General features: G+C 45.2%; 1 protein-coding gene and 1 non-coding gene across 2 annotated transcripts; one reads left to right on the forward strand and one right to left on the reverse strand.

The window, feature by feature from the left end:
* Positions 1-5,464: 5,464 nt before the first annotated feature.
* On the forward strand, positions 5,465-116,816 carry LOC126092878 (serine/threonine-protein phosphatase 6 regulatory ankyrin repeat subunit A-like). The gene is made up of 4 exons (XM_049908609.1): positions 5,465-5,632; positions 114,185-114,346; positions 114,555-114,766; positions 116,321-116,816. The coding sequence occupies exons 1-4, from the start codon at positions 5,465-5,467 to the stop codon at positions 116,814-116,816; spliced, it is 1,038 nt and encodes a 345-aa protein (XP_049764566.1).
* Positions 20,586-20,660, reverse strand: Trnat-ugu (transfer RNA threonine (anticodon UGU)). Its single transcript has one exon. It is a non-coding gene; the product is annotated as a tRNA-Thr (tRNA).
* Positions 116,817-144,179: the final 27,363 nt, after the last annotated feature.

Raw genomic sequence — 144,179 nt, forward strand, 5'->3', positions numbered from 1 at the left:
TGGTCTATTATGTTTACATGTATGGTTGTGGTCGTAGTTACCCAGAGAAACGATAAACGGGTTACGCAAGTGTCTCGTGTTTCTGTACAGTCGTGTGGAGAGTTTTCGGAATACCTGCAAGATGGTATTTAGGAGATATTCCCGGTGAAGATCCGCGGTGCGTGTGTAGTGCGGAACGTCGCTTATGATTCTGAGTACTTCGTTCTGTATCAGCTGCAGACGTGTGGGCGCAGCGTATCCCCACACAGGGGCTGCGTACATCAGGTGTCGAATAAGTGTCATGTACATGGACCTGGACACCCTCCTATTCAGTGTGCTACGCCTGTTAAACATAGGGTAGTCGTTCGAGCCTCACGTTTGCTTCGTTGGTCACGAATGTGGTCCCCCCAGAGTAGTTTCCGATCCAGCTAGACACAGAGGTATTTGACCTTCTCGCGGAAACGTATTGGGCGGGCATATAGTGTTATTGGGTTGCAGTGCTGATGTTTGTGCAGTAGTTTCGGTCTTCTAGTGAACAGACCGGCTTCGCACTTGCCGACGTTTACTCTAAAACGCCATTTCACCAGTCAAGGCTCTGCTGCTCTGAGTGCAGTCTGTAGTCGTGAGATAATGTTAGACGGCTTCTAATCTTGCGCGAGGATGGCAGTGTCATCCGCGTAGATTGCCACCGTCGTGTTGTGTAGCTGGGAGGTCGTTAATGTAGGTTACACAGTAAGGGCCCTAGTATGCTTCCTTGGGGTACTCCTGCCTGGATACCATATCGTGTCGATTGTTTGCCCTGCACATCGTTGTTGAAACACCTGTCCGTGAGATGAGTGTATGAGACGTACGAGCCCTTCGGGGAACCCTGCGCCGCTGATTTTACGTATGAGGCCGTTGTGCCATAGACGATCGAAGACCTTCTAGATGTCCAGGAACACCGCCCCAGTTGCTTTGTGTTGTATCCGTATGTTATGTATTAAACGACGAGTTGTCTAGTGGTGGTTCCTGAAACCGAATTGCTTCGGTCTCAGGGTGTCGTTGGTGATGAAGTGCCTAGTGAGTCGTTTTAGTATTACGTTCTCAACGATCTTGCTGAGCAACTGAGCCGTCTTCCAAAGGCGGGAAGTGTTGGTGTTTAAGTATGGCATTCGTGATATGTGTGCGGTATTCTACTGCTTTATCCGTGAACTCCTGGAGGACACGGTTTTGAATGCCATCGTGATCATGGGCCTTCCTAGCGGTGGTATGCATAATGGCCCATTAGACTTCAGCTGTGCTAGCCTGGCGGATGACGTTGCGCGCTGGTTGGGCCAGGATGCGTGTAACCACCTGGTCGGTCGCAAGTGTGAACGCTGGGTCTGAGGGATCCAGGTTCGGGGTAAATGACGCTGCGAATGTGAGGGCCATCAATCCCGATTTTTCTTCCGCAGAATATGCCGATCCGTTGGGCCTTGTAGCGTGGCTGTGTAAAGTTTCTCCTTGGTGAAGTGTTGGGCTATCTGCCACGCGCCAGGTTGCGTGGTGTCCAGCCCTTCGAGTTTCTGGTTCCACTGTTGTGTTTTAAATGTCCGTATTTTGTCCCGGATTATTCCCCGGAGCCTGCTCATGTGCTGTTCGAAGTGCTGGCGCCTGGTGCGCTGCCAGTGTCTCCTGAGGGGGTTACTCATTGAAATAAGGTCCAGGATCTCCTGGGGCGGGGCAGTACTTCGTTGTGGTGTGCGGATTGGTATGGTGTCTGCTATTGCGTCTTGGACGACGCTGGTGAGGGTTTCAACGGCCTCAATTTGAGCTGTCTCGTCAACCGCGTGGGTGGGATGCGACTGTCAAGCGTTTACTTGAGCAAAGTCCAGTTCGCGCGTTTGTAGTCCAACATCCCGCGTTAATCCATGTGCTGCAGTGTTTCTTCAATGTAAAGTACAACGGGTTGGTGATTTGAGGGCAGACCGTTTTCAACGTCAACGTTGAGTGTCGTTGCTCTGCTCTTAGTAAGGGCCATGTCTAACACGTCTGGCCTGTGACCCCTCCGGTAGGGAATGTGCGTCGGTTCGGTCGGCGCTAGTGTAATGTAGTTTCGTCTTAGTGCAGGTTCATATAGTTTCTTGCCGTTGGAGTTACGTATACGTGAGTTCTAGTCAGGTTGTTTTGCGTTAGGATCTCCAGTGGCGATTACGCGCCGTGATATGCTGGGTATTGTGCTGATGTCGCATCTTTTGATGTTCGTAGGGCTTTTGGTATACTAGTGTAGTGTAGGCTCCGTTAAACATGACACTGACAGCTGTTGCCTCTAGTTTTTCTTCAGGGAGCGCAATGTTTGTGTCTTCTATGTCTGTGTATGATGATGGCCGTTCCACTGTGGCCAGAGCCGTCCGGTTGGTCGGTACGATAGACGCAGTAGCTGGTAAAGTTTAGGTGGTTGTGTGGTTCGAGCTTAGTTTTGCTCAGTAGTACGATAAATATACCCTTAAGCTCCATGAGCACGGCAAGTTCCGCCCTTTTGTTGATACCGTCTGCGTTCCAGAACAGGATCTGTGTTAGTGTCTGGTTGTTTGCGATGGGGGCCGGGTGTGGCGTGTTGTCCATGAAGGGGTGTGAACAGTGTGAAGAGTGCTGTTTGTATGGCAGCCCAGTACTGTCCACGTTGGGCAGCCATGAGCTGTGTGAAAAGTGTAGTGGCGACCGCCATGATCTTGCTAAATATCTGAGTGGTCGTATGCCGGGGTAATAGTGTTGCCAGTATTCCCTCTAGAGTTGTTGGTGTTGGGCGTGCCGGCCTGTGGCTAGATTGTAGTGTTGGCGGCCGCTGGTGAGGGTGTTGGCCTTATGTGGGGTGCTGACGCTTGTTACTGCTGTGTGGTACAGTCTGTGGTGTCTGTGTGACAGTTGTGGTGAGGTGTGGAGTAATGTGTGTGCTGGTATCACTGGCTTGCTGACTGTGTGCCTGCGTTTGTTCAATTGTTGCTGGGTGGTTTAATGTGTGCATGTGTTCCCATTCCTGTTCCCTCGTGGTCGCCTACGCTTTCTCTGGGTTCTTGGTTCTGGGGCTCCTTGTGTGGGTGCGTCTTTCGGTGTGGTGGGCGTGGTTTCGCAAGCCGCGGCCTCGGGGTGTGGGGTCGTGTTTTAGGGAGCTGGTGTTGGTACTGGTGTGGTTGTGGTGTTACGTGTTGGCTCAGACGGTTGTGTTGCTGTTGCAGTGGTTGTAAGTGCGTGTGCTGGGTGCGGAGATTCAGAGGCCCGCCACGCTTGTCCAGGGCGTGTAGCTATGGCGAACGATGCTCCATGCCTAATAGGCTTTGGCACGGGCCTTGGACGTGGTATGGCGTTGGGTGCCCTCAATTTTTGTGTTTCGCGCCTCTGCGAATGTCGCAGCCTCTGTAGTTGGCAGTGGCCTTGACCACAGTTGGCGCAACAGCGTGCGTTTTGCTGTATGGGGGTGCAGGCATTGGATGCGTGTTTGCCAATGCATCCGCGGCAAAGGGGTGCCAGGCCACAGCGAAGGGCAGAATGACCGAATCTCTGGCAGTTGCTGTATTGTTGGGGGACGTGTGGTGGTTCATATAGTTTCACCCTTACGTCCATCCGCAGAAGGCTCTTTATCTGCAGAAGTCCGCGGGAGGCAGCCGTATCGGCCATTTCGACCAGCTAGTGTGGCAGACGGGTGTGTGAGCGGAAGCACTTACACAATCGAAACCCAGAAAGTTGAGCGCCGCTAGTACTGTTTTGGGTACTGGGGTTCACTCCCTTGACCACGTACTACTGTGTTCGTTCTTCTGCTGTTCCGTACGTGTTGTGCTCGATCCCCTTTTCTTTGAGGAAGATAAAGAAATCTTTATATTCAGTGTTCTTAGATACGTACAGTGAGGTCCTATCTCCAGAGTACTTTGTGTGAGACGTACAAGGTGCGTGTGCCTTTCCGCGAATGTTGAGGACGCTAAGGTCCCCATAGCTTTGTATTACGACTACGGGAAAACCAGTTTTTGTGTGGGCATAGCTGCGGTTGGTGTTCGTGTTGTTGCTGACCTCAGGTCGGTTCATGTTGGTTGGTGTCTTTATCCCTAACAGGGTGTGCGGGTTTTGGTGTTGGCAGCAGTGGCTTTCGGCTGTCTAGCGAGTGTGGTTGCTCGCTTGTTTGCGTCGTGGGCCCTCCACCTGCCAGGGCCCAGTGTAGTGGTGGTCTGGGTCCGCATCTGCCGCCGCTGATTCCGCTGCTGGAGTCAGCTGCCGTAACGGGACGGTTGTACAGGAGTCACCAGTTGCAGGCGAATGTAGCGTTATATGTAGAGTGGGAGGAATCGCCTGAGCCACAGAGACCGGTGATTAATCGACGCTGGTGGAGGAGTTCCTGCGCTTGTGCAGCGATCTGTCGATACTTGTAGGCCAGTACCTCCTCAACGGCAGCAAGCGGGACGTAGACGTCGATGGGAACAGCCGACACACGGGCCTCTTTCGCTGCAACCTTGCTGCGGGTTAGGGCGGGGAAACACCGGCGGAATCTGTCATTTTGGTGTTCTATGGAGTTTTATTTGGAGTGGGTGGCCACGGCAATTTGCATTTTCTGAGAAGAGCTAACAGGCCCTATGGAATTGGGAAATGTCCAGCAGCCTCGCGTGCGCCGTTAGTGCAGTGGTGCGGCATCTGAAGTTGTGGAGGATAAGTTGCCTACAGTATGTGGGGTGGTCCGACGTGAACGGGCCCCTGGCGCTGGTCAACCCTAACATAGAACGAGATAGCCTCGCTGCGGGAGTTTGTAATCGAGGCTACGGGGTAGCTGCGAGTCTTCGACTCCCACGACAATTTGCCTACTCTGCGAACCACGCGGCTTTTCGACGAAAGAGAGCAAGGCTACCGCTAATCCGAGTGCTACTGTCTCTTCGTAAGAAGACTCTGTAGAGCAGAGCGGTCAGCGAGGCCTAAACCCCAATTGCTACCGATGCACCGGCTGAGAGCTCCAGAGCTCCTTCCGCTCAGATGGCTGGAGCGCGTCTGACGAGCCACGACCAGTCGGGCGCGGCACTTACGTCCTCTCCACATAGGGACCGCTGTCGTCGCATTGTCGTCCTGAAGAGGGTTCAGACAGTGTGCTGTTGACAGGACTTGCCATTTAGGTCGAGGATATGTTCGGCGTGTTGGTTTTGGGGGTTGCCACGCTGGAGCAGGCTCAGGAGATGGAAGGGAGGGATCGCAAATACTGACAATGTAATTGTCTGTGTTCTACATGTATTCTCATTCTGTGCACACGTCGCAATGTCAGGAGCGGAAAGGGGGTTGCTGCCTGGGGATTTTCAGTTACCTTTGTTGCCACCGTTGAGTTTTCCAGTTGCATAGCTAGCTCTAATAGAAAGATGGCAGACGCGAAGTTCTGAACTAAGGTAGTGGAAAACATATCTTCGGTTCCACGGCCTGCTTCGAGGTCCTGGCCTACTTTTTTCCCTATTCTTGGGGGGGGGGGGGGGAGGGAATAGAGCCTAGCTCTGCGGCTGCCGAAATGCTCGAAAAAGGGCAGGCGGCGTCGGTGGAAGGAGACCAACGCAGCCCCAAGGCACCATCTAAGCTCGACATACCACCTCGACGAGAAGACACGACCATTCTGCTGTCGGGTGACGACATGCAAAAACTTCCCAAGTGCCATTTTGCTAAGATGCGAGACCTTGGTGTACGTGCCCGTCAATGTTACAATAAAAACAATGCCGGAATACGCTCCTGGTTGTACACCCATGCACGTGGGGTCCTACAGTGTGATGGAGGGAGTTAGCGGAACAGATGCTCCATGCTGGAGTGCTACTCAACGAATGTTGAGATACTGCCTCACTCACTCTCATGCAATACTTTCCCTCTTTGGAGAAGTGTGTTGAGGAGTTTGTAGCCCTTTTACTCAGCTTTGTACTTGCATGTGTGTTTAATACTGTGATTTTTTGGTTGTCTGTGTGATGTGATGATTGTTCTGTATGTGTCTAGTACTTGCCTGGTGTTGGTGAGTAAATTGGTATTATGGGGGAGGGAGGAGGATCGCGAATTGGATATGGGGATTTTCTCTCTGACTTAGTAGTCGAAGATCGTCATTGGGTGTTTGTGCTTGTCGCAGGACATGTCATACCAACCTGGGGAGTGGATGAAGTAGTTTCCTGACCTGGAAGAGCCTTCATAGAAGGCGCTTGCAATATCTTGGAAGCGCTCTTTTAGGAATGGGATTTCAGCTGCAGCGTGCAGATCGTCAATAGGGAATCTGATGGGTAGACGCATTGCCCTACTGAGGGTGTGGTTCTGCAGCCTCTGGAGCTTGTCCAGGTGCTGCTTCGGCACCTATTTCCAGACATGGCATGCATATACCATTACTGGCCGTATGAGGGCCTGCTATACGATCACACCTGCAGAGCAGGGAAAGGAACTGGTTGAGTTCAAGATTGGGTATAGAATAGACTTTCTAGCACAGACCTACCTGTGGACCTCGTCTATGTGGGGTTTCCACGCAAGACAACAGTCCAAGGTTACACAAAGGTACTTGGGGAATTGGGTTCCGTTCAGGTTGTGGAGGAAGAGGGGGGGGGGGTGGGCGGGGGGGCGTTGAGGTGGTCCACGCTTTCCGAGACTGTGGGTGATAAGCATAGCCTGCGACTTTCCAGAATTGATGGTAATGCACCAGCAATGGGCCCATGTTTGTTTCATCTAAAACCATTTGTAGCCTACAGGCGACCAGGTCCTTGCTCGCATTTGTGTGTAGAAGGCTGTGTCATCTGCATACTGCGATATGTGCACCAGGGGGCCGTTGGTGTGTCCGCAGTGTACAGACTGTACAAGACGGGCCCCAGGACCGATCCCTGTGGCACCCTGGCACGAATACGCCTTTTGGTGGAGGTGGCAGTTTCTACTTTGACAGAGAAAGTTCTATCCGTGAGATAGCTTTTGATTTGCTTAACTATGCTCGCGGGAACCCTTGCTTGTAAAACGTGTAGAGTAGCCTTCCATGCCATACTGAGAAATAGGCTTTGGGTATGTCTAGTACCACTATACCACAGTAGCCTCTGTGGTTGAAGCCCACTGTGGCTGCTTAAACCACTCTCTTGATCGGTTGTGGGGCAGAGTGGTTCTGCTGGAATCCAAATTGGAAATCCGGCAGAAGTTCCTTACTGGTAATATGTTTGTGTATGGGTATTAGGAGGTGCTCGTAGATGTTACTGAGAGTTGGCAAGAGGCTCTTCGGCCTGTAGTGCTGTGGGAATAGAGGGTCTCCTTTTTTAAATAAAATTCTTTATTCTTCAATATATATGATAAATAACAACCCACCACCTTAAACAGTTAGTGGGTCCTAATTGATACAATTAGTGTTAATACTATGGCTTACTCTGTTAGTTATTTTGCTATCACTATGGGCACTACTCTTATGTCTCGTTATGTTTCTACCTATGCTAATCTACTTCTACCTGCAGCGTTGCAGATGTGCCAGCATTGTATAAACCTACGATGTTGGCCATGTTCACCAAGCTAATCCTGGTGAACGTGCCCCTGGCACCAGGCTGGCCGGAGTTGTTGTTCGCTGCAGTACTAAGCTAGTGTTGCTATCCTAGCTTATCCTACATGTAACCTAACCTGACTTAACCTAATGTCAAAATTGGTGAGTGTCTGGAACGGTAATAAGGCGCACCCTCCCCCTAATCCCAGACGTGGCAGATTCCAGCCGTGAGGCGGCTGGCGAAGTCCACGCCTCGGCGGAACGGGACAAGTGTATGGAGTAAAATCGGTTGCAATGAAGTCGTAATCGTTGTTCCTAAGAAATTCCTTTATGCCTTTGAGATCTCGTTAGTTTTTTCATGATTGAAAAATGGTCCTCATGCCTGAGAAGGTGGTACGTGTCGTGGTTGGGTAACTGGTGGCGTAATTGTGCCGCTACATCGTCGAAGAGGTGGCACTCATGCACCAGGTGTTCTGGGGTGCCTGGTGTAGCCCCAAACTCTCACGCTGGTGTAGCCCGTTTCCCGAACCGGCATTGTTGCCAGAGTTCTTCCCCCTCCCCCCCTCCGCGTTTGATTTCCATTTTGTTTCCCACGTGAATCCCATTAGATCAATTATCTTATCCCTGTTTCCCTTTTTAACCCAGTACCACGTCGCTTGTTCTCTGATCTTTATATCGAGCTGACAGAGCCCCATTAGTACTGTTAACGCTCCCCTGGGCTTGTTCTGTATGCCCCTACTGATCTGAGAAGCATGTTTCGCTGCACTCTTCTCACAGCCATGGCAGGCATGACCCTCGTGAGACTCCTGATCCAGATTCTAAGATTGATGTCAGAATACTGTTATGATATAGTTTGATTAGTTATGGTGGCAGGTGGAATCGTTTGTCCAATCGCTATTAGATTTTTGAGTGTTTCTAATGATCTCTGTAACAGTGTCAATGTGTGATGTATAAGTCCACCTTTCATAGACGACTACTCCCAGGTATCGCGCCTCATGGCGTCGAAGAACTGGTGAGCCATCTATTCTTATGGTCGGATTCCTGACCAATTGTCCTTTCAGGAGTAAGTACGTAGACTTGGTTGGTGAGATTTTCATTTTGGCTGTGTGGCACCATGTATTCAGGATTGATATGGCCCTCAATTTTTGGCTCTGTCTTCGCGGCTACGGCCGCCAACCAGCAGTAGGTGGTCGTCCGCGTAGGCTATGCCCTCTAGCACATCATTGCTGTTTTGTAGGTTGTCAAAGAGGGTTTCCATGTTAATATCCCAGAAGAGTGGCCCCAGGACAGATCCCTGTGGACACTCCTTGATCTTTTTACTTATTCTCACGCCAGGAGACGATAGCCAAACCTCCTTGTTCTTGCAATAGCTCCTGAGACAGCCATATAGCGACCCTGGGCACTCCTCTCGCAAGTGGGAGAAGAGCGAGGGCCACCACAGGTTGTCAAAGGCGCCACTTATACCCACCATGATGCCGACAACGTATTTGTGCGGGGTTGAGGCACAGACCTCCGCAGCCAGGGCGGTAGCGTCAGACGCCGATCTCCCAGACCTGAAGCCGAACTGTCTATCGCTCATCCCGCACAATACTCGGTGTGCTGCCAGTCTGTCTGCCAGCAACCTCTCAAAAAGTTTCCCCAGTGTGTCCAGTAAACAGATGGGCCTGTAAGACTTGGGTTCTTTGTCTGGGCCCTTCTTAAGTATTAGTAGTGTGGCCTTTTTCCATATTTGGGGAATTTCCCGAGCCGCAAGCACTCGTATAGCTTTGTGAGAGGTGCTACCAGCTGGGGGGCCAGAATTTGCACCACCTCTGCAGTGATGCCGTCTGGGCCAGGAGCTTTGCCCCTTCAAGGGCATTTATCTGCGCAGCTACTTCTTCGGAGATGTGATATACAGTGTTATTCCGGTATTCCTCTTGATCTTGTCTTCGTATCTGTTGTTGTGCCTCAGAGTCGTCATTGTCGCTATCGTCAGGCAGCAGGACATGGAGGAGAACCTCAGCAGTTTCCTGCCAGGTTTCCGTCATACCGTCCCGATCCCTGACGGTAGACAGCATCATGGGTGACCTGATCTTTTCGTGTACTAACTTGTACGGTAAGCCCCATAGTCCGTAGCTAGTTGTTTGCACATACTTCTCCCAGGTCTGTAGCCTTACTGCCTTACGTTCCTGTTGGAAGTGCTCCTTCGCCCCTCTGTATCTTTGCAACCAGCGTTGCTTTTCCTCCCAGACGACACTCAGCTGGTAGTACCTCCTCGCCCTCCTTACAGACTGGCGCATCTGTCCTAGTTCGGTTGACCATGGTGACAGAGGCCGCTACAGTTCTCCTCCTGGTTGGTACGGCAGCTTTCACCGCCCTAACAAATGCTTTCACCAGTTCTTCGGCGTATCCTTAGACATCTTCGTCACGTTCTGGCAATGACGGTATTTCACACTCCCTTGACAGGCGGTCCCAGTCAGCCCTGTTGTAGTTTGTATCCCACCCCCATGTCCCAGTGGCACTCCTCGTCTCCCAGTGAGATTGTAATGAGGTTATGATCACTGTCTGTTGATTGATCCCAGACCATCCAATTTGTTACTCTGGTGGCGAGGTTGGGCGTGACCAGTGTGACATCGATGTTCTCGCCTCCACATCGTGCGGAGGTGGGGGGGGGGGGGCGGGGGTTCCCTTGTTTGTTGGCGACCATTAGCTGTAACGCTATGATGGTCTCCTCGGCTTTTTCTCCTCGATCATCCCGTGTGCAGCTGAACCATAGGGGGGACTTTGCATTTATATCTGCTGTAATGACACATCGACGACCCCCCCCCCTGCGGGTCTGGGGATTAGAATAGGCCCGAGGTATTCCTGCCTGTCGTAAGAGGCGACTAAAAGGAGTCCATCCCCCTCACGGGGGTAGTTAGCGCCTGCGTCCGGAGACGGACGGTTTCACGACCTATAATCGTGGTCTTTTTGGTTTTTTCACTTCTCGTTTCTTCCTTCCTTTTGTTGGTCCCTTTCTTTGCTCTTCTCCACCTCACTGTCTTCCTTACTCTTTCCCTTGACTTCTCCTTGCCTTCTCATTGCCTTTTTCTCCTTGCCTTCTCATTGCCTTTTTCTCCTTGCCTTCTCATTGCCTTTTTCTCCTTGCCTTCTCATTGCCTTTTTCTCCTTGCCTTCTCATTGCCTTTTTCTCCTTGCCTTCTCATTGCCTTTTTCTCCTTGCCTTCTCATTGCCTTTTTCTCCTTGCCTTCTCATTGCCTTTTTCTCCTTGCCTTCTCATTGCCTTTTTCTCCTTGCCTTCTCATTGCCTTTTTCTCCTTGCCTTCTCATTGCCTTTTTCTCCTTGCCTTCTCATTGCCTTTTTCTCCTTGCCTTCTCATTGCCTTTTTCTCCTTGCCTTCTCATTGCCTTTTTCTCCTTGCCTTCTCATTGCCTTCTTCTCCTTGCTTCCTCATTGCCTTCTTCTCCTTGCCTTCTCTGGTCTCCGCCTCGGCGTTTGAGACAGTCTGTCCTCTTTCTCCCTCTATTTCTTTTCTTCTTCCTTCCTCCCTGTGCGTGTCTGAAGGCCGACCCACGCGTTCGCACGCGTAGCTAGTGACGGGGTAACGCGTAAGTCCCCGCCCTGGGTAGACATGTAAGGCACGCGCGTACCCCCTGGTAAAGGCCAGGCCCGGGGAGGGGTGATTGCCTGAGCTGATACCTTCTGACCATGCCGATTGGTCCCTCCGTCTGTTTCTCGGGAGGTGTGACCTGAGGTGTAAACATTCACCTAAGGCGGGAGTGCCCTCTGAGAGGGTCCCCACAAGGAAGGAGCGCGCCATCGGAGACGCTGGCAATCATGGGGATTCCTCCGCAATGGATTCTACTCCATCGCTTTCGACTTCGACCCAAAAACGGAAACGTGACCAGCCAACAGTGACAAAAGTACTACCGCCTGCCCCACAGTTCCTCGTAGTTTCTCGATCTGAGGACGGAAAGGATTTTTCCTCTGTCAACCCTTTCGTTATACAGAAGGGCGTAGATGCCATAGCCGGATCTGTCAAATCTTGTACCAGGTTGCGTAACGGTACCTTATTACTAGAAACTGAGAATGCCTTTCAGGCACAAAAACTGCTTCGGGCCACACTCTTGTACACGTTCCCTGTCCGGGTGGAGGCCCACCGAACTTTGAATTCGTCTATAGTAGCTCCCTCGACGGATTGACTGACAAGGAGCTTCAATCTTTCCTCGCTGAGCAGGGCGTGACGGCTGTCCATAGGGTCATGAAAAAGGTCAACAATAACCTTGTACCGACCCGGACACTTTTCTTGACCTTCGATAGTGTTAAGCTGCCATCGCGCATCAAGGCGGGCTACGAGGTTATTTCTGTTCGCCCCTATGTCCCGACACCTACGCGCTGCTACCTGTGTCAGCGTTTCAATCACACTCGACAGTCTTGTTCCAATGCGGCTAAATGTGTCACTTGTGGCAGGGATGCCCATGAGGGTGACTGTCCACCTCCGTCTCCTCGTTGTGTGAACTGTCAGGGTGACCATGCCGCATCCTCCCGCGACTGTCCTGTCTATAAGGAAGAACGCTGTATCCAAGAAATTCGGGTCAAAGAGAAAGTGTCCACCTCGGCTGCTCGCAAGCTATTGGCTAGTAGGAAGCCCACGCTGCTCCCAGCGGGGAAATACAGCACTGTCCTCGCCTCTTCTCGGACTACCCGGGAGGTAGCAACCCAGACATGTGATCTGACCTTCAGCACCACGGTCGTCCGTTCGGCCAGTGCTAAGATCGCGCGGTCGACGTCTCCTCTTCCTCCCATCACCCCACAGACACCAGCCACTTCCTCAGCTTCTGCTAAGTCGAAGACCCCGAAGTCAGATGCACGGGCCTTCAAGAAGGAACCATCCCGTGCAGACTTCCTCCGTCCCTCGACCTCCCAGCCTTCGACCGGTACTTCCACCAAACGTCCTTCTAAAAAGGCGCATAGGAAGCACAGTTCTCCTTCTCCGCCACGGCGCCTTTCTTCTCCTGCGCCACCCAGCGGTTGCCGCCCCAGGCCGTCAACCGTTTCGCCTGGCCGCACCGCTGGTAGCCGAACATCTGGCCGTTCACCGGCGGAGGAAGCTCCCCCTCCCGGCCATCCTCCCGAGATGGCCGATGACCCTATAGACCCCATGGACGATGACTGTCCGCCTACTGATAGCGGCGGCAGTGCTCGCTCGAAGCCAGGCCCTAAGCGGCCTTCGAGGTGACCCCTTCTCTCATCTTCCTTTTCTTACGATGGCACTTATTAACTGGAATATTCGCAGCATTCGCTCCAACCGAGAGGACTTGAAGTTGCTGCTCCGTTTGCATCGTCCGCTCGTCGTAGCCCTCCAGGAAACGAAGCTACGCCCATGCGATCAAATTGCCTTGGCACACTACACCTCTGTGCGTTTTGACCTACCCCCTGTGGTAGGTATCCCAGCTCATGGAGGGGTTATGTTGCTGGTCTGGGATGATATTTACTACGATCCCATCACGTTGCACACCGGCCTGCAGGCAGTTGCCATCCGCATTACTCTCCCCACCTTTACGTTTTCCTTTTGTACCGTTTACACTCCATCGTCATCTGCCGTTACCAGGGCAGACATGATGCAACTTATTGCTCAGCTACCTGCACCATTTTTGTTAACTGGAGACTTCAATGCCCACCATCCCCTTTGGGGCTCTCCAGCATCCTGCCCGAGGGGCTCCTTGTTAGCAGACCTTTTCAACCAGCTCAATCTTGTCTGCCTCAATACTGGCGCCCCTACTTTTCTTTCGGACACATCTCATACCTATTCCCATTTAGACCTCTCTATATGTACTCCCCAACTTGCACGCCGGTTTGAGTGGTATGCACTTGCTGATACATATTCGAGCGACCACTTCCCGTGTGTTATCCATCTCCTGCAGCATACTCCCTCTCCGTGCTCCTCTAGTTGGACCATCTCCAAGGCAGACTGGGGGCTCTTCTCTTCCAGGGCGACCTTTCAGGATCAAACCTTCACAAGCTGCGATCGTCAGGTCGCACACCTCACGGAAGTCATTCTCGCTGCTGCTGAATATTCCATCCCTCACCCTACTTCTTCTCCACGTCGCGTACCGGTCCCCTGGTGGACCGCAGCATGTAGAGACGCTTTACGTGCTCGTCGACGTGCTTTACGCACCTTTAAACGCCACCCTACAATGGCGAATTGTATTAATTATAAACGATTACGTGCTCAGTGTCGTCGTATTATTAACGAAAGCAAGAAAGCCAGCTGGGCTGCTTTCACAAGCACCTTCAACAGTTTTACTCCTTCTTCTGTTGTCTGGGGTAGCCTGCGCCGGCTATCTGGCACTAAGGTCCACTCCCCAGTTTCTGGCTTGAAGGTCGCGAATGAAGTCCTTGTGGCCCCTGAGGCTGTCTCCAATGCCTTCGGCCGCTTTTTCGCCGAGGTTTCGAGCTCCGCTCATTACCACCCTGCCTTCCTCCCCCGCAAACAGGCAGAGGAGGCTAGGCCACCTGACTTACGCTCCTCGAATTGTGAAAGTTATAATGCACCATTCACCATGCGGGAACTCGAAACCGCACTTGGCCGATCACGGTCCTCCGCTCCAGGGCCTGATCCTATTCATATTCAGATGCTGAAGAACCTTTCTCCTGCGGGTAAAGGTTTTCTTCTTCGTACATACAATCGCATCTGGATTGAGGGACATGTTCCCGCATGCTGGCGTGAGTCTATTGTTGTCCCGATTCCTAAGCCGGGGAAGGACAAGCACTTGCCTTCCAGTTATCGACCTATCTCGCTTACCAGCTGTGTCTGTAAAGTGATGGAGCGAATGGTTAACTCTCGATTGGTTTGGCTGCTCGAGTCTCGACGCCTACTTACCAATGTACAATGTGGATTTCGAAGGCGCCGCTCTGCTGTTGACCATCTGGTTACCTTGTCGACCTTCATTATGAATAACTTCTTGCGGAAGCGCCCGACCGCGGCTGTGTTCTTTGATTTGGAGAAGGCTTACGACACCTGTTGGAAGGCGGGCATTCTCCGCACCATGCATGCATGGGGCTTTCGCGGTCGCCTCCCTCTTTTTATTCGTTCCTTTTTATTGGATCGACAGTTCAGGGTACGTGTGGGTTCTGTCCTGTCCGACACCTTTCGCCAGGAGAATGGGGTGCCACAGGGCTCAGTTTTGAGCGTCGCTCTCTTCGCCATCGCGATCAATCCAATAATGGATTGCCTCCCAGCTGATGTATCAGGTTCCCTTTTCGTGGACGATTTTACCATCTATTGCAGCGCGCAGTGTACACGTGTCCTGGAGCGCTGTCTTCAGCGTTCTCTTGACCGTCTTTACTCCTGGAGTGTCGCCAATGGCTTCCGTTTTTCTGCCGAGAAGACGGTCTGTATTAACTTCTGGCGCTACAAAGAGTTTCTCCCACCGTCCTTACGACTCGGTCCCGTTGCTCTCCCAATCGTGGAGACAACCAAATTTTTAGGCCTTACCTTTGACAGGAAACTTAGCTGGTCTCCACATGTCATATTTGGCCGCCCGTTGTACCCGTTCTTTAGATGTCCTCCGTGTTCTCAGTGGTATGTCGTGGGGAGCGGATCGAACCGTCCTACTTCGTCTATATCGGTCGATCGTCCGCTCCAAGCTGGATTATGGGAGCTTCGTATACTCTTCTGCACGGCCATCCATCTTACGCCGCCTCAACTCCATACAACATCGGGGTTTACGACTTGCGATCGGAGCATTTTATACCAGTCCCGTAGAGAGTCTTCATGCTGACGCTGGCGAATTGCCACTCACCTACCGGCGCGATATACTGCTTTGTCGGTATGCCTGTCAGCTACTGTCAATGCCCGACCATCCGTCTTATCGTTCCTTTTTTGACGACTCTCTTGACCTTCAATACGGGTTGTATGTCTCTGCCTTGCTACCCCCTGGAGTTCGCTTTCGTCGCCTCCTTCAACACCTTAATTTTTCACTCCCTGCAACCTTTCGAGTGGGCGAGAGCCGCACGCCACCTTGGCTCCAGGCTCAGGTCCGCGTTCACCTCGACCTCAGCTCGCTCCCGAAAGAAGTCACCCCCGGTTCGGTCTACCACTCCCGTTTTTTGGAACTTCGTTCGAAGTTCATCAACATGACTTTCATTTATACAGATGGCTCTAAGACCAATGACGGGGTCGGGTGTTCCTTTATTGTCGGGGCACAAAGTTTCCAATACCGGCTCCATGGCCATTGTTCGGTCTTCACAGCTGAGCTCTTTGCCCTCTACCAGGCTGTTCTTTACATCTGCCGCCACCGACATTCTGCTTATGTCTTATGCTCAGATTCCCTGAGCGCCATCCAGAGCCTCAGTGATCCGTACCCGGGTCACCCTTTCGTACACCGAATCCAACGCTCTCTCCAGCAGCTGGTGGACGTCGGTACGCCGGTTAGCTTTATGTGGGTTCCTGGCCATGTCGGTATCCCTGGGAACGAAGCTGCAGATGCCGTGGCCAAGGCTGCGGTCCTCCAGCCTCGGACAGCTTCTTGTTGTGTCCCTTCGTCAGATTTCAGCAGGGTCATTTGTCGGCACATCTTATCGCTGTGGCATGCCGATTGGGCTGCACTTACCGACAACAAGCTTCGGGCCTTAAAACCTCTTCCCATGGCTTGGACGTCCTCACGCCCTTCTCGGCGGGAGGAGGTCGTTTTAGCAAGGTTAAGAATTGGACACTGCCGGTTCAGCCATCGCCATCTGCTGACGGCTGCGCCGGCGCCGTTCTGCCCATGTGGGCACTTGCTGACGGTTAGGCACATTTTAATGTCCTGTCCAGATCTTACCACACTGCGCCTCGATCTTAACCTGCCTAATACTTTCGATGCCATTTTAGCGGATGACCCACGAGCAGCTGCTCGTGTTCTTTGTTTTATCAATTTGACAAACCTCGCTAAGGACATTTGATGATGTTGTTTTTTAATCCTATGCCTGTCAGTCTCTTTTATCGTGTTTTCCCTTTTAGTTGTTGTTGTCAACTTGTGCCTCGCGGTGCATTCTTAGAGTAGTCAGGGCGCTAATGAACATCGAAGTTGTGCGCCCTAAAACCACAAAAAAAAATTCCAGACTCCTCTCCTCCACAACTCTGCGGAGTTCCTGCATGACTAACTTACTGTTTTGTGAATTAATCTGTAGTAGTTTTAAATGGTTCACGTGCAAAGTATGGTCTGATGTGTGATTCAGGCCAATTTTTGCTCCAGTCGTGAGCTATTCTCCCGTTTGTAATGACAGATTGACTTTAAAGTTCGTTGAGGTCGAATTTCTCGTTTACCCTTTCAAAGACTTTTTTGACTAGGTCACGCAGGGCTCCAAAGTCAGTGGGGAGATTCATTGTCTTCAGCTGTATTCTATCAACAGCGCCGGCCGCGGTGGTCTAGCGGTTCTGGCGCTGAAGTCCGGAACCGCGGGACTGCTACGGTCGCAGGTTCGAATCCTGCCTCGGGCGTGGGTGTGTGTGTGAAGTCCTTAGGTTAGTTAGGTTTAAGTAGTTCTAAGTTCTAGGGGACTTATGACCTAAGATGTTGAGTCCCATAGTGCTCAGAGCCATTTGAACCATTTTTTTTCTATCAACAGCCTCCATTACCGAGAAGGTGACGTCTCTGCCGTATTGATGACCGACACGCACCACATGTCTAAGGGCTGTGGTGAGGACCGCCGGCTCCTCAAGGCGCGCTAATTGTAATTCGACCTCAACGAACTTTACAGTCAATCTGTCATTACAAACGGAAGACTAGCTCACGACTGGAGCAAAAATTGGCCTGAATCACACATCAGACGATACTGCGCACGTGAACCATTTAAAACTAGTACAGATTAATTAACAAAACAGTAAGTTAGTCATGCAGGAACTCCACAGGGTCGTGGAGGAGAGGAGTCTAGGTTGGGGTGTACCCTATTGGGATCTACGCCTGAACCTTTTTGTGTTAAAGGGTTCGTAGCGGATGATGTACTACTTATCGTGTTGACTTCTATTTTTTGTTTTTCTGTTTCGATTTGTTTTGCCACAGGATGCCCTTTTGGTCGTTCTAGCTCTTCAAGCGACCTTGGTCCCCGGTTTGGGGGAGAGGAGCACTTATTTGACCACAGGGGTCCGTTTGTACACCTGCATCTTTCGTATGTACTTTTTGGTCTGAGTTTTGGTGGCTTTGTAAGAACTCCCTAAATCTGCTGGCCCTTAGTGCATCCCTTATCCTTTTACTAGAGGACTTTCTTTTAGGCTTCCTGTTACCTGATATGGACTATGCCATAATCAGTCCTCGAGATAAGTCTTTGCTCTAGTACCCTATATGTAGGGCAATTTCTTCCTGTGGCATTGCAGTTCCTTTTCCTCTCCTTGTGCAAGGGATACATATCCGTGTTTTGCCACAAGTTGTCCTGGTGTGATCTTCGGCGCCGCACCTGAAGCAAGCCAGCTTTCGCTCAGTGTTCTATGTACATCGTCGAGGTCTCCAAAGTTGTGACACCGGGGAACTACGAGGTAGTCCCTTACGTTAATCGAGTGGAACGCCATGTATATTCTGCCCATTATGGTGAGCTTACGCCACATACTCACGAAACTTCGGCTACATGATCCACATCATCACGCTCTTGGGTTCTGGTTCTAAAGCGCAGTTTGAATTCTTTTTTAAAGTTTTCCAGACTCGTGTCCTCAATGTTCTGTTGTGTTATTGTTTCGTAAATGTCATTTTCATTTATTGCAGTGGGCGCATCATACACGATCACTAAGGGATTCCGCTTTTTGGGCGGTTCACACTTATCAACCTTTTTAAGTTTGTCATGATTATCTTGTCTGTCTTCTTCAGTGGCAACATCTACTATTACATTTTTTGTTGCCCTCGCCTAGAGGGTCTTCCCTGTTTTGTGTATCTCGACCAATTCCGCGTGTTTCCAGCAAGCTCTGAACTCGCGGGAACGAGTAATCGCGTTGAAGACGTTCTCGAGGTGTGCGATAGCCGAGGGTGGGAGGTTTTTGACTAACTGATCGGTGACAGTCATATCCTGGCGCCTTATGGAGGGGAGGGACCTAATTACTTTTGCCACGTCTTCAGGAGCAAAATACGTGGGTTCGTCTTCTGAGACCACCTCAGCATTGCGGAAGACGGCCAGTTGACGACGGACTACATTTTCATGTTCATCCTGGGGTTCTGCTGCTTCAAACTGCTTCTCGAAGAAGTCGGCGAGGGCGTTGCACTTTGAAGCATGGCTGTAGGTCAGTCCCTGCTCGCCGTGCAGTGGCGGCATCCTAGCGCGTCTTTTTGTGAATTGTTTGGTTGCTTGCCATCGTGTGTGATTGTCTACTTTGATGGCTGTGAGGCGGTTTTGCCATTGCTGCTTTCTGTGCTCATTGAGAGCTACCTTCAGCTCTCTGTAGACGATTGAGCAGCTTCCTGGTGGCCTGGTTTCTGGTCATCTTCCACTCTTTTGCCACCCTGTTCTTACGGCGAATTTGAGCTGACAGGTGTTCTGGGAGTTAACGGCCGCGGTGGTCTAGCGGTTCTAGGCGCTCAGTCCAGAACCGCGCGACTGCTACAGTCGCAGGTTCGAATCCTGCCTCGGGCATGGATGTGTGTGGTGTCTTTGGGTTACTTAGGTTTAAGCAGTTCTAAGTTCTAGGGGACTGATGACCACAGATGTTAAGTCCCATAGTGCTCAGAGCCATTTGAACCATTTTTTCTGGGAGTTGTATTTGCGGCGGCGGGCCATCCCTTTGTGGAGGAGTGACCTCTTCTGCTGCCTGCAAGATGGTACCTGTTACGTCTTGTAGTGCTTGTTCTACTGTTTCAGTAGTGGTTTTGAAACTACTGAGGAAGTCGCAGAGGGGAGCGACTGCTGGACTGATGCCTGAAGGGCAACGAGGATCTGTGTTCGGTGGACCTGGTCATTGTTGCTGTGGTTCCCGGTGTTCTTGTGATGGTGTCTGGTGTTGTGGTGGTTGGGCCACGCTTTTATGGCTCCTGGTAGGAGAAACCTCTTCCACATAGGTTGCCCTTTGTGTGTCTGGCCTTGGTTTTACCCAGGCCTTGTCTGTGTGGGTTGTCATGTTTTGTTTTCTTGTATGGCTGTATGGGATCGTGGTGTTTCGTTTGCGTGTGTGGGGGGCGGCCTTTGCGCCCTTTGACTGCTGTGTGTGTCGTTTATGGACCTCACAACCTTAGTACAACTGTGTGGTTTTGCCACAGCGCGCACTTTACTTGTAGGTCTGTGTTGTAGTGTGCATGTCCTTGTGTCGTGGGCCTCGGCGCACTTCCTGCATCTTAATGGCATGGTGCAGTAGGCGGCGATGTGGTTTAGCCCCCGACACCTGAAGCACTGCACCATCTTGTTTTTACGGCGCAGTGGTTCAGTGGTGACAGGCACGGCCAGGAACGTTGTCATCTCCCTTTTGTTTTAGGGGATGTCAGGGAGTGTGATCCGATATGGCGGCCACTTGCTGTTTACGTTGCCCATCTGCTGGACTGCTTTGACTACGTACCCCTGGGCAGTCAAGTCTGTTTTGATTGCCTGGAGGGCAACGTGGGGAACGTGTAGTGGGGTAGGTTTTTGTTATTGAAAAAGGTCTTGACTGTGGTGTAGTTTTCTAGTGCATGTACTGTAATTTTTATTTTGTCTCCACTGGCAGGTTTTGCCTGGAAGCTGCCTCCCCTGATTCGTGTTTTCAGTAACTCGAAGAACTTCTCGCAATTCTGAGAAAAATCAGCGACAATCGGGGAAGGTGGTCGGTGACTTGATTCTGTTTTTGTGATTCTGTTGTGTTGTTTTCTGTTGTCTCCGGCTCATCAGCCACTGAATGAAATCTGTTCAGGGTGGGTTCCACTCCCCGGGCCGCCGGAAGCCTCAGCTGGCGAAAGGTAGTAGTTGGGGGGGGGTGGTGGAGTGCTTCTTTCCATTGGAGTGCTTCTCCTTCCTGTCCTTCCTTGCACGCAGCTGTTAGCATGTGGCAGACTTGTGTGGGTGGATTTAAGGTATCTGGAATGGGTGGAAGGCTGAGATGAGGGGGTGGGTTTGGGAAGGATTTTGATCGGCAGACGGGTCGTCTGCTTGCCATTATTCAGGGATGCAATATAGAAATGATAATTAAATGGACACCCTAGCTGCAAACAGGCGTTAATGTACTTCATTGGGGACATGTTGAAAATGTGTGCCCCGACCGGGGCTCGAACCCGGGATCTCCTGCTTACATGGCAAACGCTCTATCCATCTAAGCCACCGTGGGCACAGAGGATAGTGCGTCTGCAGGGACTTGTCCCTTGCATGCTCCCCGTGAGATCCACATACCCAACATGTCCACACCACTACATTCGTAGTGCGCCTAATAGATGTTTGCCCATCATACTCATTACTCGTGGTAGATTAATCTACCAAGTCCGGTATGAGTTCGGACATAGCTTGTGCGTTCGCACAAGGTCAATGGCCGGGAAGCCATATTTTAACTATATATGGCGGTAGTATCTGTCCCGAAAGAACATGCCATGTAAGCAGGAGACCCCGGGTTCTTGCCCCGGTCGGGGCACACATTTTCAACATGTCCCCAATGAAGTACATCAACGCCTGTTTGCAGCTAGGGTGTCCATTTAATTATCATTTCATTTCTAGCAAAGCTGCATGGTCATCCACGGTAACTGTTCTTTCGGGAACAGATACTACCGCCATATATAGATGCAATATAGTCTGAAAGTGTGTCGGTGGCGTCGGCAAGCAGGAGCGGAGTTAGGACGAGGGTAGGAGGGGCGGGATCGCAAGTACTGAAGATGTATTTTGTTGTAAGCGTATTGTGTGTTACTACATTCGGTGTGTTTCTCGCCATGTCGGGAGTGGAAAGAGGGGCTGCTGCGAAGGGGGTGCCAGTTATACAGTCATCGTTGACACCGTTGGGTGGCCTGGTTACATTGCTGGCCCTATTTTCCTGATAGATGCGGAGGTCTGAACGGCGGCGGCGGAAACTTCCTCTACCGTTTCGAGGCCGGCTCCCAGGTCCTGGCCCACGTTTTCCCTAACCTTTGGGGGGGGGAGGGGGAGCTGAGCCTGGCTCTGTTTAGCTGGAGCGCTCGAAACGGCCGAAAATGCGGCCCCTGGCAACAGGATGCGCCTTTTATCGACAGCGGAAGACCGCTTCGACCCCAAGGCATCACCTGCACAAGACATTCCGCAGCGGCGAAAAGACACGACAATGCCACTCTAAATGCTTTCTCAGGCTGCTTTGCCCTCAGATGGTACTGAGTATTGGTCGCTCCTGCGTCCTTGGTATGCGCAAGTTTTAAAGCGTCACGCACCCTCGAGACAAAACCCGCAAGCAGGTCCCTATGGCTGGGTGTAGTATCGTATGTGCTCCCACAGCTCTGCACGCGATTATTGCACAGTAAGACTGACACTCAGCGACTGACTGATACTGCTGCTGCTCTCATCTTTTACTTTCCCCTCTTTGGGGAAGTGTGAGGGGAGCTTGTAGCCTTTCAGCTTTTACTCCCCTATGTACTTGTGTGTTTGTGATTATTTCTGTAGTTTTTTGTGTCTGTGAAATGACGATTGTTCTGTTTGTGTCTGGTACTTGCCTAAGGTTGGCGAGATGTTTGATGTTTCGTGGGGAGGAGCAGGATTAGGGATTGGGTATTGGAATTTTCTCTTCGATTTAGTCGTCGAAGATCGTCAAGGGGAACTCGTGCATGTTGCGGGACATGTCATACTGACCTAGGGAGTGGATGAGGGCGTTTCTTGATCTGGAAGAACCCTCATAGAAGGCCCTTGCCAGGTCTTGGGAACGCTCCCTCAGGAGTGGGATTTCAGCTGCGGCGTGCAGATCATCTATGGGGAATCAGAGAGGTAAGTTCAATGCCCTCCTGAGGGCGCGGTTCTGCAGCCTCTGGAGTTCGTCCAGGTGCTCCTTTGCCGCGTACCCCCAGACAGGGCATGCATATTCTATAACTCCCCCTGCGGGTCCGGGGATTAGAATAGGCCCGAGGTATTCCTGCCTGTCGTAAGAGGCGACTAAAAGGAGTTCATCCCCCTCACGGGGGTAGTTAGCGCCTGCGTCCGGAGACGGACGGTTTCACGACCTATAATCGTGGTCTTTTTGGTTTTTCACTTCACTTCTCGTTTCTTCCTTCCTTTTGTTTCTTCCTTCCTTTTGTTGGTTCCTTTCTTTGCTCTTCTCCACCTCACTGTCTTCCTTACTCTTTCCCTTGACTTCTCCTTGCCTTCTCATTGCCTTTTTCTCCTTGCCTTCTCATTGCCTTTTTCTCCTTGCCTTCTCATTGCCTTTTTCTCCTTGCCTTCTCATTGCCTTTTTCTCCTTGCCTTCTCATTGCCTTTTTCTCCTTGCCTTCTCATTGCCTTCTTCTCCTTGCCTTCTCATTGCCTTCTTCTCCTTGCCTTCTCATTGCCTTCTTCTCCTTGCCTTCTCATTGCCTTCTTCTCCTTGCTTCCTCATTGCCTTCTTCTCCTTGCTTCCTCATTGCCTTCTTCTCCTTGCTTCCTCATTGCCTTCTTCTCCTTGCTTCCTCATTGCCTTCTTCTCCTTGCTTCCTCATTGCCTTCTTCTCCTTGCTTCCTCATTGCCTTCTTCTCCTTGCTTCCTCATTGCCTTCTTCTCCTTGCTTCCTCATTGCCTTCTTCTCCTTGCTTCCTCATTGCCTCCTTCTCCTTGCTTCCTCATTGCCTTCTTCTCCTTGCTTCCTCATTGCCTTCTTCTCCTTGCTTCCTCATTGCCTTCTTCTCCTTGCTTCCTCATTGCCTTCTTCTCCTTGCTTCCTCATTGCCTTCTTCTCCTTGCTTCCTCATTGCCTTCTTCTCCTTGCTTCCTCATTGCCTTCTTCTCCTTGCTTCCTCATTGCCTTCTTCTCCTTGCCTTCTCTGGTCTCCGCCTCGGCGTTTGAGACAGTCTGTCCTCTTTCTCCCTCTCTCTCTTCTTTTTCCTCTTCTTCCTTCCTCCCTGTGCGTGTCTGAAGGCCGACCCACGCGTTCGCACGCGTAGCCGGTGACGGGGTAACGCGTAATTCCCCGCCCTGGGTAGACATGTAAGGCACGCGCGTACCCCCTGGTAAAGGCCAGGCCCGGGGAGGGGTGATTGCCTGAGCTGATACCTTCTGACCATGCCGATTGGTCCCTCCGTCTGTTTCTCGGGAGGTGTGACCTGAGGTGTAAACATTCACCTAAGGCGGGAGTGCCCTCTGAGAGGGTCCCCACAAGGAAGGAGCGCGCCATCGGAGACGCTGGCAATCATGGGGGATTCCTCCGCAATGGATTCTACTCCATCGCTTTCGACTTCGACCCAAAAACGGAAACGTGACCAGCCAACAGTGACAAAAGTACTACCGCCTGCCCCACAGTTCCTCGTAGTTTCTCGATCTGAGGACGGAAAGGATTTTTCCTCTGTCAACCCTTTCGTTATTCAGAAGGGCGAAGATGCCATAGCCGGATCTGTCAAATCTTGTACCAGGTTGCGTAACGGTACGTTATTACTAGAAACTGAGAATGCCTTTCAGGCACAAAACTGCTTCGGGCCACACTCTTGTACACGTTCCCTGTCCGGGTGGAGGCCCACCGAACTTTGAATTCGTCTATAGTAGCTCCCTCGACGGATTGACTGACAAGGAGCTTCAATCTTTCCTCGCTGAGCAGGGCGTGACGGCTGTCCATAGGGTCATGAAAAAGGTCAACAATAACCTTGTACCGACCCGGACACTTTTCTTGACCTTCGATAGTGTTAAGCTGCCATCGCGCATCAAGGCGGGCTACGAGGTTATTTCTGTTCGCCCCTCTGTCCCGACACCTACGCGCTGCTACCTGTGTCAGCGTTTCAATCACACTCGACAGTCTTGTTCCAATGCGGCTAAATGTGTCACTTGTGGCAGGGATGCCCATGAGGGTGACTGTCCACCTCCGTCTCCTCGTTGTGTGAACTGTCAGGGTGACCATGCCGCATCCTCCCGCGACTGTCCTGTCTATAAGGAAGAACGCTGTATCCAAGAAATTCGGGTCAAAGAGAAAGTGTCCACCTCGGCTGCTCGCAAGCTATTGGCTAGTAGGAAGCCCACGCTGCTCCCAGCGGGGAAATACAGCACTGTCCTCGCCTCTTCTCGGACTACCCGGGAGGTAGCAACCCAGACATGTGATCTGACCTTCAGCACCACGGTCGTCCGTTCGGCCAGTGCTAAGATCGCGCGGTCGACGTCTCCTCTTCCTCCCATCACCCCACAGACACCAGCCACTTCCTCAGCTTCTGCTAAGTCGAAGACCCCGAAGTCAGATGCACGGGCCTTCAAGAAGGAACCATCCCGTGCAGACTTCCTCCGTCCCTCGACCTCCCAGCCTTCGACCGGTACTTCCACCAAACGTCCTTCTAAAAAGGCGCATAGGAAGCACAGTTCTCCTTCTCCTCCACGGCGCCTTTCTTCTCCTGCGCCACCCAGCGGTTGCCGCCCCAGGCCGTCATCTGTTTCGCCTGTCCGCACCGCTGGTAGCCGAACATCTGGCCGTTCACCGGCGGAGGAAGCTCCCCCTCCCGGCCATCGTCCCGAGATGGCCGATGACCCTACAGACCCCATGGACGATGACTGTCCGCCTACTGATAGCGGCGGCAGTGCTCGCTCGAAGCCAGGCCCTAAGCGGCCTTCGAGGTGACCCCTTCTCTCATCTTCCTTTTCTTACGATGGCACTTATTAACTGGAATATTCGCAGCATTCGCTCCAACCGAGAGGACTTGAAGTTGCTGCTCCGCTTGCACCGTCCGCTCTTCGTAGCCCTCCAGGAAACGAAGCTACGCCCAGGCGATCAAATTGCCTTGGCACACTACACCTCTGTGCGTTTTGACCTACCCCCTGTGGTAGGTATCCCAGCTCATGGAGGGGTTATATTGCTGGTCCGGGATGATATTTACTACGATCCCATCACGTTGCACACCGGCCTGCAGGCAGTTGCCATCCGCATTACTCTCCCCACCTTTACGTTTTCCTTTTGTACCGTTTACACTCCATCGTCATCTGCCGTTACCAGGGCAGACATGATGCAACTTATTGCTCAGCTACCTGCACCATTTTTGTTAACTGGAGACTTCAATGCCCACCATCCCCTTTGGGGCTCTCCAGCATCCTGCCCGAGGGGCTCCTTGTTAGCAGACCTTTTCAACCAGCTCAATCTTGTCTGCCTCAATACTGGCGCCCCTACTTTTCTTTCGGACACATCTCATACCTATTCCCATTTAGACCTCTCTATCTGTACTCCCCAACTTGCACGCCGGTTTGAGTGGTATGCACTTGCTGATACATATTCGAGCGACCACTTCCCGTGTGTTATCCATCTCCTGCAGCATACTCCCTCTCCGTGCTCCACTAGTTGGACCATCTCCAAGGCAGACTGGGGGCTCTTCTCTTCCAGGGCGACCTTTCAGGATCAAACCTTCACAAGCTGCGATCGTCAGGTCGCACACCTCACGGAAGTCATTCTCGCTGCTGCTGAATATTCCATCCCTCACCCTACTTCTTCTCCACGTCGCGTACCGGTCCCCTGGTGGACCGCAGCATGTAGAGACGCTTTACGTGCTCGTCGACGTGCTTTACGCACCTTTAAACGCCACCCTACAATGGCGAATTGTATTAAGGGGATACGGAATCGGATTTTGGGTTAAAAAATCGAATTTTTTTTATTGGCGTATTATATTCTGCCATGTTTCCTCTTTAAAATGACGTATCATACATAGCTCTACTACAATTATAACTATTTTATTTTTATATATTTGTGAGATCGGGTATTGCGCTTTAGTTATACACGTCTCTCGTGGCTGACCATGAACTTTTTGGCAGTACCTTTAAAGTGACATGAATTCAAATATCCCGGTTTCCAGCGACTATTTATACACTAGTTGCCCGAAAATGTTTCTCTCTGGTTTCCTCAAGTTACTCTTTGACTTTGTGGCGGGACTGTTTTGTAAACAGTGTGATATAAGAAAGTAGTTGTTGTTGAGTTATTTCGTATTTAGTGCTTCATTTTTCGCAGTGAAAATGCCTAGAGCTAAAGCAAAAGTATTTAAAAAGCGTGTGAACTGGCAAAAGAAAAGAAATAATGATTCATTAGCAAAGCAAAGCAGTTCATCATCATCACTGTTGGAAAATGTGAATCCACTTATTACTGATTTGCCGAACGAACTTACACCAAATGAAAACAGTGCTTCTCATAAAAAACTAAGAGATTTGGAAGAGAAATATAATTTACTTGATAGAGGGAATGAAGTTTTTGAACTCATTGATACGAATATATTGTGTGAAGCTCTTGAAAACAGTTTGTGCTGCAAAAAATGTCATGGAAACGTTTCTCTGAAAGTAGAATCCCATGTTGGCCTGGCTGCCCAGTTTAATTTAATATGCAGTGTTTGTAAATACAGCTGTAAGTTTCCAAGTTCGGTTTCAGTAACTGTAAATAATGGATACAAGAAAACTGAACTTTATAGTGTAAATATTAGGTTAGTTTATGGATTGCGAGCAATTGGTAAGGGCAAAGCAGCTGGTGATATGCTATGTGGTGTTCTAAATCTTCCAAGTGCACCTTCAAAGTTTGAAGCTTACAATTATGTACTAGGATCTGCAGTTGAAGATGTAGCACAGAAGTCAATGCAGGTTGCTTTGGAAGAAGCAGTGGAAGAAAATGACGGCAGTCGTGACCTCACAGTGGCGTTTGATGGCACGTGGTAGAAAAGGGGCCACACCTCCAACAATGGTGTTGTAACAGCAACTAGTGTTGATACTGGCAAGGTTATTGATGTTGCAATAATGTCTAAATACTGTAGGTGCACAGGCAGGCTGAAAAATGAACACAGTGATGACTGTATTGCTAATTATTATGGTAGTAGTGGTGGCATGGAGGTTGCTCGGGTGAAGAAAATTTTTCATCGCTCTTCACAGTGGTATAATGTTCGCTATGTCAAATATCTGGGAGATGGTGACTCTAAAGCATTCAAAGAAGTTTTGGAAAGCAAACCATATGGGAACAGTGTAAATATAAGCAAACTTGAATGTATAGGACATGTGCAGAAGAGAATGGGTGCCAGGCTGAGAAGGTTAAAATCAGTTATGAAAGGGAAAAAACTAGATGATGGGAAAACCTTGGATGGCAGAGGAAGATTGACTGATTCCATAATAGACCACATTCAGAACTGCTATGGCCTTGCAATCAGGCAAAATACAGGCAATCTTGAAGAAATGAGGAGAGCTATATGGGCTTTATATTTCCACACCGCATCCACGGATGAGCATCCACAACATGGTTTGTGCCCCAAAGGTGAAAACAGCTGGTGTAAATACAATAGGGGACTAACAACAGGAGAGAAATACATTCACCACCACAGTCTACCATCAGCCATCATGGCAGAAATAAAGCCCATTTTCAGAGATCTGGCTGACAGAAGTCTTCTGATGAAATGTCTTCACGGAAAAACGCAGAACCCCAACGAGTGCTTGAATAGTGTGATATGGCATCGTCTCCCAAAAACAGTGTTTGTCGGAATTAATACACTACATTTTGGTGTGTATGATGCTGTGGCAACCTTCAATCTTGGAAATATAACTAAATGCCAGGTCCTTCAAAAGTTGGGTATGTGTGTTGGTTCCCGTACGGTACGTGCTATGTTCTTTTTAGATCAGCACAGACTAAGGCATGCTGATAATATAATCAAGACATTAGTGAAAAAAGCAAGACAGGTGCAGAGGGGTGCCAAAAGAAGACTTGAAGATGATTATGAAGACTGTGAAGGGGGTATTAGCTACGGATCAGGAATGTTTTAATCTTCTTTCTCCGTTTCCCGTAAGTTTACTTTTTACTTCATCTAGGAACATTATCTCAGGTACTGGTCAACCTAGAAGTCTGAAATTTTTATGACGTAGTGACATAGGTCCCTATTACATACTGAAACAACGATTTTTTAATTACTTGATTTACAAAAGACTTAGGGGTGATAGTCTAGTAAAAAGCGATGGAAAAAATTTACTTAAAAATAAATGTACAATATCTCTGTAAGAAAATACTTTGACAATAAACTGTTGTTTCAGTATTGTTGTAACATATGAATGCACATACAGTAAAATTTTTACCTCTCTGTCTCCAGTAGTTTGTGAGAAAATGTTCCCTATAGTAGGCATATATTAACATTGCGGGGATAGGTGATTCCGTATCCCCTTAATTATAAACGATTACGTGCTCAGTGTCGTCGTATTATTAAAGAAAGCAAGAAAGCCAGCTGGGCTGCTTTCACAAGCACCTTCAACAGTTTTACTCCTTCTGTTGTCTGGGGTAGCCTGCGCCGGCTATCTGGCACTAAGGTCCACTCCCCAGTTTCTGGCTTGAAGGTCGCGAATGAAGTCCTTGTGGCCCCTGAGGCTGTCTCCAATGCCTTCGGCCGCTTTTTCGCCGAGGTTTCGAGCTCCGCTCATTACCACCCTGCCTTCCTCCCCCGCAAACAGGCAGAGGAGGCTAGGCCACCTGACTTCCGTCCTCGAATTGTGAAAGTTATAATGCACCATTCACCATGCGGGAACTCGAAACCGCACTTGGCCGATCACGGTCCTTCGCTCCAGGGCCTGATCCTATTCATATTCAGATGTTGAAGAACCTTTCTCCTGCGGGTAAAGGTTTTCTTCTTCGTACATACAATCGCATCTGGATTGAGGGACATGTTCCCGCATGCTGGCGCGAGTCTATTGTTGTCCCGATTCCTAAGCCGGGGAAGGACAAGCACTTGCCTTCCAGTTATCGACCTATCTCGCTTACCAGCTGTGTCTGTAAAGTGATGGAGCGAATGGTTAACTCTCGATTGGTTTGGCTGCTCGAGTCTCGACGCCTACTTACCAATGTACAATGTGGATTTCGAAGGCGCCGCTCTGCTGTTGACCATCTGGTTACCTTGTCGACCTTCATTATGAATAACTTCTTGCGGAAGCGCCCGACCGCGGCTGTGTTCTTTGATTTGGAGAAGGCTTAAGACACCTGTTGGAAGGCGGGCATTCTCCGCACCATGCAAACATGGGGCTTTCGCGGTCGCCTCCCTCTTTTTATTTGTTCCTTTTTATTGGATCGACAGTTCAGGGTACGTGTGGGTTCTGTCCTGTCCGACACCTTTCGCCAGGAGAATGGGGTGCCACAGGGCTCAGTTTTGTGCGTCGCTCTCTTCGCCATCGCGATCAATCCAATAATGGATTGCCTCCCAGCTGATATATCAGGCTCCCTTTTCGTGGACGATTTTACCATCTATTGCAGCGCGCAGTGTACACGTGTCCTGGAGCGCTGTCTTCAGCGTTCTCTTGACCGTCTTTACTCCTGGAGTGTCGCCAATGGCTTCCGTTTTTCTGCCGAGAAGACGGTCTGTATTAACTTCTGGCGCTACAAAGAGTTTCTCCCACCGTCCTTACGACTCGGTCCCGTTGCTCTCCCAATCGTGGAGACAACCAAATTTTTAGGCCTTACCTTTGACAGGAAACTTAGCTGGTCTCCACATGTGTCATATTTGGCCGCCCGTTGTACCCGTTCTTTAAATGTCCTCCGTGTTCTCAGTGGTATGTCGTGGGGAGCGGATCGAACCGTCCTACTTCGTCTATATCGGTCGATCGTCCGCTCCAAGCTGGATTATGGGAGCTTCGTATACTCCTCTGCACGGCCATCCATCTTACGCCGCCTCAACTCCATACAACATCGGGGTTTACGACTTGCGATCGGAGCATTTTATACCAGTCCCGTAGAGATTCTTCATGCTGACGCTGGCGAATTGCCACTCACCTACCGGCGCGATATACTGCTTTGTCGGTATGCCTGTCGGCTACTGTCAATGCCCGACCATCCGTCTTATCGTTCCTTTTTTGACGACTCTCTTGACCTTCAATACGGGTTGTATGTCTCTGCCTTGCTACCCCCTGGAGTTCGCTTTCGTCGCCTCCTTCAACACCTTAATTTTTCACTCCCTGCAACCTTTCGAGTGGGCGAGAGCCGCACGCCACCTTGGCTCCAGGCTCAGGTCCGCGTTCACCTCGACCTCAGCTCGCTCCCAAAAGAGGTCACCCCCGGTTCGGTCTACCACTCCCGTTTTTTGGAACTTCGTTCGAAGTTCATCAACATGACTTTCATTTATACAGATGGCTCTAAGACCAATGACGGGGTCGGGTGTTCCTTTATTGTCGGGGCACAAAGTTTCAAATACCGGCTCCATGGCCATTGTTCGGTCTTCACAGCTGAGCTCTTTGCCCTCTACCAGGCTGTTCTTTACATCTGCCGCCACCGACATTCTGCTTATGTCATATGCTCAGATTCCCTGAGCGCCATCCAGAGCCTCAGTGATCCGTACCCGGTTCACCCTTTCGTACACCGGATCCAACGCTCTCTCCAGCAGCTGGTGGACGTCGGTACGCCGGTTAGCTTTATGTGGGTTCCTGGCCATTTCGGTATCCCTGGGAACGAAGCTGCAGATGCCGCGGCCAAGGCTGCGGTCCTCCAGCCTCGGACAGCTTCTTGTTGTGTCCCTTCGTCCGATTTTAGCAGGGTCATTTGTCGGCGCGTCGTGTCGCTGTGGCATGCCGATTGGGCTGCACTTACCGACAACAAGCTTCGGGCCTTAAAACCTCTTCCCGTGGCTTGGACGTCCTCCTCACGCCCTTCTCGGCGGGAGGAGGTCGTTTTAGCAAGGTTAAGAATTGGACACTGCCGGTTCAGCCATCGCCATCTGCTGACGGCTGCGCCGGCGCCGTTCTGCCCATGTGGGCACTTGCTGACGGTTAGGCACATTTTAATGTCCTGTCCAGATCTTACCACACTGCGCCTCGATCTTAACCTGCCTAATACTTTCGATGCCATTTTAGCGGATGACCCACGAGCAGCTGCTCGTGTTCTTTGTTTTATCAATTTGACAAACCTCGCTAAGGACATTTGATGTTTTTTAATCCTCTGCCTGTCCGTCTGTCTTTTATTGTGTTTTCCCTTTTAGTTGTTGTCAACTTGTGCCTCGCGGTGCATTTTTAGAGTAGTCAGGGCGCTAATGACCATTTAAGTTGTGCGCCCTAAAACCACAAAAAAAAAATATTCCATTACTGGCCGTATCAGGGCGTGGTATAAATTTACTGCTACTGGGCAGGGAATGGAGCTGGTTGAGTTCGGGATAGGGTATAGGATGGATATTCTGACGGAGACCTTCCTGTGGACCTCGTCTATGTGGGGTTTCCACATAAGACGAGAGTCCAAGGTTACACCAAGGTACTTGGCGGTTCTGCGCCAGGGGAGTTGAGTTCCATTTCGGTGTAGATAGAGGGGAGTGTTGAGTTTTGCGCCTTCCGAGCCTGCAAGTAATCAGCATAGCCTGCGTCTTTTCAGAGTTGATGGTGATACGCCAGCGACGGACACCTTGACGACTTACCCCTGGGCAGTCAAGTCTGTTTTGATTGCCTGGGGGGACAGTCGTATTAAAAGGTCTCTAACAACTATGTTTCTGTTTCGTGTCTTTGTTGTGGGGAATGTGTAGTGAGGTATGTTTTTTGTGTGTGGTGGGGGGGGGGGGGGAAGGTGGTGGGTGACTTGTTTGTGATTGTGATTCTGTTGTGTTGCTTTGTTTTGTCTCATCAGCCACCGCCTGAAATCTGTTTGGGGTGGGTGCTCCCCTGGCTGCTGTAAGTCTTCGCTGGCGAAAGGTTTTCCTCGCCAGCACGAAACCCTGAGTCCTGCCCGGTTACGCAGTTCCCGTCCAGGGCGATGGTTTCCCCCTCCCAGGGCTACAACAGGTGCTGTCGGGGGCGCAGGCTCCTCAGAAGGTGTGGGAGTGGTTGGCGTAGGGGTGGTGGACGTTTTCTTACTCTTGGACTTCGATTGCCTATCCTTCCGGTCTTTCCTTGCACGCCGCTGTTTCGAGGAAGTGGATTTGTGTGGGGCGTCGCAAACAATATCCTGCCCGCCGTAATTCCTTACTGCAGACCTCAACTGAGTTCCCGCCGATGCTTTTTTATAAAAGAAAAGCCGATGATACTCCTGGTGTGTCACCTGTACAAGTGAGGGCCTATGGCTGACGGAGCGCTAGTTAGAGGAGCGATGCTCAACTGTTGATTGCCACTCAGCGAGTGACTGATACTGCTGCTGCTGCTCTCATCTTTTACTTTACCCTCTTTGGTGAAGTGTGAGGGGGAGTGTGTAGCCTTTCGGCTTTTACTCCCCTGTGGACGTGTGTGATTTTTCTATAGTTTATAAGGTGTCTGTGATAATGTGATGATTGTTGTGTGTCTGGTACTTGCCTGGGGTAGGCGAGAAGATTGGTGTTACGGGGGAAGGAACAGGATTAGGGATTGTGTGTTGGGATTTTCTCTTCGACTTAGTCGTCGAAGATCGTCATAGGGCGCTTGTGCTTATCGCGGGACATGTCATACCGACCTAGGGAGTGGATGAGTGCGTTTCCGGATCTGGAAGAACCCTCATAGAAGCCCTTGCCAGATCCAGGAAACGCTCTCTCAGGAGTGGGATTTCGGCTGCGGCGTGCAGGTCGTCTGTGGGAAATACAAGGGGTAGACGCAGTGCCCTTCTGAGGGCGCGGTTCTGCAGCCTCTGGAGTTTGTCCAGGTGCTGGGGAGTTGGTTTCCGTTTAGGTAAAGGTGGAGGGGGGGGGGGGGCGTTGAGGAGGTTCGCGCCTTCCGAGCCTGCGGGTAATCAGCATTGCCTGCGTCTTCTCAGAGTTGGTGATGCGCCAGCGACGGGCTCAAGTTTTTGTGTCATCTAAAACCTTTTGTAGCCTACGGATGACCAGGTCCTTATTCGCGTTTCTCGTGTAGAAGGCTGTATCGTCAGCGTACTGTGCAGTGTGCACCAGGGGGGCCGTTGGAGTGTCCGCAGTGTACAAACTGTACAATACGGGCCCCAGGACCGATCCCTGTGGCACCCCAGCACGAATACGCCTTCTGGTGGAGGTGGCAGTTTCTACTTTGACGGAGAAAGTCCTATTCGTGAGATAGCTCTTGATCAGCTGAACTATGCTTCCGGGAAACCCTTGTGTGTACAACTAGTTGAGTAGCCCTGTATGCCATACCGAATCGAAGGCTTTGGCTACATCTAGTAGCACTATCCCGCAGTAGCCTCTGTGGTTGAAGCCCTCTGTGGCTGCTTCAACCATTCTCATGACCTGTTGTGGGGCAGAGTGGTGCTGTCGGAACCCAAATTGAAAATCTGGCAGAATTTGCTCTCTGGTAATATGTTCTCGTATGGGTCTTAGCAGGAGGCTCTCATAGATCTTGCTGAGAGTTGGCAAGAGGCTAATCGGCTGCGGGAATAGAGGGTCTTTCCCTGGTTTGTGTATCGCGGCCACTTCCGCATGTTTCCAGCAAGCTGGGAAAACACGGGATCGAGTAATCTCGTTGAGGACGTTCGCGAGGTGTGTGATTGCTGTGGGTGGGAGTTTTTTTGACTGATTAGTGACACTATCGTGCCCTGGTGCCTTTTTTGTAGGGAGGGACCTGATTACTTTTGCCACGTCCTCGGGGGCAAAATGTATGGGTTCGTCCTCTGGGTCTTCCTCGGCATTGAGGAAGACAACCAGCTGACGACGGACCACACTTTCATGCTCGTCATCCTGGGGTTCTGCCGCTTGGAACTGCTTCTCGAAGGAGTCGGCGAGGGCGTTGGCCTTTCCAGCATGGCTGTAGACCAATCCCTGCTCGCCGTGCAGCGGCGGCATCCTAGCGCGTCTTCCTGTAAACTGTTTGGTCGCTTGCCATAGTGTATGATCGTCTACTTTGAGAGCTGTGAGGCGGTTTTGCCATTGCTGGTTTCTGTGCTCATTGAGTGCTACCTTCAGTTCTCTCTGTAGACGATTGAGCAGCCTCCTGGTGGCCTGATTTCTGGTGATCTTCCGCTCTTTTGCCACTGTTTTTATGTAGAATTTGAGCTAGCAAGTGTTCCGGGAGCTGTATTTGCGGCGGTGGGCCATCCCTTTGTGGAGGGGTGGCTTCTTCCGCTGCCTGCAAGATGGTGCCTGTTACGTCTTGTAGCGCTTGTTCAACTGTTTCGACAGTAGGTGGCGGAGCGCGAGCGATATCAGAGGCGACAGTTTCTTGGTATCGCTCCCAGTCTGTAAGTTTGTACAACGTCTGGTACCGTGGGAGTGCTACCCATTCTCCCACATCGACCCCCAGAATCACTGGGTTGTGGTCGGAGGACATTCTGTTGATTGTCCTTGCGGCCACAAACCCTGCGATCCTTCTAGTGAGAGCTATGTCTAACACGTCGGGCCTGCCTCCATTTTTTGGAAAATGTGTGGGCTCGACTGGACCCCATGTTTCGAAGTGGTGGGTGCGCGCTAGTTGTTGCATTTTGGCGCCTGCTCTGGAGGTTACTCTAGAATTCGAATCAGGATGTTTGGCATTGAAGTCTCCCCCTATTAAGAGTTTACCTTCAATTTGCCCTAGAGCAGCTATATCTCCCTCATCTATCTGGTCGTTTGGGGGTCGGTAGACTGCAACAATTGTTAGGGGTCCAGTGGCAGTGGTTACTTCCACCGCCACTGCTTCGATTTTGTTGGTAGCTGGTATGAATTCCTGGTGGTGGGGATCCCTCTCTTTATGTATTTGGCCACTCCTCCGCCTTGGGTTGGCCTGTCTTTACGGTAGCTAACGTAGTTGGGGACTGTCGCTTTTATTCCCCGTTTTAGGTGGGTTTCCCCCATCATGCATATGTCGATGAACTCCTTCATGAGTTCTCTGAACTCGACCTCTTGATTAACAATGCCCTCTGCGTTAAAGACGCACATTGTCAGGCATTGAATATTCGGTCGTCTATTCATGATGGGGTTTTGATACTGCTGAGGAAGTTGCAGAGGAGAGTGACTGCTGGACTGTTGCCTGAAGGGCGACGAGGATCTGTGTGTTCTGCTTCTGGGCTTCCCTGAATTCCTTCAACATTTCCATGACGAGGATCATGGTCTGCACCATTACGCCTATCACCTGATCCATGGGGGGGGGGGGGGAGTGTGTGTTGGGTTCCCTAGTGCTTCCTCCGTCATGGTGGACCTGGTCGTTGTTGCCGTGTTTTCCCGGTGCTTTTCCCGGTGTTGTTCTCGTGATAGTGACTGGTGTTGTGATGATTGGGCCACGCTTTCATGCTTCCTCGGAGGAGAAACCACTTCCGCATAAGTCGCCCTCGGTGTGTCCGGCCTTGGTTTTACCCAGGCTTTGTCCGTATGTGTTGACATGTTTTGTTTTCTTGTGTGTCTGGGTGGGTTTATGGTGTTTTGTTTCTGTGTGTGGGGGGCGGCCTTTGCGCCCTTTGCATGTTGTGTGTGTCGTTTGTGGACCTCACAAGCTTGGTAACCCGCTGTGTGGTTTTTGCCACACAGTGTGCACCTTATTTATGGGTCCGTGTGTATTAGTGTACATGTTCTTGTGTCGTGGGCCTCGGCGCACTTCCTGCACCTTACTGGCATGGTGCAGTAGGCGGCGATGTGATTCAGGCCCTGACACCTGAAGCACTGCACCGTTTTGTTCTTATGGCGCAGCGGTTCGGTGGTGACAGGCAGAGCCAAAACCATTTTTATCTCCCTTTTGTTCTGGGGGATGTCCGGGAGTGTGGCCTGGTATAGTGGCTACTTGCTGTTCATGTTGCCCATCTGATGGACCGCCTTGACGTCGTACCCCTGGGCAGTCAAATCTGTTTTGATCGCCTGGGGGGACACTCGTCTTGGGAGGTCTCTCATCACTGTGTTTCTGTTCCTTGTTTTAGTTGTGGGGAACGTGTAGTGGGGTATGTTTTTGTTTTTAAAAAGTGTTCTGACTGTGGAGTAGTTTTCAAGTGTGTGTAATGTGATTTTAATCTTGTCTCCACCAGCAGGTTTTGCCTGAAAACTGCCTCCCCGGTTTCTGCTTTCAACAGTTCGAAGAGCTCTTCATAGCTTTCTGAAAACTCTGCGACAATAGGGGGGAGGTGGTGGGCGACTTGGTTCTGTGTTTGTGTTGTGTTTTCTGTTGTCTCAAGCTCATCAGCAACCGCCTGAAATTTGTTCGGGGTGGGTTCCACTCCCCGGGCTGGCGGAATTTTCGGCTGGCGAAACGTTTTTCTCGCCAGCACAAAACCATCCGAATCCTGCCCGGTTTCGCGGTTCCCTTCCAGTGCCGGTGTTTCCTGGTCCCCTCCCAGTGCGACGACAGGTGCTGTTGGGGGCGCTGGCTCCTCAGAGGGTGTGGAAGTGGTTGGGGTGGGGGTGGTGAAGTGCTTTTTCCCCTTGGAGAGCTTCTCCTTTCTGTGTTTCCTTACACGCCGTTGCTTTGATGTGGTGGACCTGAATGGGGGGATTTAAGGAACTGGGATCGGGTAGGGGGTTTGGTGGCAGTTGCGGGTTTGGGAAGGATTTTAGTCGGTTGACTGGACTCCTGCTTGCCCTTCAGGCGGCGGATGTGGTCGGCAAGGCGGTTACAGCCGTGGGCAAGCAGGAGAGGGCTGAGGAGAGGGGAGGGAGGGGCGGGATCGCAAATCCTGACGATGTATTTGTCTGTCTGCGTTTTGTGTAGTTATGCCATGTCGGTAGCGGAAAGGGGGCTTGCTGCCAGGTTATTGTCAGTTGCCACTTTTGTTGTCACCGTTGGGTTTTCCGGTGGCATTGCTGACCCTACTATGACGATGGCAGACGCGGAATTCTGAACGGGGGCGGCGGGAAACATTTCTGTGGTTCCGCGGCCCGCTTCCAGGTCCTGGCCTACTTTTTCCCTGTTCTTGGGCGGGCAGAGACTGACTCTGCGCAGCTGAGGTGCTGGAGACGGCCGGCCGCGCGGCCCGCGGCAACAAGAAAGCGCGACTCGTTTAGTCGGCGGAAAGAGACCGCCGCGACCCCAAGGCGCCACCCAAGCTCGGCATACCACAACGACGAGAAGACACAACTATGCCAGGCGACGCCATGCAAATGTTTTTCCCAGTGTCGTCCGTGCTAAGACCTAGGCGCAAGTGCCCGTCTATGTTTTAATAAAAACAGAGCCGGAGAACACTTACGTTTTTACTCCCGTGCAAGCGGGGCCTATGGCTGACAGTGCGCGAGTGAGAGTAGCGATGCTCAACCCTCGACTGCTACTCAGCGAGTGACTGGTACTGTGCTGCAAGTATCTATATAGTTACTTGGCCGCTGTCCTCTTCTGCGGGCGGGCCAATAACGCTCCTCGGGAAAAGGGACGAGCGGCGCTGCCGGTGGTGGGGATCACGGTGCGGCTCCAATGCGGGCGTAGAGTGCTGGTTGCTGTCCATTCTGTCCGCAGACGCCGCCACCTTCAGAACGGAACGTTAATTGCGGAATCCCACGCTGCGCTAAGTTAAAATCCGCTATCTCAATTGACCAGATTGTTGTGGAAACGTATTTCCACTACCTCCTTGAAGACAGTCTCAGAATCCGTTGACACAGCATATCTTATTCGTTATTTCAAAGTTGGTGTGCCACTCGTTAACGCTATGCTCTGCTACCACGGACTTGGTTATATGTCCCAAGCGCACGTTTATGATGCGCTCCATACATTGCTGTGATATACAGCGTTGTGCTTGTCCGATGTACCGCCTTCCACATTCGCACTAGATTATTTGTATGTTGGTCCAGTTGAGCGAGCCCATCAAGAACTGCGTGAAGAGTTGAGACAGAGCCCATAATCTTCATGACTATTTTGGTGGCCTTGAGTATGGGGAATGTTTCCATTATTCTTCAGAATAATGTAGGAAGTGTTCGCCGGTCGATTATCGGTGGTAATCGCAGCCAGTGGTGCTTGTGATGGTGTTGAGTTTGGTCTGGTTTGTGAGTCAGCTGTTTTTGGAGTAGTTTTGGTGGCGCCTGTGTTCTGTGGTGAGTCGGTGTTGGCTGTGTACTGTGGGTCATTGGATAGGTGTCAGTTATGTACCTGCTTATTGGTGTCCTGTCTCTGTCCTTGTTATGTAGTTGTTCGCGCTGTGCTAGTTTTCTCCTCCTTCACCTCTCCTCTGGTTGACATGCTGTGTGGGTGCGTTTTCTGTTGCTTGTGGTGGGCTGCAATCAATGGTTCTTTTTGGAGAGGGAGGGGGGCGGGTAGTGTCATTATTTCTGTCCTGCATGTAACTCAAGCGGATGTGTTGTTCTCGTTGGCTGTGTGTCTGTTGCTGGGGGTTTGCTGTATGTGTGCACAGCTCTGAGGTTCCTCCACCTGCCCTGCATTGCTGGAGATGCCAACAACCACTCCAGCAAAAGATATTCCAAAGCAGCAAAGTTGATGCACTTGCGTGGTGCTGTTATGGGGGGGGGGGGGGGTGTGCACTTCTGTGACCACTAGTGCATTTCTGGGAGTGGGAAGAAAGATCGCATTAAATACCCGCATGCACAAAACGCTGGCAGTTAGGACATTGTTCGGTGATGGGTGGCTTGTTGGTGTCTACATTCACGACCACATAAAGAAATAATGTTCAGCACGTCGCTTGATTTGGACGTGTCGAGCAGCTCACCATGTAGTGTGAATGTCTAATCGTGCCGAACGAACTAATTCGATTTACGCAAACGCTTTCTAAGACTACGGCAATGAGTTCATTGGATACTGTGGATACTGTCTATCGGTGTTCGAGCATCTACCCCCTTCATCACGTATGGATTTTTGGAATACAGTTATGTATGTGAAATGCTCTACATCCTTGTCTTCCAGAAAGTTCAGTAGATTCTTGTAGCCTGTTTTGTTCGGCAGTAGAGTACGGTGTGGTCCCCGGTAAGAATTCAGTAATACGTTGTGGGGTTATGCGTTTCGCTAAACTCCTTGTTCAGGAGACGATCTCTCTAATTGCTTTCAATGAGCGGTAGGAAGCCTGCTGACACGATCGGTTTCTGCATAGCTGCTTGTTGGTGTGATGCGGTCGCAGGGTTTTTTGTGTTCCATGTGTTTGTGTTGCCACTTCATGTTGTAGTTGGCAACAGCACCAGTAGTTGCATCGTGAGTTTGTGGGCTTAGTTGTCCATGACTGGTCTGTGCGGTATCGGTGGTGTGGTCCGACTTGCTGCCACAGTCCAACTCCTGTTTCGTGCGTGTCCTGTCAGCTCCGGCTCTTGGAGTACCTGAGCAGCCGTGGCATGTCTAGAGTAAACGCTGGCATCTCCACTGCTTGCCTGCAGCCATACTGCAGGTAGTTGGTTGGGTTAGGCTGAGGCATCCGACGTCTCCCTTCAGCAAAGAATTTTAGCTTCAGAGTGATTCGCCATATTTTTATCTTCTAAAAAGAAAGAGATTTAAAATGTGCCTTACGACCTGTTCGTGAAGAGTGCAATGGGCGGTGATCCAAGGAAGCGCTGGAGGAAGAATGAAGGCCTGCAGCACGTGGGAGTGACAGATATATTGGGTCACTGGTATTACCTTCGAAGCCCCTAACGAAGGACGGACGAGTACCGCCGGTAAAGCTAACAAGAGTTGTGGAAGTTCGAGTCGTGGAGTCGAATCCGCTGAGCCCTCGAGTGTCAGATGTTCACGATCGGCAATCTCGCCTTCACTTATTGTCGACCACTCTAGAGCTATCCTCCTGCAGCTGCGCCACAAGCAGAGAGCAGCGGTCCACTCGGGTCGGATGCTAAACAAGTAAAATGTAAATGATTAATAACCTCTAGTATTTCCCAGTTTAAGAAATAATCTCTGAAATGCTGTTTCGAAAATGAACAAGTGGTTCAGAGTAGTATGTAACACGTCGGTTAGTAGCTAACGGAATTTTATTACTAGTTTTATCGTTGCCCTTCCCCAATCAGAACATCTAATTTACAGAATTCTCGCGTGTCCGACCGGATCATTTCGTATTTCCTCCATGGTATTTCGGCAAACACACACGATGTCATCTTGAAGTGGTCCATCATGAATGCCTTACATACGTCCATTCCATGCACGTTCGATGCAGGTTAAACAGTCTGCTGTTCCTGCTTCTGTGAAGAATAGTGTATCCGTTTCCTTCTCTCCTCGGCTTGTCTTGCTTGTCACTTGATTTTCTTCTGTTGCTGCTCGGTATCAGTCCAGGATCAGGTCCGGCCATCTGGTAGCTACCATTAGGTGTAAAGACTGACTGGCCTCAAATGTATCAGAGGCCAAGAAATTCTATGGGAACACAGTGGTTAGATTAAGTTCAAATAATACAAATCTGACGCGAACCAAGCGCACACTCAACATATACGAGTCGAAACTAAAAATATAAAATATCTGAACTTCAGATAACGACTCCCTAACTTAGGTGTCGACGTCTATCTACAACCTTAGTCTAAACAACTAAATATTGTCCATCCTGTCACTTAGATCCACATCAGGAGTTGCCGTGATATTAGAAACTTAATACACACATCTACACAGATCCAAGTAGGAAGAGGTTCACATACGAAATGAAATTATTGCGTGACCCTGCCGCCAAATATGCCAAAGAGGTGTCGGAATTAATTGGACACAGTGAAAATTATAAAAAAAGCTGTATAAAGAATCACTGCCTAAAATTTTTTGTATCGGGTGAGATATTTGTACACCAGAATCTCTCGCGCTATCTATAACCTTACAAGCACCTTCACTAATAAATTACTACAATATTATGATCCATAATCAATAAGGATCGTAATTTGGGTCTTTGAGTAAAATATATCACTCACGACACATGTTCGTGAAATCGCTATACGTAGAAGAAGCCATATAACTGGATCCGCGAATCAAATCTAAAATACAAAACAGTGGGGCTAATGGTAGTTACTAGAAGACATCAACACACAGCGTTTTATGCTCGACATGCCGCTATGCAACAGCTCTTGGTGGCCAGGCGACACAGGCTGGGGTGGTTTTCAAACATCGATGTGTGGTCAAAGATAAAACCACAGAGTCAAGGGTTATAGGAAGCGTTGCTGGTAAGAATCGATAATAGTGCAGTCGTTTCTAGTGGAACTCCAGTGAGGACGACACATCACAAATTGGTCTCCAGGGGACTACTATTGTTCCTGATACCGGAGTAGTAGGTAGTGAAAAATTTTCGAAAAAAGTATTTTTAGATTCTATTTGTTCATTAAACATATTTTTATACTGTCGTTCTGCATGGATGTAAATTTCCAACTCTTAAAGTACATCCATCGCACCTCCTTTTTCGACAATATGTAGTATTTCTACATTGTCATGACTATTTGTGACCTTATATTCCGTTCTTCGCAAATGTTCTTTAAAGGTGGAGTGCTTCATAGTATGCAAAGCTGTATGTTCACTGAAATTTTCTTTAAATGTTCTACCAGTTTGACCAACATCCATTCCGTCACAGCCACAATAACTAATTTTGTAGGCCCAAGATTTCAGAAGGGGGTCGTGTTTTTCTGTAGAATGAGTGAGAGTGTTTGCTAATGTTTCTACTGGTAATGCCTAATTCTGTATTTTTACGGAACGTTTGCGCGACTCTCTAAGAGAGACCTAAGAATTCCATGCTAGACTGTATCTTTTTACTGCTTTCATTCAGGGAGAGAGTAATTTCGTGCAGTAAATTGGACGTCTTTTTGAGACCTTTACTAAGTATCTTGTCAATAATCTCAGGTTTGTATCCATTTTTACCGCCATATTTTTTAGTATGCTGTATTCTTTTTCGATTTCAGCTTTTGCTAATGGGATTTCACTCATTCGGCTAACCATGCTGTAAAAGAAAGAGGTTGTGTATATATTGAAATGCAGCATCAGAAGTTGTAGGTTTTCTAAAAATGTCGAAAAAATGCCTGCCATTCATATTTTTCAGTTACATCCAGGAAGTGTCCTCAATTTGTTGCTGATATGTGAAGTACCTTAAAATACATTCGATAAAAATCACAAACAGCAGAACAGGGTGCTCAGAAGTGTTGCAGGGTTGTCCTGGGGAGGTGACTGTAACCACAGTTCAGGTGAGACAGGCAGCCAAACGTAATACTAAATAATCGGGTGGCAGCACGACCTAGGTACGGCTGAAGAACCAACCAACAACCTAACCAGTTCCCTTCCACCCACCCAACGGCACGATAACCGAAAAGATGCGGGAGGACGAAGATCGCAGCAGCACTCTGTCTTCATAATCGGCATCTAAACAGTCAAGGCCCACTCTCTCGCAACCGACCGACTGGCTACTCCAGTACGCAGACAGCATTCATCTGCTCAGCGGAAATCACAGAAGCTACACTCAGTTCCCCGTGAACATTTGCACCAAGCCTCCGACAATCCTAAAACCAATCGCCGTGGAACAAAAAGGAGAAATGACAAGGCATACAGTGTTTCCATAAGCGGTCGGCTAACAAATACACGTCGTCCGATGAGACGAACGAGCGAACGACCAACCGACGGTCCTTCAGTTGTGGACAGTACATAAGTGTCGTCAGAGGTCGGCGAGTACTGGCTGTCCGCACCTCACTGGCGCTCCGTCCCCGACTCCCTTCGGACGGACGACGTCCCGAAGTCACTGGCTCGGACCCAACCATGCAGAGGTATCACCGGCACATAGACCACCCGACACCCCTGCACACGGAAGGAACCGACCGAAGTCCTGCAAGTGATAAATTGAAGGAGCCCAGAAGCGATCAGAAGTAAAAACGCCAATCACTAAATTACGAGAGACTCTGTTGAATGTGAGAGCAGTTTAAAAGCAAAAACACTTATGGAATTACAGCCTTTTCTTCTGAACACTTCCTTAAGTTTTCGATACGTTCTTCGTTTGCCAAAGCTACGTCGTCTTAAAACTTCATCCATTTTTAGACTCTCCACTTTGTCACACACAGCCTCCAATTTTGCAGTTCAGGATTGTTGGGCCTGGTTCTCACCATTCGCGCTGCGAGCGGTTGCCTCCCTACTTCCAATGCTGAGTGCAGCTCTTCACAGACTTGTTTTCTAATGTTCATAAGATCTTCTTGCCTAATTGCCTGTAGTTCAGCCCTACAACCGTCTTTTGAAACCCTTCCCTTATACTTACGAACGAGAGTCCACCGACAATTGCCCATAAATTTCACGCTTCCTCCGAATTCTGATTTTCAACTCCAAGGACCTGGGCAGTGTTGTTGCTGGAAGCGATATGCTACAGCTATCCTCCACACCGCAGACAGCACAGCCCTTCTCAGCAGTTTCAACCTGCGCACGTCCGATGAAGACTCCCTCGTTAAAAGCTTCCATAGTTCACTAGCGGCACGAGTAGTTCCCGATAGAAGATATGCAATTAGGTGTTCTGCCAACTAGACGCTAAATAGAACCAAACGGAAGAAATGCAGAGACTTCAAACAGTCCACCCTGGAAGCGCGCTGGGTCTATAACCCAGAAGTCCGTGGCTCGTAACCTCGCTCTGCTACCAGTTGGAATCTGGTTCCGCAGGACAGGTTGTGGAAAGGGGCCAATATCAGTTACTGTTAGTTACACAAGAACACACTACTTCATTCCGCGAAAACCAGTGCAAGGTTTTCTCTTTAAAACAACAAGGATCAGTTCTCGGCTCAAGTCCGAATTAACTTGTCAAGAAGTTTAAATACTTACTTTTGAAACAAGGATTTATAGAAACGGCTGAAGGCCTTCCTTGAGTAAAATCAAAATATCTTCGTGGCTAAAGGCCCAAATAATATTTCAGATCAGCAAAGGAAATTCTTAAAAGGCAAGCATTCACAAACTTTGGCTAAAGGCCATATTACGGAAATTTTAAATTAATTCCTCCGCTGAAAGCCCAATAATTTTTAAACATAAAGGGAACATCTAAAGACAAGCATTTGCAAAGTACAGCAGAAAACCATCTTAAGAAAAATTTAAATAGTTTGACACATGAAGCCCCAAGAAATTATTCAAAATAAAGACAAACCTTAAGATGAAAATTGACATAGTACGGCTGAAGAATTCAAGATAAAGAGAAACCTTACAGACAGGAATTTACACATTACGGCTGAAAGCAGCAGATTTTAAAATAAACGCGGCTGAAGGCCTGGCACAGTACTTGCGACATAAGAAAATCACAAACAGCAGATCAGTGGTGCTCAGAAGTGTTGCAAGGGTCGTCCTGGGGAGGTGACTGTAACCACAGTTCAGGTGAGACAGGCAGCCAAGGGTAAAACTAAATAATCGGGTGGCAGCACGACGTAGGGACCGCCGAAGAACCAACCAACAACCCAATCAGTTCCCTTTCACCGAAGGTGGAACGACAACCGAATATATCCTCGAGGACGAAGACCGCAGCAGCACTACGTCTTGATAATAAGCACCTGAATACAGTCGAGGCACTACGAACTGTCGCAGCCGACCGACTGGCGTACTCCGGTATGCAGACAGCATTCATCTGCTCCATGGTTTTCATTTGGATCACAGGCCGCATTTGGATCACAGGCCACTAACTTAACAATCGACTGGCAAAATTGACTACTAATGGGCGACATCTTGCTATTGGCATTCCGGAAATTAATCTTCGCTCGGCATTACGTCGTCAGGTTTTGGGACTTTCGAATGCATAATAGCACACTCTTTCTTCTCACTCTCTCACCCCCCCAGGGGGTCCACAACTCTTTTGTGGATACGTGCGTAGCGAGCACGGGACCCCGAGCTAATGTGGCCTTCCTTCCTTTCCGGGCTGCATACCTTCCCATTCCGCATCCTTCCCCATCCCTATCTTCGCCCCTCCTCCCCTCACCTCTGGCTCTTTCCTTCCCTTTCTCCCCATCTGTGAGTATGGTTTGTGCCTACGTCCGGAGACGGACGCTCGTAAATGTACTGCATTCTTCGCCTTTCTTGCTTTTATGTCTTCTTCCTTCCTTTGTCCTTCTCTTTTCCTTACCTCTTCTCTTTCCCTTTTCTCCGCTGCGGCGTTTGAGACCTCTCTTCCTTCCTTTCCCTTTCTCTTTCTTCCTCCCTGTGCGTGTCTGAAGGCCGACCCACGCCTTTCGTGCGTAGCCGGTGACGGGGTAACGCGTAATTCCCCGCCCCGGGTAGACAGGTAGGACACGTACGTACCCCCTGGTAACGGCCAGGCCCAGGGAGGGGTGATTACCCGAGCTGATACCTTCCGAAAATGCCGATTGGTCCCTCCGTCCGTTTGTCGGGAGGTGTGACCTAAGGTGTGAACAATCACCTAAGGCGGGAGTGCCCTCAGAGAGGGCCCCCACAAGGGAGGAGCGCGCCATCGGAGACCCCGGTAATCATGGGGGATTCTTCCGCAATGGTTTCCTCACCTTCCACTATGTCTGCTCACAAACGTAAGTATACTGAATCTCAGCCACAGACGATTCTTCCATCGTTGCCACAGTTCCTTGTTGTTTCTCGGACTGATGAAGGTCACGACTTCTCCACGGTCAACCCTTCCATTATTCAGAAAGGTGTCGACGCAATTGCCGGTCCTGTAAAGTCTTGTTCCAGATTACGGAATGGTACCCTGTTGTTAGAAACACACAGTGCCCTCCAGGCACAAAAATTGCTGCGTACTTCTCTGCTCCACACCTTCCCTGTCCGGGTGGAACCGCACCGTACCTTAAATTCCTCACGTGGAGTCGTTTATACACGCTCCCTCGATGGATTGTCTGACGAAGAAATTCAGCACTATCTGTCTGACCAGGGCGTAACGGCAGTTCATAGAGTAATGAAACGGGTTGACATGAACATCATTCCAACCCGCACTGTCTTCTTGACATTTGACACAGTTCAACTCCCATCGAAAATCAAAGCAGGCTATGAGATAATTTCCGTTCGCCCTTACGTCCCAAACCCTACGCGTTGCTATCGATGTCAGCGGTTCAATCACACCAGCCAGTCCTGTTCCAATCCAGCCAAATTTGTTACGTGTGGCAATGATGCCCATGAGGGTGCTTGTCCACCTCCATCCCCTCGCTGCATCAACTGTATGGGTGACCACGCTGCTTCCTCTCGAGATTGCCCCGTTTTTAAGGACGAGAAGCTCATCCAGGAAATAAGGGTGAAGGAAAAGGTGTCGACCTTTGCTGCTCGAAAATTATTCGCCAGTCGCAAGCCCACCGTGCCTCAGACAGGAAAATACAGCACTGTCCTTGCTTCTCCTCGGCCAACAAAGGAGGCGGCCACGCAGACTTGCGACCTCACCTTTAGTACCACGGTCGTCAGATCGGCCAGCGCAAAGATCGCTCGTTCAACCTCACCACTTTCGCCTGCCCACTCTATGGCTCACCTTCGTCGGGTTCTGCTACATCTCGAGCCCAAAAGTCGGACGCCAAGTCTTCGAAAAAAGAGCATACTCGTGAAGAGTTTTTACGTACCGCAACTTCACAACCATCGGTTCCTCCTTCATCTAAACAACATTCTTCAAAGAAGGCTACAAAGAAACCCAGTTCATCTCCTTCTCCGCCAAGGCGTGCCCCTCTACAGCACCACCTGGCGGAAATCGCCCTCGGCCATCTTCTGTGTCGCCGAGGCGCACTGCTGGTGGCCGGTCAACCGGCCGATCGCTGGTGGCAGGGACTGCTCCTGACCAACCTATGGATCAGGATCTTCTGCCTTTGGCTGAATGCCATTCCATGCTGTCGGTTGCTAGCTCCGAGCAGTCTTTCAGTTGACAGCAACTTTGGTCACATTCCTCAATTTCCTGTTCACCCTACGTTCATTATCCACTGGAATATCCGCGGCATTCGAGCCAATCGGGATGAATTGTCGGTCCTCTTACGCTCCTACTCGCCGGTCATCTTCTGTCTTCAGGAAACAAAGCTGCGTCCCCATGACCGCTTTGTTCTCCCTCACTTTCAGTCCGTCCGATATGACCTCCCCTCTGTTGAAGGCACTCCAGCCCATGGAGGACTCATGATTCTTCTCCATGATACTCTCCATTATCACCCAATCCCCTTAAACAGTTCCTTCCAAGCTGTCGCCGTCCGTCTTTCCCTTTCTGGATACACGTTCTCTCTTTGTACTGTATACATTCCATCATCCACACCAATGGCACGAGCTGATCTCCTTCATCTTCTTGGTCAGCTTCCACCCCCCTATTTGCTGGTTGGGGACTTCAATGCCCACCACCCGCTTTGGGGATCTCCACATCCTTGTCGACGTGGCTCTCTATTGCTAGACGTCTTCCACCAAGCGGATCTAGTTTGCCTCAACACTGGGGTCCCCACATTTTTGTCTGCCTCCACGACAAATTTATCTCATTTGGACCTTGCGGTCGGTACTGTTCCGCTAGCTCGGCGCTTCGAATGGTTCGCCCTTGATGATACACACTCGAGTGACCACTTTCCATGTGTCCTTAGACTGCAGTCTCCACTGCCATATATGCGCTCGCGACGCTGGAAGTTTGCCCAAGCCGATTGGACACTTTTTCGTCTCTCGCGACATTAGATGACCGTCGCTTTCCCAGCGTCGACGATGAGGTCACACATATTACCGACGTTATTCTTACAGCTGCGGAACGTTCAATACCACGCACCTCCGAATTGCCCCGGCGCCCCCCAGTTCCTTGGTGGAACGAGTCATGCCGTGACGCACTACGTGAGCGGCGACGTGCTCTTCGCAATTTCCGTCACCATCCTACTTTGGCCAACTGTATCAGCTATAAGCAGCTCCGTGCGCGATGCCGTCGCGTCATCCGCGATAGCAAGAAGGCAAGCTGGAAATTCTTTACTAGCTCATTTAACACCTTCACTCCCTCCTCGGAAGTTTGGAGTCGGCTTCGACGGTTCTCAGGCGCGCCTAGTTTCTCCCCGGTCTCTGGGCTCACTGTCGCGCATGATACCTTAGTGGACCCCGTCGCAATTTCTAACTCGTTGGGTCAGCACTTTGCTGAGATTTCGAGCTCTTCAAATTACCCGCCAGCGTTTCTCCCGAAGAAACGTGCAGCAGAAGTGCGACATCTTGCTTTCTCCTCTCCAAATCACGAAAGCTACAATACTGTTTTCTCCATGCGGGAACTCCAACATGCCCTCTCTTCTTCTCGCTCCTCCGCCCCAGGACCGGATGGAATCCATGTCCAGATGTTGCTGCATTTATCAACCCATAGTCTGCGTTACCTCCTTCGCCTTCATAATCGAATTTGGACCGACAGTACCTTTCCCAGACGGTGGCGGGAAGCTATTGTCGTTCCCGTTCCGAAACCTGGAAAGGACAAACATCTCCCCTCTAGCTATCGCCCCATTTCTCTCACGAGTAGTGTCTGTAAGGTTTTGGAGCGTATGGTGAATTACCATTTAGCTTGGTGGCTGGAATCCCGCAGTCTTTTACCACCTGCCCAATGCGGATTCCGAAAGCATCGTTCTGCAGTTGACCACCTTGTTGCTCTCTCCACTTACATCATGAACAATTTTCTCCGGAAACGCCAAACGGTAGCAATATTTTTTGATCTGGAGAGAGCATACGATACCTGTTGGAGGACAGGCATCCTCCGCACACTGTTCTCTTGGGGCTTTCGAGGCCGGCTGCCCCTTTTTCTTCGCGAATTTATGGCAGAGCGCACTTTTAGGGTGCGGGTGAACACTATTCTCTCCCGTACTTTCTCCCAAGAAAACGGGGTACCCCAGGGTTCCGTGCTGAGTGTTGTACTGTTTGCCATCGCCATAAACCCAATTATGGATTGTCTCCCTCCTGATGCCTCGGGCTCCGTCTTTGTGGACGATTTTGCGATCTACTACAGCGCTCAACGGACCAGCCTTCTTGAACGACGTCATCAAGGATGTCTCGATCGCCTCCACTCGTGGAGCATCGAAACTGGCTTCCGTTTCTCACCCAGTAAGACCGTTTGTGTCAATTTTTGGCGACGTAAGGAGTTTCTTCCGCCCTCCTTACATCTAGGTCCTGTCAACCTTCCGTTTTCAGACGTCGCTAAATTCTTGGGTCTTATGTTTGACAGAAAACTATGCTGGTCCTCCCACGTTTCCTATCTTTCGGCTCGCTGTCTGCGATCGCTTAACACCCTCCGTGTCCTGAATGGTACCTCCTGGGGAGCGGACAGAGTGGTCCTTCTCCGCCTCTATCGCGCCTTAGTGCGCTCAAAATTGGATTACGCAAGCACAGTCTACTCCTCTGCTCGGCCGTCTATTCTTCGGCGTCTCGACTCTATCCACCACTGTGGATTACGTTTAGTGTCTGGAGCTTTTTACACTAGCCCTGTGGAAAGCCTTTATGCTGAGACTGCTGAACCTCCGCTGTCCAATCGGCGAGCAGTCCTCCTGAGTCGTTATGCTAGCCATCTGTCTTCCATGCCTGCTAATCCAGCCCACGACCTTTTTTTCGACGCCTCGTTTGATGTAGGGTATGCAGGCCGCTGCTCCTCCCTACTACCCCCGGGAGTCCGCTTCCGTCAACTGCTCCATTCTCTTTCCTTCCGCTTTCCTAAAACCTTCTTGACAACTTGGGGTACGGCACCGCCTTGGCTCCGTCCCCGGATCTGCCTGCTCCGTGACCTTTGTCAATTTCCCAAGGATGGTACCCCTACACTTGTTTATCGTCGGGCATTTGCTGCTCCATGTGCACAAATGACGGACGCCACATTTATTTACACCGACGGCTCGAAAACATCATTAGGTGTAGGGAGTGCCTATATTGTTGGCGACACCCCAAATCGCTTTCGGCTTCCCGACCAATGTTCGGTTTATACTGCGGAGCTTTACGCTGTTCTCCAGGCTATCCACTTCATCCGCCGCAATCAGCGGATACAGTACGTTATCTGCTCAGATTCTCTCAGCTCTCTCCTCAGTCTCCAAGCTCTTTACCCTGTGCACCCTCTGGTCCACCGGATTCAGGACTGTCTGCGCTTGCTCCACCTGGGGGGCGTCTCGGTGGCGTTCCTCTGGCTCCCGGGACACGCTGGTATCTGTGGGAATGAGGCGGCCGATATAGCGGCCAAGGCCGCAGTCTCTCTTCCTCGGCCAGCTATTCAGTCGCTTCCCTTCACCGATGTACGGAGCGGTTTATGTCGCCAAGTTGCTCATTTATGGCATGCGCATTGGTCGGCACTTCCCCGTAATAAATTGCGGGAAGTGAAAGCCCTTCCTTGCGCTTGGACCTCTTCCTCACGAACGCGTCGTCGGGAGGAGGTAATTTTAGCTAGACTCCGGATAGGGCACTGTCGTTTTAGCCATCGACATCTTTTAAGCGGCGATCCTCCCCCACTCTGTCCCCACTGCTCTCAGCTGTGGACGGTAAGACACCTTTGAATTGAATGCCCCTATTTTAATCCGTTACGCACCCGTCTACAGCTATCGCCTGATTTATCGTCGATTTTAGCAGATGACACGCGCTCAGCCGACCGCGTTCTCCAGTTTATTAGTGACAGTGAAATGACGTCAGTCATTTGAAGCTTTTTTGGGGACACCCACCCCCTTTCTGTACCAGATTTTTAAGCATTCTTCTATTTTTAGTTTCTCCAATTTTCTGACTTTGTTCCCATTGCTGCTGGTTTTCAATTTCGGTTTTTTACTGTCTTAAGTCACGGGCTGGGCGCCCTAAAACGACAAACCAAAAAAAAAATCTTTCTTCTCAGAACAAGCTCAGGGCGATAAAGGATTTTACAACTATGTGGCGGTCCTCCTCACGGGCTTCTTGTAAGGCTTCTGTCGTCTGTTGCCAGCTCTGCAATGGCCGTGCTTGGCTGGCTCACGGTTATCTACTCCGTCGTGAGTACCCTCCTCTCTGTCGTTGTGGAACAACGTTGACTGTGGTTCACCTCTTACTGGACTGCCCCAAATTAGCCGCAATGCGACCGACTTCTAGCTTTCCTGATTCGCTACCCCCAGCGTTAGCTGACAGTGCCTGAGTGGCTGATCTAGTTTTACGATTTCTTCGTGATGGGTTTTTTATCGCTTTAAGAGTGGGACCTGCAACCTTATCGGTGGGTGGAAGGTATGGCAGGCCCTCTTGCTACCCCCCTCCCCCTTCGCCGCGATTGGACTGGCTTCGAATGCGCTTGGTGGTTCATCCCTGCCTTCAGACCCCATAAGGAAAGGAGTGGGATGACAGTTACGTCTTAAGTGTCTACCTTGTTTGCCTGTACTTCTTCCTTCCTGCCCCTGTCATTAGTCACTTTCTTTGCCTCCTCTCTTCTATTGCCTTTTTCCTTCCTTCTCCATCAATAACACTGGTCAACACTCATTTTCTTGCCAAGGATATTTGAGTGGCTTTAGGATGGGTTAGTGGTGCTGAGGACGAGTATAGCAACCATTTATGCAGTTTGGATCTAGTTTTTGAGATATTGCATGATTTATTCAAAAAATTAGAAAAAATTGCTAATACTGAACTCGAACGCTACAAACTACAATGAAAAAAGAAAATCTTTATAAATAGCTTCTATGAAAACCTGATAGGCATTTGTCCACGTATAAAACATAATTGAAAAGTTTCTCTAAGTATATCATTTTCCGTCCATGACGAACCGCTTCCTGCACGCTTTCCTTTTATAGGTCTCTTCAGAACAGTCACGTTGCAGATTCCAGCAATAATCTGCCATCATATGCCTGTCCCATCTTCCTTTATATCTTTCCTCTATTCCTTTCATATCTTGATGGAACCGCTCTCCTTGTTCCTCACTGAAATCACCTAGATTACGAGGAAATCGATCCAAGTGGCCGTGAAGGAAGTGAAATTTTATGCTCATGTTAGCTCCTAAGTTTTGAAAGTTAGTGAGCATGTTTTTGACCAGTTCCTCGTAATTGGGAGCTTTATGATTGCCCGAAAAACATTTTACAACAGCGACAAAACTGTTCCAGGCCGATGCTTCAGTGACAGTCATGACACTTGTAAAATTGGTATCGTTGATGAGCCTGTGAATTTGAGGACCATCAAATATTCCTGCCTTAAGTTTTTAACTACTGAGTCCAGGGAACGTATTGCAGATGTATGTGAAGCAATTACCATTTCTGTCTAAAGCTTTGGTGAATTGCTTCATTAGTCCTAACTTAATATGTAATGGTGGAAGAACAATCTTGTCCCTACTAACCAGAGGTTCATTAACGATGTTTGCTTCACCAACAGCCATATGTTCCCTTGGAGGTTTAAGGAACCATTTGCACTCGGGCACAGACAATATTTAATTTAGTTAACTTATATTATATGTATCGATTTTTTAAGACAAGAGAATGCAAAATAAAACAATTAACACCGCTCTCTTGTCACAGCCAGTAGGCATCAACACTCTTGTGTCATTCGTTGTCCTAGAAGGACGTAATATTTTGTGTGGCTCCACAATTGGCCATTTGATACTTATTTGCAGAAAAGAGGCGCAAAATCAATAAGTCGCTCTCATTTGTGAATTATCTGCAATCATTTACCTATAATTTTACGTAAGTGTCATTCATAACGTAATGTAGATGTTAAAATGAATATATGTTTTATTTACTCGTATGCTTTTCTCTGTTTTAGTAATTTTAGTCACTCCATTTTCATGATTGAAGCTCAGGTCAGATATTAGACTGTCTACAGAAAATACATAATGAGCCCTGGCTACGTTCCGTACATCTTCGGACGTGCGAAGTTCGATAAATTCACGGCGTAAATTTTAATCTCTCAATTATTTACTCAACCAAACAAACAAGTATTATTATTATTATTATTATTATTACAAATTATAACTATTATTATTATTATTTTAATAATTTTTTTAATTTGCTAAACTGGCAACCGTGACAGGACCTGTCACGGTCGCCAGTTTAGCAAATAAAAAAAATTATTAAAATGGTAATAATTTGTAATAATATAATAATAATAGTAATATTTGTAATAACAATAATTATGGTATGTTTGCTTAGTTGAGTAAGTGATTGAGAGATTAAAATTTACGCCGTGAATTTATCGACCTTCGCACGTCCGAAGATGTACGGAACGTAGCCAGGGCTCATTATATATTTTTTGTAGACAGTCTAATATCTGACCTGAGCTTCAATCACGAAAATGGAGTACCTAAAATTACTAAAACAAAGAAAAGCATACGATTAAATAAAACATATATTCATTTTAACATATACATTACGATATATCTGACACTTGCGTAAAATTAAAGAGAAATAATTGCAGATCATTCACAAATGAGAGCGACTTATTAATTCTGCGCCTCTTTTCTGCTAATAAACATCAACTGTGGAGCCGCACAAAATATTAAGTCCTTCTAGGACAACGAATGACATGAGAGTTGATGCCTACTGGCTGTGACAAGAGAGCGATGTTAATTGCTTTATTTTGCATTCTCTTGTCTTAAAGAATCGATACATATAATCTAAGTTAACTAAATTAAATATTGTCTGTGCTCGAGTGCAAATGGTTCCTTAAAATGCCCCCCAAATTGCGAAGGCAAAGGTGTACCACCTGCAGCTGAGCAATTTGTTGACGTATTTTCTTTATCATGTTATGAATCATAAGTTGTTACGTATCATGTTTACAGATTCAACATACATATAATATCAGAAATGTCATACATCTATACAAATACATAAATAATATTTACATACAAGATAAATGAAAGTGAAAAGAAAAAATAAAAATATTTGATTCCGAGCAGTATTTAACCTGGGAACTCCAGTACCAGAGTGCAGTGCACTGGCTCAGAGCTATCACTGCTCTCATTATTCTACAACAGTTTTACATAGACTGTAACAAATTTCACAGTTCGTATTCACTTGTGCTGTTACCTTGTAATAAATTGTTGGGCATATAGTCCGTTGTTCTTTCACTTCAAAATGTTATTACACATGTTCATTCAATAAATAAAATTAATTAATGGTTTTGTGCATTTTCAAAGATACCTGTATGTGAACATATTCTCTTTAGAATGTCACTTGTTAGTAAAGGTTTATACTGTGCTAAAGTCTTTGCACTGTAAAATAAATGTCACGTGTCACACGTTTTGTTTACATTGAGACGGAAGTTCTTTAAGAAACAAGTTGGAGATCAAGAATTTCGCAATGAAGCGTGCTTTGGAAGACGCAGTTAAAATGTGGTTTCGTCTTGGTAGGAATACATGGTGTCAGTGGTTCCATACTGACCAGTCAGTGTTACATCTACTCAATAACCTCCAATTTAGTCTTCCAAAAGGCGTATGTCGTCTCCTGGATATTGTCGTCGTTTCGTCGAAAAGTGTGCCGTGGTTTTGCGACTCACGTCACCTATAGTGTCCCATCATGAGCGCAGTGAACCGTTTTTTTAAATATTTGCACACAACTTGTTCATACATTGTTCGTTGCAAAACAAAATGTTCGTTCACAATAGAGAGCACAAAACATAACAAATATCACTTCACTTTGAGTACAGTTTTCTGTTACATGTTTACATAGATATAAAAAAAAATTACTGTGAAACGTGTACATATACATTTACATTACATTGTTTGGTAATACATATACATATTTTACATTTTTCAGTTGCATTAAACTAGATATTTACAAGTACATATGGGTCAGACATAGAAAAAATTATGGGTTCAGTGTATTGTGATACATTCAGAAAATCCATTTTCTTTTATAGGTCTCTTCCCCTTTTTAATAAAGTTTTCCTTTTAAGTATGTTTTCCTTTACATCAGTACTACACAATAAGTGTTCATCATTAAATGTTTCCTGCAACATAAACTTTCATAGTAGGTTAGAAAACATCTTGGAGATGATCTGTCCTGAAAAGTCATGATCACAATAAGACACGACACATCACATCCACAATCAATTCCAAATTAGCACATGCACAAAGTATCATTTACAAATAAAATAAAGTATATAGCCTTGCTCAATTAATCTCATTTGTCATTTCCTGTAGAGTGTTTTTTGTGCATGTTGTATTCATGTGGATTGTGGTGTGAGTGTGAATAGCAAATCAAGTGTCGATCATGCCAATTAATATATCAGGTTCAGGGCAGCAATTGTCTCTGGTCATTTAGTCTGTCAGCTTGTCTGCAGGGTATTAATAAATATAATCTGTAACTGTGCTTTGCATGAAAATTGTTAGTTCTTGTCTTATCTTCTTGCTGCTGCTGTTCTTGCTGGTGCTGTAAAATGTAGATACTTAAGATTATAGCTTATATCTTCTTCTTCTTCCAGCTTGAAGTACCAGATGTGACTTACCTTGTGGTTGTATCAGTATACTCTGCTAATGGCTAAAAGTTCTCAAATCTTTGTGAGGGTACAAACCTAAAATTCTCTTATTCTTGGGGTTTTGTAGCAGATATGCTCCAGGGTGTGGTATATCAATGATTGTGTAAGGACATTCATATAATGGACGCCACTTGACATTACGTTTTAGAGGTGATGACGATTTGTAGTGGGTCTTAAGTAAAACTTGCATGCCTATTGTAAAGTTTTGCCTTCTTTTCAGATTAGCACCATAGTTCTTATTTCTAATGTCAGCTTGTTCAGTAATTGGAATGAGTACTTCCCTTACCTTTTCCTCGTGTGAAGGTTTGGTGTCAGAAAATTTTGGTAGTGGGTTGCTCCATTCATTAGTTTCCTTAGTGTCAAACATGATTTCTCTGGGAGTATAGGGTGTGTTGTATATATTTAAATTGTTGTGTATTTCCTCAAAAAGTGCTAGGTAATGTATCCAGTTTGTGTGCTGTGTTGAGGTATAAGTTCTCATGAATCTATTTAATTCTCTAAAAATTCTCTCATAAGGGTTGGCTGATGCATGAAACTTTGAAATAAAGACACTCTTAATGTTATTGTCCTTTAGAAATTTTCTCCAGATGAATCCTGCATAATATGTGGCATTATCTGATAGAATGGCTTTAGGTTTTCCACAGTATGGCATGTAATCATTTGTGACTCTTCTGATGGTGTTCGCTGTGGGTGACTTAATGGCAAAAAGTTTGATGTGCTTAGAAAATGTCATAAAATGCTAGAATGTATTTACAACCACCAATGCTAGTTGGACGAGGTCCGCTAACATCTGTACAAAGTATCTCTTGTTCGTGACACTTTTTCACAATTGACTTTAGCTCCAGGCCCCATTGTTCCAGATATCTTGTCTCCTTTGGAATTATTAAAATAATAATAGTAATATAATAATAATAGTAATAATTTGTAATAATAATACTTGTTTGTTTGCTTGAGTAAGTAATTGAGAGATTAAAATTTACGCCGTGAATTCATCGAGCTTCGCACGTCCGAAGATGTACGGAACGTAGCCAGGGCTCATTATATATTTTCTGTAGACAGTCTAATATCTGACCTGAGCTTCAATCATGAAAATGGAGTGACTAAAATTACTAAAAAAGAGAAAGTCATACGATTAAATAAAACATATATTCATTTTAACATATACCTTACAATATGAATGACACGTACGTAAAATTACAGGTAAATGATTGCAGATAATTCACAAATGAGAGCGACTTATTGATTCTGCGCCTCTTTTCTGCAAATAAGTATCAAATGGCTAACTGTGGAGCCACACAAAATATTACGTCCTTATAGGACAACGAATGACATGAGTGTTGATGCCTACAGGCTGTGACAAGAGAGCGGTGTTAATTGCTTTATTTTGCATTCTCTTGTCTTAAAAAATCGATACATATAATCTAAGTTAACTAAATTAAATATTGTCTGTGCTCGAGTGCAAATGGTTCCTTAAAGAGGCCATGTTTTCTGCTTCCAATGTTCGTGCTTTGCCCTACTATCCCACATGCAGATAAAACATGGGTGCTTTGTGTATCCACTTTGTTGTCCAAGCAAGAAGTTCACCATTTTCAAATCAACACAAATCAACCACTGGTGCTGCATATACTGAATTTTCTGCAGAACCATCTTGATGTTAGCATATGCTTCACAAAGTTATGTTGAGTGTGCAATTGGAATAGATGCGTAACGATTGCCATTGTGTAGGAGAACACATTTTAAACTTCTAGTGGAACTATGAAGAGACGCCAGTCCTCTGGTCTATATTCTGGCAGCCCCAATTCAAGTAAAAGTCTAGGTATATTGCTGCAAAACACTATAACCTCTTCTTGGTTGAAGTATGGAAGAAGGTTTTCTTCTCTCGTCCGGTAAGCTGTTATTTTAACACTTGGATGAAGACGGTTCTTTTCCTTAAGCCTGGATGCTAAGAGTTCTGATGCTTGCTTTGAAAGATTGAGTTCTCGTATCAAGTCACAGAGCTCCTTCTGGTCGACTGCTGGGGTTGTGTCTCACGTCCTTCGTATTCCGAACCACTACTTGTACATTCCTCGCCGTGCACCTCGTCATCTGATGATGTTAGCGTGGGTAATGTTGTGAAGGTTGGTACAGGAACATCGTTGCTGTGCACCACCGGTCTTCTTGCTGACTCCCAATCGGGATATTCCCACTTTCGTTTTTTGAACCTATTAAAACCTTTCAAATTAACAATGCAAAAATAGCAATCATCTGTATGGTTCTTCTGCTCTCGCCATACCATAGGCACTCCGAAGTTTAAGCTTTTCCTTTTTCGTTTTGTCCACTGCCGTAAGCACTCCACACAGCATTTACAAACTTTATGGGGTGCCCACGCCTTGTCTTGATCTCCAAGTTTAATTCCGAAATATGCCAGATACGCTTCCTTCACAAAGGGAGTGATATTCTTCCTGTTCTTTTGAAGAACGTATTCACCACAAATGTAGCAGAACTCATCTGGATGGTTCACGCAAAGACGGCGTGAAGAACTCATGTTTTCCTAAAACAAAATTGCACAAATACTACATATTATTCAGAACTTTCTTGTATTTGCATGTCAATCACATCCAACAAACATCATTAATTGTTTTGTGTGAAATGAATACTCACCTCTTATTTGCTATGTAACGATGAAAAGGTTCTATCTCCTTGAAGCTGCACTGCACATGTGTGTGACTTTCGACCATCGCCATTCTTGTTTACACTGAACGCTACCTATCGGCTGTTGCGGGGATTACCTCGGCCAACAAATGAGTGTCGAGTACCGCCGAATTCAAATCTGCACAACCCTCAATATCTTCAACACACGCACCGCACAACAGGACTGAACACATGCTGACAGTGTGATGTTTGCATGATGTAATCCTCAACCACACAGATGCACTCCCTGAGCACAATTGTTTAATAAAGATAGTACAATATCACTAATTAAAAAACAGGTAGCAAATACATTACACCATATATGGACCCTGCAGTCGATATTATCCACATGAAACTCTCATTTCCACAAATAACCTATATCTCAAAAACCAGAGCCAATTTGGAAAAAGTACAAATATACTCGGAATGAGTATCATAACAATATCCCATTTTCGTTCAAACTTCCCTGGCAACGAAAAATTTATTTTGTAGAGCTGTGTAATTTGTAACTTCATGAACATTGTAATTCCCTCTTATGATGTGAGGTTTCTACAATCTGGCCAGCCTTCCCCACTGCACAACTTGCCAATCGTCCGGAGTGGTCTGTTCTTTGACACCTATTCGAGCGACCATTTCACGTGTGCTATCTGTTCGCTGACTCCTGTAACAGCAGGCGCACCTAACGGGCAGCTCACTAAGGGCGTCTGGCGGCTTTAATCCGCCATGGCGACCTTCGATTTCCCCAGTCGTGATGCCCAGGTGGACTATATTACAAGCTTTACCCTTATGACTGCAGAACGTTCCATTCCTCGCACTTCCTCGTTAACAAGCCGTGTCCCATTCCGTTGCTAGACTGTGGCATGCTTCGAAGCTATTTTCGCGTGGAGACGTGCTCTCCTACGGTGGCAAACTGCATTCATTATAAACGGATGCGTGCACAGTGTAGTCACATAATTTGGATTCGCAAAAATGCTGGCTGGGTTTCATTCACTAGTTTTTTAGCTGTTCGACTCTCTCACTCCTCTGTCGTTCGGAGCAACCTTCGATGGCTCTCTAGGACGGAGATGCATTGCCAAATTTCCGGCCTGACAATAGCCGACGGTGACATCGTGGACCCTATTGCTACCTCCCAATCCTGGAGGCACCATTTTGCGGAAGTTTGGAGTTCTTGCCACTATTACAGTGCCTTTCTCCATAGAAAACGAGCGGGAGAGGTTCAGGCGAAATCCCTCTGTTCGCAGAGTCGTGCTACCATGCCGCCTTTGCTATGAGGCAGCTGGATCATGCTATCACTTCATCCCGGTCCTCCGTCTCCAGGCAAGGTGCTGTTAACCTTCAGACGTTGCAGCACCTTCCTCTTGCGGGCAAGCACTTTTTGCTTAATATATACAACTGCATCTGGGCAGAAAGCACATTCCCCAGACCCTGGCGTGAAGCAACTGTCGCACTGATACCTTAACCCAGTAGGAACAAAAAGTCCACTCTAGCTTCCAACTCAACTCTCATCAACTGTGTGAGCAAGGGGATGGAACGTATGAGTCATTCCTGGCTCGAGTATCGGAATTTACTGCTCAGTGTGGATTACGAGCGCGCCGTTCTGTAGCTGACAATCTCGTCACTTTGCCCACCCATGCCATCAATGGTATTCTGCAGAAACAGCTGACTGTGGTCGTGTTTCTCGATTTGTAGAATGCCTAAGACATCTGCTGGAGATCTGCTGTCCTCCGTACCCTCTGCACGTGGGATTTCGTGGCCGCCTGCACAATTTCCTTCAGGAGTTTTTGAAACAGTTTTCAAGGTGCGTGTGGGTTTTGCCTTGTCGGACACCTTTATCCAGGAAAATGGTGTGCCTCAGGGTTTCGTCTTGAGCGTCGTCCTCCTTGCTATTGACAGTAACCCTATAATGGCCTTTCCCCTTTCTGGCATCTCCGGCTGTCTTTTTGTTTACGATTTTGCCATCGGTTGCAATTCAGGTGATCGGTTGCAAGTCAGGTGATGCGGAGGGAATTAGATTAGGAAATGAGACAAAGTAGTAAAGGAGTTCTGCTATTTGGGGAGCAAAATAACTAATGATGGTCGAAGTAGAGAGGATATAAAATGTAGACTGGCAATGGAAAGGAAAGCGTTTCTGATGAAGAGAAATTTAACATCGAGTATAGATTTAAGTGTCAGGAAGTCGTTTCTGAAAGTATTTGTATGGAGTGTAGCCATGTATGGAAGTGAAACGTGGACGATAAATAGTTTGGACAAGAAGAGAATAGAAGCTTTCGAAATGTGGTGCTAGAGAAGAATGCTGAAGATTAGATGGGTAGATCACATAACTAATGAGGAGGTATTGGATAGAATTGTGAAGAAGAGGAGTTTGTGGTACAACTTGACCAGAAGAAGGGATCGGTTGGTAGGACATGTTCTGAGGCATCAAGGGATCACCAATTTAGTATTGGAGGGCAGTGTGGAGGGTAAAAACCGTAGAGGGAGACCAAGAGACGAATATACTAAGCAGATTCAGAAGGATGTAGGTTGCAATAAGTACTGGGAGATGAAGCTTGCACAGGATAGAGTAGCATGGAGAGCTGCATCAAACCAGCCTCAGGACTGAAAACAACAACAACAACATTTCAATTCTCCACTGACCTGTGTCACTGAGCGGCGTCTTCAGCACTGTCTTAATCGCCTTTACTCCTGGAACATCGACAATGGCTTTCGCTTTTCCACAGACATCTGTAAGAATTTCTGGCGGTGCCAATGGTTTCTCCCACCATCGCTGCGTCTTGGGCCTGTTTCCCTTCCGTTCGTTGACACTACGAGATTCCTGGGTCTTGAGCTTGATGGGAAGCTCATGGTCCTCCCACGTCTTACCTGGCAGCCCACTGTACGGAGTCTCTCATTGTCCTGTGTGTACTCAATGGTACTCACTGGGGTGCCAGTCGAACCACCCTCCTCTGTTTCTATCTGTCCGTTGTTGGTTCCAAACGCCACTGTGGGTGTTTTGTTTATGCGTCTGCGCGTCCATCCCTCATAGGCCGTCTCAACACTCGATCGTCAAGGCATCAACTTGGCCATGGGTGCCTTTTACACCAGCCCGCTTGAGTGTCTGTATGTTGGAGCTGTTGAACTACCACTGTCCTACCGCCGTGCCATGATTTTTTTTTTCCCCCTCAACAAGTATACATGCCATTTGTCTGCCATCTGTGGGCACCCCTCCTATGCCTCCTTCATGATTCCATTGGTCAGTATGGGGCTCGTCCTTATTGTTACCTCCTGAAGTCCGCTTTCGCCACTTGCTCCGATGGCTTCACTTCATACTACCTGCCACTTTCCCTGTGGGTGTGAACCCTTCGTGAAGCGGCCCATGTTAACCTTGGCCATCGTTCGTTTCCTAAGGACAATACTCTATCCTCGGTCTATCGCCTCCAATTTCACGCCCTTCGCATTGAAGTTTGCAATAGTACCTTTGCATACACTGATGACTCTCGGACTGACTGTGGGGTTTTGGTGTGCTTTCATTTGCACCCGTGTCTTCCGATATTGGTTTCCGGCACACTCCTCAGTATTTACAGCCGAGCTTTTCGCCTTGTCATGCCACGGTGTACACAGCCTTCCCAATTGTTTCCTCTGCTGAGACTCTCAGTGCCCTCCAAAGAGTATGCACGCTGTATACTGCTCATCCCTTAGTGCATCGGGTCCAGTAAAACTGTCACTTGCTCACTGTTGGTGGAGCAAATGTCATCTTTCTGTGAGTCCTTTGTCATGTCGGTCTGCCAGCAAGCGAGGCTTCTGACGCTGCTGCCAAGGCTGCAGTCCTCGTACCTCAGCCCGCGAGTATCTATATTCCCTCCGATGATATGTTTCCGTCTGTAAGGAGGTGGTGTCCCTTTGGCATTGTCAATGGTCCTCCCTTCACGGTAATAAGTTTCGACTTATTAAGCCTCTACCAGCGGTTGGACGACCACCTCTCGGTCATTTTAAGTACGCTGCATATTGGGCACCGCCTTTTTAGCCATCGTTGTTTGAGAAGTGGCGCTACCCCACCACTTCGTACACATTACACCTACGTTTAACTGTCCGCTATTTCCTGACGGAATCCCATTTTTTTTTTCTTAACGCAAGAGTCGACGTGAATCCCTGTTGACAGGAGAATAAAAACTCTGCATCAGTGATGCACTGCTGTTAAATATTGCCACGTCCTTATCAGTTCCTTCACTGACTCGGGCACAGAAAATACTTACAGGGTTAATAATAGTGAAGAAAATTGCTGCGTACTTCACTGCTCCACACCTTCCCTGTCCGGGTTGAAGCGTACCACACTTTAAATTACTCGCATGGAGACGTTTATACACGCTCCCTCGATGGGTTGTCTGACGAAGAAATTCAGCACCACCTGTCTGACCAGGGTGTAACGGCTGTTCATAGAGTTATGGAAAGGGTTGACACTAACATTATTCCAACCCACACTGTCTTCTTGACATTTGACGAAGTTCAACTCCCATCGAAAATCAAAGCAGGCTATGAGATAATTTCCGTTCACCCATACGTCCCAAACCCTACGCGTTGCTATCGGTGTCATCGGTTCAATCACACTAGCCAGTCCTGTTCCAATCCGGCCAAATGTGTTACGTGTGGCAAGGATGCCCATGAGGGTGCTTGTCCACCTCCATCCCCTCGCAGCATCAACTGTATGGGTGACCACGCTGCTTCCTCTCGATATTGCCCCGTTTTTAAGGACGAAAAGCTCATCCAGGAAATCAGAGTGAAGGAAAAGGTGTCGACCTTTGCTGCTCGAAAATTATTCGCCAGTCGACAGCCCACCGTGCCTCAGACAGGAAAAGACAGCACTGTCCTTGCCTCTCCTCGGCCAACAAAGGAGGCGGCCACGCAGACTTGCGACCTCACCTTTAGTGCCACGATCGTCAGATCAGCCAGCGCAAAGATCGCCCGTTCAACCTCACCACTTTCGCCGGCCCACTCTATGGCTCACCCTTCATCGGGTTCTGCTAAATCTCGAGCCCAAAAGTCAGACACCAAGACTTCGAAAAAAGAGCATACTCGGGAAGATTTTTTACGTACCCCAACTTCACAACCATCGGTTCCTCCTTCATCTAAACATCATATTTATAAGAAGGCTACAAAGAAACCCAGTTCATCTCCTTCTCCGCCACGGCGTTTCCCCTCTACAGCACCACCTGGCGTAAGTCGCCCTCGGCCGTCTTCTGTGTCGCCGAGGCGCACTGCTGGCGGCCGATAAACTGGCCAATCGCTGGTGACAGGAGCTGCTCCTGAACAACCCATGGATCAGGATCATCTGCCTTCGGCTGAATGCCATTCCATGCTGTCGGTCACAAGCTCTGAGCAGTCGTTGAGTTGACAGCAACCTTGGTCACATTCCTCCATTTCCTGTTCACCCTATGCTCATTATCCATTGGAATATCCGCGGCATTCGAGCCAATCGGGATGAATTGTCGATCCTCTTACTATCCTACTCGCCGGTCATCTTCTTTCTTCAGGAAACGCAGCTGCGTCCCCATGACCTCTTTGTTCTCCCTCATTTTCAGTCTGTCCGATATGATCTCCCCTCTGTTGAAGGCGCTCCAGCCCATGGAGGACTCATGATTATTCTCCATGATACTCTCCATTATCACCCAAACACTTCCTTCCAAGCTGTCGCCGTCCGTCTTTCCATATCTGGATACACGTTCTCTCTTTGTACTGTATACATTCCATCGTCCACACCAATGGCACGAGCTGATCTCCTTCATCTTCTTGGTCAGCTTCCAACCCCCTATTTGCTGGTTGGGGGCTTCAATGCCCACCACCCGCTTTGGGGATGTCCACATCCTTGTCCACGTGGCTCACTATTGCTAGATGTCGTCGACCAAGCGGATCTAGTTTGCCTCAACACTGGGGTCCCCACATTTTTGTCTGCCTCCACGACAAATTTCTCATTTGGACCTTGTGGTCGGTACTGTTCCGCTAGCTCGGCGCTTCGAATGGTTCGCCGTTGATGATACACACCCGAGTGACCACTTTCCATGTGTCCTTAGACTGCAGCCTCAACTGCCATATATGCGCCTGCGACGCTGGAAGTTTGCCCAAGCCGATTGGACACTTTTTTCGTCTCTAGCGACATTCGATGACCGTCACTTTCCCAGCGTCGTCGATGAGGTAACACATATTACCGATGTTATTCTTACAGCTGCGGAACGTTCAAGACCACGCACCTCCGAATTGCCCCAGCGCCCCCCAGTTCCTTGGTGGAACGAGGCATGCGTGACGCAATACGTGAGCGGCGACGTGCTCTTCGCGTTTTCCGCCACCATCCTTCATTGTCCAACTGTATCCGCTATAAGCAGTTCCGTGCGCGGTGCCGTCGCGTCATCAGCGATAGCAAGAAGGCAAGCTGGAAATTTTTTATTAGCTCATTTAACACCTTCACTCCCTCCTCGGAAGTTTGGAGTCGGCTTCGACGGTTCTCAGGCGCGCCTAGTTTCTCCCCGGTCTCTGGGCTCACTGTCGCGCATGATACATTCGTGGACCCCGTCGCAATTTCTAACTCGTTGGGTCAGCACTTCGCTGAGATTTCGAGCTCTTCAAATTACCCGCCAGCGTTTCTCCCGAAGAAACGTGCAGCGGAAGTGCGACTTCTTCCTTTCTCCTCTCAAAATCGCGAAAGCTATAATACTGTTTTCTCCATGCGGGAACTCCAACATGCACTCTCTTCTTCTCGCTCCTCCGCCCCAGGACCGGATGGTATCCACGTCCAAATGTTGCTGCATTTATCAACCCATAGTCTGCATTACCTCTTTCGCCTTTATAATCTAATTTGGACCGACAGTACTTTTCCCAGACGATGGCGGGAAGCTATCGTCGTTCCCGTTCCGAAACCTGGAAGGGACAAACATCTCCCCTCTAGCTATCGCCCCATTTCTCTCACGAGTAGTGTCTGTAAGGTTTTGGAGCGTATGGTGAATTACCGTCTAGCGTGGTGGCTGGAGTCCCGCAGTCTAACACCTGCCCAATGCGGATTCCGAAAGCATCGTTCTGCCGTTGACCATCTTTCGAGGCCGGCTGCCCCTTTTTCTTCGCGAATTTATGGCAGAGCGCACATTTAGGGTGCGGATGAACACTACTCTCTCCCGTAATTTCTCCCAAGAAAACGGGGTACCCCAGGGCTCCGTGCTGAGTGTTGTACTGTTTGCCATTGCCATCAATCAAATTATGGATTGTCTCCTTCCTGATGTCTCGGGCTCCCTCTTTGTGGACGATTTTGCGATCTACTACAGATCTCAACGGACCAGCCTTCTTGAACGACGTCTTCAAGGATGTCTCGAACGCCTCCACTCGTGGAGCATCGAAACCGGCTTCCGTTTTTCTCCCAGTAAGACCGTTTGTGTTAATTTTTGGCGACGTAAGGAGTTTCTTCCACCCTCCTTACATCTTGGACCCGTCAACTTTCCGATTTCAGATGTCGCTAAATTCTTGGGTCTTATGTTTGACAGAAAACTATGCTGGTCCTCCCACATTTCGTATCTTTCGGCTCGCTGTCTGCGATCCCTCAACACCCTCCGTGTTCTGAATGGTACCTCCTGGGCAGCGGACCGTGTGGTCCTTCTCCGCCTCTATCGCGCCTTAGTGCGCTCGAAATTGGACTATGGAAGCATAGTCTACTCCTCTGCTCGGCCGTCTATTCTTCGGCGTCTCGACTCTATCCACCACCGTGGATTACGTTTAGTGTCTGGAGCTTTTTACACCAGCCCTGTGGAAAGCCTTTATGCTGAGACTGCTGAACCTCCGCTGTCCAATCGGCGAGCAGTCCTTCTGAGTCGTTATGCCAGCCATCTGTCTTCCATGCTTGCTAATTTAGCCCATGACTTTTTTTTCGACGCCTCCTTTGATGTAGGGTATGCAGGCCGCCCCTCTTCCCTCCTACCACCGGGAGTCCGCTTCCGTCAACTGCTCCATTCTCTTTCCTTCCGCTTTCCTAAAACCTTCTTGACAACTTGGGGTACAGCACCGCCTTGGCTCCGTCCCCGGATCTGCCTGCTCCGTGACCTTTGTCAATTTCCCAAGGATGGTACCCCTTCACTTGTTTATCGTCGGGCATTTGCTGCTCTATGTGCACAAATGACGGAAGCCACATTTATTTACACCGATGGCTCGAAAACATCGTTAGGTGTAGGGAGTGCCTATGTCGTTGGCGACACCCCAAATCACTTTCGGCTTCCCGACCAGTGTTCGGTCTATACTGCGGAGCTTTACGCTGTTCTCCGGGCTGTCCACTACATCCGCCGCCATCAGCGGATACAGTACGTTATCTGCTCCAATTCTCTCAGCTCTCTCCTCAGTCTCCAAGCTCTGTACCCTGTGCACCCTCTGGTCCACCGGATTCAGGACTATCTGCGCTTGCTCCACCTGGGAGGCGTCTCGGTGGCGTTCCACTGGCTTCCGGGACACTTTGGTATCTGCGGAAATGAGGCGGCCGATATTGCAGCCAAGGCTGCAGTCTCTCTGCTTCGGCCAGCTATTCCATCGATTTCCGTCGCCGATCTACGGAGCGTTTTATGTCGTCGTGTTGTTCATTTATGGCACGCGCGCTGGTCGACACTTCCCCAAAATAAATTGCGGGACGTGAAATCTCTTCCTTGTGCTTGGACCTCTTTCTCCCGAACGCGTCGTCGGGAGGAGGTAATTTTGACTAGACTCCGGATAGGGCACTGTCTTTCTAGCCATTGACATCTTTTAAGCGGCGAGCCTTCCCCACTCTGTCCGCACTGCTCTCCGCTGTGGACGGTAAGACACCTTTTAATTGAGTGCCCCTATTTTAATCCGTTATGCTCCCGTCAACAGCTGTCGCCTGATATATCGTCGATTTTAGCAGATGACACGCGCTCAGCCGATCGCTTTCTCGAGTTTATTGGTGCCAGTGAAATGACGTCAGTCATTTGAAGCTTTCTTGGGGATAACCAACCCCTTTCTGTAGAGGATTTTTAAGCCTTCCTTCTGTTTTGAGTTTCTCCAATTTTATGACTTTCGTTCCCATTGCTGCTGGTTTCCATTTTCGGTTTTTTACTGTTAAGTCCCGGTCCGGGCGCTAATGACCATAGCAGTTTTGCGCCCTAAAACCAAAACAAAAAAGTCATAACCTCATTAAGGATACCCTCATTTTCAAATTTACTCGCCATACTAATCACACAGCTGTCTCCGTCATTACTGAAATATTCCTAGGATCTTCAGATAAGACCGTACACAGATACATATACGGATTATAATAAAATCAATCGAAAGTTAGCGGCAATGCTTCAGTAATCTTCCACTTACTATGACTAATGAGAATCCAGTACTCTGTATTGTGTGTCCGTATGTAGAAGTAATAAAAGGCTTCAGTTCACAACATCCATACAATACTATATGCCGTATCCGACCAACAAGTAGTGGCGTGGTATTTAAATCTCGGAAACGCTATAGCAAGTTCGGAACGATTTTTGGTAACAGATTAATATATTAGACTCATAATGTCAGCCGGCCGTAGTGTCAGAGCGGTTCTGGAACCGCGCGACCGCTGCGGTCGCAGGTTCGAATCCTGCCTCGGGCATGGATGTGTGTGATGTCCTTAGGTTAGTTAAATTTAGTTCTAAGTTGTAGGTGACTGATGACCTCAGAAGTTAAGTCCCATAATGCTCAGAGACATTTGAACCAATTTCATAATGCCAAATCATTGACACGGCCTAGATCATCGGAAATACTTAGATACAGGGAATAATCTGCCCTTCCTTCTACGCAAATGAAACCAGTAAAAGGTCAGAAGCGTTTAAACACAACGAAATATCTAAGATCGGTATGTACAACTTGTCACATAGAATGTTTTATGCCGGCCACAAATTTGAAAGTGTTTTATGTAAGAGGGCCAATGATCCTCCTGGATCCCCACCTCACTCCACAATTGTAAGACATCTCATCATGCAGGTTAAGACATAAACCTGTGTAAGTGTTGGGATAACAGCCATTCGTCAGATAATTACTTCGAACACTCTAGTACTGTTCGTATACTGCTGACTTCGTCTCACTGGATCGGCCTTTATCACTCGATTCCGCCCTTCATCCATGCTGCTTCTCAGGAACTCTGATGGCGTCACTAGCGCGGGTAAAGATGGCTAAATTTCAGTTGCGCATTTAGTCATACAGGTATGTCACAATGCTGGTGTTACCTGCTAACATGGCATATTCGTGCTCTGTGCCATTCACAACTCCAGGTAGATAATTAGGGTAAAGCAGGCTAGATGGAGGACCGAGGACAGGAGGCCAGACACTGTTCCAGTGATAATATTAAGACTAAACCTCTTTGACATGAATGAACAGCTTCATGTCAGGGGCAACAAAAATCTAGTTTTTAAAATACAATCCACAGTTACACGAAATGCCGAAAATAACATTCTGTCACGATCTACTAAGGAAGAGTTACCATCTGACGTTACAGGTTTGGCACAGTAAGAAAAGTTTCAGCCAGAAACTGTGGAGGACTTCATGCAGTACGGCTCATGGTGTACAACCAGATTTCATGACAGCATTCAGTTGCTACCAACAGACTTCCAACACAATTGCAATCATTTTGTAAACGCTTGATGACAGATACATGGTTCTTCAAGACATAAACTCATCTGTAAAGCAATCAGAAGTTCAATCACCAAAGTATAAAATAACTTGAAAGAATTGGAGGTTCACTAATTACACTCGTACTGTTAATGTTGCTGCTTACAAAAGTATCTTCCTCCAGTTCATATTTGACTTCGTTTAATATTACCCAAAATCTGCATTAGCTCTAATAAATTTTGATGTACCAGAACTAAGTTCTCATTTTAGATTTTAGCACAAACTTTGCTATCCTATGGCTTAATTTTCAATTGTGTAATAAGCATTTGAAATAAAGCCAAACTTTTATGTTCCTGCTTTTGTGCCCTTTAGCCTTTACGTTAACTGTGGCACTTACTGTATACTGTATTAACTTCATTTTCTATGTTCTTAAATAGTAACAATATTCTGTTACGACTTCCGTTTTGTCACATTAGATAATAGGTTTTAGTTAAGTACATCACATGGTAGTTTCAGCTAGTTTTCTGTTAACAATTATGTTTTCAGTGCAAGTTGAAATTTGTACAGATATAATAGAATGTATTATTACTGTCGTGGTTATCATCCCGCCCCATTTCTTCAGTTTATAAGAATGCCTACTCCAGAAATTAGGGGCTTAGTATAATGTATTTTGCTGTAAATTTACTTTTGTGCACATTGTTTTGGTTAAGTTGCGAATAGTTTAATTTACAGTTCCATATTGTGGATATGGAATAAAACCATGCACTCTTAGTATCATCTTCAAAACTTATTGCCTAAGTTCGATGGTAATCTTAGATTTGGTTAAATTATTAAGGACGTGAACTTATATTGATTTGTTGCTGGTAATGTAATGTAATGTGATAGGGCATAAGCTTATGCATGGTTAGGTATTTCACAGGAGTATCTGATTCTCATAGTGCCATCGCTTTGTGATGTCATACGACAGAAATATTGGACATGGCTCTGTTACCATATTCCTAAACATGATATAATTAACGATTGTGCTCACTATGAAATTTGAATTCTATGCCATGTAAACAGGTTTGTGTATTACGTTGGGATGGCGTGTGTTCGGTTATGTGGACATTTCAAGAAACTGATTCCCTTCTTTGGACATACGTGTTTCACTGTCCTACTTCTATTTACTAATAACTTAATCGTACGGTATAAATGATGCTACTATGTGCATATATGCTCTTTGTTTGTAAGATATTTACATCGTATCTGTGTACCTCAAAGCCAATGTTTTGCTGTAGTACTGGAAACTTTTCACTGTTCCACAAATTTTGATGATAATCGTTCTTCATTTGTCAAAAAATAGACGTGACAAAACAATTGTGATTACTTCAAAAGTATTTAAAGTGGGTTGTGTAATCTAATGGGTTCTTCTGTTATGTTTTAATGTTAAGTGTCCTTTTATGTTTTTGTGGAGTGCAGTGAGGACTTCAAATGACGAAACCATCCCTAATAAGTATTAAAATACTTTCGTCAAGCCTTTGTCGTAGTGTGTGTAAAATTCGTTGTATGAAGATGGAATTTATTACCAACACACATTTGAATGTATATATGTATTATGTGTGTATTATGTATGTATGTTCCATCATCCTGTATCCTCAAAGCCACTATAGGCGGATCCTTCTCATCCTCGGTTCTGAGTGGCTATCTTCTGTTTGATTCATTGGCAGAGGTTAAACAATCTTTCTGGTCGAAGGAATTACTAGTGAGGAGGCATAGCTTTTTCAGGTGGATTTTCCTGTTGACATCACTAATTTCTCAGTATGAAATGTCTTTCCATAGTTAGTTACATTCTGTCATACGAACAGTTTGGGTGAAGTTAAATAATTTTTCCTGTTCATCTGCATTTTAATAACTTTTATTACTATTATCAACTTGAGTTTTTCACAGTAGTCAACGAAACTGGTATTCGCTCTGTGCTTCAAGTATTCTTTATGATTTGAAAAGATTGTGCCTCTAATAAGGAAAATGCTCTAAAATATCTGTATTGCATAAATTTACCGCAATATAAATTTGCACTACCAGTTAAGTCACTTGAATTTCCACTTCTTGAAAGGAAACGGGAATATTCCATATTATCATATCATTAGTATCTGTTCGTCCAAGCAATGTAAAAACAAGTGTTCAAGATGTATTTGTAACAATTAGAATCTTATCAAGTCAGATCATGCAAAGTCTTATTTTGTATCTTCAATGTATATGTAACGATATTTGCAGATGTATGTACTACATGAACATAAATGCCATTTATGTAGAAAATGGTATTAACCCATCATTTAATATACTGCTAGTACTGTCGCTGAATATTTCAGTTACGAAATATTTAACATGTTACTTGTCACTTGTGCCTGAAATTCTCGTACCAGCTGCATCTAAGACATTATTCGCCACCTTTAAAGATGTGTTTAATGATATATGTTAAGTCTTAAAACTTGACGTCATACATACCTGTGATACGTGGTTGCAACAGACACAACTGACAGTTACATTATTCAGAACTAGCTGATTTGTCTGTGTCCAGGTTACATACATGACAACTGACAAGCAGTTAGATAATAGTTCAGTACATTCCTTAACAGAAATGTACATAGAGCAGTTTAATCACTATTTATACCTTATGTTCACATTCATGCAGTTGTATACGTACGTTTTTGACGTTAGAAATGTTGGCTAGTGGATTTTGCAATGTTAATTTAACTGTCACCAGTTAGCTTGCCAACGCTTAATTTAATACCCATAAGCATACATTACCGTTTGACTTGTATAGTGTTTTAGTCTCTTGCTGGCGGAAGGTAGAACTGCTGATCAGGATATGCCTGTATGTTATTTGTGTGTAAGTTAGTTATGGTTTATACGTGATACGAAGAGGTCCTGGAGTAAAAGGACGGAATCGTCCTCCTAAAATTATACAGCAAGAGTGTATGAATCTGACATATTTTACTGCTGTTCACTGGGTGTCTGATAAAGAGCATACTTTCTTTATGAACACACCGCCAATTTAGTGTATTGTTGTTTATTTAATTACGACCCAGGTTTCGGCCTTCAATGCCATTTTCAAGTAATAGAATATTCGCTCCCCACGAAATAGCAGATGCTGGGAGCGAAAATTTTTCTTAATTCAGGGTCAATTTTGAGCTTGCGGACCTGCAATATGTTAAAAACATAAATTTAATCACTTAAAAATGGCGTAAAATGCCGGAACCTGGGTCGTATATAAATAACGGTGTGTGGATTTAAAAACCATTGTATGACTAGCTCAGCAATATCAAAAACTGTGACAAAGTAGATTTTCCCGGCGTATCAAATGCTGATTATTTTCACGGGTTTGCAGCCGGGTTCCATCGTCCTGACAACACGATATTTCGGTGGACCATCTGGCCGCCATCTTCAGGTGAGATTGAGTGCACAATCACGCCGGAACTGAAGAGACCTCAGATTCGGCGGCTCCTTTATACCGCGGGTACTGGCCGTTGCGTGTGAGGCGAAGAATTGCAGCAGCGCCAGTGGTGAAAACTGTCAAAAGCGAGGAATGGCAAAATTAAAATGCAGCTGGTCGGAAACCAGACCGTTTTTTTATCTGTGATAAAATAGGATTCCACGTCTTACTTAAAAGAAAACCTTTATCTCTCTTAATATCATCAGACAGACGTATTTCAATTGATTCTTTCAATACGCAATCCCAGTAACGGGAAGCCGAGGCAATGATTTGCGTCTCATTGTACGACATACTGTGACCTTCATTAAGACAGTGTTCAGCAACGGCTGATTTTTCCAGCTAGAGCAGACGTGTATGCCGTTGATGTTCGACACATCAATCTTGGACTGTACGAAAAGTCTGTCGAATGTAGGCCTTTCCGCAGTGACAGGGCATCTTTCACACTCCAGGCTTCCTCAGAAATATCATGTTGCCAGGACGATGGAACCCGGCTGCAAACCCGTGAAAATCATAAATATCAAACTGTTTACAGGGCATACTGCAAGGTGTAGGTGGTTTGATACGTGGATTCAGAATTCATGTGGTATCTTGTGCGAGATGATGCATAGTGCTCACATATTTTTAAATAATGACCGATAACTTAAGCTGAAATTAGAACTGTCTTGGTTACGTTTTTCAACTTTTGGACTGTATAGAAATTCAGTATTAATCTTGTATGTTGGTATATTGACATGTTGATTTTATAGATGGTTCGTAATGATATTGTAATAAAAATAGGCCTGTAGTACAGTAAATAAGTGATATAAATAAGTCAATTACTGTCGACGTTTTCTTTCATGAAATACTTAGTCGGTGGACCCATTTATAAAAAATCTATCAATCTTGTTAAACGGTAGATGCAGGAATAGTTCGCCAAGACGATGCAGCTACAGTTCAGAATGTCAATCAACATCTAAATATTATTGTTAATATCAAAATTTGGTTTATTTACAGAAACCTTTAATTTCTCTGTTAGTATGGAGGAACTTGCCGAAAATAGTACTTTCTGTTCTATAACCTGTGAATATAGGCAGATAACATAGTTCGATTTAGCTAAATAAAGATATTAACCAAACTCATTCGAGTTGCCACGATAATCCATTTCACTGTAAAATTTTTCAACTGATGGATACATATCAGCTCCAAAATCACCAAGCTTTGTGTTAAATATGCACAGCATTATTTCTGTTTCATGGCACAAATTAAATGTGTGTAAAATTCAGTATTTCAGAGATTTCAGATAGAATGGTTTAAATTTGGTATTAATTTTTAGTAAAGATGTAACATACATGCGGGAGGTAATGTTGACTGTTTTCGCTGTATCATTGAATGTAAGTCTCTTATGAATTGTCTATATGTTTTGAAAATTAACTGTAACAGAACTGTTACTCCATGAATGTAAAGTGATAACTGATTTCTTTTTTATCCACTAGTAAAAACGATGCCAGTAATCTCAGTAATTCATGCAAGCAAATCGAAGTAATCATCACAGTGTAATGCTTACTACAGTAATATTTCCTGTCTGTCAGATGTGTTCGACCATTTTTCGAAAGACCAGCACGTGTGTAACTGCCGAAACCGCTTCCTCTTCATCCTCACAGTTCTGTTTCTATTGTCTGTCGGCCTCTCTTGGCCAACTCTTGCTTTCTTCGACCCCGACGGTATTAGGTTGCGAGGCCCGAGGGTGTCGTTCATTTTCCTTTTCCAATCCTACATTCAGTGGCAGATGGCGACTTGCTCACGTGCAGTGAAGCGAGCTTTCCTGGGGTTGTAAACTCACAAGAAAATGCCTGGTCCTGCCCGCTGTGGTTGTGTGTAAAGGCTGGTAATCTGTTGGTGTAAGACTACCCATACTCACAAGCCTCAACTAAGTCTCGGACATGATGGTTGAGAGAGATGGTGAGGCCAAATCGTGCTGAGTGTGTAGACAGCAGTGTTTCGGCGATCACATGCTCACAAGAACTCAGGTATGGGAAAAAATTTGACCTGGAATTGGAGAAGTTTCATGCAGAGAAAATTGAAATATGCGGATATGTAAGCAATTGTTACTGCTCTCGAAAGTGTCGTCAACAAATAATGAGGAATATGTCAAACGGTGCCATCACTACAGGGACAAAATTGGAGAGGACAGCGCTTCAGCACAATACCGATGTGACTTTGATTGCAAGTGAAAAATTGCGACGCAGAGAAGGCTGTTGTTCAAAATTCCGTTGACTTTATGCACCAGGTTGGAAATTGGTGAGGTAACGAAACATTGTGGAGTATCATTGCTGAAAATGTCGTGGGAGGGAGTACAGTGGTACCTCCGTTGCCTACAGTCTCCCAGATGATACTGTTCCCGAATTACCAAACATCCTGGACGTCTACACCTAACGTCTTAAACTGCGTTCTTGTGACTACTACAGGAAGGAACATCGTTACTGCAGAATATTGTGCTGCACGTCCGTTAACGGGAAAATGACATGGATCCAACCAGCTTAACTAGATGCCTGAAGCATCTCCACCTGCTGTCTTTCACTTGGGAAATTGACATTAGCTGCCTGTGGACAAATATCCTTCCACAGAAGCGTTGAAACTGCGACAAACCATAAGCTCTACCTGCCAAGCAGCCTGGGTCTCCGGGTTAGGTAGCTGCCTCACCTTTCCTAAAACGTCAATCAGCATTATAACGGGGAGATTATAAAGGTTCGATGCAGTTCACGCGTGCCTCTGACAACACGCCGTGGATTCTGACAAGATGCTACATTAGTCGCAACACGTGGTGGTATTTCAACGAGTATTCAACTGAACGCAGTGTACTACTACTTTCGTCTGACGTGGAAGCAGACAGCTTTGAATTAATTCAGTGCAAGATACCAGCCTTTGCCAAACATCTCAGATGAGGAAATTCTTCCCGAATGTATCGTGGGCCAGTTAGCGAGATGCGGTGGAGCTGTCGGTGTGTGTTCGTTCTATAAAAGGTTGAACGGCCAACAGTAGCTTAATGGCTCATTGCACCTAAGAAAACAGAGCTGGACCCGCATACAAACATTTCTCGAGGAAGACAGGATAAACAGAGTGCAGTGTAGGGTATGGCAAACTACGACCCACCTTCCAAGGTCTGTATCTGTTTTACACTGAACAACTTTTAAGAAAAGACTAAAAAGAAACCTATCGTCACCAGGAATAAATTGCTCTGTCCTCATCACTTCCGTCAACCTGTCTTCACTGCAGTATCAGCCACAGTTACCACTCTTGGGATTTGAGTGCCATGGCATCAGTTATGATCAGGAGGAGGAAAAACATTCCATGAGCGCAGGTCGCATTACTGGGATAAAATGACTGTTTAATTTCACTTCAGATGGATTTCATATTCTATTTGTGTACCTTTTCTACAGCTTTGCTATTTAGGTTCTTTGCCCATGAACTGTAAATTGTTTAACAAAAGAATATGTACATAAACATCTTTGATTATATTATTATTCTCTGCCTTCGTTCTGGTACAATACTGCAGCAGAGAAGCTGTGGAATGCCCACTTGGCACAGGTGATAAATTGTCTCAGATGAATAGGTGGGCAATATAGTTACCACTAATGTAGCGTAACTTTTTGTATGTAATGTGCATATTCAAATGAAGGCACTGGATGAGTGTTCAGGTTACTTTGCAGCTACAATATAACAAAAAACAAGAATTCTACCGATAATCTATAGGCAGAGTACTCGAACTTCATAATTAAATCCCCCAATGAAAGGGCACTGTCCATACTTAGACCGTCTGTTTGTATAGTCTAAAACGCTGCACCAGTTTCTGTATACTCCCGCCCAGTGCCGATACATAGTTTAATACAGGCGCATTTTGTTGCAGAATAACCACACCAAGCTGTTGAACGTTATTCCATTACTCTGCAACTAGTTCGGTGTGCTATTGTTATGACAAAATGTCGCTTAACGAGCTGTGGTGACAATGTTTCAATACGTATGTCGTCTGATATTACTGTTTTCAATTGTCATATTTGAGACATTGTGAAATCTAGTTTTAGACTCCATTTTTGTAAGTCACTGAAATTGTTTCGGAATTTCAACCTTTCATACTGAATTCTACTTGTTAGTTGTACTATCGCAGTCAAACAATTTCGTAAACCCAAGAAATTAAGAAGCGAGTTGTAATTATATTTTCATCCATGAGGTACAGAGACGTGTTCTGTATGTTTGAATGTATGGAGAAAATCTCTGAAATCTTTCAAGAAAGCCTAATGGGCAGTTGCATCCGGTTGTAAGGATATTTTTGTAATAAGGATATTTTTGTAATAAGGATATTTTTGTAATAAGGATATTTTTGTAATAAGGATATTTTTGTAATAAGGATATTTTTGTAATAAGGATATTTTTGTAATAAGGATATTTTTGTAATAAGGATATTTTTGTTCTTAACTGTTAGGACCACTGAAGGTCCTCACTGGCGCAAGCAGAATACTAAATCAGCAAGTTTCTCTCGTTCTTGTCTCTTATGTGCAGGGTATTTCAAAATTCCTGTTGCAGGTTTCTACAGGTTGTACGCTCCTTGATCCATTGTCAAACATTGGTTCACTATCAAAACTTTATCAACTAAGCTAGCTCTACAACCCTTGCGAACGTGACAGGAATTTCGAAATGCACCGTATTTATTAGCGACCATATTGCTTCCAAATGTCTCATGTAGCTTACTAAGTGTTTGTAATTTAGTGTCCCTTACATCTAATTTGGGAACATAAGATCCTGTACGCATTTCAATTTGTGCTACTAGTACACACAAAACCAGGCACAATGTTCATTTATAAAGTCTTACGTTGTCAGTAGGATGCTTTCGAAGCTCGTTATTTGTGAAAAGCGTATTCTCATGTTCATGTAAAGTTTGAAACCTGGTTTTGGAGTAATTTATGTGCATGGTGCGATAAATTACATGCACTTCCAAAGCTTCGCTTCAGTCTCCGTTACTGAATGTCGGCATGCAGTGGTATAAAAAACTATCGTGGGATGCCCATATAATGGTACGTTCAGATTTTATTGCAGAAATTTCACCCCAGCTGTAAAACTGAATTATGTTTCCTTACGAATTCAAGCAGTGGCTTTATTGAGTAAGAGTGTGAACGAATACTTTCTTTGTTCGTAATACAAGCACTCGGATAGTGTTATCACATACTGCTTTGCAAGATAATGTACCTTTATCTTATTAAGATCATATGTGGATATAGATTACTTACGAACAACAAACCTGTGTTATATTTTGAACACTAACATGCTAAACTAGTGCAATAACATGTCTGTATAGTTTATCTGAAAATTTTATACCTTAACATACAGGTTTTACGAGCTCCCACACACACAACAGCTGCAAACTTCTGATTGCTCCGCAAATGAGTTCATCTGTTCCTTAATTGTTCATAATGTCAATCCTTTGCTAAAAGTTACGTGTTGAAGTACATTCTTTTCAAGTCACAAAGTGCTCTCATTCCCATATACTAGATGAATAGTCACTGTATATATGTGCCATCAGTTATGCTGCGTTAAGCACTAAGTTACTACTTGAGAGTAAGACTTCATTAGTCCACGGATCTTTATAAGACTATATTGCATATAAGGATACATGGCATTTTAAATTCCTAAATTTGGTCAATAATTATGCAATGTAATGAAAATAAAATTTTTTGTTGCCCTTCGAAGCCATTATTTTGGACATCTGAAAGTACAGGGCTTCAGGATAGTTGGTCAGTAATGCAGGTCTTACAGGTGTGTGTACACAGGCATACGGAACATTTGAGTGCCAGCTACCGTAACAGCTATTCCAGTGACAGCATTTTTGTTTTGCAAGTCACAGTAACAGCTTTGGCTACAATCATCGAAGTTAGCTTAATGATATTTTGACTGAGCATATAGTGACGTCAATATATTAAGCCTGAGTTATTAATGTCACTAAATTTCCATCTGTGTTTCTTGCATGCTTTTATTACACTTCTCATTCGTTACATATTTACCCTCAGCGAATTCGTTTATTCATGCGTTCCCTCTATGCTCACATGAAATATTACACAAGTCGAATGCTGCTCCTGTCAGAGCACAAAAGTGCGTATGTTTATCTTTAATAGACACTGACAAAAGTTTGAAAGCAGCTGTCTCATTCCGACTTCACCAGAAATAGTGGCATGCGAACATACTCGCGCTCTTCTAATACAGAACACTGTAAATATTTGTACTCAATCTCTCTACTGTTACGCCTTCATACTCCCCTGGACCAGGGAACTTAGACTTGGTTGTAGAAGAACTGGGGAAGCAGACAAGTCCTCCCCCTACACCCTCCCAGAAATAGCGGAGACTGCGACTGGTATACATTTGGCTCCTCCTTCGCTTCATCCGTAGGCACTTGCATCTCCCCCATGGATGCTATCCCCTTTCACTGACACCGGCTCATTCTGCCACCCTCTCCTTCAGGCACTCTCCCCTTTCCCTTACTCTACCGATGGGAAACGAAGATAGAGACACTGTGTCCACCACAACTCGTAAGCTCAAAAAGCATCCTATTCCCATATGTGCAGAATTCCGACAAAACTGCGTCCTCCGCTGAGACGACTAACCATGGAAAGCCCCCCCCCCAGTTGGGAAACGGGGCCAAAATTAGTTGGTTACTGTCGAGTTGCAATTTACAATTTCTTTATTGATTATTTCAACCATTAAGTCATTTCTTTACCACTTTAGGAGGAACAGATCCAAAAAAGCTAGCCGGCATGAGTGCCTTTTCAAAACACTTTACAGTTAACGGCCAAGCCAATCTACTTAAAACCGGCTTCAATAAAACATTGGATAACAAATCAAAATTTTCCTAGTAATCAAATTAAAAAACTTCACTTTACCGTCAATAGCCAAGCCATTTTACTTAAAACAGACTTTGATAAAGCATTTAATAACAAATCAAACTTACCAAGTAATGAAAGGAAAACACCAATTTGCATACGATTTCGCTACCGAACATGTAGGGAACCACTTCTTTTAAATTCTGGCACAACAAGATATTAAATTACAAGGGCTCGCTAACAGGGAGGCAGAACTAGCATTTTCAGAAGATGCCAAGTAGATTAAAACAATCAAATTAAAGATACATTCACCTTTTACACTAACAATTTTAAAGCCACGTAATTTAAAAAAAATCACCAACGAAAGGCAAAGTTAACCTTTTCAAAGAGTGGCCAAAAACAGAGTAAAATACAACAACCATTTAAGAACTTTACAATAACTAACAACTTTAATACCATGTCATGGGATAGAAATAATTAATCGACCGGGTGTAAGGGCGGCCACAATTGTCTCCCAAAGGATGCTCATGCTAGAAGCGGACTGACAGATCACTGTCTACAAATACACCGGCGACAGGGACAGGAAACCCGAACGCAGGAGGCCACAAGGCAGAAAAGACGCTGGTTGCACAAAACAAAATCCTTCAATTAACGTCTAAACATTTAACCAACTTGCGGTTTATCAGAGAAACAGCAGGTGAGCTCCGATGCAAAGGTTCCTCACACCCGACCGCGTACACGTCGCCAGCGTACCCAGCTGGGCACAGTCACGCAGCCACGCGCTGTCACCGAAGCCCTCGTCTTCTCACGGCGAAATACCAGTCCTCAGGTTAGGCGAGTTACTAGTCCATCATTCCCGCCTCCAGATGGAAAAATTAAGACATCCGTTGCCGCTCCCACCAAGTAGTGATTCGGAACCACAGCCGCGGCCCCCGGGTGTTCATAGCAAGAGCTACAGCCTTCTCCCGTCAACTCGTCCCACTCGTCTCGCACCGCCAGGATAGACCACGCGGCCTCTCGGGACAGCAGCAAGTAGCCCCATGCTGTTGCTTGGTATTTTCCTAATGTCCACAATATTAGTTTCATTTACTTCTGGTCATATCATCCTAGAAATACATGAAGACATCATCTTTGCTACGATGTCAACATGTGGGCAATACTACTTGCACGTTCGTCGCGTAGTCAACGTGAAACTCTATTCACAGATTCGAAGGAGCAGGAGGAAACACGTCATTAGTCATCAGGGTGTTAACCAGTAGAACTCTCCAACGCTGTTGATTCCTAGAACAGTAAGATGAGGTGATAACAATTTAAACATTATACAAAAGAAATTAATCTGTCCCGCACTACATAGTGGGACAAAAATATTTTCTTCTCAGAAGTTCATGATTCATTTTTATCCTCCCACCTACCTTGGTGTGGTATGAAGTGAGAAAATTAAAATTTTCGGGATCTGTAGCATAATGTGATTACTACCGTAGTCCCAGTCACAAACGTTGAAGAAAATTAGGACCGCGCGGAGTGACCACACGGTTTGAGGTACCACCTCGCGGATTACGCGGCATCTCGCGCCGGAGGTTGCGGGTCCTTCCTTAATCATGAGTGTTTGTGTTGCTCCTAGAATAAGTCAGTTTAAGTAGTGTGTAAGTCGAGGGACCGATGAGGTCAGCAGTTTGGTCCCTTAGGAATTCACACACATTTGAACATTTCTGAAAAAAAAAGCAGTGAGTTCTGTTTCGTGCAACAGCCTGTTTGCTTTCATGCATTACTACCGCTCGCAGACGGTTATTTAAGAACATTTGGACATCTTTGATCTTCTAATGAACATTTCGTTATGTTAGTAATAGCGGTTTCGAGAACGTGCAGCAAAGCAGAGCTGAAAGCGTAATTGCGCAAATATCTTCAATAACGTAGGGGCACACTGACTGCCAGATACCACAACGCGTTGCGTAGTACAGGTGACAGGCAACTACTGTGCCAAATATGTCAGGAAATGGCCCGAAAATCATGCTCCGCGAGCAAGCGGGCACTTCAAACAGATAAGCAACTGGGAATATCCTGCCCTGCTACACTGCCTCACGTTTCTACCAAGAACAAGCACAGAATGTACATTAGAAGGGAGACACCCATGAATGAGCAGAGACAACTATATACGAAGCTTCAGTCTCATTACCACCAAGCAGGTACAGGGTTCATTCTTGTGGTAATTACAGTAATTTTGCAGATAATTTCTTAACAAATATGACCGTATGCTATGCACCTGAAATAGGTCGCTGTACATGTTGTGCATGTTGCAGTTAGCTCGCTGCACTCCAGCTTTCTCTAGTCTGAAGCGTGCTGCGCATTAATTATTTGGCTGTATAGGCCTAAACTCATATGGAATCAACGTGAATTAAGGTTATCACGCTGACATACTTACCATTATCACTTAGTATATGTCTGAGTTTGTGTAAGATACCATTGTCAATTCCCAGAGGTTTGCTCCACATTTGGCTCTCACTTCTACCAGTTTCTCTATACCCTCGTTTTTACTGCAGAAGTAAAAAGCAAACATAAAAAGTAAATTTTCTTCCAGCGTATTCTTTTACTGCGTGTGATTTGTATTGTACGGGGACATATAATTAAAACAGGGAAACGTCTACTATTTAATAACTTCCATGCATATGAACTGTGAAGTGATCGCTAAGTAAATATTGTTGTTGGACAGTTGTTTTTATATAGTCCAGCTTGAAAATGTTGTAGAAGGGTCTGTCAGGTGTCGCAGTGAAGCAGCCTCCTGAGAGGCAGACAGTTTTACAAAGAGCTGCAGCTGGCGACCCCCAAGGGAACTCCCCATCACACCCTCTCACGCGAAATGGTACGCGGATAGCCCGTCAAAAACTAAACACAGGTCGAGCATGGAATGAAACCAACAGTGTGTGCGGAGCTGTGCAAAAAGAAGCGAAATAGAAACAGGGAACGGTCCAAGCTATCGATGTATCACATCGAGGGACTAGCAAAGGGACACGCGTCGTTGTTATGTGGTCACGGCGTTGGACTGCAAAGAGGAAGATCGGTGTTCAAATCTACCTTGTGCCCCAATTGTTTTCCCATAAAATTATGAGCTGGCCGTCCGGTCATTAACATATCAGTTTTCTTTCTGTAGTCTTGGCAGTTGCAACACTACAGATTGGTTGTAAAATGAGTCGTGTGCTAAAAATATACTACTGTCTCTAGGAAATGATGAATATTGAGAGAAGACGAGATGCCGCATAGACTTCTCATGGAAGTGAAAACAAATAAACGGACGTGAACTATGCTACAGCAAAGGAATAAGTTAAGACTTCCAAAAAGGAACGCAACAGTCGTAACATGTGTTCATTTGGTACAACACGTAGACGGTTTGTTCATAGGTACACATCACGTGATCCTAGTGTCGCTTGCCACAACGGGGCCCCAGGCTTTACAGCATCTTTTTCCTTCCGTGCTGCATTTGTATGCTCTTACTCTTCTTCCCCTCCCTTGGAACGTGTCTAGAGTGTGACTCCGTAGGCTTTCCTGGCGTAATAAATCTTCAAAGCCTCTTCGCGTTTGCTGCTGGATACTAAAAATGAGTACTGATGCCAAGGCTGCAAGTCGATGTCCTTTATAGGCATCCGTACCGTACATGGGTTGCTGCCCTCAAAGAATGGACAAGTGGCGCCGCCCTTGGAACACCGGCGGTAACGATTTATCGCACTACGACGGTTCTCGAACATTCGGAGTGGCCACACCGAAGAAAGTTCAGTAGTACAAGGTTCCACATCTTGCTACAGGAAACACATTGTCTCCATTAATCAAATTATCTGCCAGCCAAATTTCACTTGCTCTTCATAAACACTGCTCAAAATATCGGAAGTGTTGGTAACTTCCACAGTTTCGTCAAATTTCATACCGTGTCCCTCGTTTGAACGATGTTCTGCTACCGCCGGTTTAACCGGCTGTTGTAGCGTCGTATGACGGCGATGTTCCATGCATCTGTAATATCATGAACTGTGTGTATCTAACAGCCGATGTAAGCCTTTCCACATCCACATGATACTTTGTATATACCAGGCTTTCTAAGCTCCCTATCTTCCACGGAGCCGCGTAGTGCCCTAATATTGGAAGGTCAACGGAACAAACTGTTAAAACGCTTTAAGTTCTTCAGATGTTAAGGAACAAAGTCCACCGATCTATGCTCCTCTTAATGCACCTCCGGTGATGCTCCAAAAAACTCCATAATCCGACGAATACAATACGAATTGTTTTCCTACTGCCAAGAAATGCGCAAGTTCTTAAGTTAAACTGTCCGCGTCGGAAATCGCATATGCTCTGCGTACCAGGATCCTAAGGATGCCACGGCATTGGTATGGTGGATGACAACTCTTTGCTCCCCCTGCGGGTCTGGGGTAAGAATAGGCCCGAGGTATTCCTGCCTGTCGTATGAGGCGACTAAAAGGAGTTCCAACCGTTTCGGCCTTCCATGTGATGGTCCCCCTTGGGGTTTGACCTCCATTTTTCAAAATTCTACAGAAGTATGAGCCTTTTGGGGAAGGACACCTTACGTGGTGTACCACTGGTCCTAAGTGCACTAAGACCTTGGCACTCTGCATTGCACCGGCGTTGTAACCGTACCCACTATTCCTCAAATTGGGCCTAAACGCCTGATGGGTTGTCCAAGTTACGCCCATAGTGCATCTGCATCTGCGATCATGATGGACTTTCCATGGCACCAGAAATCCAGCACGGTAGCCAGCCCGTTGTGGTGGGGTCGTCATGTACCCTCTAGGTTGTAGCCCCCTGACAACACAGGGATCATACTGCCGATACCTGAGCTGCACCCTCCCCACATCGGCCAAGGAGTAGATGCCCGTCTCCTTGGGGCATCGGGACTCGCGGCAACGGTCATCCTGCCAGGTGGCCCTTGCTGCGGCTGGGTGGCGCCCATGGGGAGAGCCCCTGGTCGGAGTGGGTGGTATCGGGGCGGACGTTTCACAGATGAAACGTCACCACGTATCAGGTCGCTCTGCGGCCGAGTCTTTCAAAAGAAAAGGTACCGTTTCTAGTTCTGGTTCTCCTGCCCCTTGGCCACTCCATGGGAGGAGGGACAGGCCCGCCGGCTTGGGGCGAAGTACTTCCCCCGCTATTTGGTCTGTTCTCGAACCGATGGGGGGACATTCGCCACCTCCAAGCCCATGTTCTCTGTTCAGCACATTGAGGACATCTTCGGGGAAATCGAGGCTCTCAGCAAGATGTGTTCAGGGTCCGTTCTTATCAAGACCACCTCCGCCACGCAGTCGGCGGCGCTCCAGGCGTGCGACCGCCTAGGGGACATCCCAGTGTCCATTGTCCCACATCTGGCACTAAATAGGACGCAGGGGGTTATTTTTCATCGTGACCTCCTGCTACAATCTGATGAGCAGCTCAGGGCCAACCTGGAGCGCCGAGGCGTGCATTTCGTCCGGCGAGTCCAGCGCGGCCCCAAAGACCGTCGCATCGACACCGGGGCCTTTATCCTCGCCTTCGAGGGGGACGTTCTCCCAGAGAAGGTAAAGGTGATGTGCTACCTGTGTGACGTGCGACCCTACGTCCCGCCTCCTATGCGCTGTTTTAGGTGTTTGCGCTTTGGGCACATGTCTTCACGGTGTGAGGCTGAGTCCCTTTGTGGCGATTGCGGACGTCCTCTTCGTGAGGAACATACATGCACCCCACCACCTCGGTGCGTTAATTGTCCTGGCGTCCACTCGCCTAGATCCTCAGACTGCCCCGCATATCAGAAGGAGAAGAAGATACAAGAAATCAAAACTTTGGATCGGCTGTCTTATTCTGAGGCCAGGAAGAAGTACGACCGCCTCCATCCCGTGCCATTGACCACTTCATTTGCCTCAGTTGTGTCCACTCCTTCCGCGGTATCCTCACCCCTATCCTGTCCCCCCTCCGCCTCCTCCGCCCATCAGGGGGCTCTGCCTCTGCCTCCCAAATCCCTCCCTTCCAAATCCTCCTCCCCTGTGGCCCCCACCCCCTCTGCCCCAGGGGCCACCCTTCCTCCTTCTCCCCCCACGCCACCTGAGAAACGATCCTCTTCTCAGGCGTCCATCGGGGAAACGTTCCGGACCCCAGCTTCCGAGGTCCGGCGTTCCAAAACGGACCCCGCGCGTGAGTACCTTCTTCGGGTCCAGCCCACCATCCCTGTGCCTCCTCGGCCCTCCAAGAAGGCCTCCAAGAAGTAGTCTCTATCCCCCTCTCCACCCCGGCGCGTTTCGTCTGATGCTCCATCCGTGAGTCGCTGCTCCCGGCCGTCCTCAGTTTCGCCGGGACGCTCTGCTGCCAGGCGCTCAGCTGGCCTTTCGTCGGCAAATGATGCTGCCCCTCCTACACAACCAGGGACAGCGGCCGCAGCTGGCGACCAGTCGATGGAACCGGATCCGCCTCCCGTCGGTTGTAGCGTTGTTCCCTCGCAATCTGGCCCTCCGCGGCCGTCGAGGTGACCAGCTCTTCCCCCGTCTCGTTCCCCCGACTTTTTGACTAGCGATGGCGTTGTTTCATTGGAACATAAAAGGTATTCGATCTCATCGGGAGGAATTACAACTGCTCCTCCGCCTGCACTGTCCGCTCGTCCTTGGCCTCCAGGAAACCAAGTTGCGCCCGACTGACCGTATTGCCTTTACCCACTATACCTCGGAGCGGTATGACCTCACCCCTGTGGACGGTGTCCCAGCTCATGGTGGGGTCATGTTGCTCGTTCGGGACGATGTCTATTACCATCCCATCCCATTGACCACCCCACTCCAAGCAATAGCTGTTCGCATTACTCTTTCTGCTTTTACTTTTTCAGTTTGTACCATCTACACTCCACCGTCGTCTGCTGTTAGTCGGGCTGACATGATGCACCTGATCGTTCAGCTTCCCCCGCCGTTTTTATTGTTTGGCGACTTCAATGCCCATCATCCCCTTTGGGGCTCTCCTGCATCCTGTCAAAGAGGCTCACTCTTGGCAGATGTCTTCAACCATCTCAATCTTGTCTGCCTCAATACCGGCGCCCCAACTTTCCTCTCGGACTCTACTCATACCTACTCCCACTTGGACCTCTCGATCTGTTCTACCACTCTTGCCCATCGGTTCAAGTGGTATGTCCTTTCTGACACCTATTCGAGCGACCACTTCCCCTGTGTCGTTCGTCTCGTCACGCCTTTATTTACACCGATGGCTCCAAAACTGACGATGGTGTCGGCTGTGCCTTTGTCGTCGGGGCCACCACCTTTAAATACCGGCTCATCGACCAATGTTCCAACTTTACGGCCGAGATTTTTGCTCTCCATCAGGCCGTTCAGTATGCCCGCCGCCACCGCCATTCATCATATGTACTCTGCTCTGACTCACTCAGTGCTCTTCAGAGCCTTGGAGCTCCCTATCCGGTCCATCCCTTGATTCAACGGATACAGCAGTCCCTCCATTCTTTCGCTGATAATGGTGGTTCTGTCAGCTTTCTGTGGGTTCCCGGACATGTAGGAGTGCCTGGGTGTGAGGCTGTGGATGCTGCAGCCAAGGCTGCAGTCCTCCTGCCTCGGCCAGCCTCCCACTGTGTCTCGTCATCCGACGTTCGTGGGGATGTATGTCAGAGGCTTGTCGTTGTGGTGGGATGCTTGGTCATCCCTCCAAGGAAACAAGCTCCGGGCAGTAAAACTACTCCCAACTGCTTGGACAACATCCTCCCGACCATCTCGGCGCGAGGAGGTCCTTCTGACCAGGTTGCGAATTGGGCATTGCCGGTTTAGCCACCACTACCTGCTCTCCGGTGACCCAGCCCCGCAGTGCCTTTGTGGTCAGGCATTAACAGTGCGCCATGTTTTATTGTGTCCCCGTTTTAGTCAATTTCGTGTTGTCCTGTCCCTGCCATCTACTTTACTGGATGTTTTAGCTGATGATGCTCGAGCAGCTGCTCGTATTCTGCGTTTTATAACTTTAACTGGCTTGTCCATAGACATTTAATCTTTTTACTTATTTTGTCTGCATCTTTGTTAGGTCCTTCTGGTGTCCCCTCCATCCCCTTGAGTTTTACTAGATTCCATGTGCTCTAACAACAGTGACTGGGCGCTAATGACCTCAGCAGTAGAGCGCCCTTAAACCCAACCAAAAAAAAAAAACTCTTTGCCTTCAGGTACCGATCAGTGTGCATCGGCTTTCGGTGAACACTATCCCAGTCATCACTTAACATGTCTGGGCTGACGTGCCGTGGTCCATACATAACTCTCTCCCCTGACGTTTCAACTTCAACTTCACCTTCACCTTCGCCTGCGGAAGGCATCCTCTGAGGACAATCGGCGAACTGCAACGAGAGTGCGAGTAAGCGCCGCATATATAATCCATCCACAGGGCGCCGCTGTCAATCACTTGACGTCTGTGCTATGATCTCTGATACTGCCAACTTTCTCAATTGCAATTAATCGATTGTCACTCCGTTGCTGCAATGTTGACATCCGTATCTTATCCAGCTTAATACCTTGATCTTTCCTATTAAAATTATTGCAGTGTTGGGCAATCTCAATGGCCTCTCTGTACATTCGCGCATAATAATGCGACGTCTTTGCTATTACGGTCGTCTCACTAAACTTATTCATGACCACCTTCCTGAAACACCTGTTCCGCTACAGCCGATTTATCAATATATTCGTGGCGGCTGTTGCTTTTATGTTCACCCAGACGGGTGTTGACGCGTCTTTTTGTTGTGCCTATATAGACCTTTCCACAACTGCATGGAATTTTATAGACAACTGGTGTGGCTAGAGGATGTCATTTGTCTTTTGCGGATTTTTAACATGCTTTTATTTTCGTGGTGGGTCTGATGACAGTTTCCACATCGTACTTTCTAAAAACTTTCCAATGCGATCAGTGACCTTACTGATTAATGGCAAGAACACATTCCCCTTAGGTTGGAGTCAGTCCTCGTCCGTTTTGGTTGTCAGTCTCGGGCGTAGTGTACGATCTATCCCTCTGTTGGAATACCCATTCTTCTTGAAGGTCGTTCTAACGTGTTCAGTCTCACCATCTAAGTGAGCTGGTTCACATATTTTCTGCGCCCTGTCCATTAATGTTTTAATCATCCCTATTTCATGTCTTGGGTGGTGGTTAGAATCGTTTTGCAGATAACGATCTCTGTGTGTGTGTGTGTGTGTGTGTGTGTGTGTGTGTGTGTGTGTTTTTTTTCTGAAAACCTTATGACTAAATGATCCGTCCTCTATTTTGATTAGTCACATCTAAGTAGTTCAGGTGACCATCGATTTCCTTCCCCATAGTGCATTTAATGCTTGGATTAACACTGGTCAGATGTAATAGAAAGGTATCCAGATCCTCTTCCCCATGGGTATATATAAAACATCTACACAACGATACCATCTGGCTGGTCTTATTCTAGCTGTTTGAAAAACGGGCGCTTCAAAGTCCTCCATGAAAATGTTATCCACAGCTGAACTAAGATGACTATCCATAGCCACCCCGTCTGTCTGTTCATAAAAAACATCATATCGAAAATAAGTTGCTGTAGGGCAATTTCTGAATGCCAAAATATCACTACGAACAATGTCCACTATACATATGATCACTTCATTCACCGGAATCATGGTAAACGACGAAACCACATCAAAACTGACCAGGATATCATTAGAGCCCACACTAATTTCCTTAATAATATCGAGGAAGTTGCACGAATTTTTAACATACTGTCAGTTCCACCACCATGAGGTTTCAGCAGCGACGCAAGGTGTCCAGCTAATTCATGTGTGGGAGACCCTATTGCGCTGACTATAGGTCTCAGAAAGTACCAGCGGTTTGTGTACCTTTGGTATCCCAAAGAGTCTGGTCGAGTAAGCTTCTGATTTAAATAGTTGCTTCCTGTCCGCTAAAGAGAGGGAAGACGCTTTTACCAATTAATGGATCATTTTTAAAATCCTCGATGTCGGATCCTTCTGGAGTTGTTTGTAATTGTTGGGATCCAAAATGTCCATGATTTTTTCATGATAACCTTTACTCTTCATTACGACAGTAGCGTTGCCTTTATCTACAGAAAACAAGATGATTTCATCTGCGTTGATGTCCCACAGTGCCTTCCTTTCTGCCTGTGATAGAATCTCGAGCACGTGTAAGCCACCTAATAGTTTTCCATTCTTACATCAGCGCACTGCTGTAGCAGCTGACGGATACCTGCCTCAACTTTAGCCACAGTATCTTCAGTGGGAACCATTCGGGGCGTCACTCCGATATTTCCACCCCTAACAAGTACTGAAACTTCATCTACAGTCAAGACTTCGTCTGACAGGTTAATAACTGTTGGAGAAATATCCTCTCTAATGCCTCCAGACGTGATCCTCTGTAAGCTATCAAACTTCCTCTTTTGTCTAACCACTGATATTTCTGCACCTACTTCCATAGTTCTAAATGTAAGGTATTCAGTCTTACTCCAATCGTCATACTGCGTGGAATTACTAATGAGAATATGAAGTTTAAATAGCTTACTGTTCGTTTCCGCCAATGCTCGCCGCGTCTGGTGAATCATCTCTCGTAACATTGCTGATTCCACGCGGATGTAAATTCGATGAGCTTGTGCCGAGCGGAACGTCTTCTTCACTTGCAGAAATTTCGGAACAGTTGACGTGTCCCTGCAGCGTACCATCTTTCTTTTTAGTAAACCATAACGACGACAAATAGAAGATTCAAATCACTTTCAACGTCCGTGGTAAATTTATTGCAGGTTTGAAGACAGTTGACCAGTTCTAAAGAGATTTTTGGACCGTCACGTCCATGTGGCCAGACGGAAGGGGTGTCATGCACATACCTCCAGAAGCACGTTGGTTGCAAGCCCAAAGTCCTCAGTGCCATTTCCTCGAAGTACTCATTAAGTAAGAAGACGACTATGAGTGACAAACCACTGTCCATAGCCACCCCGTCGTTCTGTTCAAAAATATTGTTAAATGAAAAATACGTGGATGTCAGCACACGACAGATTCATAAGCTCCTCAAGTTTTTCACTAAACAAACTAAAGGATTCTTTCAGAGGGACTTCTGTAAAAAGAGATAGCACATCAAAACTCACCAATAAATCTGAAGGACCCAGCCTCAAAGATCGCAATCATCGCATAAAATCCACCGAATTGGATATACGGTCTTCACACTTGCAACATATGGACTGAAAACACACGTTAAATACTTCGCCAGGTTATAAGTGGGTGCACCTAAATTGCTAATGATAGGGTGTACAGGAACCCCTTCCTTATGCAGCTTTTGCAGACAAAATCTAGGTTGTACGGCAGCACCAGGATGAAGTTCCTTACGTAAATTTACGGACAACGAGTTTTCTTTCAAAAGTGAAGGTGTCTTGCGCTTAATCCTTCCTATGGGGTCACTAGATACTCCTCTGTAAGACGTGTTGTTCAATAATAAATCCATTTTAAGGACGTAATCGTCCAGTGTCGTTACAACCGTGGCATTCCTCTTGTCAGCTGGTAAAATTTCATCATCGTCCCCAAACGAACGAAACGTCGCTCCCTCTGCAGATCAGTCGTGACCCGCGATGGCGTAATGTGTGGAACACTTCTAGCCTTACTTCTGCAGCCTGGTCCTCGGGGAGGCTGTGTACTGCTTGTCGTACTGACCATTAAGTTCTGGGAGAGGTAGTCTCTTCGGAGTGGGAGCAGACTCTAACCTTTCTCTGGGACGTTTTTTGGAATGTTCCACATCGTCTCCAGCTCACAGACCAACAATCTCACCACTGTTGCTCGTTCCCTTTCCCTTCCTTCTTTCACCTTCTGCTATCCTTCCCCCGCTTTGACGTTTGAGGCTCCTCTTTTTCCTCTGTGCACTCCTTAAGGCCGGACTACGTGTCTGACATGTAGCAGGTGACTTTGTAACTCGTAATTTCCAGCCCTGGCTTGACAAAGAGGTTTCGCACGTCCCCCCTGGTACAGGCCAGGCCCAGGGAGTGGTGATGGACCCATCGGCAGTTTGAGAAGGTGGCAGCTCACGCCGTCAGGTGTTCAGGTGGTGTGACCTGAGTTGTGAACAATCGCCTAAGGCAGGTGCGCCCCCATGTGAAGGGGATCCACAGATGGAAGGAGCACGCCATTGGAGACGTTGTCTAATTGGCAGGAAATCCCATGTTTGTCAATCATCTTCACAATTTACGTCTATGGAACGTCAACGGAATGTGGCTAACGATTCGAAGACCCTTCCAGCTGCACTACGGTTCCTCGTGGTTTCACGTCCTACGACGTAAGTCATTTTATTATTCAGAAAGACCTTCATGCAATTACCGGTCCTGTGAAATCCTCTCGCTTGCAGAATGGAACTTTGCTTTTGGAGACTACCTGTGATTCTCGTTCAGTAAAACTGCTTGCTGCTTCACTTCTCCACAACTACCCTGTTTATGTCACGGTGCATAGAATGATGAACTCTTACCGTGGTGGTGTTTACACTATGCTGCTCGGCGGTCTGACAGTGGCCGAAGTTCATACACATATCTCTGATCCGGGTGTCATTGGCGTCCATGGGGTGATGAAAAAGGGAGCTTACTCCTTATTGCCTACACGCACTCATTTCCTCATTTTTGATAAAGTGGTACTTCTATCAAAGATAAGAGCAGGCGAGGAAATAGTCAGATTGTACATTCCGAACACGAAGTGCTGCTACCAGTGTCATCAACCACACTACAATGTCTCGTCAAAACCCGGCCCAATGGGTAATCTGTGGTAGGGATTCGCACAAGGGCTATTGTCCATCTCCTTTTCCTACCTCAGCCGGTGAGTACCTCTATTCCTTCCGATGTTCTCAGGATGTGGTGTCCGTTTAGCATCGCCAGTGGTTTTCCCTTCGCAGGAATACGCTTAGGCTTATTAAGCCTCCCCCAGTGGCTTGGACGACCTCCTCTCAGCTCTCCCGCTGGGAGAAGATTACTTCGACTAGGCTGCGTATTGGGCACTACCTTTTTACCCATCGTCATTTGCTAAGTTCCGCTATCCCACCACATTGTACACATTGCGTCCAAGTTTTAACTGTCCGCCACTTCCTACTGGAATGCCCTTTTTTTTTAACAACATACGTTCCAGCTTGGGTTTGCCGTCAGGTCATTGAATTTTTAGTTCTGAACCTCCATTTGTATCTGTTGTTCTTCAACCCTCTTTCGACGTGCTTGATTTTAGCTGTCTCGTATTCTGTCCATTGGGACTGACGTACAGACGTTAAACTCCTCTCCGTGTTTGTGTTCTGTAGTTTTGACTTGTGCACCTGTGACTCCATTTGCTTTTTGCACCCTAAAACAAAACACAAACAGGTCGGTCAGCCAGCGTGCGATTGGCTGACCTCTTCTCAGACCGTCTCTTCACTTTTCTTCCGGACTGGCGGGCAGGCGCTGACTTCAGGCTGTAATATTTGCGTATGACTCAGGACTTCCCTGGTTTAATTTTAGTAACCGTTCCAAGAGCATTTTGTTACAGCCTAAAGTTAGCGCCTGCCTGACTAGCTGCGAAGGTTATTAGTCAGCAACAGAATCAAAATGGTGCCCTACGACACAGAAGAGTTTCCTTGCTGTACAAGACGTTGCATTAATATGCTTCAGATTATGAGATGCAAACCAAAACCAGAATATCGTTATTGAGCCCTCTGAGGTTCCACTCGGAGGTGACTGACCTTAGGGTGGAGACTTCTGGAGACAGTCAAGGGGATGCAGCTGTTCCAGTTTTTGCGGCATGGCAGAAAGTTCTCTTACAGTCCCTCCAGGAAACGCCCAGAAGATGGGCAGCAGGAGTTTTGAATTAAGTGCTGTTGGCAAGTGACACGATGGTACCGATGATCTCTCCCCCGCCCCCCCCCCCCCCCGAACAACTCACCCCCTCCCCCATAACCCCTCAGTCACTCAAACCGCCTCATTGACACGAGTGTGACCTTCAAATAAGGCTAACGGTCAAGCATGGTGGTAAAAGGTTTTACATGCACAGTTACGACGTTGAGCGCTTATCTCCTGTAAGTGCATGACGAAACACATAATACGATGAAATATCGCGAATGCCACTTCCCCTTGCTTATGATACACACCTGAAGAGCTCCCCTTCCATGCACGGAATTAAACCTTACGTAGGCTGCGCAGCACATAACTACTGGAAGCCAGCTGCACCCTTAATGAGCGCCTTGTGCGAGTATCCAAGGTGACAAGCGTCAGGCATCTGTCACCACTTTTTCTTCAAAGTGAAGTCCACTATCGATTATTCAATATATGGCACAACGCTACGTTGAAACGTTCGAAAAAATGACATTAATTTCCTTGGCGAGGGATTTTGTATCCCTAGTCACGTGTCCGCTCACTAGCCTTCTTTTCTCTTCACTGATACCTGAAGTGATAATGGAAGTGCGCTATTCCATTGTGTTTGTACATTTTGTGATAATATATACGTTAGTGTGGAATACTAATGTTTACTAATATATTCATTTCCCTTGTCATACTCCACTTTCTATTTGTTTTATAGTTTGTAGGACGAGCCGACATGGCAGTCTTAGTACTTTGATGAGATAGATCAGATGCCGTTACAGCCTCCTATGTGCAATTTTGTGTGATTAATGAACCATCCTTCATTACATATGACGGTAGTATCTGTTCCCGGGTTCGAGTCCCGGTCGGGGCACACATTTTCAACATGTCCCCAATGAAGTACGTCAACGCCCGGTTGCAGCTAGGGTGTCCATTTATCATTTCAATCCTTCATTATCTTCTCATGATTCACGTGGTCTGATGACCATTTATTAAAGCATTTTTGATTGCTAGCATCGACGATTCAAACTTTGGTTACTGAGAAGCCGTCACCCTGTTAATGAGTGACCATGGAAACCCGTTGCAGCGAATATTTTACTTTCTCCTTTGTTTCGTCGTTACGATAAGTTGTCCTCACTATAAAAGAGGGAAACAGACCATTCTTTTATAAATCGGAGATTATGCAGCTGACAATATGCAGTGGCCCCGCAGATCTAGGGAGCAAACGCCACATGACTTCTTCTGTGGCAATGAAGTTCATGACACTCAGCCTGTCTTGGGCCTTCTGTGAGGTCGGCAACCAACCAATATTGTCTCCTCACCTTCATCTCATGGGTGAGGGCACAAATGCGAAACAACTGGAAGAGAGCATGGTTGATAGTGTCTCCCTCTTCCATAAGGAAGTTATTAAGCGGCAGATCACTGTGTAGCGTAATGGAGCAACAGTTCGAAAAATATAGCCGCTTGTACTACACGTTTCTATTCACATTTTCATCTGTAAGAATTTTTCTTCGTTAAGGACCTGACGATTGACGTAAAGCAGCGGACTTCATTTACACCTTCACTACCTAAAATTGCACTGCTCGAAGATAGAACAGAGGAGTTCCTCTCACTATGGTTCCTTAAGTTCAGCGAGTAACTCATCATATTCTACAAACAATGCATCTGAGAACACACTTTGTAAAGAATGCTCCCTACTACTGCGAACTCTTTCTCTGGTTTCACCTACAAGGCTGAAAAACAATCTTCCAGACGGAGCATCATCAAGAAACCATGGAGCTACCAAGCTACCTCTATCTCTGATGAAAGTTTCTGGTTGTTCAACACTGAAACGAGACACAATAACATCTCTCTCATCTGAACGCTTAATCCTCTTCTAAGAGCTCCATACTGACTGCCATAGGATTGCACTGCAACCTCGATGTACGTGGCTCTTCAGAGAATGAGGGTTAAGGAAACGTCTCCTTTGTGGCCGGTGCATCTTCTGACGACTGCTCCTTCATATTACCTTTCAACGCCAACTGTGGTTCCTGATTTGAAGGCATTGGCTCGGCTCTCCACTACTAAGGCTTAACATCCTCGTACTGACTACGAAATGTGTGTTGCGCACTGAAAGGAAAAATATATATTTAAACCGAAATATTATATTTGATACGATACTGTCCCTAACGGTTTTGTAACTCGTCATACGAATCCGTCAAAAACTTTTGTCTTGCAGCTTTACTGTTTTATTCTGCGTATTGTTAAGTTCACTTTGTATATAAGCATCCGTTGGCACAACTACAGCAGTCAAGACAGCAGTAAAAACGCATTTATAATAGTCACTGTTGCTAGCACATTGTTCTTCCGCATTATAACGTCAGATTGGTAGGTAATGAGTGACGGGTCAACAGCTCTTTCTTCTCCACCTTAGAATTCTGGAGTTTCTCATCAAGGGGGCCAGGGGTAGGGGAGAGATGACCTTTGACTTCGCTAAGCTAGCGCGCAGAAGAGGACCTACTATAGTGGCCGTCAGCAATAATAAAAGAAGCGAAGAGTGAAGAGGGAAGAGGGTTATCCAAGTTTTCACCAATGCTCTGTTTTGTCATTCGATAAGCACAGACTGGTCATAAATCCGTAACAACTGTACGGTGGAGCCTCGTATCGCAACCATCTGTTGGCCTGTTAGTGTACATAACACCGTCACACTACACATTACTGCCTCCATTTGTACGGCACCAGTGTTTCGAAAACTCATTTATTTACAATAGAATAAAATGCCATCCGTAAGATTCGTGCCCCATGGGGAACTTACCTGGACGTACTTTAAACTGGTTTTGGTTTACAGTTACTTCTTGTTTTCGAAGGAGGTAGTTCAGTGACCCTAATTCATTATGCCCAGCAGCTGATACAGTGGTTCATCACAGGTCGTTGCCATATTAAGAAGCCCCATGAGTGAGTTCAAGTGGAATATGTGGTTGACTCAATGAACCCTATTTGGGATGTGCTGTGCCTGCTCTGGCTTACGATAATTCATCATTAGCTGCTGAACCGTAATGACGCTTTTGATGTAACTGTGTGGTACTATAATCCTGGCCTGCTGTTGAAGTAGGCCCTTTCCTATATGCCGACGTATAAGGAACGCTGTTGTCCTAAGTTCGGCAATAGGATAGACCCATGGATCCACAAATCGGCGACAGCAACAAGCTGTGATGTTAATCATCATTAGCGGAGTTCATGGGGAGCCATCTCTCCAAATGAGGACTGTCTTTCTGAATAGCTGCAGGAAATCTGCATCATACTGGTGACAGATCTGTTTCACCGATTCCCTGATTACGGATAAAGTGATGTCTAAGACATACGTAACATACATAACCCAACTGCCTTCCAAACAAATGGAGTATATTTGGAGCTAGGTAGTGACTACTGTTTCACTGACGTCATTTGTCATGACAGCTCAGCTCTTGCTAATACAATGGTATCAGCAGTTCTCTCCGCCATAATTGCTTATCGTATTTATTATAATATGCAACAGGACAATAAAAATCTTTGTACGCGTTGCTGCATTAGCAACAGCGATTCTTTCATGAAGTAATAAACTTCACGAGATGGTGTCCAGCTGTAGAGGTCCACTATATTCCTGCTCAAGTCCTCTGAGATCTTAACCTTAAATATAAACACCCACCTCTAGTTACAAAATTCGTTACCAAGCACACCTAATATTAACATTGCTGTATGTTTTCTGGTACAGTCCATTCCAGAGGGATCTCGTGTGTGTTTCATAACTTTGTGTTTTAGTCTTCCGAATACATAAACTTCACAAATGAGTGCTAGTGCTGCAATGATAATGGTGGCTGTTAAAAAATACGGTAATATTCCCCTGTTTTCGTTCGTCGCGATATTCTTGAATATGTTACCCCTGTGGCCCGAAGTATTCCTGCCTGTCACAGTAAGTGGCTGAGAAGTGAGATTCCTTTTAGTCGCCCAAGTTGAAATTCCATTTTATTGTTTGACGTGCCAATTTCCTAAATCCACAGAAGTGTGCGCTCTATGGGGAAGAAAGACGCCTTATGTGGTGCACGAGTTATACATAGTATCCTTCGATTTGATCTAGTGGACCTCTTGTCATGGTTTTGCATCTCCACCCGTTACTCAACTATTCGGGCGAAAACATTTCCTGGAGGTATGTAATCCACTTCCATTGTCTCCTCTCCTCTTTCGCCTCCAAGACACCGTTAGATTCCTCTCCGCTCAATATGCAGCACAGTAGCCAGTCCGTTGTGGTGGGGCAATGATCTATTCATTTGGTGGTAGCCCCTCTGACAACACAGGGATCGCACTGCTGATGTCTCAGCTGTAAATTCCCAATGTATGCAAAGGAGTAGATGCTCATCTTCCTGGGGCATCAGGACTCCCAGCAACGGCCATCATGCCAGGTGGCCTTTGCTGTGGCTGGGTGGCGCCCATGGGGAGAGCCCCTGATTGGAGTGGGGGACATCAGGATGGATGACACCTCCAATGAAGCGTGGTACATCATCTCTTGCTGGTGGGCAGCCGCTAGCAGTCGCTATGCTCTAAAGGAATCACTTAAGCGCACAGAGGTATGATCCCAAATCTATCCCCTCCCTGGCCACATCTTTGGAGGAGCGAAAGGCTAAGGATGGCAGCAGTACTTATTTGTTCTGGCACCTCGTCTGTAAGCAAGTTGATGAAGAATCACTTACGTCAACGAAGCCTCAGTTTTTTGTAGAGCATTTAGAGGACAAGTTTGGGGAGGAGAAGGGCTTGTGCAAAATGCTCTGTGTGTCTGTTTTGATCAACACAGTGTCCTATGCCTAGTCACGGGTGCTCCTCGCCTCTGACAAGCTTGGGGATGTTTGTTTCCATTAGGCCCTGTAAGAGCTTGAATATGGTTCAGGGTCTTATATTCCACAGGGATCGTCTTTTGCAGTTCGACGATGAACGGTGGGGTGTTGGATACGCTGGACGAAGTCATCAGGGTTCGAGGGATAATCAGGTTGCCACTAGTGCCTTCATCTTGGCCTTTGAGGGATATGCCTTACCTGAAAGTGTCAAGATTATGGTTTAACGCTGTGATGTGGAGCCATACATAGTTCCCCCAATGTGATGTTTTAAATGCTGGAAGATCGGTCATGTCTTCCTGGTGTAATTCAAGACTCACGTGTCGAGGTGTGGACTTCCTTTGCATCCCAATAGTCCATGTGCCCCGCCTCCCATGTGTGTTAACCGTTCCTCTTGCTCGCTGAAGTGTATGATTCTACAGAAACAACAGAAGATAAAGAAATGCAAGACCCTGGACCGCCTGACCTGTACTGAGGCTAAGTGAAGATATAAGTGACGCCATCCTGTCAGTATCACAAATACCTAAGCTGCCACTGCGACAATGGTTCTACCACCTCCCGTTTCGCCACATCCAGTTGCCTCTCAGAGCAGTCAGATTTCACCTGCTCTCTTGATGGTGGGGATCTTCTCTCCCTGTTGATACCACACCACCTCCCTCGGGAGCAGCACCCTCCCCCTCCCCCCCCAGTCATAAGTGATCATTCCCCACTTCTCAGCCAGAGAAGCTACAGTCTTCTTTGGCTCCTCTCGCCAGGAAGGGGTCCCTTGGGTCACTCCTTTCCTGGGTTCCGACCATTGCTTCAGCTACTGGCAGTCGTCCGCTTTTCCAGTCACAGGTAGCTGGTTGTAAGGCTTCACAGTCCTCCTCAGTCCCAGAGACTGACACAGTGAAGCTCTCACAGCCAGAATCAACGAAGGAACAGCGAGAGAAACTAAAAAAGCAGAAGGCATCTACACCTTGCAGTGGCACCCATCCCACCGCTCACTACAAGCATCTGAGGGTTAGGTGGAGAAGCTGGCACCTGCTGAGGACCTAGAACTCGCCGGACCCTCAGACACGATGAATGTCGCTCAGAGGTACTCAATCGGTGGCAGGAGGTGACCCAGTAGCACAATCTGCCTCCTCTGTCCCTTCATGCATTTTTCGGTCTTGGACAATGACATTCTCCATTGGAGTTGCTTCGATTTTGTCCACCACTTTGCTGAGCTGTGACAATTAATCGGTCTTCAGCCTGTATTCTGCATTGCTCTCCAGGAGTCTTGGTTTCCGCTATTTCGAACCCCTGTCCTCTATGACTATCGGTGTTAGTATAAGAATCGGGCAGCTTATGAGAGGCTATCTGGTGGAGCTTGGGTTTATGTCCGTAACTCTTTTCAGCAAGCGTGTGCCACTTCAAACACATTTAGACGCTGTCGCTGTTACGGTGTGGACGTCATTGGCTATTACTGCAGACGGTATCTATCTTCCACTGGATGGTGATGTCCCACAGCGTGTATTGCCTGCGCTGAGAGCCCAACTGCCGCCACCTTTTCAGTTATTGGGCGACTTCAACGCCTATAACCGTTTGTGGGGTGGATTGGTGGCAACAGGCCGAGGCCCTGTCGTTGAGCAAGTGTTAGCACAGCTTGACCTTTCTCTTTTAAATGATGGTGACTCCACACATTTCAGTATGGTGCATGGCACATACTCAACCATCGCCCTTTTGGTCTGCAGTGCTGGCCTTCTATCCTCTGTCCAATGGAATGTGCATGACGACTTGCGAGGTAGTGACCACCTTCCGATCTTTCTGCCACTGCCCCAGTGTCACTCCCCAGATGGGCTTTGAATAAGGCTGGATGGGACTTTATCGCCTCCATTGCCACTATTGAGCATTTTTCCCATGATGTCATTGATGCGGTGGTTAACAACATAATCACCGGCATCGTTTCAGCAGTGGAATCTGCATTTCGCTGTTATTCTGGGTCCTGGCGGTGGATGATTGCCTTAGTGGCCACGAGAGATCGCTTAAGCGATGCGCGATCGCAGGAAGTCTCTTCAACGTCATAAGCGGCACCCGTCACTGGAACACCTCATTGCCTTTCAGTGGTTTCGTGTCCGAGCCCGACGCCTTGTACCTTTCCCAGCACTCGTGCTTCTGTCTGCAAATGTCACCACCATTGGCATAAGTACCTCTCCATCGCATGTTTGGACCAAGAGCAGACGGCTCTATGGGTTTCAGATCACCGTTAGCGTCCCTGGACTTTCCCTGCATGGAGCAGTCTGTACTGACCTTAACACGATTGCAGAACACTTTCTGGAGTTCTGCATCTACGAATTACCGCTATTGACAGAGCCTTTGTGATCAGAATGAGATTTTCACTCTGCTGCGGAGTGTGCGCTGATATGAAACGTCCTGGCAGATTAAAACTGTATGCCCGACCGAGAGTCGAACTCGGGACCTTTGCCTTTCGCGGGCAAGGTCTCTGCCCGCGAATGGCAAAGGTCCCGAGTTCGAGTCTTGGTCGGGCACACAGTTTTAATCTGCCAGGACGTTTCAGCCTTTGTGATGTTTGAAGCTTTCCCAGCGTACTGATTGTTCCATAAAAACACGGGAGAACTGCCGGATGTCAATAACTTCCTGCCACGATATTTCGGCACAGTCTTCTGATCATCTTCAGGTGAGTACCACTGTAGTAGCACTGGCGAGTACGCGCTGAGCTCTGTTACTTGAAACCATACTGAGGTCACATGCGCATGCGCTGCTCAGCGTGCGCGTTCGTAACTCCGTGCGCTGCGCCTCGCGCCCTCCACGGTGAAAGCTTGGCGTATCGATATCAGGTCGATTTTCATCTTTATGCAAATAACTACGTAGACTACGAAGTTTCTCTGATCAATCTTGATACCGATTATCAGCTAAACTCTGCTTGGAATCCTGTTACAGAGTCTCGTTGTCAGACAATCTTATTTCCACAGATTCATTGATAATCGAGCTCCAAAAGTCTGATGTATGAACCAAAATTGTGTCGTTGTAGTTCATGGAGTGGTCTGGGGAAAAACTGTTCGGCGACTGCAGACTTGGTGGGTTGGAGAAGGCGAGTATGTCGCTGGTGTTCCACAATGCATTCCTGCACAGTTCGTGTTGTTTTCCCTATATATATGATTTGCCGCATTCACACGGAATCTTGTAAACACCTGATTCACGCAGGCCCAGGTCGACTTTAACGGATCCCACCAGTGACGAAATTTTGGAACGAGGCCGAAAGATGACTCACACTTGATACTTAATATTCTATCTGTGAAGAAATATTCCCAATAAATGGTAGAAAGCAGTCGATCAGAAGGCCTCTTCCTCTTCCTTGTTCCGTCGTTTGTAGGTCTGCATCACTCTGTTCATTTGCCTAGTTGAAAAGCAATTCTTCAGAAATACTTTTTCCAGGTGTTCCAGTTCAGCTTAAAGACAGTCCACCGTGCACATACCATCTCTGACGCCGACTAAGGTTTTGAGAACGCTCGTTGTTTGCGCGGGATGGTGGCAACTAGTAGCTTGCAGATACAGGTCTGCATGAGTGGGCTTCCTGTACACAAAGTGTGCCATCACTCTTCCGTCGCACCAAGACGTCTAAAATGGCAAGCAACCGTCTTTTTCCATCTCCGTGGTAAACTTTTTCATGTATGGAGTTCATGTGACGTAAAAATTCTTGGAGACAGTCCAAACCATGACGCCACACTGTAAAAGCGTCGTCTAAATCTACATCCATACTCCGCAAGCCACCCGACGGTGTGTGGCGGAGGGTACCTTGTGTACCTCTATCGGTTCTATTCCAGTCTCGTATTGTTCGTGGAAAGGAGGATTGTCGGTATGCCTCAGTGTGGGTTCTAATCTCTCTGATTTTATCCCCATGGTCTCTTAGCGATATACACTTACGAGGGAGCAATGTACTGCTTGACTCCTCGGTGAAGGTACGTTCTGCCTCGTCAACGTATCGCCAAAATACTGTCAGTTTAAAAGTGAGAGAGTCAAGTGCTCTCCCCCTGGCCACCATGGGAGACAAAGGATTCCCCATGGTGACACCGTCAGATTGTTAGTAAACTTAGTCGTTAAATATAAAATATGTAGAAGATAGTGTGTGCTCAGATACACGGCTGCTAAAGTTTTGATTTTTTTAGGTCCTTCACACGGTATAATTTGTGTCCTTCGTTTTACCAATTGTTTAACGGCTGTCTTCCTTAATTGCTGCCTCGACAATTGTTTCTATTTCCGTGTTGCTTATTGATTTTATTTGTAGGTTATCCTGTCTGTGATTGATGTCTTGTGTTTTACAGCCTTCATGCCCTGATTGTTGGTAGACTCAATGAAAAGTGTGGTTGCCTGTGTTGCCTTCGCAAAGTCGATCCATTCGTGCTCTTCATGGGTGGTGGCGTGTGCTGCGGCGTATGTGTGTGTTTGTAACCGCTGTTATGCCTGTTCAGCGACTTTGCCTGTGAGGTCTTCCACTTGGTCTCTCTGATCCTGTTTTATTGTGGCAGGTTCGTTGTGGTCTTCTTGGAGTTTGGTAACCAGTTCACTTAAGGACTCGATTCGTAGATCTTCATCTGGGTCTGCGGCACACTGTAGTTCACGTAAGGGATCTTTGTTCTGTTTCTGCAGAAGCTGCACTCTGGACTCGGCCGATGTCATTTGGAATACGAGGGCGAGAATCTTGTTTCTGACTGTATTTAGGACGTTAGCTGAAACATGCTTTTAGTTCAGCACCAATCTCGTTGAGCACTTCATCAATGGTCGCGATTTCTTCCCCAGTAAACAAAACCAAAATAAGAAAATAAGATTCTGTACGCATAGGCACCGCACGCTATTCCTACTGGCGACAGTTCGCTGCTAGCGCTTGCCTGCGACTTACCGACTAATCCTCAGGTTGTTTTGGGAGTGGTGTGTGCAGCACAAAGTAGCCACACTCGATCCAGGGTTGCTTGTGTCCATTGGATGCTGAAAAGAGATGAAATATGTTGTTCCTGAGCGTCAGTACGGAGACCAGTCCTGCTCTTCCCATACGTAAATGATATACGTAATTCAACTCCGACGAATCTTTTGTTTAAGATAATAGCCATAAGACTACGTTATCGTTTGACTTAGATAGTGTTTTAGTCTCTGTTTGTCGGAAGGCAGAGCAGCTGATGAGGATTTGTATGTTGTTACTTATAAGTTAGTTATGGTTTACACATGATATAAAGAGGTCCTGGAGTGAAATGACAGAATCTTCCACCTCAAATTATACAGCAAGAGTGTGGCATATTTCACTGCTGTTAACTGGGTGTCGGATACAGAGCATACTACTTTTTATGCGCACACAGCCATTTGAGTGTACTGTTTTTCATTACGACCCAGGTTTCGGCCTTTAATGCCATTTTCAAGTAATAGAACATTCGCTCCCCATGAAATAGCAAATTTTGGGAGCGAATATTTTTCTTACTTCAGGGCCAATTTTGAGCTTGCTCACCTGCAATATGTGTTACACATAAACTTAATCACTTCAAAATGGCATAAAATGCCGGAACCTGGATCATATGTAAATGACGGTGTGTACACCTAAAAATCATTGTGAGACTAGCTCAGCAACATCAAAAACTGTTAACAGCCATACTGCAATGCGTAGGTGATTTCATACGTGGATTGAATGTATGTAAGAATTTCCAGTATTCTGAAAGCTTGTATTCATAGGTTGTTACAGTACATGCATCTATAGGAAACAAGCAAGGAAGAAAATAAATAAATTATGAAATTACTGAAGGTTAAAGAGCCATACAACTTCGAAGAAAAATCTGTTAGTTTCGTGAAGACCAGTGCATCATAAATTAGCTCGTACTGTCATTAGTGTACTCTGATTTAAACTGTCTGGAAGTACCTGAAAAACATTTATTAGTAAGAACACTTTATAAAAGAAACAAAAAGAATAATGTGGTTAACTACAGACGTTTCCTTATGACAGTATTTTCCAAGACAGATTTTGTGAGAAGGCAGAGAAGGAACTGTATAAGAGAGTTCTAAATCGTCTCAGTACACTTGCTGGGAGTGTTGATGTTTGGACTTAGGATGGGGGCAGCAACAAGAAATGCAGTTTGTTCTTATGTGCCTGTGCACTTCCAGGGTTAAGTTATAAGATGTGGATAGTTGGTACTCCTCTGATAAACAAGAAAAGCATTTAATTGTGCCAGCTATGTTATAGTTTTGCACAAGTTGGAATTGGTGCAAGCAGATAAATTTCTTCCCGGTGGGTCATTTCATTTCTAAGCAGATGATTTCCTCTAGTGCTATCACACAGGTAACAGATTTTAATTTGATTACATAGTGAACAGAGAGGAGCGCCACGGGATTCATTTCCAGGTACACTGCATTCCTTAACATACATGTATCAAGCATTTCCCTTAAACATGACAGATAATTTATAAATTTGTCTTCTTTTTGATGCTTCAAGTGTAATTTCAAAACATCTGACATCTGACGTAAGCAATAAGCAACAAGTGTCGTGAGTAAAATTATTTTCTAACTGAGATCATATTGTCAATTATAATGAAATACGGTGCATACAATTAGACAGAGAACTGTCATAAAAGCGAAATTTTAATATCACAAAATGAAGAAATAACCAGCCACGTGTAACATTTTAAATTCTGAATACTGGACATGGAGGAAAAACTTTCTTGGTTGTATTAGTACCAGGATATTGTGCGGAACCTAAGAGCTGTTGTATTCAACGAATCCCCCCTGTGATTGATACTAAAACATGACAATACATGTTCATTGAGAACATCTTGTATTCAAGTTACTGACACCTAACCGTGCTGTAATTGAAGCCACTGCGTACGACCATCTTCATTTAGGTGTTCCGTGATTTACACAAATTGCTCCAGGCGGGTGCTGGGACGGTTCCTTTCACAGGATACGGCTGATTTCCTTCCCCATCCTTGAATCATTCACAGCTTGTGCCCCGTCTCTAATGACTTCCATGTCTACCGGTCTTTAAACCATAACCTTCCTTCATTTCTTGAAGCTCTTGCAACATATTTATGTTGCTTGCAAATGTCGTTATTGTATTGGGAAGTAGATTTTGCTTGGTACTAGTCGAAGTGAATCCACGAGTTCCATAATTTCTGCTAATGATAGCTTTTTCTGTTTTATAAGGTTTGACTTCCAGGCTTTAAGTGATTCTGCACTGGCTGTGTGTGCGTAAGGGTTTGTAATGTCACTTGACAATAGCTGGTCTGTTTAACAGATGTCGACGTTTTAAAATGTTTTCTTCTAGCTGCTGACCTTTTTTAGTAGTTTTGTGTGCGTGTATATGCCTTGGTTACTACCTAGTTATATTTGTATGTGATTTTGTAACCCAAGCTGTTCTTGATCTAAGAATCAATTTGGTCATCAGTCTGTGTGTATTTCTGGTTGTCGTCCTAGGTTTTCGGAACACAGTCTCATTGGCACACACAGGAAATAATCTTTTCGGACATCACATGAATTCGTAATTAACAAGTTATATATAAGTAAGCATACTGTCCAAACATGTCAGGTCATTAAACAATGGAAAATAAACGTAAGAATGTTCTATTTTATAAAATTCAAAAGGTTTCGGTGTTTGCTACTGTCTTTGATGACTTCTGAGGTATCTCATCGAATTCTACTCATTCCTTTAAGCTGAGTTTACACAGTACGTTGTCAGGCGATAATTGCATTACTGGGTAACATCTCTCTCCAGAATCAGCAACTTTGTCTTTTTATAGACCATTGTGGCACTTCTCCCCTTGCTGTGACGACTTTTTATGCATTGTTGGCGAGTATTTGCTGTTTTCTTATTTTCGCTCATACGTAAATGGAACTTAATATCTTAGTCTTGTCTCCCCCCGAATAAACGAATTTTCTTACTGCAAACAGCTTTAATTTGAATAGTTTCGTTGTCTTCAGGAGAACTTTTTATTCACCAGGACCGCAAGGAAGGTATTTCAATTGTTAGTCGATGGATCAATCTTCAGATCTGAAAGTATGCGGAAGACTACAGGCCAAAATTCATAATGAAAAGAATGAAGGAAATTTATGGTTTCGTAATAATTATAAGAATGCATACCGCAAAACACAAACATAGACTACTGAAGCAAGACGCTTCGTTACAGTCATGTTCACAACTTCAAACTGAATTATTTCCGTAAATTTTATTCCACATATCTTAGTCATCGGTAAAAAGCTTGTACAAAAGAATTTTCTGAACAACACATACCTCAAAAATTCTGTTTACAATACATATATATTAGGTACGCTCGGCGCCATTTCACTGCACTGTGTAACAGATGCACCATGCTCATGTAATGAGAAAACTTAAGGGCTATCTTATCTGTTGACGGTACCTGATGAAACTATCCAGGTGACAGCAATAGGCCGACTGATCGGTCTTACTCATGCAGATTTTTGAGTAATTGAACTGCCACCAGGTTGCAGTTCGGTGTACGTACATACTTCTACAGAATAATAAATAATACGCAGTAGTTTAAAAAGTAAATGTTGAGTACATTACAGTGGTTTATATTTAAAAATATGACAGCTGCACAGACAGCTATAGCCAATGGGTGGTGTAGGTAATGCGGAAAAATAGAGCAGTTGCGCTAGGTATTTACAGATCTTCTGCAATTACAAGTAAATGTAAAATAAGCGACGAGAAGTGACGTCATAATCCCAATTACAAGCAAATGTAGAATAAGCGACGAGAAGTGACGTCATAATCACGTGAGCACAAGTGTCGGTATCATGGTTTTTAAGAATGAAAACGATATATAGGGAGCTTTGAAAGCAGGTCGCTCAGTAACAACGTGACAGTCTAAGCGTGTTGTAGAAGTATGTCTGTGAAAATGCGTTTGTGGTGGGTCGAACTGTTTCTTTTGTACTGTAATTGTAACCTGTGCGGTTTGGAGATACTCCCACATTCATCTCCTTAATCAACATCGTTATGCTGTTCAACAGGTTGTTTGTTTGTTGTGGTCTTCAGTCCTGAGACTGGTTTGATGCAGCTCTCCATGCTACTCTATCCTGTGCAAGCTTCTTCATCTCCCAGTACCTACTGCAACCTACATCTTTCTGAATCTGCTTAGTGTATTCATCTCTTGGTCTCCCCCTACAATTTTTACCCTCCACGCTGCCCTCCAATACTAAATTGGTGATCTCTTGATGCCTCAGAACATGTCCTACCAACCTATCCCTTCTTCTGGTCAAGTTGTGCCACAAACTTCTCTTCTCCCCAACCCTATTCAATACTTCCTCATTAGTTATGTGATCTACCCATCTAATCTTCAGCATTCTTCTGTAGCACCACATTTCGAAAGCTGCTATTCTCTTCTTGTCCAAACTATTTATCGTCCATGTTTCGCTTCCATACATGGCTACACTCCATACAAATACTTTCAGAAATGACTTCCTGACACTTAAATCTATACTCGATGTTAACAAATTTCTCTTCAGAAACGCTTTCCTTGCCATTGCCAGTCTACATTTTATATCCTCTCTACTTCGACCATCATCAGTTATTTTGCTCCCCAAATAGCAAAACTCCTTTACTACTAATACCCTCAACATCACCCGACTTAATTCGACTACATTCCATTATCCTCGTTTTGGTTTTGTTGATGTTCATCTTATACCCTCCCTTCAAGACACTGTCCATTTCGTTCAACTGCTCTTCCAAGTCCTTTGCTGTCTGACAGAATTACAATGTCATCGGCGAACCTCAACGTTTTTATTTCTTCTCCATGGATTTTAATACCTACTCCGAATTTTTCTTTCGTTTCCTTTACTGCTTGCTCAATATACAGATGGAATAACAACGGGGAGAGGCTACAACCCTGTCTCACTCCCTTCCCAACCACTGCTTCCCTTTCATGCCCCTCGATTCTTATAACTGCCATCTGGTTTCTGTACAAATTGTAAATAGCCTTTCGCTCCCTGTATTTTACCCCTGCCACCTTTAGAATTTGAGAGAGAGTATTCCAGTCAACATTGTCAAAAGCTTTCTCTAAGTCTACAAATGCTAGGAATGTAGGTTTGCCTTTCCTTAATCTTTCTTCTAAGATAAGTCGTAAGGTCAGTATTGCCTCCGTGTTCCAGTATTTCTACGGAATCCAAACTGATCTTCCCTGAGGTCGGCTTCTACTAGTTTTTCCATTCGTCTGTAAAGAATTCGTCTGTAAAGAATTCGTCTGTAAAGAATTCGTCTGTAAAGAATTCGTCTGTAAAGAATTCGTCTGTAAAGAATTCGTCTGTAAAGAATTCGTCTGTAAAGAATTCGTCTGTAAAGAATTCGTCTGTAAAGAATTCGTCTGTAAAGAATTCGTCTGTAAAGAATTCGTCTGTAAAGAATTCGTCTGTAAAGAATTCGTCTGTAAAGAATTCGTCTGTAAAGAATTCGTCTGTAAAGAATTCGTCTGTAAAGAATTCGTCTGTAAAGAATTCGTCTGTAAAGAATTCGTCTGTAAAGAATTCGTCTGTAAAGAATTCGTCTGTAAAGAATTCGTCTGTAAAGAATTCGTATTAGTATTTTGCAGCTGTGGCTTATTAAACTGTTTGTGCGGTAATTTTCACATCTGTCCACACCTGCTTTCTTTGGAATTGGAATTATTATATTCTTCTTGAAGTCTGAGGGTATTTCGCCTGTTTCATACATCTTGCTCACCAGATGGTAGAGTTTTGTCAGGACTGGCTCTCCCAAGGCCGTCAGTAGTTCCAATGGAATGTCTACTCCGGGGGCCTTGTTTCGACTCAGGTCTTTCAGTGCTCTGTCAAACTCTTCACGCAATATTTTATCTCCCATTTCATCTTCATCTACATCCTCTTCCATTTCCATAATATTGTCCTCAAGTGCATCGCCCTTGTATAGACCCTCTATATACTCCTTCCACCTTTCTGCTTTCCCTTCTTTGCTTAGAACTGGGTTTCCATCTGAGCTCTTGATGTTCATACAAGTGACTCTCTTTTCTCCAAATGTGTCTTTAATTTTCCTGTAGGTAGTATCTATCTTACCCCTAGTGAGATAAGCCTCCACATCCTTACATTTGTCCTCTAGCCATGTTCTTCAACAGGTGATGTGTAGGAAATTAAACCAGCTCACCCTAAATATAGAATGTACGTTGTGAGGCTGGCATCTTTCTAAGGTTGCTATTTAGCCATTAAGCAAAATATTGACAAACTAAATGAAGCTGGATTCTTTTACACCAGTGACGGAAGGAAACAGCGTGTTTCCAGTGTGGTGAAAGGTTCGAATGTTGGAATGAACAACATATGGGCAGAACATGTTGTGTGATTAACAAAGTGCTTCTTTGTGCTCCTTGGAAAGGTTAAGAATTTTGTGGATAACATTTGTCGGAATATAGGTGCAAATATTGCGGCAAAATGGGCAGCTAATATTAAACCTCCATCAAATCTTCCGGAAGAAGCATCAGAACACTGACTATAAAAGCTTCTGACACTGCTCACATGGGCGACATCTGCCTCCAGGAAGAAATGGGGATGCTATTCGTCCCCTGCAGATGTACTGCTGCCCACATTAAGTGGGGACCTACCCTTTCCTCGTGTGCTGTATGTAAGAGACCTGTTTTAACTATAGTAAGAGTACTTTGAAGAAAACAGTGATGTTATTTAGTATTATTTTATGATGTATTTTTGATACATTAGTAATACTCTCACATTATGAAGAACAAAGCATTATCGTTAAAATGCATCCTTTTCATGTTTTCTCATACATCAATCACACTTAGGTCTGCTCTTAATGCGATAGCTATCATCACACTCCGATCTTAACACCTCCCAACCTGCGTTGAAGAATCATGAATTTTAAGTGTCGAAACATAGAACTGACAGAAAATACCACTGTTGTGTCAACATTAAGAGATATAATTTTCGCCCCAGCTGAGTAGTATTGTTAAGATCAGTGCCACACAGTTCCATATGATGCGGTAATAGAGCTTTGTGACATATACACCCCACTAAGCCAGTAGCTACTAGATACTGTATTGCAGGGAGAAAAAGAAAATCTGAGTGGTGTCTAGAAACATATGTCATATTACATTAGCGAACGCATTACACAGTAGATGTAATTGGAATTGTCAGTAGAAGAGTCTTGGTTCCTTAACCCGATGGTGCACGCACCTGGAAACAGAGACTGCAAAGGTCTGCGAGACCAGCTGCGTGTACTGCCGTCCTATCTTTCTGAATTTGCATTTAGATGTATATTATGGAGGGAACCGTTATTAAATGAAGTAATATAATTGAAAATCAGTTTAGTAAACATATTTAAGGGATAAATTTAATATTTTGGTCAAAAATATTTACACAAATGGACATACATAAAATTTAGCTGTTACCAAAATAATGCATGTATTCAATCAGATATTTTGTCGATACTGTCTTGGCACACAGTAACAGAATGTTAAAGGCAAATGTATTTCTTGCAATTCTTACAAATATATCTTGTTTTTCCGTTTTTGCTTCTGCAGTCCACACACCATCCTCGTGAAGTCGCAGTTGATTCCACTTCAGAAATTTTCACACTGCAAAGCTCTCCAATTCTCTGTTATCTTCCTTGGCAATATTTTTGACATTACTCTTTGCTGAAGACGATCCTGCAGAAGCGCAAAAGAAAGCTGCCTCAAAAACTCTCTTCTTCTCAGTTGTTCTTTCTGATTCGAGTTGAAAATAACAGCAGCATTTATCGCAGCTGTGTTCATGATGCTATAAAAAACAACCATTGGCCATCTTCTTGTATTTCTAGCTACATAATATGTTGCACTCGTTCCGTCTACATCATAAACTCCACCCTTAGTAAGGTTATAGAAAGTGATAATTTCTGGATTTCTGGTTTTTTATCATTCCTTGTATCTTCGTCAATATTTCCATTGTGGTGCATCGTTGACAGTAGTAATACCACTCTATTTCGTTTCGGCACAAGGTGCAATTTTTCTGAAACCCAAACATAGATTACTTTTCTTGTCGGTTTTTAGTGTTAATAAATCCCTTCGGGACTTGTCTCTTCCTCTGGGTACCAACGATGGTCGTCTTCTTCGTAAGCAACGTGTTTGCAAGCTCGTAACTTGTAAAGTAATTGTCGCAAGTTATGTTGCGCCCTGTATTCAGGATAGGTTGGCAAAGTCTCTGAACAAGTTCAATTGTCTGTAAGCGCCCTCAGGCTTTTGCCCAACACACACCTCCATGTTGAATGTGTAAAACATTCTGGCATCCACTGCTGCAAAAATCTCTACTCCGTACTTGTTTGGCTTATTTGGCATGTACTGTCGGAATCTGCATCTTCCACGGAATGTTTCTAGTTTTCCATCAACTGTCACGTATTCAGAAACTGTATAAGCCTTCTGAAAGTTTTCAACAATTAGACTGAACACCTGTCATATCGCCGCCGTGTGACCTGTTTTCTCCCTTTCCATTATCGTTTGTTTATCGGCGAATCTGAGGCATCGAAGGAGAAAACGAAATCTGTTCATGCCCATTGGTAGATGAAATGTTTCAACTCCTGTGCACTCTTTTCCCCCTCAAATCTTGTAGACTTAGGTGATCGGCATGCATGACACCAGCGTAGTACAATAATCCCAATAAGACCTTTAATTCAGGTTTATTAGTTTGTTGTGCATCTCTTTCCCTTCGAAAGTTTCCCTGGATACTTTGAATGTACCTATTAGTGCAGTCAACGAGTATGTGTATAATGTTTTCATCAAAAAACAGTTCCCAGCACTGTAGGGGATTCGTAGCACTTTTCGCAGCACCTTTCACACATGGTAAATGAGTTATGATGTTGTGAAAACGTGTGCGGGAGTTATTTGGCGGAGCATGTGAGTTCCATACTGTTCTGTCTTTACCGACACACACATCACTCTCAGCACCACAATCACTGTCTTCTGATTCATCACTCGACGTGTTTTGTTCGGTGCCGGGATCACTTTTCCACTCTGGGTCCTGGATTTCTTCAAAGTCGATTTCCCCCATCTTCAGAATCACCTGCGTCACTTTCAGCCATTACTTCTTCAATCAAGTTCCTAACTCTCTCCTCCTGTGCCTCGTAAGAAAAAGCCATGATGCAGTTACAACACACTAAAATAAGGTACAAAGCACGAAAAAATCTGTTTAACCACTAACCTAAGCAGACACCGCAAATATACGCGCCGGTGAATAACCTTGGCGGAGCTAACAATAAACTGACACCAGTGCACGCAGCTGGCCTGAGAGACCCTCGACCTCTTTGTTTTGAGCTAACACGAATTGCTATTTTTGAAATACCAGATACACCATACCAAACGACTCCTATTATACTCACTTAAAGGTACTGACAAGGGAACCTCCCCATCGCACCCCCCTCAGATTTAGTTATAAGTTGGCACAGTGGATAGGCCTTGAAAAACTGAACACAGATCAACCGAGAAAACAGGAAGAAGTTGTGTGGAACTATGTAAAAATAAGCAAAATATACGAACTGAGTAGTTCATCTGCAAGATAAGCAACATCAAGGAGACGGTGAGATCAGGAGTGCCGTGGTCCCGTGGTTAGCGTGAGCAGCTGTGGAAGGAGAGGTCCTTGGTTCAAGTCCCCCCCCCCCCCCCCCCTCGAGTGAAAAGTTTAATTTCTTTATTTTCGCAGTTATGCTCTGTCCGTTCGTTCATTGACGTCTCTGTTCACTGTAATAAGTTTAGTGTCTGTGTTTTGCGACCGCCCCGCAAAACCGTGCGATTAGTAGACGAAAGGACGTGCCTCACCAATGGGAACCGAAAACATTTGATCGCAAGGTCATAGGTCAACCGATTCCTCCACAGGAAAACACGTCTGATATATTCTATACGACACTGGTGACGGCATGTGCGTCACGTGGCAGGAATATGTTGTCGACCCACCTAACTTGTACACTTGGCGAATGGTTAAAATGATTCTTCTACCTTGCCCGATTTAGGTTTTCTTGTGGATGTCATCACTCCCAAAAAAGTGATGAAAACATAAGTTTGCAACAAATGAATGCAACAGTTACACGGTCGCAGTTTATGTAACAGAGTTTTCCCTGTGCCCTGTCAAAACATATGTTTTTAACGTTTTCAAATTTTTCCGTGTGTAGACGGTCAAATCCTGCATATGTCCAAGCAAATCTGAACATGTCCTGGAATGTTGGAGAGCGAAGTTGATTGTGTGTGTGTGCCTGAACTTTGATAATTGTCTGAAAATAAAAAATCAGATTCGAACCAAGGACCTCTGGTTCCACAGCTGCTCACGCTAACCACAGGACCACGGCGCTACTGAGGTAGTACTATCCTTAATGTTATATATGTTGAGCATGGACTACTCCGTTTGTATATCTTACGTATTTTTTTCATAGTTCCACACAACTTCTTCCTGTTTCCTCGATTGATCTGTGTTCAGTTTTTCAAGGCCTATCCACTGTGCCAACTTCTAACTAAATCTGAGGGGGGTGCGATGGGGAGGTTCCCTTGTCAGCAACTCAAATGGATTACTGTATGATAAAATTCAAAACTTAATACACTGTAACTCATTGAGAAATGTCTGCAGCTCACGGTCTCAAGGTAGTGTTTTCGCTTCCCGAGCACGGGGTCCCGGGTTCGTTTACTGGTGGGGTCAGGGATTTCCACCTGCCCCGAGATGACTCGGTGTTATCATCATCATTCATCCACATTACGGTCAGAGGAAGGTATTGGCGAGCCGCCTCCATCAGGAATTCGCCTAGCACAGCAGTGCGGGTCTCCTGCATCGTTCCCGTACGCTCTGTCAAGAAGGCTAGGACTTCATTTCCATTTCCATTAGAAACACACACAATAGTTTTTTCTGTCGGCATAACTATAAAATATACTGATGTATGATATAATTTTACTATATAGTGAGTGTACTGGCGTATCTGAGGAGTGTGCTATCATCTAGCAGTATTTACACCGAACGAACAGGGATAAAAGTCTGCCGCAATGTGCTACCACCTGGTGGCGTTGATGTAAACTTGCAGTTGGCTTGTAAAGTCTAGGTGTGCACATCGTGAACCATGCACATTGCTTGTCAAATCCAAAAGTATTTGGCCCATAAGGCAATTACGTCACCCCACTTCCACCTGCGCTAAACCTCCTTAAAACGTGCATGACTGAATGCAAAACTTGGTGTCAGGATCGTGAGCACAGTCTAGGAGACCAGTAGTACAGTAGATTTAAGTGCCACTTCTTCCAGGTTGCAACACTGTTATGTTTAACAGCATTCAAAGGAAAATAACCAATAACTTCGCAAGGTGTCGAAAGTTTCTAATGTAACTGCTGCCTTTTCTTTCATTCCTAGAGTAAAACATTACTCCAGCCCTCTGTAAACCTTATTTTTACTGTAATTTAGACATCCTGTGAGAGGTATCCCAAGGGCAAGGAAAGTTTGCTCCACTTTTTTGTAAATGATCTAAAATGCCTATAAAAATATCGGCTGCATATTTTGTCCGCCGACACACACTTTTTTCAAGATATCGAGAGTCGGCATCGACATTTTAATTAATATCGATGTAATGTATACTACATATTTTTAAAAATATCCTGGTGTAGCGGCGACTGCCGTTCCGCAGCCGAAGTGTGTCAATTGCTGCCGTGCGGCCATCGGAGAAGACGGCGGCAGCCCTTGCAGGCGAGTCAGCCGAGTACAGGGGGCAGCCCGGCCGACGCTCGGCCCCCCCTGCAGCTCGCGTGCGCCACGCCGCAGCCGCCTGCGTGTGCAGACACGGCTGTCGCACGGATTCCGCCGGCTCAGCCGAACATTCGACCCGGTCTCTGCTCGAAGGCACGCGGTTGCTTCCTGACGGTGAAACACCTGGTCTCAGATCGAAATTAGAAACTACTCGCAATTGTATGTTGACGGAATACACTTTATTTAAATACTTTGAGCACATACTGAAATGTGTTCGACAGTCGCTGACAGGTGGTAGGGGGCGTCGCTTGTGGGGGTCGCCTGCAGACGGCGCAGCCTGCCCTGGCCGCCCTCTGCCCTGGACGCGGTACAGTGTGTCCGTCAAGTCGTGCGCCCTCTCTGCTCCACAGTGCTGTCCCGGTGACCCAGTCTGGCCACACAGCCTGGCGGCGCTCACTCCCAGCTCAGCGACTGCCCTGTCCAGAAAAACACGGCATTGCGGAGTAAATTGCATTAACACAGGAACAGGAATCATGTCAGCGTTCCTGTATCTGTTAGAAATATAAAAGCGGGTGCCTGTTCGTGTGAATGCGTGTTCGTGTACAACTTCATCCACAATTGGCGCATACATTCCGTCCGATACGGTTTTTAAACAACACATAGTGCAGCTGTACTGGAGAATCTAAGCCTTTCCTTTGATGCGGTCCAGTTAAACGCGACAATTATTGCGACACGAGTAGTGCTCAAAAGTAACGGGATATTCGCCATTTTGCGTTCTTTGTAACTGACATTCGCAAGACTTTTTTGTCGTTGTGTTCCTAAACATGTCTGAAAAGTATGTCTCCACCAGGTAAATGGGATATTTAGTCTGTGGTCACATCTTGGAAAGGTTATCGGTGTGTTAGTATAATAGGCTATTATTTGTTTAATGTAAAAGCGGATTATCGCGTTTGTATTACATTTGGCTATGGGAATGGACTCAAATTCATCAACTTTTTAGAGACATTAGATTTTGCTTTTGTCGAATCTACTATCATTACGGGAAGTGTTTACGACTGGTGTAAATATTTCTTCGATTTCAACAGTTTGGTGCACCACAAATTCCTGTCACAAGGTGAAACGGTCAGCAAGCAGTAAAACCTACAAACTCAACATGAGCGGCATGACGGAATCCGAAAAAAAAACCTCCAGATTTGTGGCGGACCAGTTGATGATTTCTGCACTGCGATAACGCATCTGCTTAGAATTCGTTGCGTGTTTGTGAGTGTTTGGCTACAAAACATACTGTGGTGGCGCCCTCGGCTGCACCATCACCCGATGTGAAATTTTATTCCTAAAAATTAAGACGAACGTAAGGGGCTGTCTTATTCCCACACAGATGAGTTTTAAAATGCATTGCTGAGAGAACTACAGGGTATCACAACAAAACTTTCAGAATTGTCTGAGGAAGCGGAACAAACACTGGAATAAATGTATTCACATGTAGTGGAAAATATTTTGATGACGACAACATTGATGTAGAGTAATACATAAACCGAGCAATGGATCCAATATTCACCGCTCTCGCTTTCACTAATATTGTCCGTGTTGCGGCCTACGTTTTGTTAACAGACGAGGAAGTTGTATTTCTGTACTTAGAGATCTGATTACTTGCCTGTGTTTTCTTCCTAAGTGTCGGAAGGGATTGCTGCAAAGACAACCCAGCATTAGAGGTGTGTTTCTCTGAAGCTCAAAGATCGGTTACCAACAGGATGCTGAGGTCACAGGAGGTGACTCCTCGGAGTGAATTAGGAGAAAAAGTTAAAACAGCTGCTAATGAGATGCAGTGCACCAGTTTTTTAACGGGAAGCGGCTGCAGATTTCGATAGTGGGATACTGGTATGTGTCTGTGATACGCAGGTTGATCTGTATCGTAGAGGGGAGATTTCTAGATTTGTAACTCGTGGCTGGGCGGAAGTGTATGAAGGACTGCTCGCAGTGTGGCGTGTGTGACGGTTTGTTTCATTCGGTCTGTGTGTCTGTGTAGTAGAGTGAGTGTGTGTCGATGTTTTGTGCAGGAGCCTCTCTCAACAGGAGAGAGGGAGGAGGCTGATAGAGGCGGCCAGGCAGGGCGCGGTGGAGCAGCTGCGCGAGCTGCTGGTGGCGGGGGCGGACATGGGGGCGAGGGAGGAGTGTGGGAGCGGCCGGACCGCCCTGCACTGGGCAGCAGACGGGGGTCACGTGGCGGCGGCCAGCTGCCTCATCGGCGCCGGCGCGGAGGTCGACGCCAGGACCAGCCAGGAGCGGAGGACGCCCCTGCACTGGGCTGCACAGAGTGGCCACGCTGGTGTGGTGCGGCTGCTGGTCGGCGCCTCTGCTGACCCCAACGCCAGGGATTGGCGGGGGCGGACGCCGCTGCACAGGGCCGCACAGTGGGGCCACGCAGTGGCGGCGACTGAGCTGCTCCTGGCGGGGGCGGACAGGGGGGCCAGGGATGGGGGTGGCAGGACCCCCCTGGACCTCGCCAGGCAGAACGACGAGCAGGAACTGGTGGATATGCTGACACAACGCTGACATACGGCATTCAGGAAGCACAATCAGGTACACCATACGCGTTGGTCTTTCAAATAAAGAATACAAAAATCAATCTTTTTGTTCATTTATTTGTACATACCATTTTGTGCTGTGTATGACAACTCTGGTAACACCGTGACAACTGCAACGACGAGAGGTTTCCTCGCATTAGTTTACAGGTATCTTTCTTTTGACGATTCAGTCTGTAAAATACTTCGCAATCAGTTTTTGCAAAAGGTGAGTAACAACTGAAAAACACTCCACATGATATTTTAGGTGATAGTTGCGATTCTGAAGCTTCAGAAAATTATTTTAGAACTCAGTTATTTAATAGTATGGTCATAATATTGGAAGGTAGAAAAAAGTTATCTTAACGTGACAACAATAGGGATACTTTTGTGAGGCTTCAAACACTTTTTAATTCTTACATTAAAGGCTGATTCGTATCACACTTTGCACAAGCTTTGGACCGTGAAAACGATAAATGACCATCTAGCATTCTGGCGAGTGTAAAGTCAGCCTAAACACGCTGAACTAACGCACACTCTATTTACAATTACAACTTAATATCAGCTCCGATAATGCTGCTTCAATTTTGTAATAATTTTATCTCAGTAATCTGGGAGCACTTAGTGGTCTTCATAGTTTTTAATACATTATTTTTAACGTATTTTATTCCAGTTTCTGAATATGGGCAATGGCTTTCAAGCAAGGCCTAATGTTGCCAGTCTCTTCATAATTCTTTACGATTCTCTCTATCCTGTGGCCCAGCTTCAAGTATTTCTTCTTCCTCTTCTTACCTTCAAGATTCATTTCCAATTTTATGTAAATGCAGTTTGTGAGCTCTGCTTCCTTTTTCAAGCTCTCCACCAAATACTTGATTCCAATAATATTATTTATTTTGTTGTGCCACCCTTCAACAGCATTCGTCGTTTGGTGCCTTTTTCGTAACAGTCCCACATTTCTATTGCGATATCCTCATTCTCTAGCCAGTTATCCACAAAGTAGTCAAAAAATTGAGAAAATCTTCCGTTATCGGGCACTGGTTAAAGGTGGGGAGACTAGATGAGGTACACACAATAACCGGTGTGCCCATAGAGACGATACGTCACCTTAAAAGTTGTAGACTGCACGACTTCCTCCCTGACATAATCGAGCTGTTGAGAATGAGACATATCAATCCCAGCTGCGGTATGGTACATTCCTTAACCGGACACGGACCTAATCCCACGCACTTAAACCACGTGAGTCGGAGGCAGACACCTACATGCACATGCGGGGAAGAAGGTTCCTCAGAACACAGTCTTTTTCTGCGGGCAATACGCGAACAATAGACGTACATTACACTTAGACTACACAGGTACAGACATAGATATATACACAGCAATAAGAGACGAAGGACAATGGGCACAATTAAACGCACTGACAAACAGTATTTCAAAAACAACACATGAGTATATGCCGACACAACATTACAGACATGCCTATGGAGATTGCTGTTACGCTGCACAGAGTATGGACAGCGATACCCACAGTGACAACGAAAATAGTGACAATGAGGAGGAACAGGAGGAGGAAGCTGAGATGTGATAGTAAATAAGCAAAAGTGCTGGCAATCTAGCCAAGAAAACACCAAATGAAGTACATGGATGGGCACCTAAAGTAGTTAAGACATAGGATTAGTAATAAATAAGCAACATTATTTCTCTACTAATAACCATTTGTGTGTGTGTGTGTGTGTGTGTGTGTGTGTGTGTGTGTGTGTGTGTGTGTGTGGCTGGCGATCAACGGCTCGAAGAAACCATTCTGAGGTGTTCACTGTCAGTCACATTTGGTGATGGTACTACCAAATCTCTCATCTATTCTATCTTCTTTTTGTATTCTTCGTAAGAAACAACAAAATTTTATTTATATTTCATCCTTAAAGTATTGTTATTTTGAAAAGTATCATCCTTTGTAAATGTTGTAGATAAAACAAAAGGAGAGAAAACTGTAAAAAGATGAAAAACGAAAATTGTAAGATGTACGACCTGTTTTAAACATCAGGTAACAGGTCTATAATTTGGCAATAAACAAATTATCTCTCAGGTTGCATTCATGTCTGTCACCCACACATTCTCTTCCACCTCATTATTATGTACCATCCAACAGAGAAAAACTATGACCTATAAAAACTCCACTAATGTCGTCCATTAGAGAACTCGATTAGATATTACTGCTGTAACAGTTAAAATATAGTTATAACATTCACATTTCAGTGTAACCTCCCCATACATAAATTCCATAACCTACCAATAATAAAGATGACTAACCTCTCAATCAGAATTATGACTCTTATATACCCGTCATTAATTAACTGACTGTGAACGTAAACTGGTAAATCTGGACGTCAGCAATGCTGCGTCATGGCCCTGAATAATCATTCAGAATAAATTGAAAATTCTTACCTCAACGAAGTCGCCGGATAACGCGTATATGTCTGCTCCCATAAGAAATTTTTCTGGCACAGCCCAGTGCAATGCTGATCGCTAGATTTGTCATGTACAAAACGAAACAACTGAGTTTTCTTTACGATAATCGGGATGACCAAGGTTTGGAGAAATTAGTGAATTCTTTAAGTTCAGATGAATGATCGTCAAAAGTTAATTTTATAAGAGAGATTATTATTAAAAGATTTTTAAAACATTTACATGGGACTTTGTTACAACTAAATTTGTACTATTGTTATATAAACTACATATGCACGCGGCTGCTTTTACCTTATACTACATCGCGCTTTTACCTTATACTACATCGCTCAGGCACCGCCATCAGTCCCCACAACCGGTCCCGCAAACTCCACACACCAGACTGCCGGCTACCACTCACCCCTACTGCCGACACTGCTCTCTGGTCGGAGATTCTCTTACAGCTTACATATCGCAGGCGGCGCGTGAACAGTCCATCGAAATTACATCTGCTCGAGTGCACTAGCAATAAACTCCTTATTGGGGAACGGGGGGGTGCAAAAATTTGGCAGCGATGGTGAGTCAATGGAACTTGCCTTGAGCAACAAATTTTTCTATAATCTATTTAGTTTACTAAGTCTACAGTCAGAGTATGTACATCTATATATAAATTATTGATAAATAATTTAAGTACAGAACACATTTAGAAATGAAATAGTGTGCACATGCGCTAAGTGCAAAACATATTAAGAAATGACATAAAGTGCACACGCACTGTAAAAGCCTTCAGCATTTTTAGACAACTGAGCACACTGGGAAATGAAATAAAGTGCACACACAGTGCATAAGTCTTTAGCATTTTAACAGAACTGGTCATAGTGTAGTGCACAAGCACTGTTAAATTCTTTAGTATTTTTACAAGAACTAGCAAAGGAATGGGAAGGATAGCATCATGGTTTGCAACACAGTGGGTTCCACACAGCTGCACTAAAATTCCATATCTTTCTACAGAAGCACAACAACAAGTGAGATAATCTGAAGTTCTCTTCCCTGAAGTATTTATCAGTGTAGCCAATAAACAGAATATTAACACAACATTTCAATGTTGTCATTTTGGTAGTACATTAGGTACACCAAACAGTAGGACCATAATTACATCTCCTTCTGTCAGAGTGGGGGACAGCTTGGTGTCAACACAACACTCTTGTAGAATCCATACTCTTACGTCAACGTAGAATTGGTGCAAAAACCAAATACAGTGATCCATGATCATGAGGATGGACAGGACATACGGATATCGCAGTAATTGGTGGTAATTAGGTCAGAAGGTGAAGGATACATTGACTCTTATGCTAGTCATCATTCAGAACTACACTACTGTGTCATCCGATTTGAATAATTATTGGCACTCATTGGCCAGTTACAAAGCATTTATGTAGTATGTATGGGGTATTACATAACGTTATTCATAAGTCCTCATTACAGTAATTATTGGCACTTGTTGGCCTGTTACAAAGCATTTATGTAGTAAGTATGAAGTAGTACATAACATCATTCATAAATCATTTCATTGAAGTAATCATTGGCATTAATCTGTAGAGTATAACAAAATATTAAGAGCACATGTCATTGCAGTAATTTTTGGCATTCATTTATAGAGTATAACAAAATATTATTAGGAACTCACGTCATTGCAGTAATTATTGGCACTCATTGGCCAGTTACAAAGCATTTATGTAGTAAGTATGGAGTATTACAAAAAATTATTCATAAGTCATCTTATTACAGTAATTATTGGCATAATAAATCATCTCGTTACAGTGATTATTGGAATCATAAGTCATCTCATTACAGTAACTATTGACACTCGTTGGCCATTTACAAAGAACTTATTATGCATTATTCAGAAGTCATCATTCAAAACAGGAGTTATTGCGTGTAGCACCAAGCTGCTAGTGTTTATATATGTTATCATGCCAGTGACATAAGACTTATTTAAAATGTTAGACATTGGAACTATTACTCAAAGTGTTTAGTCCAATAATACATAGACATAATGGGATCAATACATCAGAAAAATTTGCATTATATTTAGGACTAGAAATATATCTTAAACTGGTAGCATTATTTAGTTGTATACTGGTAGTAGTTGGAACTAGTAATAATAATTTTTTTTGTGTTAGTAATGCATTGCATTGGGATCGATAGTCAATTGCTAGGGCATGAAAATACTTGTTATTAATCCTTATTCCAGCAATAAGTCAAAAACGTCATTCGTCATGAGTCAGCTGTAACAAGGTTATGAAACAAGTAGAGTATATGTGATCACATTCATGAATGGCACACACAACTGGGTAAAAAAAATGCAAGTACTAGAACAGGTTTAACAACTAAGTGCTCGTAACACATTAATATCATGAAAAGCTTCTCCTGGAAAAATACAAAGTGGATTATTTAGCTGAAAGAACAAATGTGTATTATACTGAAAAGTAGTTAACTTAGAATTAACAGGTAATGAAACGGTACTTAATATGTATGTACTCTGTCTTTCCCGAAACATTCAGTCACTATGCAACATATGACATACTGTCAAAAAGAGCTACAACAAATACTTAAATAGCTACACAGCATTTCTTAATTAACAGGAAATATACAAACTTCATCAGTATCATTATCTCCAAAGAAAAACTTCATTATTCATATTACCATTTTCTTCATACAACTAGCCGGCCGGGGTGGCCGAGCAGTTCTAGGCGCTTCAGTTTGGAACCATGCGAGCACTATGGTCGCAGGTTCGAATCCTGCCTTGGGCATGGATGTGTGTGATGTCCTTAGGTTAGTTAGGTTTAAGTAGTTCTAAGTTGTAGGGGACAGATGACCTCCAATGTTAAGTCCCATAGTGCTCAGAGCCATTTGAATCATTTTTTTCATACAACTATTCATCATTGTTTATTATCATCTGCAAAAAAATAGACCCTTCATTATTCATATTACCATTTTCCTCATATAACTATTCATTATCATTCATTATTTCATATATTATAGAGTTTCGTACTTCTAGCATATTTCGTCACTAAAATTAACATGTGTAGTTCTGTCTGCCAGCTTGCAATAATCGCCTCGTATTCTGAAAGAAAAATAATTAGTCAAGACTGCTATCATACGGTGCGTATAGTATATTCCTGTTAATGCTTGTCAATTCTGATCCATTTACTCTTCATGACAAGGTATTGCATTTTCTTTCGTTCATTCCGATGGTGAAAGTTCCATTTCATAGTAAACCACAGTAGTTTGTTTAATTTATTTCTTTTACACATCATTACTTTCTGAAAATGATGAATATGGATTAATAAATTGCATTTAATTCATATACCCACTATATGAAAACTTGTTTCTAGTGATATAACTAAGCATACAGCATAACACGACAGAAAATGTATTCAGTCAAAACCATTGATAATTTTCAAGTGGAAAAAATGTACACACAATATCATAATGTAGTAGCAAAAAATCTAGAATATTTTAAGTATTGAGATATCATAAGGCAAAATGCCAAAGACAACTGGTGTTTGTTATATCTCAAAGATTTCATAGTGCATACAGACAAAAATTCTACTTTCGATAGGAAAACCATCATACATACACAAAAAAATGGAAAACGTCCACAGTCTGATATATAAAGACAAGAAAAGCGACCTGCTAAACTTACCTTGCTGGGAACTTGATATATGATCATCATAAATAAGTGTTCATATAAATATCTGCAAATGGCATTACAGTGTGATAAATCATGAAGTATGTTTATTCAATAATGGGTTTAATATTGGAAATATGAAAACCAGAAAAACCAAGGGCAATCACCAAAGTTTCGACACGTACTGCATTAGGGTGAGGAATGCTGCGAATTCTATATGGAACTGTGTATAGAAGCTCAAATTTACTGCATCTACTCTTTCCTCTGTTGGATAAATAGTGTGTGCGTACTAATATCTTCTGTCCTTTGTGAAATTCACTGCGTGTACAAACCTGTTTTTGCTGTTTTCTGCGGCACGTTTGATGTTGTTGAGCGCAATGTCCATTATTTCATGGTGGCGTAGTCGACAAGATGTAAGAAAAGATACTAATTCTTTAATTTTGTTGGGTGGTTCAACATTTTTCGATATAACAGTCGGAGATAGCATAGTAGATTCATTTGGTATGGAGTTAATTACATCCTGGAATGAGAGTATGTGTGAGTTCCAATCAATGTGTCTTTTACGGCAGTATATTCTACATAGTTTACCAATTTCTTTCATCAGTCGTTCAGAAGGGTTCGATATAGCGTGATACCTGGATATATAGATCGGAGAAATGTTTCTAGCTCGTAACATAGGTGTCCATATTGCAGATCGAAATTGTGGTCCATTGTCGGAAATTACTTTCAATACATGCCCTACATGAAATAGAAAATATTTTACAAATACATTCGAAATAGATTTAGCAGTAGCTTTGCGTAACAGAGTGAAGGTAACAAATTTCGAAGTGAGTTCAACAGCGACAAAGATGTAGCAAAAACCTCTATTAGATTTGGGAATCGCTCCAAAAATGTCTACAGCGGCTATATGTCTCAATATAATCGGCACAATGGGGTGTAACGGAGGAATATGTGAAGTCGTGTCTGAATTAGCTTTCTGGCAGATTTTTCATGACGCTAAAACTCGTCGAATACGTTTCTCCATGTTGGCAAAATAACAGTTCTGTCTCAGTATAAGAAAACATTTTCTGGCTCCATAATGTGCGTAACTTAAATGAATATACCAAATTAATTTGTTAACAAGCTCGTCAGGAATGCATAATAACCAATTGTTGCTGTCAGGATGAGAGCGGCGAAACAGAATGTTACTGCGTACAGTATAATGGTTTCTAATAATTTACGTTATTCCTATCTTGCCAAAGGTTTTTAATTCCTTTCCATACGTTGTCCTTGCTCTGATCTTGTCCTATGTCTCGTAGTGACGACGAAATGAAATTTTCAAATGCAACTTGTTGAATATACCTAAGGCTAAAATTTGCTTGGCAGAAGTCGGTTGCGATGTCTTGCTGATTGTTGCTGAGAGAACGGGATAGTGCGTCTGCTACAATATTTTGTGTACCGGAAATGTGAACAATTATAAAATTAAATTCCAGTAAATAAAGTTTTATCTGCTTAACTTGTCATGTGTAAATTTAGCGGAAAGTAAAAACTGTATAGCTCTACGGTCTGTGTAAACGGTAGTATGTATTCCATAAAGAAAATGCCTAAATCTGGTAAATGCCTATACAACACATAATGTTTCAAGTTCTGTGACAGAATATTTGCGTTCAGCAGGTGACAGAATGCGACTTGCAAAGGCGATGTTTTTAATCACTGTAGTACCGTCTTCTTCAATTTCCTGAAAAATGTGTACGCCTAAAGCTATGTTAGAACTGTCGGTGGCATTGGAAAAATTTCTGGTAGGATCTGGGTTTGATAAACGTGGTGCATTTAACAAGGCATGTTTCAGATTAACAAATTCAGACTGTGCTTGGCTATCCCAGGACCAAATAGCGTTTTTACCCATCAACTTGCATAATCTAGGGGTGTCTAAAGCAGAGTAATGAATAAATTTACAGAAAAAGTTAATTAAACCCAGAAAGCTGCGTCGTTGTTTCTTCGTCGTTGGAACAGTAATGTCACATGAAGCTTGCAGTTTTTTCGGGTAAGGCGCAATGCCTTCTGCTGAAATTACATGTCCAAGAAATTTTATGTAAGTTTTGCCAAAGAGTGATTGTCTAAGGTTAACTGTGAGTCCTTGTGCACGAAAAGTTTGCAACACTTGTTCCAGAATCAAATTGTGTTCAGACCAGTTAGCTTCTGCGATAAGGATGTCGTCTACATACGTTGTGATTCTGTCTCTTAAGTTCTGTCGGAAGTATAGTATTTAAACAGCGAATGAATGCTGCTGAAGAAATTTTTAAACCGAACGGTAATTTGCAAAATTGATAACAATCACCAAAACAGAGGAAAGCTGTGTACTTTCTGCAGTTAGGATGGAGCTGAATTTCCCAAAATCCCGATTTTAAATCTAATATGGAATAAATATCAGTACCATGAAATTTCTGTAGAAGTTCTTCTAGTGCCTGTGGGCGATCTGTTTCACTGATAATAATGTCGTTGACATGACGCGAATCAAGTACGAGGCGAAGTGATCCATCCTTTTTCTTAACAAGTGGTGGATCCAGGGGGGGGGGGAGGAATGGGGGCAATTGCACCCCCCCCCCCCCCCCCGCCCCCGTGCGTGACCGATCTTTTTTTTCCGTCTGCTGTAGGGGCTGATTACGTCGGCCTATCTAGTATGTTTTACTTGAAGTCGAAGATGTTAACAATGGCACGCAGTTTGGTGCAACAATTCAAAAAGAGACCTTGATGCCTCTTCCATTTAGCGAATAAACTACAAAGAAACAACTATACTTACGAATAAAATGATAATATTCACTGAGCCATGAGCGATCTGTGTCCCTTTTTTAGCACTTTTCCTGTAGTGCGTATGTAAGATTTTGTTTCTAGTGGCAGTTCGCAAAGAGATGGTGTTGATAATTAAGCGTTGAACACTGAAGGAATACTTGAAACTATTCTCATTAGTTGCAAATAGTGAGAACCTTACGACAGTCCCTTTTATTCTGCTATTGCACGTTTTCGATCTGGATGAACGCTTCTCCCCCATTTTGGCTTTCTTCTCACTTTTGATGCGGAATGTGAACAAATATTAATTAGCCAAATGTAATGCAGTACACGAAAGTAACGTCTGTGGATTCATTCACAATCCATTCTCTCATACAGTAAGAATATAAATGTCACGGGCAGCAGATTCAAACAGGTACTGAAATCTAGAAAACTCAGATTCATTTCTCTTTCTCCAAAGTGCAGAGAGCAACTCTGCCAAAGACTGAGGAAGATGCGTTTTCCTCATCAATATAATTTATTCTGAGGTAATAAGCGCATGCTTCTACCGCAATCTGAAAAAAAGCATGAATTTCATAACAGTGTTAGAGTTGTGGCTTTTCTCTAAACTGTTTGTTTCTTCAAGATTTGACTTCCGAAATAAGCAAACTGGTGTTTGCAAATAACCAAGGAAACTGCCGGAGTGGAAAGAAGAATCTGCTCTCGAACCTGCTAAACTGTCATAACTGTATTTAAAGAAAAAATTAGCTCCTGTTGCTAGTTCACGAATTTTTATTGTTTACGTCCTGTTTCTGAATCCTATAATGCCATCATTCCCCACCTGCGTTCCTCCCACATTATTTTATTGATAATATATATTTCGCCACCAGTTCGTAAGTATTTCACAGGGCTCTGAAAACCCAATGGTCCTCGGTCGCTGTGGCGGAACAGCTTTAGGCGTTGTGATGAGCCACGCGTACGCGAAGACTGGGTTCGTGTCCCGCCTCGGGTTTCGGTGTTAGTGGTGTCTGTAGATTAAGCTACAGTAAGTTAGCACTAAGCTGTCTCAAATGACCACATTGTCTACAGGACGTAAAACAACAACGTAAAAAAACGTAGGCTTCGCATTTTTTGCTTCTCAAATTCAGTGAAACACGATAGTGATAATGTAAGTCACCACTGTAGTAGGCCTAGAAGCGTGATTTGACAGAAAAAAATATCATATATTAGAAACTACTGCGAACCGCTGAGGTCAAGGAGGTTGTGCTGAGGTGCGGTTTGACAGCGTGCGAACGCTTTGGTTGGTCCCAGTCCGACCCGTGTCGTGTCGGCTTTACGGCTGAGGCAGCTTACAGGGCGCCCCGTCATGTTGCTGCCTGCCAGTCTACGAACACGCAGCGTTCCGCGCGAATGCACTAGTCTGGCCGCACTCCGCAGTTGGAAGACGTCTGCAGGTGCTAACCTTCGCCGTTTCTGTTATTTGGGGAAATCGTTGGAAATACCGTGGTGAATTTTCATAAACTTTGTTAATTTTTTGTAATGAAATGGGATAGCTCGCTCGCTCTCCAAACTTCATTAGATTACTGTTTGTTTGTATTTGTGAACTAATTGATTTTAAGTGCAGTGCAAATTCGCTATCGTTACCCGTAGTTTTCAATGGGGCATTATGTTTACAGAAACTTCTTGAAGGTGTGGGAGTACAGCCAAACACCCTCATACTTCTGGAGGTACAGGAATAGGAAAATATCTACTTGCTCTAAAAGACGTACAGTACGCTTTCTCATCAGTTGACCTCTCCTGTGCAAATGATTGTATCATTACTTTATTGATTATATGAACTAGTATATTTTTTGCTGCTGGAAAGGACGTCGTACATAACTTACGGCTTTGATAGTGCACTATAGATAAAGGTGACAACTACGACATTCAGCTCGGTCGTTTGTACTGTTTGCCATACAGTAGCTGGCCTCAGGTACAGGGGTGATTGCTATGCAAAAACAATCGTTTTATTTATTTTCTTTTTTCATCTCCAATTTAGTCTGGCGGTAAAAAACATCGAACTCGAACAAAAATTTTAAAAAATTAATGACCCTCTACTTATTTTGAAGATTTACAATAGCAAAAATTCTGAACATTTTCCAGTTTCTAAAAGCCCTAAATGTGCTGAATATGGTTGTATCAAAAAGCATAATCTAAAGTTTAGGTAAAGTGCCCAGAAGTCCCGTATTGAAAGGGACAGTCCCGTTTTTCAACCTATTGTCCCAACAGATTTTGTTATGAAGAAGCATTCGTACTTTATTCTCTTACTATATGATAGCCGCGACTTTGTTTGCATAGCTGATCATGATGTCAACAAATGCTATATTCACAGAAAAAGATTACTTCTGTGTGACATTTTTAGCACTGCAGGTAACGATCACTTATAACATATGTAACAACGTTTCACTAAAGCGCATTGTAGACCTTCGCTCAATAATGATATGGCCGCTATGTGGGAGCTTCCTAAACTGTTTGGCATTGTTCTTCATGTTTCCAAGTGTATGAACTAAGGCGTTTTGTACTCCTGGATCTGACCGATTTGCGAATAGTACGCTGGTTTCAAATCGTGCTAAAGGACTATGTAATAGAGAAACCTGTGGTATGGTGAGTTTGTACATCTGTGTCTGATTCAGTGATAGCAAACCACGAATAATTAGTAATGAAGCACATTTTCTTTCTAAGTTTGATTTCTTTTCTGTTTTTGAGAACACAATTTTATGTCCAAATGTTGTGAAGGACCCAGATGTTTGCATTTTATATCCAGTGTTGTCGCTTAATTGAAACAAAAGCTGTTTTTACCAGTTATCTCATAATGCAATCGAACGTTTGAATCTTATTCACTTTTTCGTTTTAGAGTCTGAAATAAGACCCTCACGTAATTCACATGTTTTATTCTCGACATATCAAAGCTTGGTGCAGATATAATTTTTAGCCAGCTATTTCTTTTTCGACAGCAGGCTATTACAATACGATGAAACACGTAATGAAGCGTTTGGAGACCCGTGTTCAGTCCTCAGTCGGGCCATCAAGATTTGGATATCTGTGGCTTCGCTTATCGCACCAGGCAACTTTTGGTATGTTGCCTTGAAAATTCCACCGCCAGTTTCTTCCTCTCCAATAATGTAAAACCTCAGATCGAAAGTTCTTCCTCCAGTAACCACAGCTTTTGACAAGACGTAAAACATCAACCTTTACATAGTTTGCTTTTCAGGGAACGTGTTCGGCTTTCTGCATATTGATAGCTCAATGTCAGCATGTCGAGGCTCTAGTTTCAAAACTCCTGTTTCACTCAGCATTCACAAAACTTTTACCGTATGTAAGTTAGAAGTCAAAATCTGTACAACAAAGGGTGGGTGCTTCACGAGTCCTTCAAACATTCAAGCCAAAAAAACATGGCAACACGGCGTGTAGCGTGATAAGAACAGACAAAGAAACAAATAAACAAACGGTCTTAGTGTTCTCCCAGAATCATTATGTCTTCAGAAATAGCTTATCGGTCACATAAAGGCAACAAATTTTAAGAAAAGGCAGTTCTGCTTCAAGCATAATGATGTATCAGTCACATCAACAGACTTTTATCTTTAGATTTCAATACAAACACAACGAATTTTAAGTAAAAGCAAATAAACTTAACGCCTTATCTTTAACATATGCCACACATGTGATTGGTAACTCGTTGTGTTGCATTTACATTTTCAATTAGCTAAAATAAAAATGGATTTTATGTTACTGCTAGTGGTTTACTTCATTTATTATGGTCTAGGACTCTAGGAAATTGTCGTTACTGTAATAGTTCAATGAGAAAAAAAAGGGTAGCCTACATTTCCCCTTTATATCCCTGAAATCAGTTAGTAGCACATTGTACTACAATTGGTAACGCATGGACTCAGATTTTTGTTTTATTTAATTGGTCATTACAAAATTCCCCCCCATGAACCATGGACCTTGCAGCTGGTGGGGAGGCTTGCGTGCCTCAGCGATACAGATGGCCGTACCGTAGGTGCAACCACAACGGAGGGGTATCTGTTGAGAGGCCAGACAAACATGTGGTTCCTGAAGAGGGGCAGCAGCCTTTTCAGTAGTTGCAGAGGCAACAGTCTGGATGATTGACTGATCTGGCCTTGTAACATTAACCAAAACGGCCTTGCTGTGCTGGTACTGCGAACGGCTGAAAGCAAGGGGAAACTACAGCCGTAATTTTTCCCGAGGACATGCAGCTCTACTGTATGATTAAATGATGATGGCGTCCTCTTGGGTAAAATATTCCGGAGGTAAAATAGTCCCCCATTCGGATCTCCGGGCGGGGACTACTCAGGAGGACGTCGTTATCAGGAGAAAGAAAACTGGCGTTCTACGGATCGGAGCGTGGAATGTCAGATCCCTTAATCGGGCAGGTAGGTTAGAAAATTTAAAAAGGGAAATGGATAGGTTAAAGTTAGATATAGTGGGAATTAGTGAAGTTCCGTGGCAGGAGGAACAAGACTTTTGGTCAGGTGATTACAGGGTTATAAATACAAAATCAAATAGGGATAATGCAGGAGTAGGTTTAATAATGAATAAAAAAATAGGAGTGCGGGTTAGCTACTACAAACAGCATAGTGAACGCATTATTGTGGCCAAGATAGACACAAAGCCCATGCCTACTACAGTAGTACAAGTTTATATGCCAACTAGCTCTGCAGATGATGAAGAAATAGATGAAATGTATGACGAGATAAAAGAAATTATTCAGGTAGTGAAGGGAGACGAAAATTTAATAGTTATGGGTGACTGGAATTCGTCAGTAGGAAAAGGGAGAGAAGGAAACATAGTAGGTGAATATGGATTGGGGGGAAGGAATGAAAGAGGAAGCCGCCTTGTAGAATTTTGCACAGAGCATAACTTAATCATAGCCAACACTTGGTTCAAGAATCATAAAAGAAGGTTGTATACCTGGAAGAATCCTGGAGATACTAAAAGGTATCAGATAGATTATATAATGGTAAGACAGAGATTTAGGAACCAGGTTTTAAATTGTAAGACATTTCCTGGGGCAGATGTGGATTCTGACCACAATCTATTGGTTATGAACTGCAGATTGAAACTGAAGAAACTGCAAAAAGGTGGGAATTTAAGGAGATGGGATCTGGATAAACTGAAAGAACCAGAGGTTATAGAGAGTTTCAGGGAGAGCATAAAGGAACAATTGACAGGAATGGGGGAAAGAAATACAGTAGAAGAAGAATGGGTAGCTCTGAGGGATGAAGTAGTGAAGGCAGCAGAGGATCAAGTAGGTAAAAAGACGAGGGCTAATAGAAATCCTTGGGTAACAGAAGAAATATTGAATTTAATCGATGAAAGGAGAAAATATAAAAATGCAGTAAATGAAGCAGGCAAAAAGGAATACAAACGTCTCAAAAATGATATCGACAGGAAGTGCAAAATGGCTAAGCAGGGATGGCTAGAGGACAAATGTAAGGATGTAGAGGCTTGTCTCACTAGGGGTAAGATAGATACTGCCTACAGGAAAATTAAAGAGACCTTTGGAGAGAAGACAACCACTTGTATGAATATCAAGAGCTCAGATGGCAACCCAGTTCTAAGCAAAGAAGGGAAGGCAGAAAGGTGGAAGGAGTATATAGAGGGTTTGTACAAGGGCGATGTACTTGAGGACAATATTAGGGAAATGGAAGAGGATGTAGATGAAGACGAAATGGGAGATAAGATACTGCGTGAAGAGTTTGACAGAGCACTGAAAGACCTGAGTCGAAACAAGGCCCCGGGAGTAGACAACATTCCATTTGAACTACTGATGGCCTCGGGAGAGCCAGTCATGACAAAACTCTACCATCTGGTGAGCACGATGTATGAGACAGGCGAAATACCCTCAGACTTCAAGAAGAATATAATAATTCCAATCCCAAAGAAAGCAGGTGTTGACAGATGTGAAAATTACCGAACAATCAGTATTTTGCAGCTGTGGCTTATTAAACTAACGCGAATTCTTTACAGACGAATGGAAAAACTGGTAGAAGCCGACCTCGGGGAAGATCAGTTTGGATTCCGTAGAAATGTTGGAACACGTGAGGCAATACTGACCTTACGACTTATCTTACAAGAAAGATTAAGAAAAGGCAAACCTACGTTTCTAGCATTTGTAGACTTAGAGAAAGCTTTTGACAATGTTAACTGGAATACTCTCTTTCAAATTCTGAAGATGGCAGGGGTAAAATACAGGGAGCGAAAGGCTATTTACAGTTTGTACAGAAACCAGATGGCAGTGATAAGAGTCGAGGGGCATGAAAGGGAAGCAGTGGTTGGGAAAGGAGTAAGACAGGGTTGTAGCCTCTCCCCGATGTTATTCAATCTGTATATTGAGCAAGCAGTAAAGGAAACAAAAGAAAAATTCGGAGTAGGTATTAAAATTCATGGAGAAGAAGTAAAAACTTTGAGATTCGCCGATGACATTGTAATTCTGTCAGAGACAGCAAAGGACTTGGAAGAGCAGTTGAACGGAATGGAAAGTGTCTTGAAAGGAGGATGTAAGATGAACATCAACAAAAGTAAAACGAGGATAATGGAATGTAGTCGAATTAAGTCGGGTGATGCTGAGGGAATTAGATTAGGGAGTGAGAAACTTAAAGTAGTAAAGGAGTTTTGCTATTTAGGGAGTAAAATAACCGATGATGGTCGAAGTAGAGAGGATATAAAATGTAGACTGGCAATGGCAAGGAAAGCGTTTCTCAAGAAGAGGAATTTGTTAACATCGAGTATAGATTTAAGTGTCAGGAAGTCGTTTCTGAAAGTATTTGTATGGAGTGTAGCCATGTATGGAAGTGAAACATGGACGATAACTAGTTTGGACAAGAAGAGAATAGAAGCTTTCGAAATGTGGTGCTACAGAAGAATGCTGAAGATAAGGTGGGTAGATCACGTAACTAATGAGGTATTGAATAGGATTGGGGAGAAAAGAAGTTTGTGGCACAACTTGACTAGAAGAAGGGATCGGTTGGTAGGACATGTTTTGAGGCATCAAGGGATCACAAATTTAGCATTGGAGGGCAGTGTAGAGGGTAAAAATCGTAGAGGGAGACCAAGAGATGAATACACTAAGCAGATTCAGAAGGTTGTAGGTTGCAGTAGATACTGGGAGATGAAGAAGCTTGCACAGGATAGAGTAGCATGGAGAGCTGCATCAAACCAGTCTCAGGACTGAAGACCACAACAACAACAACAACAACAACAACAACAACAACATTACAAAATTAAAATTTAATTATATGAATTAAGAAATCGTCCACTTCTATTGCTGCGAGTTCCATTCTGCTTATGCCCCCTGCGTGTCTTTCCTTTCTTCTTCTTGAATATGGAACCACTTACCCCTTTTAACACTACTTTCCTTCATCCCACAGGCAAATGGACGACCACCGTCGTCAGTGAAACGAACCCGAAGCATCGACTCATTTTCTCAGCCTGTCCATAAGCGGGCAGTTTCAGCTTGTACTCCAGCTCCTGGACCTCGGCTGGATGTGGAGGACAGTTCTGAAGTTGTGACTCCTGTTTCTTCAGCTTCGTCCCAACCCGTCGAGTCTACTGCGCGTGACAGTTTTAGTAATGTGCTGTGGTCGCTTACCTCTTCTAAGTCTAATTCGTATACTTGGTCTAGTGTCCCCTATGACATTGGAAATTTCTTAGATAAACATGTTGATGACTACACAATATATCAACTCTCATCGAATCCTTGGCAACCGAAAGATGACTATGGGTTTCCATTTTCCTTACACGTGATCCAAGGTAAAGAGGTGAAGCGATATTTTGGGAATAAATACCTCAGCAGATGCCCTTGGGTTGTCTTTTCACATGCAACAAGAGGTTTATTTTATAAATACTGCCCGTTTTTTGCTACTGGATGCCTTGCAGGAGGTAAAAAAACTGTGCCGTTGCAAAAGTTTGTGACCACACCGCTGACAAACTTCGATGATATTGCAGGGCATAATGGCGATTTGGAAGCACATGCCAGTCACATTTATCACAGAAGAGCCGTAGAACAGGGGAATGCATTCCTCAATACGTTCAATAAACCTCACTTGGAGGTAATCAACCGTGTACACCAGCAGCGCAGCAAAGAGGTGGAAGGAAACAGGGAACGACTTCGTCCTATAGTCGAAACGGTTATTCTCCTTGGGCGGCAAAATCTACCATTCCGTGGACACAGAGATGATGGACAGATATTTCATAAACAGGCAAATTCCGAGAGATCCATTGTTGCTGTGACCGAAGGAAATTTTAGAGAACTGTTAAGATTTAGAGTGTCTGCTGGCGATAAAAAACTGCAGCAACACAGCAACACCTGCACTCATCTTCGTCAAATGCTACTCGTACATATGTTAGTAAGACAACTCCAAATGCTCTCATTTCATGCTGTGGGAAAGAGATTTCAGAGCAAATTTTGAGTAGCTTACGCACATCACAATATTATTCAGTACTTTTTGACGAGACAACAGATGCTTCTCACTCATCTCAGCTGAGCCTTACGTTACGATACGTACTTAACGGTAATATCCGTGAGGATTTCATTAGTTTCGTTGATGCGTTTGCAGAACTTGGTCATACGAATTTCGAAGATGACTACCAGTCTGATGAAGAAGATTGGAAAGAATCCAGGAAGCTAGTTAACACAGAAGAGAAGGTAGGTGGAACTTCCACAGCTAAGGAGTTATCGTTAACTGGTAAGGCCATTGGTAAAATTGTCCTGTACCAGCTGAAGAGTAGGCTCAAACTTCCATTGGAACGTTGTGTTGGCATTGGAACGGACGGATGTGCTGTTATGCTTTCCGAAGTTCGAGGTGCTGCCACTAAAGTGCAGAAGGAGGCCAAGATCGCTGTTAAGACACCGTGCTATAGCCACAGACTAAATAACTCTATATCCCGTAGTTCCAAGGTGCCTGCTGCTCGGGACGCTACATCGGTAATGAAAGAGGTCATTAATTTCTTCAAGACACACCCTAAAAGAAAGTGTCTTACTGAACACCTTGGGTTGTGCACTCACATCACTTTGAGACCCGGTGGGTAGAGAGGCATGACAGTGTACTTCAGTTTTCAGCTGATCTTGTAAAAATTGCGGAGACTCTCGGAAGGATTGCTGAGTGGCATGACCCGAGTACAGCTGGTAAGACTGCTTCTCTGATGTAAAATTTGTGCAGCTCACAATTTGTGTTGTCATTATTGTGTCTGATCGATGTGCTACCTCCAACCCAGTCTCTAAGCAAACTATTGCAGAAACCTTCTATTGATCTCAATGACAGTGCTAGACACGTCATGAACTCTATCACTGTTCTTGTCAGTCGTCGAGAAAATTTGGTCATTAGCTTCAGTAACGTGTGGAAGCGCGCAGAGGAACTTGCGGACCAACAAGGCATCGAGCTCAATATTCCTCGCATACCTCGCCACGGTCGACGCCAAGTTTATCGTGACAACCCTCAAACAAATTCGGCAGAAGAATATTACAGAGTAACAGTCTATGCTCCCCAACTGGACTTCATTACAACTGATTTACGAGAAAGATTCTCTGCTGAAACTTTGGATGTGTTCAACCTTTCTGTTTCCAGTCCGGAAAGTATTGTGAAGATCTCTGCAAGTGAAACTGAAAAAATTGCAGAGTACCTCACCAACCGCTTAGGTTCGTTGCTTGACGTGCACAAAGGCATTGCTTCTCTTATGTTACGGGATGAAATGTTGCTGTGGCGAGAGAAACGGAATCAAGAAAAGGTTGGTCCTGGCAACGCTTCCAGTGACAACTGCATCCGCTGAAAGATCGTTTTCGTCGTTGCGGCGCCTGAAAACGTATTTAAGAACATCGATGAATGAAAATCGCCTCCTTGGTCTTGCACTTATGTATATTCATTACCAGATTCTTGTAGACCTAGAAAAAGTAATTACAAGATTTTCGAACAGTGGGCGTAGAAGGAGATTAGAATTTAATATTTAAGAGCAGTAGTGTGAATATACATATTTAATATTAAATTTCATTTTGTTTATAATTTTGCATTTTTATTTTATTTATTATTTTTTACAAGAAGAAATAAATAAATTTCCTATTGTTAATATTTACATTCATGAGGAAAAACAGCTTATTATGAGCATAAACTGACGTAATTAACAATATAAGATGATTTCCTGAACACAGTCAAATACCCCATTATAACTTTTCGCAGTCGTATCGTCATTGCTGCGTATAAACACATGCGCGAATTCGATGGCAACATTCTGTCAAATGTAAGCAATTGCTGAACTAATTTCGAAGATCTAAGATCTAAGAATGGAAACAAATGAATATTAGCATTTTTATAGATTATTTTACATTAGCAGACACACAGACTTTTTCAAGTGCACGTGTCGTATTTGAAGATATTTTTTAGGTAATGCAGTAAGTTTATATATACTGGGTGATCAAAAAGTCAGTATAAATTTGAAAACTTAAAAAAACCACGGAATAATGTAGACAGAGAGGTAAAAATTGACACACATGCTTGGAATAACATGGGGTTTTATTAGAACAAAAAAAAACCGATATTGCTAGACACGTGAAAAATCTCTTGCACGCGTCGTTTGGTGATGATCGTGTGCTCAGCCGCCACTTTCGTCATGCTTGGCCTCCCAGGTCCCCAGACCTCAGTCCGTGCGATTATTGGCTTTGGGGTTACCTGAAATCGCAAGTGTATCGTGATCGACCGACATCTCTAGGGATGCTGAAAGACAACATCCGACGCCAATGCCTCACCATAACTCCGGACATGCTTTACAGTGCTATTCACAAACATTATTCCTCGACTACAGCTATTGTTGATGAATCATAGTGGACATATTGAGCATTTCCTGTAAAGAACATCATCTTTGCTCTGTCTTACTTTGTTATGCTAATTATTGCTATTCTGATCAAATGAAGCGCCAACTGTCGGACATTTTTTGAACGTTTGTATTTTTTTGGTTCTAATAAAACCCCATGCCATTCCAAGCATGTGTGTCAGTTTGTACCTCTCTATCTACATTATTCAGTGATATATTCCGTTTTCAAATTTATATTGACTTGTTGATCACGCGGTATATATATATATATATATATATATATATATATATATATGTGTGTGTGTGTGTGTGTGTGTGTGTGTGTGTGTGTGTGTGTGTGTGTGTGTGTGTGTGTGTGTATAGGGTATTAATGGTTTTGTTTGGAATTAATTTTTTGGAAGGCAGATCCAAAAAAATTTGCTTCCCCCCCTCCCCCGACCGAGATCCTGGATCCACCCCCGAGCGGGTTTATGTACGGACTAACTGCCGGTTCAGTAATACCTTGGTCAAGCATAGCTTGTAATTCTTTCTTGACTTGTTCTCTGTGAATATAAGGAAAAGGATAATGTTTAGCTTTAAATGTGTCATGCTGTTTAACTTGAAATTCATACATAAAACCGGACATAGTACCAGGGATGTTGTCAAAAACTGGAGCTTGCTGTAAAAGAATTTTGCGTAGCTGAGTACTTTCGTCATCTGTATTTGCGCTGCTCTGTTTTATTTTCTCAGAAATCATTTGCATAACGTCATAGTCGGTTTCGTCTGGTGTGTTGTAGTTGTGTACATACGTATCTGTGAACAATGTGGAATGACAAGTCTATTTTACGCGATGTAGAAATGACCTCTGTTCGATTAATTCCTTGTTCTTCTGCAGATAAAGCGTGCTGAAATTCTAATGCCAGTTGTACTTTTTCATCCTTTAACATTAAATAGGAATTTTGAAACTCAATAATTGCGTCATGTTGTACCAAAAAATCCGTACCTAAAATAATGCCTGTTGTCGATAAGGGAACAATCCAAAATTTTGAATGGAACGTATGGTCCTGCAATACAAAATGATAAGTATGTCTGTAATTTTACATCTACTCCTTTACCAGGTACTGCTCATTTTACTTCAGTTTTGTCTAATGGTAACGTAGGATAAGTATTCTCTTTGTTACATTTATTGAAAGTTTCTTCATTTATAATTGACATAGGTGATCCAGAATCGATTACTGCTGAAAATGTGTATGATCCAGTCTTTACTTCAATAACAAGGTGGGAAATGGTTTTTTGTATAATTGGTTTTTCATGCAAAAGTGTGTCTTGTATGTCGTCAAAATTAATAACATTTTCGTGAACAATATTCTGTGTGTCAAAAGTATTGCTTACGTTGCTGGAAGATGCAACCTTTACTGTATCTAGTCAGCTTCTTCCTGACGTGCTGTTATTTGCAGGAGGATGCTGTGGCATTTCGACTATTTGCACTGTTCTGTTATTTCGTCCTAGGTTCGGGATGATATCGACTGCTGGTTCATTCATGATAATCTGTTGTTGTGGATGATTCTGCTGCTGATAGGACCTACTGTTATTAAATGTACGCTGAAAACTGTGCTCATTACTTTTACGTTTTTCATGATAGCCATTACTATACGGCGCGTTGCGATAGGAGTTGAAATGATGTATCTTCTGTACGTAGTGATTTCCTTGTTGCTGAGCGGAGCCGACGCTATACGTGTAGGCGGCGAAACAATTAAGCATGGTAGACCTTCCACATTACATTGTTGGTTAGGTATGCTAATCGGCTTCTTTTGTTGCTGTAGTGGGGACAAGCCTCTGTTGTTGCCAAAATGTGTTTGCTGTAGCTGATAATTTTGACGATACTGATAATTAAAATTTTGTCTGTTATTAACGTTCTGGCGGTTGTCATTCCTGGACCATCTGTCACCTTTGCTATTAAAATAGCATGACTGATCATAATTAGTGTATGCTTGTTGGCCTTGGTTATGTTGTGAAAAATTATTGTTTATAGAGGAATGGTCTGACTGCTGAACTTCCAAAAGCTGTAGCAGATTTCAATGCCGAAATATTTTCTTTCTGCTGAACTGTTAAAAGTGACACTCTTAACGATCGTGGTAACTTTGAAATACATAATTGGGTAAGTGCTGACTCACTGTATGGCTCACATAAATATTGCTTTGTTGTACCATGTGTTCAAAAAATTGCGTGACAGTGGGAAAATTTGAGTTGTCATAACTCGGTAAGCTAATTAACTGATCCTTGACTCCGCGCTGTGTCGTCTTCGACCAATACGCTGACAGAAAAGCGTTCTGAAATTCTTCTACCGAATAACACTGTCCGGCGATCGGTCTCATACCAGTTTCCGGTTCGCCTTCCAAAAAACTGCAAATAATTCATGTTTGTGTGTTACGGGCCAAATTGGTGGAAATGCAAAACTAAATTGTTGTATCCAATCCAAAGGGTGAATCTGTGTTCTGTCATTCTTAAATACCTCAAATTTTCTCACGGACAGAAAGTGCTTATAATCAAAATAATCATCTCTGAATGTCTGTGCAGGTTCAGAATTGTATGAGAATCTATTTGTCTGTGTCTGTTCGGAATCTAAGTCACGTACTCTCTGTAAATTACGTAAATTATGCTGGCTGTGTGTGTCACAAATGTTCAGAATGTGACGTATGTTGTCACGTGTTAGAGGCTGAAACATTTTTTTCATTTCTGTCACTTCTTGCTGTAAAGATGACAATTTTCTACGTAATGTATTATTGGACGAGCCTATCTCACTGATTGTCTGATGCGTGTTTTGGAATTCGGGCGTTTGATTGAACGAAATTGGTAACGTATCGTCTGATTTGGTGTAATTGTTATTTTCGATAACGTCTATACGACTGGCCAATTCATCATATTTTTCAGTCAGTGCTTTTACCTGATCGTCATTTTTAGTGTCACAAGCATTAATTTGTTTTTGCATTTTACGTGTGATTTTGTTTAATTTCTTAACGTCTGCTTTAATGGCATCGGGATCCTGTATTAATTCCAATTTTTCAAGTCTGCTGGTCACTCTGTGAAAGTCTACAGTGTGTGTGTCTGTTTGTGTTTTAAGATCGGAAATTTCATCATGCAATTCGGTGTTCAACTGTTTGGTAGTATTCATTTCGTCTGATACTGTCGCAATGCTGTTGTCTACGTATGCTTTTGCTTTCGTAAACAACTTACCCTTATCTTCCTGTCTCTGTGTAGTAATTGTTTCCATGACTTGCTTCTTTACGTTGTTCTGTTCCTGTATGAATTTGCGATAACGCATTTCACTATTTTGTAGGTGGTGATTAAAACGTTCGTCAATTTGGCTGTTCTGTTGCTCAAATTTCTTGTCGACTTTCGCATCCAGAGTGCGTGAAAGTTCTGCTGACATTAACTTAACTCGTCGCGTAACTGTGTTGAGTTTTCTGAACATTGTTTAGCGACTGCACGGATTTCATCTCTAAGTAATTTTGTTGTCTGCATGTGTATTACGTAATTCCTGTGCAAAGGATCTAGTTTCTTCACTACTATTCCTAGCACAAGCCTTAATTCCCTCACGTAATTGTTCTTTAGTATCAAGACATTGCACGGCAACGGCTGTAATCTGTTCATTAATCTGTTTACAGTTCTCATTACTTTGTTTGATCGACCTGTCGTGTTTTTCATTCGACTGTTTGAGATTTTCATTAAGTTGTTTGAAATTGTTGACGTGTTTTTCATTGAGTTGTAGCAATAATGCCAGAACTTGATCCACGCCAAAATTAGCGACTCTATTCTCTGTACTGTGTATCTACATTTGTCACGTTTTGTGTAACCATTTGGTCATTGTCTGATTCATGAAAAGGTTTACTAATTGGATGAGCACTGCTGGTCACTACATTGGAATCAAATAAATCTGACATACTTTGAGTACATTATTCACCTTCGTTAGAAACATTTATCCGTTCACTGTGTAAATTTTGCAAATCAGGTGTGTCAAACTGGGCAGCGTTCATTGTATCGGAACGTGCCGCGTCATCAATTGTTAAATTTACAGTGGACATAATTGAATTTCTTTGTTCACCATTTGGATTAAAATCGTTATTGGTGGTTGGCACACACTGATTATCTGTAATTGGAGGATTATCAATATTAAACTGAGTGTCACTACTCTTATCTGTCAAATTATTCAAGTCAGCTTTTTCACTCATTACGCATCGCGATGTACTGTTAGCAGTTTTTCGCGGCATTTTCACAATTCAAAGGTAGGCACAAAATCAAAGACAAAGCAAAATGGGACAAATACAGTAACAACAAAGAGAAATAAATTACCGATGATCTGTGAAAGAAGGGGCGACAAATTAGTAAATGCGTTGTGCCAGATGCAAACTACATTTAACATTTGCTAAATAAGAGCAGATATATAACTGATTACTTCTCAGAAATTCACCAAAAAAAATTAAGATCCTGGCCTGTTGTCGTCAAGTGTAATCTTCCAACAGAAAAAAAATGTATATTCACATTTTAGTGTAACCTCCACACACATAAATTCCGTAACCTACCAATAATAATGACTAACCTCTCAATAAAATTATGCCTCTTATATAACCTGTCATTAATTAACTGGCTGTGAACGTAAACTGGTAAATCTCAACGTCAGCAATGCTGCGTCGTGATCCTGAAAAATCATTCTGAATAAATTGAAAATTCTTACCTCAACGAAGTCGCCGGAGAACGCGTATATATCTGCTCCTATACGAAATTTTTCTGGCACAGTCCAGTGCAATGCTCGCCGCTAGATTTGTCATGTACAAAAAGAAACAACTGATTTTTCTTTACTATAATCGGTATGACAAAGAATTGGAGAAATCAGTAAATTCTTTAAATTCAGATGAATGATTGTGAAAAGTTAATTTTATAAGAAAGATTACTATTAAAAGATCTTTAAAAACATTTACATGGGACTTGATACAACAATAGTACAAAATACGTATGTGCACGGCCGGCCGGGGTGGCCGAGCGGTTCTAGGCGCTTCAGTCTAGAACCGCGAGACCGTTACGGTCGCAGGTTCGAATCCTGCCTCGGGCATGGATGTGTGTGATGTCCTTAGGTTAGTTAGGTTTAAGTAGTTCCAAGTTCTAGGGGACTGATGACCTCAGAAGTTAAGTCCCATAGTGCTCAGAGCCATTTGAATCATTTTGAACATATGCGCGCGGCTGCTTTTACCTTACTTTACATCGCCCGCTCGGCCTGTGAGTAGACATGTGGCCGCTCCTTCAGCAAGGTGCGAGCAGGCACACGGGGGGAGGGGTTTATTAGTTATTGGGAGCTCCAACGTTAGGCGGGTGATGGAGCCCCTTAGGGAAATAGCGGGAAGGTCGGGGAAGAAGGCCAGTGTTCACTCTGATTGCCGGAGGGTCTCATCCGAGATGTGGAGGAGGCCCTGCCGGCGGCGATAGAGAGCACTGGGTGCACCCGACTGCAAATTGTTGCTCATGTCGGCACCGATGACTCCTGCCGTCTGGGTTCAGAGGTCATCCTCAGTTCGTACAGGCGGTTGGCGGAGTTGGTGAAGGCGAAAAGCCTCGCTCGCGGGGTGGTATCTGAGCTAACTATTTGTAGTATCTTTCCCAAAACCGATAGCGGTACTCCGGTTTGGAGCAGAGTGGAAGGCTTAAACCAGAGGCTCAGACAATTCTGCGGAGATCTGGGGTGCAAATTTCTCGACCTCCGCTATCGGTTGGAGAAATGTAGGGTCCCCCTGAATAGGTCAGGCGTGCACTACACGCCGGAAGCGGCTACAAGGGTAGCGGAGTACGTGTGTAGTGCACATGGGTTTTTTTTAGGTTAGAGTGTCCCCTCCCTAGGCCCGACAAGACGCCTCCTGAGACGCGGCAAGGTAGGAGTAGGCAAAATGCAACAGGGAATAACAATATTAATGTGCTAATAGTAAACTGCAGGAGCGTCTATAGGAAGGTCCCAGAACTGCTCTCATTAAGTTGGCTGAAAGCAGACGTAAACAGTAATGAAATCCTAAACTCTGATTGGAATGTATACCGCAGAGACAGGCTGGACAGTGAAGGGGGAGGCGAGTTTATAGCGATAAGAAGTGCAATAATATCGAAGGAAATGGACGGAGATCCGAAATGTGAGCCTGCTTTAACCGTGACCTTCACCCAAATTGTTTCAGACATGGTAACTGGATGTCTCCATAGGCCCCCTGGCTCTGCAGCTGTTGTGGCTGAGCACCTGAAGGATTATTTGGAAAATATTTCGAGTAGATTTCCCCACCATGTTATAGTTCTGGGTGGAGATTTTAATTTGCCGGATATAGACTGGGAGACTCAAACGTTCATAACGGGTGGCAGGGTCAAAGAATCCAGTGAAATTTTTTTAAGTGCTTTATCTGAAAACTACCTTGAGTAGTTAAACAGAGAACCGACTCGTGGCGATAACATATTAGACCTTCTGGTGACAAAAAGAAACTATTTGAAACAGTTATCGCAGAATAGGGAATCAGCTATCATAAAGCGGTTACTGCATCGATGATTTCAGCCGTAAATAGAAATATTAGAAAAGGTAGGAAGATTTTTCTGTTTAGCAAAAGTGACAAAAAGCAGATTTCAGAGTACCTGATGGCTCAACACAAACGCTTTGCCTCAAGTACAGATAGCGTTGAGGATCAGTGGGAAAAGTTCAAAACCATCGTACAATATGTGGTAGAAGAGTATGTGCCAAGCAAGATTGTAAGAGATGGAAAAGAGCCACTGTGGTACAGCAACCGAGTTAGAGAACTCCTGCGGAAGCAAAGGGAACTTCACAGCAAACATAAACATAGCCAAAGCCTTGCAGATAAACAATACACAGTGTAAAACTTTCAAACATGTAGAATAAAAGATGAATATTAAAAAAATGGTGTGCATTTCTTTTGGAGTGACCCCCATATAACAACTTTGAGTTAAGTTTCCTGTATCAGCACCGTAAGCTAACTTTCGCCACTGGCCTCACTATATTATCTCAGTATGTCTGACCTAGAGTAGTGTGCAAAGTATTCACTGTAGCCACATGCTTAAGCAATAACGATGAGTTACAAACAGTACAGTTATGAATCACTAATATCACTGATGGCAACATTTTTAACACACAAACATGTTTTCCTTCCGAATATTTCAGTTACTAATTCTTGCAAAACATCCTGTTCCCTGCAAATAACATACTGAAAATTGAATGAAAGGAGAGATGTGAGAAATTGTTTTACTGTCTGCGATTCTCTCTCAGTACTGGCTACTGGATCACACGTGTCACTGAGCAGTGAGAGTGCATGAGCCTGAGTGGCCCACCTTCTCGAGACAAGGCAAGGCAAAGCATACACTATCAAAGGGAGAGCCATCTGCGAAACAACACATGTCATATACCAGCTGTTAAGTAAACAATGTCTTCTACATTGGCAAGACTACCACCAAATTATCAATTACAATGAATGGGCATAGGTGCATACTGGCAACACAATATCCTGTTGCAGAGCATGCTCTACAACATGACATTCGTGATCTGGGGACCTGCTTCACCACACGCACCATCTGAATTCTTCCTCCAGACACCAGTTTCTCAGAACT

The sequence above is a fragment of the Schistocerca cancellata genome, chromosome 7 (genome assembly GCF_023864275.1).
Source record: "Schistocerca cancellata isolate TAMUIC-IGC-003103 chromosome 7, iqSchCanc2.1, whole genome shotgun sequence".
Classification (NCBI taxonomy): domain Eukaryota; kingdom Metazoa; phylum Arthropoda; class Insecta; order Orthoptera; family Acrididae; genus Schistocerca; species Schistocerca cancellata.

Coding starts and splice junctions, on each gene's coding strand:
- LOC126092878 (XM_049908609.1), top strand. CDS start 5,465: ATGCTCGAAAAAGGGCAGGCGGCGTCGGTGGAAGGAGACCAACGCAGC. Junction 114,347..114,554: donor GCCACGCCGCAGCCGCCTGC/GTGTGCAGACAC, acceptor AGTCGCTGACAG/GTGGTAGGGGGCGTCGCTTG. Junction 114,767..116,320: donor GAAAAACACGGCATTGCGGA/GTAAATTGCATT, acceptor TGTTTTGTGCAG/GAGCCTCTCTCAACAGGAGA.